This window comes from Clinocottus analis, unplaced genomic scaffold (assembly GCF_023055335.1).
Source record: "Clinocottus analis isolate CAN_PGR_092001 unplaced genomic scaffold, fCliAna1.0.p SCAF_19, whole genome shotgun sequence".
In the NCBI taxonomy this organism is placed as follows: Eukaryota; Metazoa; Chordata; class Actinopteri; order Perciformes; family Cottidae; genus Clinocottus; species Clinocottus analis.
In genome coordinates this window covers 2,990,652-3,108,525 of record NW_027175920.1, presented here as the reverse complement: position 1 = coordinate 3,108,525, position 117,874 = coordinate 2,990,652, and the positions used below count along the sequence as shown (strand labels likewise).

Below are 117,874 nucleotides of genomic sequence, written 5' to 3'. Positions count from 1 at the left end.
GCTTTAGGTTTGAAATTACAATGTAATTACTGCCATTGGGAACATTATAAAAAACACAAAAATGAGAATAGTTTTGACATTTTTAGTGACATTTTTCTTCTTTTTGCCGAGAGTTAAATGAGAGGGTTGAGACCCCTCTCATGTTGGTACAAAGCTACAGACGAGTAGCTTATCATCAAGACAGAAAGCAGGTTGAAACAGTTAGCCTGGCTCAGTCCAAAGGTTACACATGTTATATCTTGTTTGTTTAATCTGGAAAAAAACGCTTGACTGGAAAAACGACCCGTGGGTGCTTTTCGTTACCTTTAGACAGAGCCAGGCTCGCTGTTTCCTGTTGTTACCAGTCTACATGCTAAGCTAAGCTAAGCTAACCAGCTAAAACTTCATATGTACTAGACTGACACAAACCCATATCAATCTTCTCTTTTAATTCTTGGAAAGAAAGCAATTTAGCGTATTTCCTGAAGTATTCGACTATATATTCGTCCATATACATTCATAAAAACTATATTTTGTCATTGTTTTCATTCCCTTTTTACTAAAAGCACGTAAACATGAGTCAATCGTCCATTCTATCTGAAAGGGGCTGAGGCGGAAAGGTAGGCGGGAGGATTAATGCAACATCTTAATCAGTCTGAGTTGAACAAACAACGACTCATCTCAAAACTTGTTCTCTCCATCCTGTTTTCTCTCTGCGGGCCTCCACCCACACATGCTCATGAGCCCCGTCTGAACCGGGCAGACAGACATATTTAAAGTTTGGTCAAGTGTCCTCCTGCGGATGTTTGTTTTTAAGTTAAATACACTCATACTGTCGCCATGCAGATTATTTGCATGTTTAAGAAAGATCAACCGAGGGGGCGGGCCGGGCGGTTGTTTGGGTACAAGTGGGAGGATGTCGTTTCAAAAATGACGAGTAAGCAGATGACTGTGAAGTAGGATGACTGTACGAACTTGAAACAAACACCAACACTGAGCAGGAAACAAACATTTAAATTCTGCGTATGCACACGTGAGAAATATTAAATATGTCTAGCGATATTTTATTTATTCTTATTTTCCATTTCCATGTCATTTTTACATACTGGCTTTATTATTGAAATAGGTTTTATTATTTATTTTGAATTGTATTAATTGGTTCTATTGTTTCATGTATTGTACTGATTAACACCGTGAACTGTTTTTAAAAAGGGGCGATATAGATAGTTATTATAACTTCTCAAAATAAGATTATTACTAAAGGAAAAACACGAGGATATTAACTTCACCGCCAAACAGTGTTGAGAAGTTGAAGCTGCTGCTGGAGATCGTAGCAAAAACGCACAAAAATGTTGAGCATCGCCACCGTTATCCTTTAAAATAAGATGAAAAATGGGATTTACATAATGCACAAAGTTGACAGCAGAGACCATTTTTTTTTCATTTGTTCGTTTATTTGGAACCCTTCTCCAAATCACGTCTGTAATTTTCCATTTCACAAAATATTTACAAAAAAGATACTTTTTATGTTGTTTTTTTCTCTTCTTGTTGCTCCTTTTTAGGATGATGACAATTGCTTACATCTCGCAGTCCAGTCTTGTTCTTTTAGAAAAAGTAGATGAAAAAAACTCCTCCCACCCTTCTTTTCTTCCATACACTCATTTTTAAAACTGCATACATTTCCCCCCCACCCGCCCCATTGTTCTTCTTTTGAGTGTTTAAAAAAACCTCTTCCTTGCATGATTTCAGCTGCAAACAGGAAGCCAAGAGCTCGTGTGCTTATTGAGAGGAAGTGACATCTTTGCCCTGCAGGAAGTACAATTACAGCATCATCAGATCCTTCAGATGCTTGATTGGTTTGGTGTGTCCAGTCTTGCCTTTTCCTCTAAAATCAAAGAGTCTCTCTAGACAAGCATGAAACCTACAGATGTACCAAATAACACAAAGTCAGAGTAACTACTAAATGGAAACAGTCTTTGTCAGAAGAAGATTTTCTGTCCCGTGGGAAGCCTGACAGCAGGAAGGGAGTGCTCGGAATAAGGGCCAAATCCTCAAAACTCTTTGGGCCAGGGTCAACCGGCCCTTCAAATGCAGCTCCAGTGTCCCTCTGTGGGTCCGCATCTGTAGTCCAGGCATAACAAGGCGTCCACAAGTGCATTGTGGGTGTTCCATGGAAGAGCGTTTTGTGTTCAAGCCGTACGATCCAATCCCTGAACTCAGCAAAGAAGGGAAGAGGTGCGATGACGATGAAAACAAGAGTCCCTCTTTTTAAAAAGGATCGACCAAACAAAGAGAGCTGGGCAGAAAAAATAATAATAACATGATGCTAATAAGAACATAAGGCAATTGATCTCAGTACAACTAGAGGGGTGATTATATGAGAGAAACATGAGGCGCTAAACTGGAAAGCTCAACACTGCACGTTTAAAAAAAAATCTCTTTTCCCTTTAGCGTCGGTGAGCAGCCACGAAGAGGCGTTTTCTAATAAAAGTTCATTTTTCTATCAATCCATCTTCTGCTCTATAAATAATAAAAAGACGTGTGTCACAATCTCCTCTTAGGCCTCTCTTGTTCATGTGTAAAACGCTGAGCTAAGTTGTGCCAGAGTGAGCGCGTCGCCTTGCATTTTTACGTATAATACACTACATGAAACACTGACTGAAAATAAAGAAAAGAAGAAAAGAAAAACACATAAGAGATCAACCCTGCCCCCGAATGTGTGTACATGTTCTAGATCGATGTCTAGTATGTGTGTGTGTGTGTGTGTGTGTGTGTGTGTGTGTGTGTGTGTGTGTGTGTGTATACACACAAATCTTAATATTTGAATGTGAGTATAGCATAACTGTTTTTTTTCCCCCAGTTAATAAGACGGTAACGGTGTGCTATTTTGGTGCCTGTCTCTATATCCAAGTGTGTGTGTATATGTGTGTGTACACGTGTCTACTTTGTTAACTGGTGACATAGTGCTTTGTTGAGGGCTGCCCATACAGCCCGTAAAAATCAGCGTGTCTGTGCGTCTGCGAGGCGTCTATCCAGTCCCTCACCGCCAAGCCCTGCATGGACGGACCTCCAGAGGCCAGACCGGGAGGAGGGGGGTAGTCCTGGGTGCTGACCCAGGGGAAAGAGCCGGAGCGCGGGTACGGGGGGTGGCTGCGGTGGCCCGACACCGAGGGCACTCCGGAGCAGTAGCAGTTATCCATCGTGCACACCAGGATCTTGCGGCCGCCATATTGAGGCAGCACGGCCTGCTGGGAGGGGTGCGAGGGGCCGCCGCCTCCGGGGGGAAAGTGCGAGGAGCCGAACACGGAGCCCGAATGGTGGTTGGTCAGCGAGCCGCTTCCGCTTCCCGTCCCGCCGCTGTCACCGATGTGAGGCGGGCCGCAGGGGCCGAGAGGCTGCTGATTGGTGGACTGACCTTCTCCGGAGGCGGAGCCGGAGCCCAGGTAGGGCTGTTTGGCTAACGATGAGGAGGAGGAGGAGGAAGAGGAGGAGGAGTCCTTGAATCCCGGAGTGGCGGTCTTTCCGACGTTCCCGTTCCCCTCTGGGAAGGCAGTGGAATGTTTCCGTTTCTCTGCTCCAGAGCCGGAGCTCTGACCGCTGGGAAACGCAGGGACGGACTGCAGGAAGGTCGAGGGAGGGGTGAGGGGAACTGAGAGGAGAGAAAAGGTGTGAAATGAGGAGAAAAATGGTAATTTAAATAAAATGCACATTAATGTGTGAGATTACAACCTGATTAAACGGTTTGAGATCCTACCTTCCAGTGTTCTCTTTAAGCTCTTCTCTCTTTTTGAGATTTCAGATAGGAATAGTTTAGAGTTTAGATTTCCCACTTTGTAAGGAGGGAGACTGCCGCCCACACATGCCTGAGACCTGCAAAAAAACATACCAAGAGTCATGTAAAACTCAAGATGAGACGCCACTTTGGACCCAAAGGCGAAGAAGGAACAACTTCTATAAAAGAAAAAAATCCAAATTGGCTCTCACCTGTCTGTAAGGATTTTAACAGGCTTGGTGTTTTTCATGAAGCTCAGCTCCTCTGCCTTACTGAAGGCCGTGTGGATGGAGCTCAGCAGCTTCTGGGCCTCGTGGCGCTGCTCGCCCAGAGCCAAAACCTGGGCTGCGTTCTCCTGGCAGAACCGAGCCTGAGCCCGGTCCAGAGCCTCCAGTGTCCGACCGAGATCCTCCTCCAGGAGCTGGTGCATCCGCTGGTACTGCAGACGCACCTCCTCTTTCAGCTCACACACCCTGTCCTGTAGAAAAAACACACACAAACATCAATCACACTCAAATATCCCTTTGCGTCAACGCCGTGTAGAAAATGCGCGCGACGGCCTAAAGATTTAGGGTGTGAAAAGCAACTTACCTCCACCACACACTTGTCAGAGTCGAGTTTGCAGAGCTGCTCTTCGATCTCCTGCACTCGCTCCTCCACGCGCTCCTGCTGCCTGAGCAGGCTTTGCTGTGAGGTGAGGAAAGAAAAGAAAAGAAAGAAACACAGTCGTCAGCTTTGGGAGGTTGTGACCTCGGCTAGCATCCCCTCCCCATGCCGGAGATATTAGAATCCAGGAGCCGACTAATTTAGTCCCACAACCAACACACAATCTGTGTGTGTGTGTGTGTGTGTGTGGAGGGAGAGTAGGGAGGGTGTGCTGTTATGGCAACCAAAAGCTATTTTGTGTTTGCATTAGAGAGCGAGGACTAATGTTGGGGGAGCTGGGGTCAGCCAGCGGAGATAGATAAATGGGCATACTGAGGCAGAAAAAGCTCCGGCCGCTCTCTTCTTAGTATTTGTAGTCTTTAAAAAAAAGTTGCTTTCACACGGTGGAAGCTGCCCCGTGAGCTTTGTCGATGTTGTGGCAACAACACTTGTTATTTTCGGGACGGCGGTCGCCTGCTCTGAGAGAGCTGAGAGGCCTATGTGGCTTAAATCAATTTAAAAAATGTTTGAATTAATGGCTCCATATGAGAGCTGCGATTCTTTATGTCGCTCCCAACGTTAAGTCCGAGAGCAGGAATGTCATTGACACAGATTTGCTAATCCTTCATGTTATTAATATTTAATGTGATATGAATAATCCTCAATCAACATTTAATGATAGAGAAGCGTGCCGATAAGATAAATAATGTGCAACTGCCAACGTGATCTAGATTTAAAATAAACATGAGTCTTCAGTCTTTGTGAGACTTTATGTCAATGTCAACATGCTCACAGTGACAACGCTGATGCGCCGATACAAAGTCAAGCCGAATATTTTCATGATCAATTAATCTATTATTCATTTGTGGGTGAATCGATGAGTTTAAGCCTCAGTTTTTAGTCTATAAAATGTCAAATTCTTTTATTCATTCATTTATGAATGCACTTTTGTACATAATCAACCAGTCCATTTATAACCATTCTTCATTTATTTATTTGTACTATTTGTATTGTTTACTATTTTCAGACTACTAATACTTTTTATTGTTGGTCATTGGTGCTTTTAAAAAAAATATTCATACAATACTGTTGATTTTTCTATGCACTTATTTTGATACTTGTACATAATATTCTCGAGTATTCTTTACCTTTGTTTGTGTATACAATACATACTTGGCCAATAAAGGCAGCAATTCAGATTTTTTGTTATGGCTGAAAAGATGAAATTGATTATTCAAATATTTGTGATTTATTTTATATGTAAGTTATATGCTAAAAGTGGTGAAAAAAGATTAAATTCATCATTAATCCCACAAGTCAATAATCAGTTGTTTTTCACAGGCTACCGATCTGTTCACATACCACCATCACCACCACCACCACCATCATCACCATCATCATCCAATCATTTCAAACTAAAAGGGCAGCTGATTTTGTCATTAGGTGATCAGCTGCTGTAGAGCTCAACACAACAGGAATGAAAACCTGCATAGACTTGGGCCCCAGTGGCACATGGTTGGGAACCGCTGCCCTAGATATCTCTCAACCCCCCCCCCCCCCCAAAAAAAACCCCGCCACACACACACGGCATGGTTAGATCCAGGACTGTGACCTGGTTGTGTTGATTGATTGAGTCAGGCTCCCAGCAGAAGCCAGGGGAAAAACGGGGTCGAAGGAGCCGAAGCTTCCCAGAGGGGGGGTAGCAGCTACATGTATGGGATACCTTTGGGGGAGAGGGATGGATGGAGGGAGGGGGGTTATATAGAGTGCTCTTTAGCTGTCATTTCACCACAGCATCTTTTCCATCAGAGCCACCAGAGCAGGAGAGCAGGGCCAGAGGGGAGGTCGGTACTCGCCTTCAGCGGCTGGTGGATGGTGTGAGAGGTGAATTTAGTTGGGAGGGGGGGCTGACGGATGTGAAGAGCAAGGCGGGTGGAGGGGTGGGGGCAGTCGCTGTAGGGTGCTGTGTGTGTGGAGAAGGGGTCCAGTCTGCATTTTTTTGATGTTACATTCAACATGGACGATCTTACAGTAGGTCACTAGCACGAGTCAACGTGGCTGAACTCACTGGTCTCAATGTCATAAAGACTATTTTTTGGGGGGATTTCTTCATGTGGTTTCCTCATGAAATCATTCAGCAGGTTAATAAACCTCCAAGATTATGTCGCTCTTTAAAATTGTATATAATTTTAGTGGAGGTCATATGATAGTGAATGAGCATCTTTGTAGTTTTCGGTATGTTCATGGGACAAAACAGGACATTTGAAGGCATCACCTTGGGCTGTCTAAATGTTCTGGCATTTTAGATTCAATGTGTTTGAATGAGATTAAGACAAAGGAAATAGTCATTAGCTGAACCCTAACATATCCGCCTCAGCTGCTGTACTTTTCGTGCTAATTAGCAAATGCTAGCATGTTAGCTCAAAGCACTGCTGTTCCTGGAACGCTAACACACGCACACTTACAGGACGGTTAATGCAGGAAACCCAGTTTAATAACAGCATCTTTTCACAGCAGGCTATTTAATAACATTAATGATGACTGCATTCCACTTAAGGGAGGTGCTGTGCACACTGGCTAACTGCGACACATTATTAAACTGAGCCATCGGTAATGTTATCAATGTCCCCTGTGCTGTTCCTACTATGCAACGTCAAAATGTCTGCCATTTAAGGGGTTCGTTATGAGCGTGCAGCCTTGATTAAAAATAGGGCTCTACTTATCGCCCCATCCTGATTAAAGATGAAAAAGCTGTCATTGTGAAAAGCTTATTCATTATTTGTTTTAACGGTTTGAATATTCAGAACAGGTCCCACCCGACGGCCCTCCTGTGCCCCAGGCAACCGATTAACTATAGATAAAGCTGAGTCATAGCAATACCAGCAGGAAATACACCCTAGCATGACACAGTTGACATCTAATTAGGGTGTTGGGTGAACAACATGAGTCAGTCAGCAGCAGTGAGGCCTCCATGGCTTCTCCCTCTGACTAAGCTGGCCGGTCACACACCACCTTGAAAAGGAAGAAGGGGGGGGGAGGAAAACCAATCCGACCTCTGCCAGCACCAAACCCCCAGGAAGGGAAGAGGTTAATATGAGAAAAAAAGCCCTAGTCGACTGCAGAATCAGGCGACGAATCACTTTAATCCCCCTTCCCCGCGTCTCCAGACCCAAACCCCCCCTTCACAACTGGCGATCCCTGAGCTAGGATGCACCTGTGCTGGGGAGATAAGGCCCTCTGAGGGCCCCTCATTGTTCCAACCTCGACTGCATTGTTTGTCATTCCAACAGATGAGAACGGAGGTTGGAGAGTATCACAACTGAAAAATGCACAAGATTCTCACACAAGCGCTCAAAAAAAAAACCCACTTAAAGTGCAATATTGTTTAAGAATGGTAATTCAGCTTCTGATAAGGGTGAATTGATTTCGGCGCTACATGAGGAAGGGTCACTAAAAGTCTCCCCGTAGCTGTTTTTTTGTTTGGTCAAGAATAGAATAATATTCCCTTTGTTCTGGTAGTATTTGCTTGGATCAAATAAATGACCTCACTGGCTTATGTGAAGCTCCGGTTTGGTACTTGAGTGTGCACTTAGACAACACTTATTGATCACCGGTGAATTGACAAATTCTTGCCAGTAGGGCCACAACTAACGGTTTATCTTCCACCGGAGAGCAGGGTGCAAAACCATGAATTGATTGCTTTCTCGATCAATGGATTATAAAATGTACACCAAGGGTGCAGTGTGAGGTCTTCAAAAGGTCTTAAAGATATTTAGTTTACTATCAGAGAAGACGTGATTTACATCCGAGAAGCTGAAACCAGTGTTTTTTTTGCTTAGAAAATGACTAATGATTAATCGATTATCAAATAGTTGCTGGTTTATTTTTGATCTATCGAGTAATTGACTAAAGCGGCCAATCATTTCATCCTTTCATGTTCAAATAGCCAGTGATGGAGTCAAACCACTGGAATTTTGTTTATGCGCAATATCAGATTGCAGCTACAGCCTGAAGTAAAAAAACGAAACCAAGAATGTATTTGTTTACTGTGTGTGCGTCGGACACATGATTCTTACTCTGATGTCGTTGCGCCGCAGCTCCACGTCGGTGACCGCGTGGCCGTGGCTGGGGTGGCAGCGGGCGAAACAGCAGTACTGGCACACCGCTGTCTGCTCGGCCTCGCAGTGGTACAGCCTGTATTCGTCGTGCTGCAGGCAGGTCCAGGCTTTCACCGCCTCCGCCTCCACCAACAGGTGTCCGAGGGCCGAGCACGGCTGCTGCAGGTGCGTCTGGACGTGGGACTGACAGCACGGGGCGTTGCAGCGCAGGCACACCTTCACGGCGGGGAGCGGCGGGCCTCGGCGGCACAGGATGCACTGCAGCGCCGGCGCGGTGGGCTTCTCCACGCTCAGGGCGTTGTACTTCTCGACTATGTTGGACAGTTTGTGGTTCTTCTCCAGGCTGGGCTTCTGCGTGTACGCATGATTGCACTCGGGGCAGCGGGCCAGCAAGGAGTCTTTGGCCCAGGCCTCGCTGATGCAGCCCCGGCAGAAGTTGTGCTTGCAGGGCAGCTGGATGGGATCTGAGAACACGTGCAGGCAGATGGGGCAGATGAGCTCCTCCTCAAAACAGTTCCTCCACGTCTCCGCCATGTCAGAGGCCATCATGGTGCGGGCAGGCATACACTAACTGTTCCCCACTTCTAACGGACCCACAGGCCTCTCAGTCCTCGCAGAAAAACGTGACTCTCAACACGAGTCTTGAGGAAAAAGATTTTTTTTTCTTCCTTTTAAACAAACCCGATGCCAGCCTGAAAGATCAGTCTGTATAGATATATAAATATTTCAACCCTTGTGACCAAAACAAACGAGACTCCCTGACAGGTGACCAGTATTGCTTATTGCTGCAGCATGAAGGCAGAAATTCCAGAAAATTTAAGCAGAGAAGGCAAAGATGACAACACCTTGGTGATTTCAACACGCACAGCAGGAGCTGACGTTACACAGATTACAGTAAACGGTGCTTTCCTTTCCTCTAAATCACACACACACACAGGGCCCTCTGTGTGTGTGTATAGGCCTACAGGAAGCTAAAAGCCTGTCGGCTACAGGTATAACCATGAAATACAAGCAAGGCACAGATAAACTTAAACATCTACATAATTACTTATGTGATCACGAGGTGAATCAATCTTTGTGTAGCTAATGAAAAGACACTTGATCCTTCTTTTTTTTTTTTTTTTACCTCCCCTTCCTCGCTGCCTGCTCCTCGGGCCCTTGTACCTTGAGAGCTTCCTCCACTCCGGCGTCGGATTATGATCGGCTGTGGACCAAATTCAGACCAACAAACCAAGCATGAAAACCACAAGAAAACGGACTGCTCCAGTCCAGTCCACACCCTGATTACCATCCACACAAAGAGAGGCTTTTTAACAGCAAAAAAAACAACAACCTGAATCTGTTTTTTTTTTCTCTGGAGCTCAAGGGCGCTTGATTCCGTCAATAATCCCAACGCAGCGCGACGCTTTTGTCCGCTGAATCATAAATAAGTATCCGAGGAGCCTCCACCTGCAATTTAATTACACACACAACTAGCGACGGGTTGGCAGCCGACAAGAAACACTGTCCAACGAGTCAGATTGACAGCACAGCTTCCTTCAGCCCCTTCAATTCAACATAAAAGCGACATTTCTAGGAGATGAATAACGCCTGCTATGTGGCACAACTCGCATATCTGTACACAAGGCCTCGGCTTTTTTTTCCCTTCTTCTTCTCCTCTCCTTCTCTTCTTCCTACCAGGTTTCTGTCGACAACAAAGGCCTTATAATCGCATTAAACATGAAAAAATCACCCCCGGAGCCCTGATCTCGAGCCTGTTTACTGCATAGTTAATCGTTTTAATAGTCGAGTCCACCTCCTGCGCACAAAACAAAGGGTTTTAGGATCCGCAGGAATGTTGGCTTCTGTTGCAGAGGCTTCTGGTCCTCCGACACATCTATCAAATATCTCCTCACACAAAGATCAGTATTACTATTTCACCCAGCTCGTGGCCCCCACTTTATTCTCCGATCGTAGCTTCAGCCTTTGGCTAACAGCATATTTTTCTCTCCCTACTTCCTTATCTCGATTAAAAAGGTGTAAATTACCTCAGACGTCACCTCACCATCGTACAGGTAACAGATGAAACGCTAGATCAACCGGAGAGGACGGTTTGTATAAACTGTGGACATTATTTATTTGAAGCGGCCATATTTTATATATATATATTTTAACTAATTAGGAGTACAGGGAGAAAAAAAGCCTTCCTAATCTTAAAGGGGACGTCGCCTCTCTGTCCTTGTTAGCTGTCATCAGCCATCTTGCAAATCCTCATTTAAAAAAAAAGAAAAAAGGAGGATAAAAAAAAGAGAGGAGATATCCGCCGTGAAGAGACTCGTTTCTCCAGGAGCTGCGTTTCGACAGCTGAGCTTCACGTCAACGGGAAAGTCCCGTCGTTATTAAAGAGGAAAAAAACGCCATTTTTTGTCGTGTTTTGTAGGTTTGTAGGTCCGACCGGAGCAGGTTGACGAGTGGGTTTGTTAGCGGCTCTATCGGGTCCAGCGAGGCGACTGGTTCTTTTAAAATCCAACACGAATGAGAATAATAATCGGTGTTTTCTTCCCCCCCTCCCTCCTTTCTTTCTCTGTCTCTATCGGTCAGGCTTTAGAGAGAGGAGGAATGCAGGCGAGCTGGACTGGTCTCCCCAAACCAGCGTCAAAGAAACCGGCGACACGGACCACTTCCGGCGATGCTTTTCAAAATAAAACCTGAGGTCAACCTGAGTTAAGACAATTAATCAACACAAAACTATCCGCTCTGCATACAAATTATATACAGTACATATATATATATATATATATATATATATATATATATATATATATATATATATATATATATATATATATATATATGTATATATATATATATGTATATATATATATATATATATATATATATATATATATATATATATATATATATATATATATATATATATATCATGCATACATGTTGTAGTTTAGTATTTATATAGTACATTTACTCAGGTACTTCTACTAAAATAATGGTAATAGTCTTGGAGTGTTTTAATTGTATGCAACTTTAGACTTCTACTCTGCTACATGTGTATGAAAGCTTTAGTTATTTTCAGATTACTTTTTTTTTCATCCCCTTCCTGTCCATTAAAGACTATGAAATGAAATGCAACAGACACATCAATGTGGCAGTAATAAGCCAGAAACATCACATACAGTATAAAAGTAGAACACAGTGACCCACTATTAATATGGACATATTGATTATAGCTGCCTTGGAGTATAAGGTTGGTGATACTATATATATATATATTGTGCACAACAACAATTTTAGTTTCTATATTTCTAATTTATATAAATTCACATGTGCATTTGATATGGTCATGGTATGTCAGGACAAAAGAGAGAGAAAAGACGTCATGTTTATTAGAATAATGCCGCATCATTCTACTTAAATTAAATATTTAAAGTAGAAAAGACTTGTGTGTGTGAACACTGGTTGATAAGTCTCTTTTTAATATATTCAGGGATTGTGTTCGATTAAAGGAAAAATTGTGAGGCTGGAATTCAAGACAGAGCGAGTGGTTCATTAATTTCTATTAGACAGACAGCATTAATGGGCAGGATTTTATTTGTAGGCCACACGCCTGAGCAAAGTGTGGAGATAATGCACCCCGGAAGACAACTGCTGCCAATTTGAAAAGAAGAAGACGATATAGATACCACTTTGATGCACATTTAAAAACGTCCCAGTACGGAATGAATTTCACAGTATGTTCATTGCTTTAGTGTTAACCTTTCATTTAAATGCATGTACATGTAACATGTCTGTACGTTAACGTTATTGTGAACATTTATCTTTTATGATAGTTGTTGAATTTTAATGTAGAAACAAGTAATTAAATAAATGCAGTAGGCACAGGGGTAACAGCTAGTAATTTTAGGCTTTTGTAATTTTATATAATTACTTGTGGGCCTTTTGCGGACCCTCTCCAGCTGTGACGCTTTCCCTCCACTGCATTTTCTTTACGTGCTCCATTAGTAGCTTCACACGTTCATGGAGGAAAGAAAAGCTCCATGTCACCCAGTGATGAAACCAATCCATCAGAACAGCAAAATAAATGTATGCTTCTATCTGTCTTTTTGTGTTTCAAACACACCAAACATTGTTTTGTTTTATTCAGAAAAAGGCTTCACAGTAGCATTTTTGTCCAAAGACCCCATGCGACTGCCTTGTTGTTTCCCAATAATGTTTGTTGAAACAGTTTTAGAGGGGCAATATTGAATGTTATGGTCACATGTGGTTTTGAGTTATAGGCCTACAGAGAAGTGTTTTTCCAATATTACATTTTACTTGAAGCTAAAACAAAGGAACTTTCATTTGTGTTGATTTTACAACCATGGTGGTCGTGTTTCCAAGTACCAGATTCCCTTTAGAAAACCTATAATCTTACTGCAGCAGAGTCTGAGGCCCTGCTCCTTTGCAGTAGGAGGATGACGAATAACTATATCGAAATAGACAATCTTCCTGCTGATAGTCTTGATTACTTACGTAGGTCATATTGAGGCACCAACATCATATTGAAACAGTTTTACAACCAACTAAAGCTTCCTCACAGTGACTTTAATGATACAAGTTACACTTACAAAACAGAATAACAGACACACACATCCCTGACATGATATTACCCTTATTTATTGTCCCTGTCGACATGTTTCTGATGCATCTAAATCAAATTAATCCCTCTGATTTTAACTACTTTTAAATAACAATTTTCAGTTGCTTGTCATTCCACTTCCTCCACCAGCGAGTTGCTGGCTTTGATTATCTGTTTAGTGCTAACCAGCCGGTTCACCGGAGCTTTTTGCTGGAAGCAGCAGCCGGCTGCTGCAGCTGAAGACAAACAAGGTCGATGAGAGCGGTGAGATTGGGAGTGACGTGGCATCAAACTAAAAGAGGCTGAACAGAGCTGCACATTTGGGTGATAATACTGTGTAGGCTTTGTCCAGTCACAACTTTTGAGATGTAATAATTTAGTTTTTGTTTTAAAGAAAACTGTGGCCTATGTATGTCACACAAGAGAAGGCTCACATGTGAAATCATGCGTCTGAACGGCATTTTATTCTGGAGTTGAATAAACACGCTTCCGGTAGGGTTCCGGCTGTTTCTGGCTGACCTGACGCAGTTTCTCGGCAACATCAGCCACCCCCTCCTCCCCACTCCCTCCTTACCCTCCCTCCTTCCGGATCAATGCTACCGTCACGTGACCTGTCACACAACTGATGTGTGTCACGTTTTAACCGGGAGGAGCTGTGGGACGAACCGGGGAGGAAGGGCAGGGAATCATACTTAAAGGGCTTACTGCATTTGTTAATGGGCTGGACGCTCGTGATGCTGCTCGGGCCAACGCTGCATGGCTCTGCTGGTGCGCGCGCATGTTTCTGCATTTGTATAGGAGGAAAACATAACTGTGTGGACAAGTATTACCTCAGAGACTGAAGGTGTATTATTACATTATACGGACACAAAATGAATCTCTGATATATAACTTAAACACTTAAAGAAAACATTTGATTATCGCAATGCAGGAAGAAGTTTTCCAATACTTAGTTTGAAGTATTTCTAAAATCCTGGTAAAAAATAAAATAAAATAGAATATAGAGCTGCACAAATTAAGACAGAGAAATGCAAGTACCTCAATATTTTAATGTAGTTTTTCACAACTTCCTGAATTTTTTTCTGACAACCTTGGAACAGACAAGGAGTCGTTAACCAGAAAGCAGTTACAGTCGGCACAGACAGAAGTCACAGATCAAATGCAAAACTATTTAATTAATTAATATACATGCAATAAATGCATGTGTCCAATAATCGTGTCCAATAACAATTGCGTGTTTCTTTTAGAGGATGAACTAATAAATCTATCGCGGGGATAATTTATTATTAATACACTTTTAGTAACATAAAAGACAATGTAGACTATTCTGTTTCATATGGAAGACGTGCTTCAGGAGGTTAGACTTCGTATATTTCAATATATTTCTCATTGAACAAGTTTAGGAAAGCCCCGCTTGCGCAGAGCATCAAAAAATTGAGTTATACTCTTATTGGTCCTCTCCACGGAAATCTTTAGTAAAAGGCGAAAGATTTATGCGATCTGAAGAGAACCAAGAGTGATCTGCCGGGCCACCGTCCATGAGACCAATCTGGTTTGCGGCATAACTACTTTAAGTGATGGTTTGGTCTAATAGCACTTATAACACAATTCAAATCACATAACGCGTGGACAAGGTTCACTGCTAAGTAATATTATGGTCAATTTTGTACTGAAACATAAAACGCAGACGTTTATTTAGCGTTGGTCAGTGATCCGTGCTATGGCGCATTGCATGATGGGAAGCCAGTTTATATTTCAGAAATGTTACTTCTGTCGGTTAATTTTGTCGATCTAAAATAATAGCCGAGAATTGACGATAAAAGCCAAAACGACACTACCAAATTATTATTTTTTTCATCTGTTTTACTTTTATTTTCAGTGTTTCTATTTGAAAATAAACCTTATGGTACGTGGCGCAAGGACACGCCCCCTTCACACAGCCTGTTTTGATTAGGAATAAGGATGTTCATGTTCAATACTGCTTATTAAGTAATGCCGTAAAACTAAATACTATTTTAAGTAGGTTTTATATTTACAAACACGTGAGTATTGACTACCGAGTATGTGTTAATCAATTAATAAACAGGCAACTGAAATACTGAAAACTTAAACGTAAATGTTGAGCGTCCTTGAATATTATTACTTGATGTATATTTTTGTTTCTGGGAGTTTTGCATAAACGGTCGAAACAGGCCTTTATCACTTATTACAGCTCCATGCCAAATACGAATTAATTAATTGACTTTATCTTAGACAATAAACACTGGACGTCGTTTTCTGCTGCGTTTAAGGGACACTCAGTTCGATCAAAATAATAAAACAATGTTGTACAAGAAACGAGGGATTATTTAATGCGGAACGTAGGAGGATGCAACACTGACTTTCACAAAGTTTTATTATTTCCAATGCACAAAACCTGCAGATACAAACACGTGTCTTCCGCCTTTCAACGGGAGATATATTCTCTATGATCCTAACTCAAAGTATAAGTAATTGCGTAACGTAGACCTCGATGACATTCAGAGATTTGCATAAATAAGGTATACGCCACTTTAGTTTTGGTACCAGTGAGGAAGCCCCGCGTTTGCAGGGCATCAAAAAATTGAGTTAGACTCTTATTGGTCCTCTCCACGGAAATCTTTAGTAAAAGGCGAAAGATTTATGCGATCTGAAGAGAACCAAGAGTGATACTGAGTAACGAGCAGAGAAGACCACCCCTTTCTCGGAAACACGTGCTTCACCACCGGTGTATTATAAACCCTGCGACATTATAAAGTAATACATGTATTCAATGCAGTGTTTGTTGCCCGATCTTGTACTTTATACGTGATTAAAACGTTAATCTGACTTTAAAGGTGTTGCTTTAGTTGAAACGATAAATATTCCCCCTCTTCCAAATTGTGACACAAAGCATGCTGGGAGTGGAGCATGAACTATATCCATTCAATATACTTTAAAATGCAGTGGTTTGCAGTCTTCTTCATTCTGTTTGTATATTTTTGTATTCTTATATATAAATTATACATGTATAAAAACTAATCACACACAACCGATAACTTATAAAACACAAAGCTACTGTGGAACGTCCAAAGCTTGCAAACTTCATGCAGAACAACGCCTCCTTGTGGTAACAAAACGTCTTTTTGTACGACTCAAAACTAGTACTTATCAGTCGATTGAGCGCTGATGAAAATCCATCCAGAAATACTACATGTGAAAATTGGTTCGTAGACATCAGTGCCAGAATGTTACAAGAAGGAAATGCCCCGATTATAATATTACTTCTACACCATAAAGGAAGCTGTTACCTGAACTTGTAATTTGTACTAATTAAAACGTTCGTTAGACTTCTAAAACGTGTGGCTTTAGTTTAAACGTTTAAACACAATGCATGCTGGGAGTAGCTACAAAGCTACGGTGGACATGCTGACTTTCCATATGTTGCATGCGTGAGACGCTTCATGTAAACGTGGTTTCTGCAATGAGTGTTAATGTTTTAACAAGAGAGGAAGCCCCGCGGAAGCAGGGCATCAAAAAATTGAGTTAGACTCTTATTGGTCCTCTCCACGGAAATCTTTAGTAAAAGGCGAAAGATTTATGCGATCTGAAGAGAACCAAGAGCGATAACGGAGGATAATCAGAGAGGACGACCAGTTTGTCGGTAACAGATACTTGACCTATGGTGCATTACAAATTCCACGACAAAATAGTTATATACATTCAGTTCAGCCGTTGTTACCCGAGTTTGTACTTTTTACTTGAATAACTGTGTCACTTTAAACGTGACACAATGTTTTCCCGTTTCGAATTGTAACGCAATGCATGCTGGGAGTAGAGATGTCATTTCCGTTTTAATATTCAGCTTTCTTCATCGTTTCGATTGAATTATATACATTCAAAATACAGTGAGTTTCTATCGCACCATCGGACATTTTGCAGAAAATACAGTGCATTTTACTGTATGTTAACGATCACTGCGGAGATTGATACAATTGATACACAATGCACAATAAATACACTGTTACTTTTTTCTTTTACCAGTGAGGAAGCCCCGCGTCAGCAGGGCATCAAAAAATTGAGTTAGACTCTTATTGGTCCTCTCCACGGAAATCTTTAGTAAAAGGCGAAAGATTTATGCGATCTGAAGAGAACCAAGAGTGATGACGTTTGTCAGGCATAGACAACGACCAGTTTCTCGAGGACAAGTACTTCACCACTGGTGTATTATAAACTTCAGAATAGTAAGTAAATTAATTGAAACGTTTGTTAACCGACCTTGTACTTTCAACTTGATTAAAATGTTAATCTGACTTTAAACACGTGTCGCTTTAGTTTAAATGTAACACAATGTGTTAAATTCTGACACAATGCATGCTGGGAGTATTTCCATACAATGTGTTGTCTCTTTAATCGTTTATATATATATATATATATATATATATATATATATATATATATATATATATATATATATATATATATATATATATAAATATATAAAGTAATCATACTCAACAGGTAACAGCTTGCAGACTTCATGCAGAATAACGACTCCTTGAGGTAACAGAACTTCCCCTTTTAGCCCAACCTTTACCTAACTTTTACCTTATAAGCACTGATTAGCATAAGAGCTTACACGGTAAAATACAACAAGAAATAACAACAGCATAAATAAAACTGGTCGGACCTCTGCAAACGGAACACCGGTGACACTTACTTTATTATTGACGCAGACAAAAGTAGACAATTTGTTAGTTTAAATATGTTTTTGTACCAATGAGAAAGCCCCGCGGAATCAGGGCATCAAAAATTGAGTTAGACTCTTATTGGTCCTCTCCACGGAAATCTTTAGTAAAAGGCGAAAGATTTATGCGATCTGAAGAAAACCAAGAGTGATACCGGATGTTGGTCAGAGAGCACAACCTCTTTCTCTAGGACAAGTACTTCACCACTGGTGCATCGTAAACTCCAGGACACAATACAGTAATGGATACATTTAATGCAGTGTTAGTTGCCTAAACTTGTATTTTATATGTGATTAGCTTTGTAACTTTAAACACAACATATTGTTTTTCCCCTTTTCATATTGTAGCGCAAGGCATGCTGGGATGGGGTTTGTCATTTCCGTTTTAGTTTTCCAGCTTACACTGAAAATACTTAAACATGCAGTGGTTTGCAACATTCTATATACTATTTGTGAATTTAAAATATATATACTATTTAGATAACGTAATCACACACAACAGATACTTATAAAGCACAAAACTACTATTGGACCGTTGACTTCCCAAAGCTTTCAATTCAAGATGCTTTATCACTGAGTAAAGTCAAATACGAAATAAAAACAGTAAACGTTTACAAATAAATAAAGATATGCAGGAAATTCATTGTCTCTTCCCTCTTCCTTCATGTTGCAGCCAACATCTATAAATAATTGATGTCAGAAAGTATTATTTGTACTGAAAAAGATAATATACCGCTATGTAATAGACATCTCATTTTCAATGTAAGTCTATGTGACAAAGTGTTTCTGGGACCTTTGGCAACAGCGCAAAGGACCCGGAAATCTTAATTTTAGCATTTGGCCATGAAGAAAAAATTGTAAAATTCAAAGCCACGATTTGTCAACACACACAGACTTGCGTTGGTACGTCTGGCCTCCCCGAGTCAAACCAACTTTTCAACCATTCTGCGTCGATTGGCTTTTCTGCTGACGACGCCCTCTCTATCGGATGACATCATTAAAGTAGGTTCATTCTCAGTGCACCTGTGTCATGCTTGCCGATCACGTTCTTTGATATAACTTAAGTATTTTGCTGTCGTGTAGTTTTTTCCACAGGTTCTTCTCCAGAATATAGTCGTGGTTGGCGTAGAAAACGACTTTGGTTTTCACATGAGTCTCGACGTAGTAGTTTGAGTACTTCATGTAGTCCTCAGTCATGAATCCATATGCACTCACCTGTCCACGTCAAAAACAGAACAGAGATGATTGAGAATAATTGCATTAAGAAAAGATTGGTTTGAGGATAAGTTTGACATTCTGAAAAATATGTTAATTCAATTTCTTGAGGAAGATCAATCACTCTCTTGTTTGTCTGAAAAATTGGAAGCTATAGAGTCATCTGGTGATATGAACTTACAGTGTCACAGGTTTGCAGAGCCAGGAAGACAGTGAACGCCCCATTGGTTGGTCTGACAATCGCCCAGTATGAATTATTCAGATGAGGAGACATTAAGAACCTGCAGACAATGAACAGTGTTAAATAAACAAACATTAAACATATCAATACAAACTCCAGCTTCCAAATGTAGCATTAAAAGGTAAAATGTTTGTTGTTGGCAAACATTTCCCTTTTGATTATTGCATAAATTAATTGCCTGCTTCTTTTTAATTCTGTTCTGTGAATCTCTTTGTATGTAAAGTGCCATACAAATAAAATAGGTATTATCATTGCAATAAAAAAACGTAGAAAGTAAAATGGGGGTGACCTGTTCCGAACATATCTGAGGAAATCCTGATGCAGAACATAGAAGCGGGTCTCATTGTACTGTCCGCCATAGTATGTCCACGGCCTGCAGGGTTGAAATACAAAGGTTAAGTGTCAAAGGATTACTATTTTTCACGCTTATACAATTGTTAGAATTATCATTTTAATGCAAACTTAGACAATCAATGTATATATATATATATATATATATATATATATATATATATATATATATATATATATATATATATATATATATATATATATATATATATATATGATATTGAATTATAGCCCTGTTTCCAGGTCCAATCCAATATGTTCCAGCCCTGGATGTGTTTTTGTGTGTCTGTGTGCATGTTGCCTTCGACTAATGAAATAGAAAGAGTTGATACTCGCCTGGTGTTTTTATATGACCCAGCAGTGATCCTTTCTCTTTTGAAAAGACCCTCCAGCCAATTGAAATCCCTCATCCCCTCAGGAATCAAAACGTATTTGATTCCCTGCCAAAAGGACAACAACAGATGAGTGGGATATAAAGCAACACATTATTACATGTCACGTTCAAGTTTGAGTACCTCATCATTCGGGGCGGATGTGTATCCGTACTTCCGTAGCAAATATGCCGACGTAGTGATAGAATGGGCGGTGTGAACGTACACTGATGTCCTTTTTCCCACGTCCTCCTCATAACCTTTGGTGATCGCACCGTTCATCCTGCCGCACAAACACACAAGCGCATTTTTCTTTAGCTCAGAAGTGAACATCCTGAATCAAGTTCATCGATTGATCAAACAGGAGTTGTTTGCTTGCATGCAAAATGAAAATAAAGGTTTAAATAAATCAATTAAAAGTGACTTATGAATCTTTGTAATTCATTCAAACAACAAACAACGTTGTGGGCAGAGCAGAGATATTTAAGTGGTTGCTAAACTAAACAAACGTGGCATTCTGGGTGTGCTGGTCAAGATGCTATGAAAGCTGAGCCAGAAGCAATGTATACAAATAGTTTGGTGTGATTAAACAGATGAAACAAATGAAAGTAGGGAAATGGAAAATGTCACTACTTTCTTTCCATCCAGATCAAATAAGATCATAAAAAAAACAGTCTAGACTCCAAAGGGAGTCTAGACTGTTTCAGATTTGTGAAACATTATTCTATTTGTGAAAACATGAAAAAGTGGAATTTCAATGCTTTTCACTGTAAAAGTCTAATGACAGCAGCAGCGACAATTAAAGTAAAATAACCTAATTCAGATACATTTCAAGTGCAATACATTGAGATAACCTTTCATGCAAGTATCTGCAGCACTGTTATTTTACAGCTTTTCCCTACAACAAGATACTTGTTATTTGCAAATTCCAATGCAATGCCGTTCATTCTAGGTTTTGCTGTGGAACACTATTATTTTACAGATTTTCCCTACGTTACGATTAAATTCCTTCTATAAAGTGACGCCACTAACATTTCTGCAGAGTAGGTAGAAAAACAAGATACTTGTTAATTGCAAATGTCAATGCATTGCGTCCAACAACCCTTTTTTAGGATCAAACATGCAGCAGTTTCTCTGCACCATGAAGATATCAGAGAGGGGGGATGGGTGAGCTGCTCCCGAAGATATTCACCAATGTCAAGAGGAGTCATGTTTATACAACTTTCTGCGAAGCTTCAAAGGGACTGGAACTCCCTGGAACCGCATATTCACCATTGTAGCGTTTCTTTTTTCTATTATTCACACTTCTTGCTACATGTTACTGCCCAGGTGCAACGGGTGACGTCTCCTTCTTGACCATTAGTTGCAGATAAATAAAACCGACAGCAGCAACTCTGTGCGTAGTAAAGCAATGACGTGTGGCATTTTCAGAGATACTCAAATACTTTCTTGCCAAGAGTTAAAAGCTTGATAACATCTATTGCCTCTCAACATGATGACAGATAAGACAATTCTTCTATATTATAGCAAAGCAAATATTAGTTTGCTGCTGTATGGATGTTGTTAAACTGACATTGAACCTTGAAACATCCTGGTTGACATGGCATTGAACAGACTAATGCTGTATGCGATGTACTCGTATGATAACAGAAAAATAGAATAGAACAAAAAAGTTGAACGTTATTTATGTTTTAAATATGTTTCAAGCTGATAGGATAAAGGGTATAGATTTGTGATGGGCAGGTTCTTCAGAAAGCAGGGTTTAAATGTCAACAGTCAGATCACAAAGCATCCCTGCTATAGGGGACATGACAGAACATAGTTAGTGCTCCTGATAGCACTTTTTTTAATTTATGGTTTTTTAAACCGTATTGCAATTAAGGACTAACAAATAAAATCGACGGGTTTCTTACCGAAAAACGTAATCGTGAGCATCGATTTCTTTCCCCATTTTCGAGCCATTCAGGATTCCTGCAGTGCCTACCACAGCACAGCGCACACACCCGTCGCTGCCGGTCTTTGGAAGGAGTAGTGGCTCTTTTGGCTTTGGGATCAAGTTCACCGAAGCCATCACATCTGCAGAAAACAACCAAAAAATCCTATTGAACACGTAATGTGTTTAAACACGCAAAACCGATCCACAACTAGCACGTTGAGCAACACTTCAAAACATATTGCTGATGGGTTGAGGTGGTTGCTTTTAAGTGAGAGCACAAGGGTGCAGGCAGGTTGAGTCTTCACCTCTGTTTGTATTCAGACTGAGTGTAGAAGGAGCGGTTGGGTTGAATGTTTACTGAAACACGGCTGTACAACAGTTCCTAACTGGCCATCTCTGGTTAACTTTACGTCTTATGGTCTTGTTAAAATGTAAAGCATTTGACACCGTTGCTTTGTATGTAGAAAACAGATGTTTGGTTTACGAGAGGTTAATGTCCTGTATCTTTAATCAATTTGAACCACATTTGTCTGCGATATTTCTTTCTAATGACTCCTGAGATGGTTGAGGTGAGGCGATGGCCTCAAATGGTTGAGTTTCTGCACATTTGAGTGAATCAATGGTGACCATCTGAACATTCATACCACATAATTAGCACCTACCATCATAGTTGAACCCCATGAAACCAAAAGGATTGTTAAAATGTGAAAGCCGGTTCCATTCGCTCATGTTGATTTTGTGCATAAACAAACGGATGTTGGGGAGAAAAGCCTTCTTGAAGCCTTCGTCCTCCATCGAGTTTCGCAGAGATTGGGCACATGTCTGAGAATGTCGGATAACATATTGAATTATGAAATAAATTGAACAATACCCAGAAAAGTATATTTCCACCTTTTCAATGTGACTAAAACCATTGATAATATTACAGCTGTTACTTAAGAAACAGCAGGAAAAAAAGCCAACAGATCGACAAATACAAAATAATAATGAATCGAAATGATTGCTGTAAAACTTTATGGGAAAAGCAAACAAAAACCACACACAGCGCACACCAAAAACATACAATTGAACACACAACTGTGCGGATTACCCCACTACTCATAAAAGCTAATACTTAGCTATGTTTCAGTCTGTTCGTGTCAGGACAAGCTTACTGTCTGTCTGGGTGGAGCATCCTGGTTATAAATATCCTCAAAATCCCACTGAGGAAGCTTCTTGAAGGAATCTTTGGAGAGGACTGGCATGGGAGTCTCATCGCCACACGTTGAGCAGGTTGGTGGATAACTTTTTAGCTTTGCCCATGGGGTTGATTTTGTGGAATCCGCTTTTTTTCTGGTTGTCATATCCCCAACACGTGGTGCAGTCGAGATTCCTTTCACATCCATGTACCCACTCATTTCCTCATCTGCTTGTCTGGTTTGTCCTGAGAAAGTATTCCATCTCATGTGGAAATGTGACAAAAGAGCAATAGATAACGAATGACACGACAATTAGCAGGACATAGTTTTAAGTGAATTAATTTATAGTACTGTAGCTAGAAATGTACCGATACATATTTCTTTGACAACAAATGAACTACTTAAGCAGAACACAGACAGATCAAATCCTGCCCTTTCCCTTTAGTCATTCTAAATAACACTTACCTATTGTCTGGTCCTAATGAATAAACAAAAAGTAGAGTGCAAACTGAGATCACAAACAGCAAATATAATGCTCTGCGGGTTTTGATTGCCATTCCTGAAATTGAGAACCAGGTGCTATAATCTTTGATTAAACACTGGCAAATGTTTGCCTTCGCCACCAGTGTTCATGGAAAGGTGGGAGAGTCCTTTTAAATGTACCAATGACCATAAAAAAAACTGGGCAGGGCTACAGCAGTTAAATAAATTGCACGATAAAATGTCAATCCCACAAAGACCTTCCCAGTGGTACATTACACAATAGAAGGGAGGTAGCGTGAAGTAACTTTGCAGGATATGGACCCGTTACAGATTTAATGATAACATTGAATACAAAAAAGTTGATTGTGTTGTCATATAAAACTAATAGAAACATTAATCATGATCTACTTTATTTACATATAGCTAGAAAATCTTGCTCTACGATGCGAGAGATCCAGCTGCTTTGGGTTTTCGTCTCATGTATGTGAGACAGGTGGATGGAAACGGCAACGATACAACACAATTCAAACAAAGTACATCCTACTGAAACACGTGTGAGCGGTTGTTGGGTGTACAGTACGTCTTCTTTTGAATACTGTGAATAAGTTTATTCAAGCACTTTGTGCTCTTGAGTAGTCTTTCAGTAGGTTAGAAGAACGTCGCCAGAGGGTGAATCCGACAACACAAAGACGAGCCTCAGATGGAGTAGAGTCGGAGCTGGTCCTCCATGTCTCCATCGGACACATGTCCAAACGTCTCCTGGTTGTCTTTCAGCAGCTGGAAGATGGCGGTCAGCTGCTCACGTTGCACCCTGGGAAGACAAGCATATCAAAGAATGTTTGAGTCTTAAAGAACGCCCGAAAAGATTCTGCAAACTCTTTTGTACAAATTGTATTAACGTTCAAAAAAAGCATCGGCCCTGTAAATGTACGTTAAAGTTAGTGTAAAAACACCAGGGCTCCTCCTAGTGTACATGTTACTTGAGGTAAATGAGTTACTAATAACTACTGAGCTTTTCCAAATGTAAAAATACAAGTTTGTTCACAAATGTTAAAAGATAAACTACGCAGGTACATATTATTTTATATTAAAGGATCAACCATTTAAATACATATATTGGAGAATTTAAAATACGTCGCTCAACATTGGGGAAACACGCTTCATTGCTTTGTGTCAGAAAGCATGTTGAATGAGAAGATAATACCCCTCTTCTGCAGTAAATCAACATGAAGCTGCCACTAGCTTAGCTTAGTTTAGCTTAGCATAAAGACTGTTGATCTCTCCAACAGTTACAAAACATCTTCCAACACATCTGAAGCTCATTAAACTTTAAATAAGACCAAAACGTAATTCATAAAATGAAAACAAGAGATCAAAAGTCTGTAGGATTAATTTTTTTTAAATCGACATTCTATCAGACTCTTTGGTGTCCAAGCACTTACATGTACTTCTTAACATGTCGTCATGTTTAGAAGTACAGAAGCGGCAAGAGCAGCTTAGGAAAACCTAATTTTTTTGCACAAATCATCAAATTATTCAGACTGTCGTGCTACTATTATAAGACAAGGGACACACAAGAAGGACTAACATGACACAAGGTGATCTTGTTAAACTAAGGGCAAGACTCAAGGGCAGTTGGTGGTGCAGAGGACACTCCCTGTGGAGACAGTTGAGTCACCCACAACAGGAAATTTTACAGCGAAAGCATAATTATTTATATAATTGAATAATCTGCTGATTAATTGTTGGGTTAATTGATGAATCTTTTGTGTACAAATGATAGCCCAGTGTACCAAAGAGCAATGTGACGTCTTCAAATGTCTTCTTTTGTAGGATCAATATTCCAAAACCCCCTAAAAAGTACTATTAAACAAGAGTAAGAAAATCTGAAGAAAAAAAATACAAAAATTACTGGAACGACTATCAAAATTCCTGCGCACTAATTTTTTGTCAATCAGTTTATCAATTAACCAACTGTGTCAGCTCTACACATATAACACGTATGATCATATTCTAAAATATAATGTTACAGTACTGGAGTCTTCAGTTGCGCTCACAGACTAAAAGACGTCGTCAGAGGGTGGATCCAAAACCACTAGGAGGACTCTCTCAGAAGGAGATCCTGACTCACAAGGGTCTCCCGCACAAGTAAAGAAGCTCTGTGAGAGGCATGTTCTTGTACTTCTTCAGGGCTTTCATCACCACCCAGCCCAGCATCCAAGAGCTGCACCCCCACTGCATCCTGGATCACAGACTACATCACCTCATAGTGTATCAGGGTCTCAGAGACTGATGAAAATATTAAATGAACACCTGCACACACACCCAAAGGAACTGGTGGCATTCCTCTTCAGGTGTAACACCCAACACTGCTGTCAGACTGTACAACAGCAGTGACACCCACAAATCATATACAATGCAGATCTTACTCTTACTATTCAACTCGTACTATAAACATACAACCCATAGTATAATAGGTAATATGTTATACAGATTTATTAGATTATATTTCTATTAGATCTACATATTATTACAGACTAACACTAATCACATTATATGTTACACAACTGTCCCTTCTGCCTTTTAATTTTGTCCTTAACCTTACATTAATCTAAATCTTTTTTTAGTTTGATTTACCTCTTGGTATTGATTCTTTAACTCTCTTTATTTATCTGTATTTATTTCTGTGTTTTTGTTGCTGCAACAACCAGATTTTATCTCTTGAGATCAATATCATACTTGATCAGTACCATTGATTGATGCCGACAATGATTGCTACATGGCCAGCCTTAATCTAATATGAGGGAAAGGTCGTGTACAGTGTTTAAAAACTCTTTTTTTAATGATTGGTGCGTGCACAGCCAGAGAATAAAATAAATACATGCCCTCTATCAGTGAGAGAGGGCAAGCTCAATTTGTGGCATGGACACCTCATAGAGGCACGTATGCTTTTCACAGCAGATGCCCCTAATGACGTAGAGGCATGTTCGGTTCACTTCCGGTTTTCAACTCAAACGCCACAAAAAACGTAGACAGTTCCCACTAATTATACGGCTTTTGCCAGTAATTTTTAAGTCGTGTCACCTGCACCTCGTAGACCGCTGGTGTCTGACCCGTTTTCAGTGAGTCGCGGGTCTTTGCGTGGGCAAAAATGACCCTGTGCTTTTATTTTGAAGGGCCACACAGACCCCGCTGCGTGCTAGCCGGTCTGTTTGACCGGCGAGCACGCGGACTTGAAGTCACGTCTGTGTATGTGGCTCATGTGGTAGAGTGATTGCCTTGTAAATGATATGGTAGCAGGTTTAATACCTGACCTCCACATGTTAGCTTTCCATTTTAAAACGCATATATGTTGCTGCGTTTACACTGAGCGTCCTCGTTACGTCTGACTTTTAGAGCACCGCAAACAGAGGAGGACTGACGCGTCTCGACTCGCTAAACCTCAATCTTACAGAACCAGCAGCAGCAGGAGTGGAGTTTGGAGACGTGATCCACTTCCTGAAAGTATATTTTTACTTTGCTCAGTTTGCTGCAGAAGTTAAGGAATCGCTCATCTGCAGCTTGATACTGTTCATCAGCTCATGTGTGTTTGTTCTGGAAGAGTCTTTCAACATTAAATGTTTTGTTGTTCTCGTAACTTCTCGTAACATATCAGCAGACCGGTCAGTCGGGTGGCAGTAAAAGGAAATCAATACAATTACGCAACATTAAACGCCCTACTTTTCTCCGTGACTATTTTTTTTGTAAAATGATATCTGTTGATAGTTTAGCGAGGGCGAGGCTCTGAGAATCACGAGTAGCCACCTGCAGGGGAAGAGGCTTGACAGCGACATGACAGGATGTGATGCACATATTTAAACATTTATTTTTATTTCAGTAGCCCAATATCACCTCGTGTGTGTGCGTGTGTGTGTGCGCGCGTGTGTGTATATATACACACACACATATATCCCCCTGACCTACCATATTACAATGAGATTCATCCCTCATATCAAAGCATAGACACAAGGTTTCCTCATCAACTCTCATTTCCAGTGTGACTGAATTGTCTTGTGAGCATCTGGCTCTCAGTGTGTCCTAGTACAGGGTTGCGTTACGCTGAGTCCTCCTTGTGGCAAAACAGAGGAGAGTCCTGAGAGGATTAACTCACACTCCTCTGTCAGAGGTGACGACCAGAGACACAATCAACACCCGCTGCGACACCTGAGAATCACACGTCTAATGTGGAACAAGAGGGCAGCGGGGGGCGGGTATGTGGGATGTGTATAATCAGTCGCTTCGTGGCCACTCGAGGAAAAAGAGCTGATGAGGCCAAAATCACTGCCGAGCTCAAAACTGAGAATGCAAGATGGCTTTAAGTAGTTTCCATACAATGGCCAGAAAGTGACTCCTCTGAGATAAACGGGTGAGAATAACTCATACTTTACCCCATAATTGCTCCTTTTTTTCAGGCTTACAGACAGTTAAAGTCTGTGCTGGAGTGTATCCTGCAATGATAAGAGCAGGGCATGCAGATACATTATAGAAAATAAAACTTGTCTGCAAGTGATCCTCTCTTTCCTATTTTTTTTCACCCCCACCCCAGCAGCCAGCGAACGCGTGGAGTGGTTTCCTTGAGTCTCGTGTCATTCATCCCTCAGCTAATGCCTGGCAAAGACTCAATCTCGCCTTACTCAGTCTAGCCTGAAGAGGAGGACCGATACGACGGCTAAACGTGGAGCAAAGCGCCGACAATACACAAACACACGTGAAGACAGCGTCGGGGACATTAGAGGGAGGAGGAAGAGGAGCAGATGACTGTAGAGGGGAGAGCAGCTACGTGGAAACAACTTTTGATTTACAGTAAAACTTTGGCAAAGAATATTTTTGTTTTGTTTGAGTATTTTAGGACAGATATAAAGCAGAAAAATAAATCTATGTGACATGTTTGGGCACATTTTCACAAGGCACCCCTTCAATTGCTTTAGTATCAATAAATACATTGTTGAATAATGCTTTACTAATGATTGGCCATAATTAATTAACAAGAACTAAGAATTGGGTTTGCCAATTAAATTGCTCTTATTAAGGACATACAATTTCTTCATTCAGGGCACATTATCAGAAAGTGGCACCCATATTTGTAGTTTTCACTGACCTCCGCTCCTCCTCCAGCTCCTCTTTGGACATCATCATTTGCAAGCGGTGGGATCGCGCCTTTCCGGGGACGTACTTCAAGGTATCGTCTGCATTCGATTCCACTTTATCTGATGAAACAGAAGAAGACACATTGATGAGAACTCTAAACCTTTCTTTCGAAGGTTTGTAGTTCTCACAACTTTTTCAAAAAGTGGGGTTTTAAAGTGCTCACCGTTGATCTCTGGGCTCTCTGTGGCTCCTTCACTCTGAGGGTGTGAGAAAGCACACTTTAGGAGGTCCTTATCAGAGAGCCCAATGAATGACCTGCGACTCGTCCCCGACGAGGCCTCCGACAGCGAGTCTGTCTCTAAACTCGTGGGCCTGTATCTATGCCTGGGGACGGGCAGGCTGGATGCGGAGGAGTGCGCAACTGGCGTTGCCAGTTCTTCAGTGTGAAGGTGAGGATATGCCTCGTCCTGCCAGAGAGTTAAGGGGTCAGATCAGGAGCATCAAACAAACTCTTTCACAAGTTTTTCCTCTTTAGGAAATGAGCAATACATGTTTTTCAAAATATTTGAAATGTATGAAAAATGTGCACGTCCCAGGTTAAAAACGTCTGCAGATATTTAGATACAAACAAATAGCGCGTTGTGTTACCTGTATTCCTCACCTCACCTGGATGCTGATCTGGCCTACACTCGGTGCAGGTGTCAGATTATCGTTTCATACCCAAGAGGCTAAAAACAGAGCTGGGCGGGTCCTGACAGCTACCTGAGAGACATGTCGAGGAGGCTCATCCTGCCACTTTTCTATTAATCAAACTAAGAGTTCAAAATGAGGGTAAAGCCATGTAGCTTCTTTCTTAATGACGTCAATTCAAGCTTAAAGACAATTATTTATGTGAAATCATCTTAAACTTGTTGCCCTCTCCGCCCGTTATTTTGCTGAATGCCAACCAGACTGTATATAAGATGCCAACACAAGTGACGGGCAGGTTGTCTGCTCAAAATGTCCGCAGAGGTGGAAATCAACCACATTTAAGCTACTTAAGTACTGGGCTTTGGTACAGTTTTGAAGTACTTGTGCTTTACTTCACACTTTAACCTCTATAATTTAAGGAAGCGTTGCACTTTTGACTCTACTCTATTAATTTGACATACAAAGGGCTCCAGCTACTTAGTATGTTATCGAATAATCTTCTGATTATTTTCTGGATTAAATCAACAACGTTTTTGTTTACAAAGGATAGCATAACCCAGCTCAATGGGACGTGTTTAAACGTCTTTTGTTGGATCAACAGCCCAGAACCCAAGAAATTGTACTGTTAAAGAAGAGTAAGAAAAACTCAAAGAAAATAACCAAAAGGCAAGAAGTATTTGAACTATTATAAAAAAAAAAAGATTGTCGATTGATTTTCTGTACAACCATTTATGAATCTCATTCTTGTGTAATTTATGATCAGCTACAAGATAATGCAATGTTACAGATTAAACTATCATACAGCTTCATATGGACCTACTACAACGTTACATGTTGCTTAAATGGTAATGTATCATTAATTATATAATGTGAAGCAACAAGCTGAATTTGTACTTTTTTAATTTCTGATATAACGTCTTACTGCAGGACTTTACTTTTATTTAAGGATCTGAATAATTATTCTGACCATGCTCTAGCACACCTTTGAGGTAAAGGTGCTTCACTTGTGTATTTATATGATCTCGCCAAGTAATGTATTGTTTTATATTTTCCATTCAATTAAATATTTCAACGTTTTGTAACTTCCTCATTTCATTTAGTTGTGATACATGATGACTTTACACTCGGACAATTTTAGCAGCAGAAGGTGTATTTTCCTTTTATAAGCATTGCTTCCTTTAGTTAAATGAAAGGATTTGAGTGTTTCTTCCAGCTCCGACTGGACTGTATCTTTAGGAGAAGTCAGTAAATCAGATTAACGAGACAAACAACCAGGGCTTTCTCAGGACAGGCCGACGACAGCCCCACTTACTGAAAGCACAGATTTCACTACATCCCAGTGATCATGCGAGCTCGCGCTGATCTCACACCAGTCGTCCGCTGCTTTCTGCTGCTGCTGCTGCTTCTTCTTCTTCGGGTCCGGTAAATGTCCGTTCTGGCTCGGCTCCGGCTGATCCAATCCCCCGGCAGCACCGCCGTCGACTGCGCGTCCGAAATAACTTGCAAAGTCGGCTGCAGGCGACGAGCCGCTGAACAGCGACGTCGCGACCACGATGGCGAGCAGCGTGAAGATAACAGCTGACAGCGCAAAAGTTAGATCCATTGTGTGTCCGGGGCCCGTGTTGTGACCGTCTCTATCCCGCTTACTGTCCACCTGAGTCGGCCGCATTCACCTCACAGATGGCCACCCCGCTGCTTGTGTTAATCCTCGGCAAACATCGCCGTTAACGAGCAGCATTTACTGGATGTGGTGGCGGACAATCGCCTCTCCAGGCATGACGTCATATCCTCCGGCCCCGCCCCTTCCCCATCAGGTGGGCTGGCACGGCGCGTTGCAACGTGCTTTCCTCGGCTCTCTACTTTTGCAGGTAATCCCATCAGAGGAGAGTTTATCGCAGACAGGGAGACGGGAATAGTTTGTGACTGGGCCCGTGGACTGAAGGTGCAGGCTGGGGGAGGAGTCGAGCCGGGTTCGCGGCAGGTGTAGGAGTGAAAGGTGTGTTTTGTCTCACATGAGGTCGCACCTCCCAATCGGTCTGAACCAGGGATTTAATGAGGACCATAAACACCTGAGAGTCAAAGTCCAGTTAGTCTGCAGCAATATAGTGCAAGCTTCACCTTATTAGTTTCAAATAGACTACTCTACAGCTCTTTTTTTAAACAAATACATTTATATATACACTTTTCTCTTTCAGTTTAACAAAAATAAATTCCTTGAACAATGAGCCTGATACACAATATATTCCTGATGAATGCATTAAACCCCGTTAATGCAGTAACCCAAATGAAACCACCACCAATACGTTGTGTCAGATAATGTTGCATCTCTAAAGAGCTTTGAGTTTAATGGCCTGCTCTAACTTTTTCTTTATTAGAATATTAAAAACAAACTGATTAATGAAAAACATGTCAACATGGAGAAATATCTTGTGTATCTTCAGACATTTTTAACTCATAACATCAAAGTCTTTATCTTTTGAAAGAAACTTGTTAGCCAGTTAAAACAGAAGAGTTGAAATCATGAAAAAATTCACATCTCCAATTTATGAACAACAAAGATGTTTATTCGCATCCACCTGAAGCAATTACAAGACATTTGAGAGGTTCACAGGGGGAATGAAATACAGAAAAATCCTTCATTAAGCAGAAAGGAATGCCCTTTAAACCCTTCTCTGGGAGTCACATTGGACCCAATGGAAAAAATGAAAATGGCGAGCAGAGCAGTTAACAGTGGATAAACCACAGAGGGGGAGGAGAAGTGAGAATACAGAGAAAGGGGAAAGAGGATAGAATCTGTACAGCACATGGAGGGAAGGATAGGTCACAAGACATGAGGATGGATGATCTGCCACACCTGTGAGCTTACAAACCGGCAAACGGCAGCGGAGGGTCGAGCCCCGGAACAGTGCCGGGCACTCAGCACCGCAACACGCCACACCATGTCACCACCGCACTGCACCGCATCTTAACAGCTAACCAGCATTACTCAACTGCTACACAACTGCGCCTAGTGCACAAAAGATACACAAGAGAGAGGGTTAGAGTCATAGGAAAGCAACTTTAACCAGACAGAAAATAGAGATTTTACAGAAAAGAACATGTATGCTGCTGGATTAGCAAATCACAAATTAAGTGGCACAGTGATACTTTAATGTTTTGCCTTTACAGTAAGCCAGAGTGGTATAACATATCTGAAAGGGTTTTGAACATCCAACAGGACACCCTGCAAATAAAACTCTTTCATAAGCATCTAGAAAGAGTGTTAAACAAGGGATTTCATTAACAGAAATTTATAATAATTAAAAAAAGTACAAGTGTAATCGAAATGCCAAAACAACAAAACAATTTCAATGAGAAAACCTTCTCACAAATCCCTTTCAAAAAGGCTTAACTTTACAAACAATGATCACATCAAAGTTCCAGAATTTGTTAAATTTGTAAATTAGGTCAAATTTAAAACATTTTAGACCAAGCTCCAATAACCTTTCAGTCTGCATTCAGTGGTAATAGTGGAGTCCACTTGCTCAATGTGAGACTCTTCCTGATGTCTTCAGCAAAGGCTCAATCATCCGAGATCTGGAAGGAAAGACACAACCGAGTTAAGGAGTGAAAAACAAAATGGCTTCCTCAACTGCAGCCGCTGACCTGGACATTTAAATCCAGCACTGGTTTGATATTATTTCCCCTGACGATAACATTTATCAAACTGCATATTTGTTTTCAAGGCATTCATCTTTAGGAATTATACCTAACATTTCTATGAATGTTCACATTTGTTTACACACCTTTCCCCCAAAAGACTAGCTTTAACAAGACTCTTACACTCGGGCGAATTTGAAAAACAAACCTCGGGGTCCGTTCCGTTTGTGAGAGGTGGAGGAACCCACAGGCACCGGTGGGGAACAGTGCTCAGTGCCTGTGATCCCCCGCGAACGTACCTCACCACACCACCTCATACACCAACTGACAGCCCGAACCACCGCCATTGACGACCTGCTCCATAGCAACTGCCATCGCTCTCAGCAACAGGCAGGTCACATGGGCGGGTCACACACTAACTGCTCTCACACTGCCACACCCCCATCATCTCCTCCTCCTCCTTTCTTTGCAAACAGGACTCCGCAGCTTGGAGGAAAGAATTCCACATTTAGGTGAACGTTTTGAGTGCAGCACCCCACGTCCCTCCCGTACACACCCCATTTTGAAATTTATGACACATCAGATCAAAATATTACCCAAAGCTCCTGCAGTCTGTGTGTGCTGTAGATTGGTTGAACATGCAAACAAACTAAAGCACAAACAGAACAAGGACATCAGTCTGCAATCTTTTTTACGTCTAAAAATATTCAGGATTCTGCAGACTCTGTAGCTTGTGTGCAAATGACTAATGTAGCACCAAGACTGCAGAATAACAACCCAAGTGATGACAGAAAGCCATCTCAGATATAATATTTGAAGCAACTTATAAAATCCCCCCCCTTTCCCCTGAATACCGTCATGTTGAGTCCAGGTCCGGATTAAGTCTCTGCTCCGTTGTCTTCTGGAGATTTAGGCCTACTCTTGGATTTGGAGCGAGACCTGGATTTGGACCCTCTGTTGGAAGGTGGGGTTCGACTTCTTGACTTGGAGGACCGGGACCTGGAGGGAGACTTTGTCTTACTCCTTCTAGGGGTCCTGGACTTGGATTTGGACTTGGATTTAGACTTAGACCTTGACCTGGAATCGGAGTGAGACCTGGAGCGGCTGTAGTGGTGGCGGCTCCTGGAGCGGGAACGGCTTCGGCTCCTGGAGCGGCTGCGACTCCGTCTGCGGCGACGAGGGCTGCCTGAACGGCTGTGGATGGAGAGAAACACTTTAACTATAGAACAAGACCAAACCTAAATAAAAGATGGAAACTGGCGAGTGTAATCAAAAAGTACATGACTGTTAACAGTCACTTCATGAAGCTTTTCAGGGGTAGCTGTAATACAAAAAAAACTAACTACTGCATTCATAGCCCTTGCTTGCTGACAATCTGAGTACGATATATATTAATTTAAACAAATCAACACAGTAGTCTATGCAAAACAAGGTGCAATATACATGTTATCTACATTGTGATGTGAAACGATACAGATAAACTTAAAGTGTTTAAACAACTAGGATGCAATGCTATAATGCTACAGTAAAATCAAGCCAATATCGTTTTGCATCATTGTAGCTAGTCTTCTCTTTACGTAAAATAGTTCTACAGCCAAACCTAATCACACCGGCATTTACCTCCTGCTTCTGCGTCCGCCGTAGCCTCCTCCGGATCTACGCGGCGGTGCGCCTCTCCGGCTGTACATGGAGTCCGGGGGTCGTCCGTAGCGGGCCATCTGCACCCGGAGCTCCCGTCCGTCGAGCAGCGCGCCGTCCATCGCGTCCATGGCGTCCTCAGCGTCGCGCTTGTCGAGGAACCGCACGAAGGCGAACCCGCGGCTCTCCTTGGTGTACCTGTCGCGAGGGATGTACACGTCTCCCACGCGGCCATACTTCTCGAAAACTCGGCGCAGAGTCTCCGGAGAAGTTCGGTAAGTCAGGTTGTCCACTTTCAGGGAGGTCATCCCCTCCACGTCTGGCGGCGCCCTTCCGTAGCTCATCTTCACAGCAGGCCAGAGAAGTCGAACACCGTTGAGCCCGACCTCTGGGTTGAACGGTTACCGCTAGTCTATACAACCTCGAATTGGTTTATTCGGTTTAAATTTTGGTGGAGTCTATTGTTTGGCACTGGTCGTCGTCCCTAACGCGCAGCGTTCATGTGAAATGGCGGCAATAAAGCTTCCTTTCCTCTTTCTTTGCGCTCGTGTTGGCCCGCTCTGATTGGCTACTCAACGGCCGCTTTAACCGTTACACTGCCCCCTTGCGGCGAGGAGTTGCTTATTACGGCTGCATTGGAACGGGCAGTTGTTCTGCCGTTGTATTAAATGTAATCCTTTAATAAAAAATGTTTGGTTTTCTTGTGTATCAACAACTGGGATTGTGTGACTCCCGAGGAGTTACACAACTCTGTTTGATGTATGTGACTCTACTTGTTATTTTATAGGGAAAGTATTTTTTAAATTTATTTTACTCGCGCTTAGTCTGCTGGGTAATGTAGTTTGTTTGCGCCGTATCAGCCGTCCTCTCTGCACTGCAGTCAGCGCCACTCGCACGTTCGACGTAGGAAGGTCACGTTCCAAAGCGGGCCGGCACTAACTGCTGCTGGGGAAAGAGAGAGAGAGGGAGAGGGAGAGGGGGAGAGAGAAGGAGAGAGAGAGAAGGAGAGAGAGAGAGGGAGAGAGAGAGAAGGAGAGAGAGAGGGAGGGAGAGAGAGAGAGAGAGAGAGAGAGAGAGAGAGAGAGAGAGAGAGAGAGAGAGAGAGAGAGAGAGAGAGAGAGAAAGAGAGAGAGAGAGAGAGAGAGAGAGAGAGAGAGAGAGAGAGAGAGAGAGGACTGCGCAAAAAAAGGTCCGGATTTGTGACGTCATGGGGAGCCTCAGACCTCTTTGACAGGCTCCAACAACCAGAACAGCGCCGGGGATGTGTGATCGACATCCAGCGGGCCGGGCGATGTCGATGGGTACACGGCCGTTTTGAGTCACACACACACACTCTGGAGATTTTTTTATTTTTTTTTTTCTCCCTCGCTCAGATTGTGCGACTACCGCCCGCCATGCGAGCGCCTTCTCCTCTGTTAAAGGGACTACAACGGCAGATTTTTTCTGCCTCACAAACGAGTCGTTGACCAGTTGTGTGTGTGTGTGTGTGAGTGTGAGTGTGTGTGTGTGTGTGCGTGCGTGTGTGTGTGTGTGTGTGTGTGGTGGGGGTGGAGGGAGGGTGGAGGTTGGATAAGCAGCCCGGAGAACAACCACTAATCCAGCCAGGACGGTCACATTCACGGCGGGGCTTGGACCCGACAGAAAATGGACAGGGCAACGGGAACTGGATTAAATGCGAGGGAATAAAAGACACTAAAGGTTCACCGGGAAAAAAGCGACCCTGACGTGTTATGCCCGTTAATCCGCGGGGACTTTATATGTGACTGGAAATGGGAGCTTTAACAAGCAGACAAAACATAGGCGTGGAAGAAGTGGACATTCCGTCCAGCTCGGTGTACCGTTATCCACCGAAATCTGGTAAGGTCAGGCTGACTGGGAAATGCTTTTAACCCTCCAATGCGGATGATTTATCCTGTGCTTTTAAATGCATGTGAGAAGTAGACATCGCCATGAAAACCATCATCACCTCCTTTACCTTGTATCTGCAGGCCTTCGGGCGTTAGAGCCTCTAACCTGGAGGAGCTACCTGTGGAGAGCACAGTGCCTGATTTCTTATGTGTTGCCTTTCCTCCCATCCTAACAGCTTTAAATTGTACATGGCCTTTCACTTCATCTCTATGAATTACATTGGATCATGTATTCTAAACTTCTGGCACTGCAGCATTGTTGAATTGTCCATGGAGAGAACTTGACAACCACACAGGGACATATACGAATGCATTTATTGATGTGAATACCCCTTTTACAGACAGTTTTTCATTTTTATCTATTTGCAGAGTGTCAGATACATAATGATATATAACTGGGATCGGCTCTCATCGTGTTGCATCTGTGAGCATCTCACAGGGAGCTTGTGTTGATGGCATCTCTGCTGCCTCAGTCTGTCTGTGAAATAAATAAGTAATGATGGAGCCTAAGGGGATGAAAATGAAAAAATACAACAACATAATCATTAGCAGTGGAAAAATGTACAGTGTGTTCAGTGTAAAATATATATATATTTGGTTGTTGTGGAAATAGAGCTGGAACCAATGTTTTTTTTTGTGGTTAATTTCCCTTTTAGTTTGTAGATTTATTTATAATACAAAATGTCAGATTAGTGGAAAATGTCTGAGAATGTCCCAGAGCTGATATTGATGTCTTCAAAGAGCTGTAGTTGAGACCTATAGCCCAAAATGTTGACTTTATTATGATAATGAACAGAGAAAAGCAGAAAATCTTCACATTTTAAAATAAATAATTTGAGAATATTTGTCATTAGTGCTTTGTAAATTAATTTAATTCAAAGATTCTCTGATTTAATTAATATATACGTGGCAGCCAATTCGGTACATATTTAAAACTGTCCACCATAACGTCCCAGAACACAGTGTGACTTCACCAAATTGTTGGTTTTGTCCCAACAACAGTCCAAGACGGAAAGAAATTCAGTTCATACTCATAGAAGACTAAAAAAAACAGTGAACCAACAAAGTAGAAACCTTTTGGTGTTTTTGCATTAAAATAACTAAATTTTCTGTTGATTAACTCATTTGTTTCAGCTGATCAAAACCCATCAAGAACCTGTTAATCAATGTTTACTGATAATTTAGTCAGGGATTTTATAATCAGAAGTTTACACTATATTATTAGTGTACCACTGTTTACTTAAATAACTCAAACACTGATGCATATTTTTTAGAGATGCTTGAAAGGTTCTTGTTGATACTAAACTTCAGTTATTGGCTCATAAATCAACCGAAGCTCACGCTCTGAAACCCAGCTGACCTGTCTACTGGACCTCCACGCTGAGTTCTTGTAATATTTCCCCTGTGTGACGTTTTCTGATTGCATCACCGTGTTTAGCTCCCCCACCAGGCTTTGTAATCCAATATTGCCATCACAAAATTGTATTGTGAAAAAAATAACGCAATTGCTTTTCATTTCTATCGTAAGTAAAGATTGGAAGTAAATGAAAATCTCTCACAAAATGAGGCCTGGAACCGAAGTCGAGTTTTATTAGGCTATTTTCTGATACCGTGGTAATATCTTAGCTCGATGGCGATGGAGAAAGGATGGAGGGGAAGAAAAGCGGTTGAGTTGTGGCTTCTAATACCGCCCCTCTGAACATAATTTAGCTGAATTTGTGACACAGGCTGTGTGAATCTGTGACATAACGGGTCATGGTGGTGGTGGGAAGGGAAGAATGGAGGTGGCGATGGCTGCTGGGGAAACCGATCTGTCAGCCCCAGTTCCTGTTTCTGGGATCTGGTGACAAGGCCTCAGCCTCACCTGCTGTAAATAATAATAAGGTGATGAACAGAGAGCGAGAGGGACAGAGAGCGTCATCATCGGGGCTTTTTTTAGCCCGTGATCTATTTTTCTCTAGTGTGAATGGCTTTAATTTCACAGCATCAGAACCTTTCCTCCTGATGCCAGACTAGATGTCCTTCCAGCAGACACACAACCTGTCCAGCATGTATTTAAAGCCTCCAAACCACCATTACAGTCTTATAATATGAGCTCACCATGTGATTAGACGGCAGAACGTCTATTTAGTGTTGTGGTCGCTGACCAACAGTCTTGGTAAACAGGTGGACAAGCTGCTAAACACCTAATAACAAGCTAACGTCAGTCAGAATGCCCCCACAGAAACCTTTTTCAGAGCTTTGGTCGTCTTCAAATTACAGAAGTAATTTGTAGTTTTACCTGCCACTTGCACTAGAGTATTTGTGGATAACGCCGCCAGCCAATTGTCAGTCAGTAGTTGGACCCTAAAATTGAATTTTCTTCTAACAACATCTATTTATTCAACTTGTCCATGAAACCCGAGCCTGATAATTAGACTGTGACATTCCCTTTATGCTTCACTATTTGAATAGAAAAAAAAACAAACAATTTGTTTGTAATCTGTACATTTGCTTGATGCAATTGTTAGTGCAGAGATCTGCTTTATTTTTTAATTCATTGAGGCAGAAATATGATTTGTTCAAGGATGAAAATACATCCTTCATGGCTTATAATATTAACTACAATGCTTCTTGCAAAGAATTTTCAAGACACAGATCATGAACTAGCACAGGTATGATTGACTATCATTAATATGTTTTTCAGGAGGATGTGGTGTTTTTTTTGTTTTACGTGTGTTTAAAAGTGAGTCTCTTTTTCTCTCTGTGCAGGCAGTTACTTCGCCAGCCATTTCATCATGGGAGGAGAGAAGTTTGACTCCACCCACCCGGAGGGTTACCTGTTTGGGGAAAACACAGACCTTAACTTCCTGGGGACCAGACCTGTGGCGGTAGGTGTTCTCACTCACAAAGAGCGGGGTCAAAGGTTAAGAAATCCACATTTTCAGCTCAAGTTTGACCCGGCGCTGCTCTGGAGCCATATGAGCATTTTAAAGAAGATTTCACGCACTTGTCTGCCTAAAAGTATTTTTTTCCAAGATTAAGAACACAATGTTTTTTTATAGCGATTATAACCATTTTTATGGATAAATTGTGTCAGAAAACAGTGAAAAATCATAGAGGGCAGGGTGATTGTCTCAGAATTGTTGTTTTTTATTCGACCAGCAGTCCAAAAAAAAAGATATTTGGAGAGAAATCTGAAGGGAAAACTGCAAATTCTCACATTTGAGAAGAACAAAATGGCACTTCTTTTTTTTGGCAATTTGGCTTGACGGATAACATTAATTCAAAAAATGTTTTCGCCTCAATTGAGTCACTGGTTAATCGACCAAAAGCTGAAGCTGTCTCTTCATCACCTACCAAGAATTGATGCATTGCAGCAGCTGTGACTCCCGCGGTGGAATTTAACAGGCTTTCAGACTGTCACTGATTGACATTCATTTCAGCGTCTCATCCTGTCAAACTAATTAAAAATCGGAATGAGATTCTGCTCGCTCCCTCGTTCAGAGAGGCGGATAAGCGGCGTTTCCTCCGGAGGGTTCAACCTAATCGTGAACCCGGAGGTCACTAATGAAAGCCGTGGATCAAAAAAAAAAAAGAAGCTCAAGTCAGGAGAGGAAAGAGATGATTTGTCGCAGACGGAAAGGCTTGGAGGGAGTTAAAGTTTTTGACGGAGGGAATCTGATATGAACGGACTCTGTGTGCTAATCTCAGTCGCGCTGCTGTTTCAGTCTAGACCGGGGCTAAAATTAGGAGTGCAGTTTTTCTTCCGATTATGTGGGTGTTTATAATCCTCCTATGGGCACAGGATGCAGCTGGTGATTTGTGTGTGCGTGTGTGTGTGTGTGTGTGTGTGTGTGTGTGTGTGTGTGTGTGTGTGTCTGGAGCTCTACCAGCGTTATATAATGTTTGGTGGTTTTCAAGCAGATGGTGCCATGGAATCATAAAAACCGGCCGCAGTTGTTGTGTTCTCGGTCTCCTGCACCGCTCTACAAATATGATAATGGCCGGGGCTATATTTAGGTGTTTTCAGAAGCTCTTGCATCAAGCACATAGATTTACAAAATAGATTTTTTTATTTTTTTGCCATGCAAGCGGCGATGGCGGTCAGTCGGTCGGTCGGTCGTCCACCACTTTGGTCCGGACTGAAATACCCAAAACAGCTACTGGTTGGATTGCTCTGGAATTTTTTTCGCATACATTCATGGTCGCCAGAGGACGAAACCTGTTGACTTTGCATACAGCAGCATGATGAGGTTGATGTTTTGGGGTTTTAGTGGAATGGATAGATTATCAAGTAATTCTTCTTCCTCTCAGGATGAATTGCAATAACCACTTCACACCTGGAGACTCTAGGTGTGTGAGCCAATGGGAAGACAGAAATATCCCCGGGCATGAGACGCACGATCACGTCCTTTACCGCCAAAAAAGGCTTCTACTTTTACAATGAATTTAACTCCAAGTAAGCCACACAAGGAGTGAAATGTTTACGTATTACTGGGCAAATATAACTTAACCGTCACTCTTTTATAACAATGTTTGTATCCAACGTTAACATCGTGGGGAAAAAGTAGGATGGATCCAATTAATGGCAGTATCAAAGTGAATTTGTGCTGTTTCAGATTAGCTTGTTGTACAGTATATGTTGATCTTGTGTTTGTCAGTTCGGTGAATGTACTGGGAAGGTTGTTTTTTTAATGTTTTTTAAATATACATGTTCCTGAAAAAAAACTACTCACCTGGATTTGAAAAGCTTTTTTAAAGTCTGAGCATGTGTGTGGAACCGTTGCTCTCACGATTCTTTATACATTATGAGGACTCGCAGAGTTTCCTGTGAGTTCCCTAATGAATGGTCCTTTTCAGCATCGTGTGTGTGTGTGTTTGTTTGTGTAGTTTACAGGCGTGACTCCCGCTGAGCCCAGATGTGTAATCGTACTGAATATGGTGCCATTCACAGCCACGCAAGCACACTTACATTCACACAAACACATGGACAGATGAGGGCTTGTACTGGGGAGGTATCTCACCACATCCTGCATGCTTCTCCCCCCCAGTGATCCTCAAACCACCTCTCCTCTTACGCTCAGTCAGCAACTTCCAGCTTCAAACGCTGTGAAACACATATTGGGTCAAACTTGAAGGTTATGTGGAGATGGAGATGTAGCACCAGGGTTTTTATTATTGTTATTTTTAATCGCTAAAGTTTAGAAGGAAAAATTAGAAGAGAAAACAGTGGAAAGAGGTCATTTTCACTTCCTAATCGTCACTTCATCTGGTCCTTAAAATAAAGACTGCTTGACCCTGAACTGTTTTACCCTCCTGTGGTGCCTGCGTGTGCAGAAATGTGCCTAAACGCCGTCTGAGGTGTCGGCCCCGTCTCCGGAAAGATACAATCTGGGCAGATTTTTTTTTTGCTCTGGCTCAGCACTTGTCAGCACGGATCTCACTGGTGCTGACTAACCGAAACACTTGCGTTAAGGTTAAACCGGGAGCAGCCGTGGTCATTGTGTAACCCTAAATTCCCTGTGGTTAAGGGAAGAATGTCGGGGCGGTTTCAGGGAAGATGAATGCCACTACGCTCCAGTCTCATAACATGTGTTTTACATCTGTAATATATTTTCCTTTTTTGTTTTCAGTTCCCGTACGCAGCCCCTCCACCTCAGGAACCAGTTAAGACGTTACGAAGCCTTATAAACATCCGTAAGGACACGCTGCGGCTCGTACGGTACGCACCTCGATCCACCGAAACACACACGTAAGCCCTCGACACACCACTGTCGCACTTCATGTGCACTGAGCTATTTAAAGACAACAAGCCTCAACAGCTAACTTAAGGGATAGTGTCATGCCATTCATGTGTTTGCTTGTAATTTATATTTACTCCTACTACTACTTGTTTAGGCCAACTAATAAAAAAAAACAACACAATAAGGCACGACAACATCCAAATCCAATTACAAAATTCAAGGAAAAATGAAAGCACAAAATGTCCCTTATCCATAAAAACAGCACAAACACACACACATACATAAAAATAATGCTGTAACAAACGATACAAGTATGAAAAGTGATTAAAACAAATGCATGTTAGTTATTGATTTTACATGAAGACGCTGAACAATAAATAAATCCACCTCGTGCCGATCATTTCTTTATAATTATTTAGACTTAAAACACCCTATAATTGGATTTCATCCCTGTTTTTTTAAACGCACACTCCCAATGACTCAAAAACCCCTTTCCTCAAAAGGAAATAGATTTTGATCCTGCTTCAATTTCTGTCCTGTACTCGAAGGTGCAGCGAGGACCTGAAGCTGCCGGGTGACGAGGAGGCGGGGAAGAACAGAGCCTGCTACAACGTAGAGTTCACCTTCGATGCCGACACGCAGGTGGCCATAACCATCTACTACCAGGCCATAGAGGAGTTTCACAACGGAGTGCCAGTGTAAGTGGAAACACGGTGAACAGATGTCAAAATATTTTTGACAAAATCCAATCTTTTTGGTCGACGTCTATATTTTTCATTTTGCTGATCCATCTAGTTTCAATCACAAGAATTTGCCTGTTTCTCTGTGTTTGCGTTGAGTCGGTTGTCTTCAGTTTGCAGCTGTTTTGCTAAACATTAAACTGTCTGCAATCAAGAGTCTGAAATCACTCTAGAAAAGCACAAAATACTTCCACTCGAATGTTGAAAATGTGTCATTTATTTTGGCGTAATATCTTCAAATGTTTTTGCACAGTTTGTCGACAGCAGGTGCATCCTTAAGCGCTTCCGTTGTAAGTTACTTTACTTCGACAAGTGTAATAAGAGAAATAATGTGGAGTTGATCTTTCCTGATCTTTGTAGTCCGAATCGGTATCAGCAGATAGAAAAAATTGAGCTATCGGTATCGTATTAAATCATTGCATTGATAGTAAACATCAAAAGAGGGACATCTGCTCCCTTTAGTCATCGTTTAAAACGGAAATACAAGCTAGCATAGAAGAGAACAAATTGTTTTAATTATTAATGGAGACGCTCATAAGTTATGCCACCATGGTCTTGCATATCTTGTGCACATCTTACTTTATACATCAGCATCTGATGCATAAAGCTCTGTCTGTGACTCTATTTCTGTTCAGACATGCAAGCGGACGATGACAATCCTGCGCTTCACATAACATCTTTAAATACGTAAAGCAAATGTATTCAACACTTGTAACTATCCCATTCAAACAGAAATGACAGCCTTGTATGTGTTGCATTTGTAATCAACACATGAATCACCCACAAACTGGAGCAGCGACCTCCTGATACAGATAAGATGACTGCTCCGTCATTGTGTATTTTGTGCATTGATTGACAGTATCTGTGCGTTTTTCCTGCAGTTACCTGCCCCAGGACGGCTCCCTGCAGTCGGAGACGGTGCACTTCAAGAGGGGAGTGGGCCAGCAGTTCTGTCTGCCTTCACACACCGTCAACCTGAGCGAGTGGGCCGACGAGGAGGTGAGCAGCTTGTGCCGGTCGGCCGGATACTGAAACACATGCCCGAGGCCGAGCGGCGCTGGGGAACCAGTTTCTTTTTTACACATAACTGCAGATAGAAATGTGCTTACTCTCCGCAGCTGCTGTTCGACATGGACAAAGAGGTTTTCCCGATGGTGGTGCAGGCTGTTGTAGACGAGGGGGAAGGTGAGTTACTGTGTTTATCACACCGACGTGAACGGAGAGCTGCAGAATATTTAAGCAACGCCGTGTTTTATCTTTACAGAACATTTGGGCCACTCTCACATATTGCTGGCTACGTTTGAAAAGGTAAGAAAGTCTCTCTTTAGGGCAGAAATTTGTTGTACAGACATCGCCAAATCAATTTATCAACAGGAGATCTTCAGTAGCTATTTTGATAATTGGTATTTCAGCAAGAAAAGTGACTTAATCGACTCACCGAGCTCTTTTTACTTGTGTTTTTATAATTGTAAATGTAATGTATTTGGGTTTTATATAATTAATAGTAGTGTAAAGACTAATACAGCTGAGTGTGGTGATGAAATAAATCATTATAAGAGCCTTGATTACTAAATGCTTTCTTGAGTTTGAAACCTTACATATTGTGTATTTTGTCATCAAAACAATGATGGAAGACATTTATTTAAGAAAAAACACGAGCAAGCGATTATCATTGGGACTATGACAGCAAGACAGGCAGAAACATTAAACATTAATTTGAAATACCTCTAAAAAATGTAGTTTATAGATAACCAGAAGCAGAGAATATCTCATCTCAAATAAAAATATGACGTTACATGTCATGTTATCGCAAAGTTAAAACTGATCTCTGACCTCAAATATGAATACGTAATTACATCAGAAGTCCTCTACACATCATTATAGTCAAGTATCAGTCGAATACAAACACAGCTGTTTTTCTCTTCTGCAGCACATGGACGGGAGCTACTGTGTGAAGCCTCTGAAGCAGAAACAAGTGGTGAATACACCAGTTTTTCTTTCTCCTTTACTAAAACATTATCTTTAATGTTTTTGAAAGCCAAAGATACACAACTCTCATTACCCCTGAACCCACAAGTCATTCTGTACTATGTTCCCCTCCCCAGGTGGATGGAGTGAGTTATCTACTGCAGGAGATCTACGGGATAGAGAACAAATACAACAGCCAAGAATCAAAGGTAGACATCAGACGGCGAGAGAGCTTTTCTTTTCTTTCTGTCTGATCCTCTTTGAGCGAATCAGAAGTGTCGTGACAGAGTAGTAAAAATACATCAGTGTAACTGTCTGCCTGTGGCTTGACTGGATGAAATTAAAAAATGATCCCTCCCGACACCTTTTTTTCATCTCCAGGTTGCTGATGATGAGATCAGTGACAACAGTGCTGAGTGTGTAGTGTGTTTGTCAGATGTGCGAGACACACTCATCCTGCCGTGCCGACACCTGTGTCTCTGCAACGCCTGCGCAGACACGCTGCGCTACCAGGCCAACTGCTGCCCCATCTGCAGACTGCGTGAGTTCCCTCCCGCCATGAAGAGAGATGTGTTTTATAGCCACAGGACCATTTTTAGACGCAATAAATTGCGTTTTTGTTTTTCTTTATTTAAGGGGAAAATGGATGTTTGCTTTGGTTTCATGCAAAATCGATTCGTAGCCATTCCTGTACAGAAGCAAAAAAAAAAAGGACATTGAAACAATAGCCACTGCAGCTGATTCTTTACCGCTGAATGACCACCGCAGCTGAGAAAATCCACTGAACTAAAACATCTGGGAAAAGCAGGTTGTTTCAGCAGACGCAAATTTAAAGACGCATTACAAAGTTACCTTCAGCACCACGACACAGCCAAGAAAACAAGAATATTTCCCCGTTCTGTGTCCTGCAGTCGGCTCCTGCTTATTGTTCTTTACTTTTTGTGGCTAGTAGCAGCTGCTGTAGTTCATGACTCATTTCATTTTTGTTGATGTTGCGCTGATAAGATCAGGCTTTTATAATATTTTCTCACAAATGGTCTTCCTGGATGAATACATGCTCGTATTTCCAAAGGCTCTCTCGGCCAATGTTCAGCAGAAACATCAAGCAGCAGGAAACACTTTTTTTTCCCTCTTATTTTACAACACTTTCGGCTCATTGGCCTGTTTTATATTAATTGTCATCTTGTTGTTTTTTCTATTAGCGTTTAGAGCTCTGCTGCAGATCCGAGCCATGAGGAAGAAGCTAAGTCCTCTGTCACCTACCAGCTTTAACCCCGTCATCACTTCACAGACCTCTGACTCGGAGGAACACTCGGTGAGCGAGAGCGGACCCAGAAAACCCCCATTAAATATGAGCTAATGATCATTCCCAGTGCACTCACCGGGGTTTTATCCCCTCGTTTGCAGGCGTCGGAGCACATCCCTCCAGGGTACGAGGTGGTGTCTCTCCTGGAGGCCCTGAACGGCCCTCTCAACACCTCCTCTATGAATCCTCCTCTCAACTCCGGCCCCGGCCACGTCTCCGGCGTGCTGCCCCCGTACAGCAGTGAGCCTCACCCGGCGCCGGCCCGCTCCCTCTCCCCTCTCGACCACTCCAACTCCAGCCAGGGACTCAAACTCAAGAAGAGTGGTTCGAAGTGAGTGTTCGAGACAGTTAACGTTGACTGGGATAGCCCATGTCTTTGGGAGAATATTATGAAATCATAGGAAATTCAAAAAAAGATCTGTCTCCGACATCTGGAGTCACTTGTGTCGATGAAAATATATTTAGTGCTACTTTTGTGTTTATTTGTTTTTAGCAAAAAGTAAATGGGGAGAAAATGTAAAACAGCTACTTATTATACGCTATAGTTCCTCACTATGATAAAGAACATAACTTGTCGTTAACATATAGACAGCTTTGTTCCCGGCAGACACAAATCTACGCCTGTTTGCCTTGAAATTAATATTTTTGTTAGCGGATTTTCGTTTAGTTTTTTTGGATCATGTCCACATCCTACGAGAATCGTTTGTTTGTTTTTTAATTGTTCTTCTCTGTGTGTTTTTTTTACATCAAAACCCACTCACGGTTATTTTTATCCACCGTGTTGTTTATCTTAGGTCACTCTCCCAGAACTCCTCTGTGCTTCCTGAGGAGGAGGACGAGAAGTCTTGCAGTGAATCTGAGGCCTGCCGCCACAAACTCGCCGTGGACCAGCAGGAGGTGTGTGTGTGTGTGTGTGTGTTAAACAAGAGAAAATTACATTTCAGTGTGGGATACATTCAAACTTCTAACGGTTGTGGATGTTTGGGGGTAAATGTGGTGTTGTGAGCTCTTCTCTTAACTCTGCGTTGTTTCACAGAATGGAGTGACTCCAGACAGCGAGAACCTGACTCTTTCCTCTTCTGGAGCAATCGACCAGTCGTCCTGCACGGGAACCCCGCTCTCCTCCACCATCACCTCCCCTGAAGGTACACACACGTTTGTCTTTCTCTACTTACCCAAAGCCTGATGCCAACCAAGTCATAACCTTTAAACCGCCCTTTGAAGTAGTGGGAGCCGGCCAAAATGTCCTCACTAAAATGGTTTGAATCGGACATTCGTCCTCACAAAGACAGCAATGCAATTCTAAGTAGCAGTGAAAATTGCATTGACTCAAATCACTTTCATTTCCAAAAGACAAAATGTGTTTTCATCGTTTTTTCTTCACATCACATCACATTAAAGGCAGCAGCACGAGGTGAAACATGCACACAGAGAGATCTCTAACGCACAATGAATACATACACAAAAAATATTGTTTAATAAACAACTCAAAACTATAAATAAGCACATTTTAAGTTTCTAAAACATTTTTTGCTTTTATGCTGCGACCGGGAGATGCTAAAAAAAACTCCCTCTGCTGCATGGAGCATTTTAACATAAATAAATCATAAACTTTCAACTTTAAACCATTTTACATTCGTGCAACTGCATCGGATTCTGCTGGATGGATTTTCTGCCCAAAACCGGAAGAGAGGACTGTTGATCCAGCTGCAATGAAAAGACTCTGTGAAATGTTCACTTCAAACATGTTTATTCTCTTCTACAAAGCTCCTCGTGCTCCCGAGGAAGGTCTGGAATACATTTCATCAAAAGAAGATGGGATACTCGGAGATAAATCTTCCACTTTTTAAACAAATACATGTTTGTTAATAAGCTTTAGAAGTGCTCGTAGACATACACTTTAGAAAAGGTCACGTTAGATGCGTGCTAAGTGACGCTAACCGCTCCAGCGCCGTACTTACTGCACAGACAGTGTTATCGATCTCTTCATCTAATTCCCTGAAAGATAGTGAATACGCATATTTCCCATAATGTAGAACTATTGCTGTAATGTGACAACGAGACAATTGAAAAACAACACAAAAAAAACCTTTATTCTTCGCCCCAAAAGGGCAGATGACCGCTGAAAGGCCGATCATCTGCTGTATGCGTGTTCTGCTGTCGGTAATTCTGTGAGAGCAGGGACTACTTTCTTTTCACAAATGGTGCAGATCTTATCCGCGGCAACCAGGCAAATAAAAAAAAACAAAAGTCCTCCGACCCGGAGCCCCACCGTGATGTGTGTCTCCGTCTGTCCGTCAGACCCAGTGAGCAGCAGCCTGGTCCAGTCAGTGATGTCCATGGCCTCGTCCCACTCGCAGCACTCCCACATCAGCACTGACACCATGTCCTCCATGTCAGGGTCCTACCTGGCCGGGGCCGAAGGCGAGCCCGAGGGGGACGAGGGGGGAGATGCTGAGGGCGAGGAGAACCAGGACGCCCCCATGGAGAGCCGAGGACCGTCGCAGCAGGACGGGGTGAGGAATCTGGGCGATGGAGGAGAAAACTTGCCTGTAAGATCCAGAAATGTTTCATGAACACGTTGGACTGTCTCCCTTTTGGATCTTTTCTCTCATTCAGGAGTTTTCCCAGGAGCCAAAGGAACAAAACTACTCGGTGGCCGTAGAGGAGCAGGACTCAGAGGTGAGTAATACACTCATTTCATGTATTTATCTTGAACTTTTATTTAAGTCTTCAAAAGCTTCTTTCCTGTTTTCTCCAGGGAAACGATGTCACGGAAGAGGACTGCTCCTCCCCGTCCAATGGGAAAGGTAACTATGGTGAACATCCCTCACCTTTCACCCCTGACCTCTCCCCCCCACACCCCCTTTTGCATTTTGTTGCTCTCAGGCCATGTGAAAAAGAAATGCACCTTTTCATACAAACTATACAATATGGACCGAGGGGTCGATATTGTTGCTGTCTGTAAACTTTTTCGAATCATGGCTGAGCATGCAAGTAACGCGATTCCCTGTCAGCTGTTGTCCTCTAGAGGGGGCAGTCCCTGTCAAAATGCATGTGATGTGATGCTGCAACCATCGCAACATGGACTATCTGAACTGGAGTGAATGGCTTACCGTGCAGTATGCGTGCACTAGAACTTCAGTCTACTTCACAGTGAAGGCCGAGCTCCCCTAAACCCTAATTAAAATACTAAATTATTCACAAAATCAAGTGGTTGTCCCACTGTAGTCCTCTTCTGTGGTGACAGTACTGGCTCCTCGAATCAGATTCTAACACTGTGATCAAATCAATAATCAAAGATCATCGTTTCATCCCAACATACTCCTGCTTTAGTTGAGAAAATAGCTTTCAAATTCTGCGTTGCCTCTATTACCTCACAGGCTCATTTAAGACAGGCAGCCCAAATATTCTGCCAGAGCAAGTCCCAGCATAGAAAACAGTCCTTGTCTTTAATTTTGTAGGATAAACATTATATTTACTGTCTCAGGCTGTGTCGCAATTCAGGGTCTGGATCCTCCAACATGTGTATTTCTAGACTAAATATGTCATAACAACGAGACCTGTTTCATTTCAAGAATTCCTTCAAATCCATCACATAAGCCAGCAAAAAAAAAATCTGAAGCTTCTCTCTGCTTTACAGCGAGTTTCAGCTCATTGCTCAGCTGGACGGCTCAAACTACTGCTGTATTTCTGAGAAATAGCCGTGAAAAAAAAACACAGCGCCATACCTGCTTAGTACCAAACAGCCGACAGACTCAGTTCGAGACCAGCGGGCGAACAGAGTGGAGCATTAACGGCTAAAGTCCGGAGCTGTTGAGCCCAACAACAGATCTAAAAGAGAGTTCATATTGGACTTACTTGCTTAGTACCTGCTGGACGTGTAAATAAGAAACAAGTCCTTTATGTCAACCTTACAAGTGATGATTTAATAACTTTGTGGAAAAGTATTTGAGTGACTTTTATTTATATTCTTTGCATGTTTTTACAATCAGTGTTTCTTTATCGCTGAATTTAACTACCGGTGATCACGCAATTACCCACAAATATCAACACATTCATATCGATTGGAGCGCATCCTGTGTCGTTTAGATGAGGTTCTGCTGCACGCCAAGCGACATATGCATGATTTGCACTGCCAAATGAATATTTGTGTGTACACGTGTGTGTGCTTGCGTGTGATTTAACGTATGTGTATGAGTTATATCATGTACGTGTTTCTGTTCTAAAAAGCTGAGCATTTTTATTTATTTTAGCTGCTGCATCACAAAGGGCCAAGTTTCCTCATGCTTCATCTGCGTGTGTGTATGTATGTGTGTGTATGTGTGTTTGTAAGTGTGTCTGTGTGTTTGTGTAAGTGTGTGTGTGACAAAGAAAGAGTGAAAATGTTGTGGTGTACAGAGTGTGTGAGTCAATGACCACAGAGGCTTGAACCAAAAACAACAAGGTCATTAACCAACAGTTTTAAACGTGTATATGTACATTAGTTTCTCTGTGGATTGTGTGAGTGTGTGTGAGTGAGTGAGTGAGTGAGTGTGTGTGTGTGTGACACCTGGGGCCAGACTGAAACAATCTACCTGTGTACCGGAGTTACCGAATGACCTTTTCAGTTCTTTAGGAGACGAGCGGACCTGTGCTGCCTGACAGACTGTGAATGTGCACACGCGCTGTAGGATGTTATGTTTGCATCTGCACCAGCGCTGCCAGACAGCTTCTGTATGTGCCCTGTCTGTGTCTCTGTGCTGAGCTGCCAATCATCCCGTCATCCTCTTCCTCATTAGCACGCACACACACACACATGCTACACACACACACCACACACACACACACACACACACACACACACACACACTCAGGCTTGCTGCAGGCATGAGGGATTTAATTAAACATGTCATATGTTGTCTGGGCATGCCGGAGAAGGCAGAAAAATGCTAATGCAGACAGTTAATGTTCATATTTCTGTCTCATTTGTCGGCTTACCTAATTAATGAGGAAATAGAACAGAAAATCAGAAGATCTTTCGCTCCAGTGCGTCGTGCTTTATATCCGCAAACACTAGTGTTTAGGGAAGAGCTAAGAAAGAGAAAACATGAGCGCAGAGGGGCATTAAAACAACACGGCAGATCATTTTATGTACAAAAAACTAAAATGTATCACAACATCTCTATGTCTTGTATACTATTTCATTTACAGTGTGACTACTTTAGTTCCAGAGAAAGTGGACATGCTGGGCATTTAAAATGTGGTAAATCTGATCATATCAAATCTTAAAAAATAACAGTAAGTCATATATAAAAACCACAATCACGATCTATGTCTATATGAGATGATATGATGTATGATATGATATTGTGTTGTGTTATACTATCTTATAAGTTTTAAATATATATAATAAATGAAGGGTATCAGTATGCTATGCCACCTTTTTTAATTAAAACAACTTATTAACCGATATATTTATGGTCAACTAGGTAAGATGAGCGTTGCTTGTTTTTCTTCTCTTCTCTGTAAACACTATTAGCATTTTGTCATCTTGTCTAATTAAATTGTGCAACATGAGCCATTGCAAGAATCAGATCACACTTGTTGGCTTATTGTTGAATGATTATTATGAGTCCGATTGAATGGAAACGTCTGCACGTCCTCAACTCGATTATGGAATATTATCCGTTAGAATTCATAAAGCTTCAGACTAAACAGATGTCTTGTTGTCTCAAAAGACGTGGACACACACACACACAAACACAGACACACACACACACACACACACATTTCATTTTACAGAAAGTCTTCTAAAGACACCGAACATCATCCTTTTAAGTCTCACATCTGAGTCGGATTCATGGCGATAAAATGCTCAAAAAAATCCTCTCATTTATTATTCATTATTTTATAAATGCCGTTCCAGCATGGCCAACCTCACCCCTCCACCTCTGACACCCTCCCCTCCCCACCCCTCTCCCTCCCTTCCTCACCCTGCCTGTCCCACTCCCTCCCCTGCTGTGCCTGGCTGCTCTTGTTTGACCTTTGCCCTCGCTTGCAGGTGGGCGGAGCAGGTGTCCAGAGTTGGCCAATAACAATCAGGGCGTCGCCCTCTGTGACACGCCCTCTTTGGGGCTGGATAATGAGCAGGCTCCCGACAGCCGATTCGCCGGTGAGTGGCAACCTCTCGAACATGGACCGATGAGAGCGGAGGACTGGGCGTGAGAGTGAGGGGGCGTAAAGATGGGCGAGGAGAGAGATGCAGGAGGGGAGGAGATGTGAGGAAGATGACAGAAAGGGTGCTTGCTATGCTAACATGCTAATGCACATTAAAGCCAGTAAGAAACAAGAAAGACTAAGATGTTTTAGTCAGAGTTTGGGACCAGAGAGGAGGTTTTTGTAGCATCTATGCCCGGCATGAAGATCTGGAGCCTTCTTCTCTTCATCCCTACACTTTGGTGTTGTTCTGGTGCTTCATTGCTTTGTTTCAGTACTGGTTAGCTCTGCACTTTCCCTTCTTTAGCTGAAGCCCTGGTGTGTGTTTCTGTGTGTGTGTGTGTGAGTGTATGTGTGTGTGATGAGTGCAACCTTACCGTGTGTCTGAACGAGCGCTTTCCGCATGCTGTGTTTTCTGTTTGTGTGAGAGAAAAAGAGTCTGGTCCACCCCGGAGTTTGGAGTTCATCTTCTAGCTCCGAGCCGCTTTCGCCAAACATCTGCATCCTCACACCCTTCCATCTCTCCCCCACCCCCCTTTCTTTCCTAAACATCCTCCCTGCTTTGTGACACTCAGCTGGTTACTGTGACGAGAGCTAAAGGTGTCCATTTTTGCTTCGGATTTTCTATATTTTCTTACGTGTTTAATTAACATTTATTTTTGGGTTTGAACTCGCTTGCTTAGCTCTGCATCCTTCTTGTAGCTCTCAGCCACTAAAACCCTGATTTATCATCATCACCTTGAACCTAACGTCACCTCTCTGGTCTTTTATTGTGGATGGTGTGACATGTTTTCTCTTTCCGTGTCGTAAAAGTGTTCTGTTATCTCTCTGTTTCTCTCCTTTTGCCCTCGTCATTCTGCGCATCTTCGACTGTCTCTCTTCCTGGACATTTTCCTCCCCACCCCTCTCCTCTTTCTTTCTCCTCTCTTCCTTCTCTCGACTTCTTTCGGATGGACAGATGAGGAGTCGTGCCCAGTGCACATTGAGGACTAGGTATGGCGTGATGGTTAGATGGTAGATCAGACATCAGGGCCGTGTATTGCAGTTTGCATGAACATATCTGTTTATCATGATTCCTTTTGTTTTGAGATTGTTTTTCCAGACACATACAGTAAGTACAGTAATATCTAAAAACTCTGATGCTTGCTTTGTCCTTGCTCTTTATGTACAGCTTTTATCTTTTCTCAATCGCAGCTCAGAATCTAACTTGCATTGTATTTGATCATACTTTCAATTTGCACAGTCATAGTTGGAATGAAGTAGCTTTCATTGCTGCTCACTTAATACTCATATTCTCCGTGGTCGAGGACCTATCAATAATTCATTTCAGCCCTTGGTGGATATTGATTCGTAGTGCACCGTATCACAGGCCCTGAGGATGGAGTGCAATGCACGGTGTGGACGTGTGCAAAGGGTTATGGAAGAGTCTCATGTCCTTTGCAAAGAAACAAAGTCAAGAGTGTCCAAGCTGCTGGTTTTCTAGTCCCAAACCAGACTGCAGGATGAGTCATCAAATGTTTGAGTCTTTTTAACAGGATGAGAAGAGAGCAGGATACTCCAAATCCCTTTTTGTGACACATATTTTGACATTTTGCAACAGATAGCTAAACACTTAATGCAGAGAGTGGAAATAATAAATAAATAATGGACTGATTTATTAATGGTCCTTTTAAGAGCACCACTTGACCGGCTCGCCAAATATATGTCATGCAAATATTTACAGACGACTTTGGCACATAAACAGTTTGTGCCGGCGATTCTCCAGTTAGCTGTAATTTATGCATAAAAGAAGACGGCTTAGAAAACGTAAAGTAAATATGGCTTTTATGTTCGTTTGATGTCTTCTTTTGAGGAATGTCGGTCTCTTCAGCGCTCCACATTGATCTTTTTTAATCTTTCTTATATTTTACAAATTGCTCTTTGAGTAGAGAAATAATTAGGAAAAAGAGTGAGTCGGTACTCAACTGTGTCCTCGAGAGGTTTGAAGTTTCGCAACACAACCCTGTAATCCTTCTCTTTCTCTCTCTGTCTTCTTCTCTCCTCCAGGTCTGATGTACCTCGGGGGCTACAGGCCTGTTCTGGAGCCCCTGCCCCACCACACCTCCACCAGTAACATCAACCTGGAGGAGCAGGGGCCTGAGAACAGGGACGGCCAGAGTCCTAAACATCCCCGCCGCGGACCACTCATTGTGTAACACACTCGAAACGAACGCACACCAAATCACACAGACTTCTCCGTCCAGAGTCACTACTTCTTCTTCTTCTTCTTCTTCTTCTTCTTCTTCTTCTTCTTCTTCTTCTTCTTCTTCTTCTTCTTCTTCTATTCTTCTTCTTCTATTCTTCTTCTTCTATTCCTCTTCTTCTTCTTCTTCTTCTTCTTGTCCATCTGTCGCCGATGCTGTCGCTGAAACCCGTAGAAAGAGGAGGGAAGAGGAACAGAGGGGAATCACATGTCTGTCGTCTGTGCACTTTTATCTCACAGGAGTTGTTTGTTTTGTCTGTGACCTTACTCGTTGTGGGCTTTATTAGCCTTCTGTTACGTTATTATTTATTACATGTAGGTCTAACTAATGAGATCTGTGTATTGTGACACTATCTCTCGGAAATACCTGCTGCTCCTTTCCTCTCCTCTCCTCTATTACCAGTTAAACAGTCAGGGGCTAATGTGATGGGCAATCTAATTTATTACTAATGTACTTCTTCTTCTTCTCTTATAACCTGTATGTTGAACGACGAGTGTTCGTACACTATTTAAAAGTCAGCTACACCGGACTACCTTACCTTTAGTGAACTAAAACCTGCTGACTCCTCTCTTTGGATCAATGGAGCTCCCCTCCTCAACTTCGCATGCAGCTTTTTGACCTCTGTTGATGTTTTCCTCTCATTTCAAACAACATCTGCTGAACGTGAACACAGAAGTGGTCGAACTTGTAAGGCGGCGGACGATACTGGAACAAACACCGTCCGACAATGAACAAAAACGGACTACAAAAATACTTCTTTACACAGAATGTAGGCCGATGGACGTGGATCTCTTAGAAGGGAAACGATATGGGACAATTCAAATCGTCATCTGAACTGGAATGAAACATGAACTTTGAACCTTAAACTGGTTCTCCAAACACACACACACACACACACACACGCGCGCCATCGTCTCCTTCTGCAGCTCCATCTTAGCATGTCAGTATTAGCGTATTGCAACTGGAAACCAACAAGTACAACCAAGCAATAAAGATGCCGAAGCAGGGTCTCCTGCAGGAGGTGGCTCATATGCAGTTCACACAAAAAACCGTGTTTGCACTCGCCTGTCACATTCAAATCCAGACATTTCATTGTGTGTTTGTTTTTTGTTTTTTTATTACAATTTTGCCATTTCTTTTGTGAGAAAAACATACATATATGTTTATACTTTGAAACCCTGAACGTGAGAGTTGTAGGCCACACTGTGGTTAGCTGGCATTTTGCTCATCCTCGTATTAATATCACCTCGACGAGCCCATTTTCTCCTCGTTTGTGAAGCTTTTAGTTGTTTTGGTTTTGTATAACTTTAATGTATATCTCACCGGTTGTTGATGTTCTCTGTTGTTTTCATTTGTTGCAAAACGCTGTGTTGTTTACTAGAATGTGAACGAAAATTATGAAAAGTTTTACACACGCATAACAAAAACTGAAAAGGGACGATATCGACATTTAATGCACTATTTTCCGTTTTCCGCCGGACGACACACTTTGCGGTGCATGAGGCGATTGTAGAGTAAGCATGTTAGTCTAGGTCAGCCTGCACTCTTCTGTAGAATACTTGATGATGGATCATTGCATACACACAAAGCCGGACCATATCCATCTGTAGTGTTATATATCTGGCTCCCTATTCCCTTGACCTGAACTGTTACGGTCAAGAGGACTGCACTTCTATATCCAAGCTGCAAACAGTCATGTGATCACAGTCCGAATGTGTAGATGAAGCCGTTCTCTGGCACCAGTCTCAGTATGATATCAAAGGAGCGGGTCCTGAAATCTGCAAGACCCCCACTTTTCTAGAACTATGGGTGAACGTGTCAAAGAAAAACATCAGAAGGACAATAAAGTTTTTGCAACTAAATCATAAGAGTGATGTGATGTTTATTTAAATTGGGAAAGAGTCATGGATCAGCGCAGGATTATGTTTGGTTCACGTGGCTGCAGATGAAACGTGGCTCTGAGTTGTTTCCTAACATGGTCACCTTCAACTGAAATGCTGCTTACAGTCATTTTTCAAACTCTGCTCTGCAGCTTTTTCCCACCACAGAGCTCAATTTGTATTCCTGCCGCCGGTATGAATAAGGTCTAATGACTGGAAATAACCATCTTTCCCACAGAAGAAATTCAAGTATTTGTCCGCTTTGCATTTTTTGCATTTGACAAAATAGTTTTTTGTATTTATTTTAAATATATCTTATATGCAAGCAGCAACATATGAAAAGCCCTTTCTCCATACACATTATTAAACAAATTGTCAACAATTTATGTCATTTTCCCCCCAGATTTTTCCCTCAGACATCCAGTTTCCTCTCAGTTTTTGCTTCCCCTTTCCCACAATGTGCCACATTTCCAGCCGGCACCAATGTAAGATTCAGCTTGGCTTGCAATTTACAAACAATACATTTCACACCCTTTTAAGAAGTAAACTACTTGTTTACTTAATTAATTGAGTTGTTAATTTTAATTATTACCGATTATTCGCAGATTTAAAGTTCATTGGCTAAACATTTGAATATCTTTGGGCTTTGAACTGTTGATGAGACAAAACGAGGACGACGAGTATGAACATAAAGATTAGTTCATAACTCCAGTGAGAAAACAAATATCCACAAAAATACAAAACTATTACATAAACAGTTTCTCAGAATTGAAACTGCACCAGCAAAGTCACTTAGTGTCCAAAGAGAGACATCACACATAAATGTTTACTTTGCTTTCTTGCTCGGGATCCCTTTCTATAATGTCATTATCACGTTGTTTTGTTGATCAAGTTCCACTTTAATTGAATTCTACTTTCTCATCCGATCTCTGCATCGCTGCATTTGTCTGTTTTGTTACTTGAAGATTGACACCCACTATCCTTCAGTCTCCAGTGTCAAATACGCTGCGAGCGAGCTGTACATTCACATTATGTCTCCTTTCAGATGGATGAATCCTCTTCACCTGCCGTTCCCTGAGTTATATGATTTGTTACCTTTAATCTCCCTCTGCCTCCAGAGAGAAACCGAGGCCTGATAACCAATTACAAAGCCAGTTCCTGCTGTCCACTGTGGGAGGGGCTTCTCATTTCAGGCAGAGGTCATTAAATCAGCCTGTAGCCCTCGCCAGCTCAAATCAAAGCTTCACAGATTCAGTCTGGTCTTACAGCAGAGACACACACTGGACACAGGGCTGCTGTAACACACAAACACACAACACTATATACATGATGCACCTCGCTTTTCTCCTCCTGATCACCTTCACAGGTAAGACTTTGTGCTTTATGAGCATGTTTAAGGTGTTTATGTGTTTGAACCTTGGAAATCATTTTGGGTTTTGTTTACTTTAGTGTTAGTAGTGTTTTCCATCGTTCCAGCACTGTTTATATTTGTTTTATAAACTGTAAATGTGCAACCTGTGTGTGCTGTCTCAGAGCAAATGTGCAAAGCTTGAACCATAAATGGTCAAAGCCATGACTTCTTTTGTTGACACAAATGAACATTTAATATCAGTTACAGTTATGTAGCATGTGTTGTATAATCAAAAGATTTGTGTATAGACACTTCTAACAAATACAATAATACAAATAAATCAGTATACTAATGAAATTAAATATATGTATATACATAAAAAATTTAAATAAATAAAACTACAGCAGACAGAACTAGGAAACATATTTTCTATTGATGTTTTAAGACAAAACATCTTTCTGATTTCTGTTTAAATGAAGATGGGACGTTCTCTAAGGAAGTGTGTAGTTACCAGGATGTATTGGACTACCTGAACCTGACTGCAGACAACAGCATGTTCAAAACGACTCGACCCGTTCTGGACTACAAACAGCCCACCGTGGTAAAGCTGGACATCATCCTCTTTGCCATCCTGGCTGTGGTAGGTGCTGCATTACCTTGTTAGTGCATCATTCACCTGCTAAACGTTGCCACAGTTGATCTGCTCTGACATAAGTGTGTGTGATTATTCCCAGATTGAGAAAACGCAAACTTTTATTCCTTTTGTCTGGGGGATAATGGTGAGTTTTGATTATTTCAATGAAAACTATTCTACCCCCTGGCTTATACTTTTGGCTCTTATTTCACTGGTAATTTATCATTCATTTTTTCCAGATTTGGAACAATGAACGCATTTCATGGGACCCTGCTGAGTTTTGCGGGATCACTCAGATTTCCGTTCCTCAAGAAATGCTCTGGAAACCAGACCTCTTTATCTATGAGATGTGAGCCTGCAGCACACACATATACACTGTAGTTTAACCAAAGATATGTGCAAAAAAAAAAAAAACTCACAAAAAAAGATGAGATTAGTTAGATGAGAAGATACCACTCACGTACTGTATTTGAGATTGGTATTGGATGGACAGCTAAACAAATGTAACAGGTAAAAAAACAAAGAAAAAAAAGAAAGCAAAGGTTTGGTGAAGAATGAGAGGTATTTATTTGAATCTTATGAACACAACAGCTTTTATACTATTGTTAAAAGCAATAGTAAGCAAACACAATATCATCAGGTGGTGACAGGAGGAAATCCATCTTCTATTCGTTTAGTTAATGAAGAATGTGAAATACCGTTTAGTTTAAATGATGCAAACCATAACATGAACATATTTTGTGTGTGTGTGTGTGTGTGTGTGTGTGTGTGTATATGTGTGTGTGCGCGTGCATGTGTGTGTTTGTCTCAGGGTACAAAAGGATCACGCCTCTCAGAATCCGTACATGCGCGTGTACCATGACGGGACGGTCGTTGCTGAAGAGGCAATGAAGGTGGTCAGTGTTTGTAAAATGGACGTCCACAAGTTCCCCTTCGACACACAGAGCTGCAACATCTCCATTGGATCTGCAATACACGGTCGTGAGTTCACGAATGTGTCGTGCATGACTGTCTAGGGCTGAATCGATGTTGCTTCCACTACTTCCTCTCACTGAAACCTTCTCCCTCTCTCCTCAGTTGACGAGATTCGTCTCCTTCCTTCCTCCAACTCTACTCGGATCACCCAGTTTTCCCAAGAGCTGGTAATGAGTCAGGGAGAGTGGCAGTTCCTCCACCAGACCGTTACCAGCCACAATTTCACCCTCGGCAAAGGAACGTGGGAAACTCTCACATACACTGTACGTACAGTATGTATGTATATATATATATAGACACACACACACACACACACACACACACACACACAGATGGACACCATCTCCCATGTCCTGTAGTATGGTTTCAGGAGATTTGTATGGCAGAGACGCTTGACCTTCCTGCGTTGCAATGACATCATTTAACTCTGATATTTTTTCAGTGACTGTGTGTACTTAGCCTTCAATGGCGAACCACCAATAGGCATAAGTGCTAGAACCTATAGTTTTCCTGACTGAACTCAAGTCGCTCTGTCATACAACCTCTTCATTTCAATTTGCGACCCCGACAACCTTTCCTGTGCAATACTTCCAGCTACAAACAAACAACGTCTAAAGTCGTTCACAAAACCACTAGTCTTACTGGTAACTTAATATCCACACAGCCATCTTTCAGTACTGCAGAGGGACCATGCACAGAAGGCCCAACGATAACCATGAAAGCCTACCTTCCCCAGGCTATACATATGTGCATATACACATTAAGTAATTCAAGAGTGAATTTACTATTCATACTCCACCACGGTATACACAAGTAAAGAAGTCTCTTTTAAAAATGTACTCCTGAGCCTTGAACCCCTGATGATGTCATAATGTTATCATTTGGTTGACCTTGTCTGACCTTTGAATCTATTTTTCTTAGTTCACCATGAAGAGGAGGCCTCTCCTCCATGTCACCAACTTCCTGTTGCCCGTCCTGTTCTTCCTGATTCTGGACCTCGCCTCCTTCTTCATCGCAGACCATCGAGGAGAGAAGCTGAGCTTCAAAGTCACCGTGCTGCTGGCCATCTCCGTCCTGCTGCTCATCCTGAATGACATCCTGCCCTCAGTGTCCCACAAGACTCCTCTCATAGGTACTGACTCACGCTTCAAGGAGCATTCTGCTCACTGGATTTGGATTCATACACCAAAAGAACAACTAGTTATTGTCTGTTTCCTCCTCTCAGCGACCTACTGCATCGTGATATTTGCTCTAATGCTGCTCAGCCTGCTGGAGACGATCTTGGTTACATATCTTATGGAGAAAGACTCTGCATCCCAGGAGAAGCTCAAGCTGAAAGACGACAGGGAGGACAAACAGGAGACAGTCAAAACCAAGAACTGCAACACAGGTGAGACACAGATTTTATCGCAAGATCCTGGAATGGAAATGTCTGGAGGAAGTTTCCTGCCACTGGTTTCTAGTTTAAATGTATAATCTTGAGGTAATGTAGGCCTTGAAAACTCTTAATAACTCTCACGTTAAGTATGTTTTCCACTGCTTTTTACATGCATACTAGTTGTGAATCTTATTTCCTGTGCAGCCACTCTCTTGACAAACCTGCTGTGTGTTTTCAGAGGACACAAAACAAACCCCCTGTTTGTGCATCTGCACAGCGTCTGATAAGTCTCTTGAATTGCTGCCGATGACTCAAAAGGTACAAACATTACAGGTTCAAATAATACATCTACCTGTAAAGAAGTAGATAACGTACACGGGACGATTTTGTCCACCTGGCTTGTAACGAATAATCCCAGCCTACTCCTGGTGTGTGCAGGTTGACAACAGCATTCAGTCAGAAGAGTCTAATGCGTTACTGCAGATCCTGGAGGAGCTGAAGGAGCTGCTGAATATTTTGAATCTGCACCTCGGCTGCAGACAGGAAGGAGGGACGTCCGGCCACTGGGCCGCGAGAATCAACAGAGCTTTCTTCATTTTCTACGTCACCGTCGTGTCACTGTTTCTGTGCCTCATTGTATTCGCATGGAGCACTTAAAAATGTTGAATACTAATACCTTTTTTTTAATGACATTTTCATGTCAACACATAATTTAAAACATTTACTGTACAATCTAGAAGTTGTGCCAAGTACTTTATTTACGGTATTTCTGCAATTTCCCCACTACGGGACTAATAAAGTATTATCTTATTTTATATTTAGTTTGAAATGAAATTTTGTTTCTTTAGTTGAAAGTGTGTAGACATGATTCTGTTGGTAATGATATTTATGTACCACTGATGAAAAGTTGGTCAATTTTTGCAATAAAGAAAACACCACTACAGCCAGTTTAATGCTTTGCCTTTCAATATGATTGTATAACATGTGTAGTGAATAATCCATGTTCACAGTCTCAGAAATTAAAAAAATGTAAAAAAAAAAAAAAATACTTTTGGAAAAAAGTAAAAAAAACATTGCCTGCTTTAAATATATTGTAATCTTTTTGTGGGCTGAATTAAATAAATCATAATAAGCTTGATGTGTTTTCCAATCATTTAAGAAACTTTAAATCTGCATTTAAAAACTCTTTAGCTACAGATACATCAATAGTTGCATTGAAGTAAAAGGCAAAACATGGTTGATATAATTGTATAAATTAATCTTGCCGCGGATTATAATGTCAGTTCCTGCTCTCCACTGTTGGAGGGGCTTCTCATTTCAGGCAGAGGTCATTAATTCACCGGAGTTATGAGTAAACCAACAGATTGGTCAACTTACAACTGAGGTGGGGCCTATCTCTGGACCAGAGTGATGAGCTAGCGGGATAGCTAACGGGATAGCCAGCTAGCCAGCTAGCCAAAGTTAGCATCATCAATAATATGTAGCTTTGTGCCGACAAACTATGAAACATTTGGGTCACTGACGGGCATGGCTCTCCAGCACCATTATATTAATGTTCTTTATCACTTTGTGTTGTGTCTACTTCCCTTTTCAGTTGAGAAGCTACACAAGACTTCTGCTAGCTTTTAGGCACTGCTTTTAAATGCTTTGTTAAGCATTGTCTTCACTTTAGATGAGGTCACAGAACATACTACGTAACTACTTGAATTAACCATGAATGGCAGCTTTTTTACCTAACACTTTACAATTTATCCTATTCATCATCTATGAGTCCTTAATACTTCATTTACAAATGGGGAATCCATCATTTATAAAGTATGAAAACCCAAGCTTATTAATCAAGAATTAAACATTTATAACTATGTTTATGAATTGCCTACCAGTGAGTTATTATTATGTCTTCATGTTGGAACAGTGTGTTTTTATTATGAAGTGCTAGCCAAAACTCTATTGTACGAACATTTTCTCATCATGGAAACTGCACCAGAAAAGTCACTGATCATCCAAAGATTGACTTTATAAATTAGGGATTAATCTGCTTTCTTGCTCGGGATCCCTTTCTATAATGTCATTATCACGTTGTTTTGATGATCAAGTTCCGCTTTAATTGAATTCTACTTTCTCATCCGATCTATGCATCTCTGCATTTGTCTGTATTGTAACTGTGCAGATTGAGACCCACTATCCTTCAGTCCTCAGTGTCAAGTACATCGTGATGGCTGTTCATTCACATTATGTCTCCTTTCAGATGCATGAATCCTCTTCACGTGCCGTTCCCTGAGTTGTATGATTTGTTATCTTCAATCTCCCTCTGCCTCCAGAGAGAAACCAAGGCCTGTTAACCAATTAACATTGTCAGTTCCTGCTGTCCACTGTGGGAGGGGCTTCTCATTTCAGGCAGAGGTCATTAAATCAGCCTGTAGCCCTCGCCAGCTCAAATCAAGACTTCACAGATTCGGTCAGGTCTTACAGCAGAGACATACACTCAACACAAGGCTGCTGTAACACACACACACACACACACTCACTTAAACACACACCGCTGTAGATATGATGCACCTCGCTTTTCTCCTCCTGATCACCTTCACAGGTAAGACTTTGTGCTTTATGAGCATGTTTAAGGTGTTTATGTGTTTGAACCTTGGAAATCATTTTGGGTTTTGTTTACTTTAGTGTTAGTAGTGTTTTCCATCGTTCCAGCACTGTTTATATCTGTTTTATAAACTGTAAATGTGCAACCTGTGTGTGCTGTCTCAGAGCAAATGTGCAAAGCTTCAACCAAAAATAGTTAAAGCCATGACTTCTTTTGTCTGCCTGCTCCACGCTGCTGTTCATTCTGATACTGTTTTGATAGCAGTGCTTAATTTAAAGAAAAAAAAACAAGAACAAATGACCAGAAATTCAGAAGCCCTTCTCTTATCAAATAATCTTATCTCCAATTTGAAAAATGTACAGAGAAGATTAGTCTACAAGATTAGTGTACAACATCATGGCTTTAGAATCTCGTGGAGTACGCTCAACATTTTACATGATAAACAGTTAAATTAACAACGCAAACCTCCTGACACCATATATATATATATATATATATATATATATATATATATATATATATATATATATATATATATATATATATATATATATATATATACACCATATATAGATATATAGTAATGAAATAAAATGAAATTCATAAAAAAAAGAATTACAAAAAAGCTAAACTACAGCAAAGCAAACTAAAAAACATATTTTTCTATTGGTTTTAAGACAAAACATCTTTCTGATTACTGTTTAAATGTAGATGGGACGTTCTCTAAGGATGTGTGTAGTTACCAGGATGTATTGGACTACCTGAACCTGACTGCAGACAACAGCGTGTTCAAAACGACTCGACCCGTTCTGGACTACAAACAGCCCACCGTGGTAAAGCTGGACATCATCCTCTATGCCATCCTGGCTGTGGTAGGTGATGCATTACCTTGTTGGCGCATCATTCACCTGCTAAACGTTGCCACAGTTGATCTGTTCTGACATAAGTGTGTGTGATTATTCCCAGATTGAGAAAACACAAACTTTTATTCCCTTTGTCTGGCTATTAATGGTGAGTTTTGATGATTTATATGAAAAATAACTCTTCTCTTCCCCTGTGACTCTCCTGCTTACACTGTCTTTGGTCACTTCTTTTTCTATATTTTATTTCCAATTTCTCTAGAGCTCATTGGCTCTTATTCCTCGGGTAATCAACTATTCATTATTGCAGATGTGGAACAATGAACGCATTTCATGGGACCCTGCTGAGTTTTGCGGGATCACTCAGATTTCCGTTCCTAAAGAAATGCTCTGGAAACCAGACCTCTTTATCTATGAGATGTGAGTCTGCAGCACACACATATACACTGTAGTTTATTCAAAGATAAGTGCAAAAAAAGCCCACAAAAACTGATTTTAAAGTTAGTTAGATGAGAAGATATCCCTCTTGTACTGTATTTGAGGGCTGCTTAGCTTAGCCTAGCTTAGCCTTGTACAAAGACAAGAAACAGAAGTATAGCGTGACTGATTTTGTCTCAAAATACACCAACTAGCTCCTCATTAACTCAATAATTCATATGATATATTGTGCTTAATTCATAAGTGTAAAACGAGTGGATTCACAACAACCACTTGGCAGAGAGCAGGAGCTCAATGTTAAGCTAAGCTAAAACACATTGTATTTGATGGACAGCTAAACAAATATCTAACAGGAAATAGGAAAACAGAGAACAAAAAGAAAGCAAAGGTTTGGTGAAGAATGAGAGGTATTTATTTGAATCTTATGAACACAACAGCTTTTATACTATTGTTAAGAGCAATAGTAAGCAAACACAATATCATCAGGCGGCGACAGGAGGAAATCCATCTTCTATTCATTCAGTTAATGATGCATGTAAAATACCTTTTAGTTTAAATTATTTACAAACATAACATGAACCTATTTTGTGTGTGTGTGTTTGTTTGTCTCAGGGTACAAAAGGATCACGCCTCTCAGAATCCGTACATACGTGTGTCCCATGACGGGACGGTCTTTGCTGAAGAGGCAATGAAGGTGGTCAGTGTTTGTAAAATGGACGTCCACAAGTTCCCCTTCGACACGCAGAGCTGCAACATCTCCATTGGATCCGCAACACACGATGGTGAGTGTAGCGTACGACTGTGTCGTGCATGACTGTCTAGGGCTGAATCGATGTTGCTTCCACTACTTCCTCTCACTCAAACCTTCTCCCTCTCTCCTCAGTTGACGAGATTCGTCTCCTTCCTTCCTCCAACTCTGCTCGGATCACCCAGTTTTCCCAAGACACAATAAAGAGTCAGGGAGAGTGGGAGTTCCTCCACCTGTCCATTACCAGCCACAATTTCACCCTCGGCAAAGGAACGTGGGAAACTCTCACATACACTGTACGTACAGTATGTATGTATATATAGTGTATATTATATTTTCCCAAATTAACAGGACATTATATCATTCATGCTCTGAAGTTTCCAAATTTTTGCACTAATGTTAATACGTTTGATACCCACATTGCTTGAACAATATTGTCAGTTTCAAGAATTCCTTATCCTGAATTGATGCTCTGGAATAACGTTATTCCCACTCTCAAATGTCCTAATTGAAATTACGGTATGAATGCTGCAATAACAAGAGTCGAGTTGTGACGAAAAGAGTTTCAGTAAAAAGCTTTCAACTCCCACTGGAAAGACGAAGTTGACCATGACACATTGACACATTGATACTTTTAACTTTCTTTCCACCACATTATACACAAGTAAAAGAAAATCTTTTTTTAAATGTACTCCTGACGCTTTGAACCCCTGATGATGTCATAATGTTATCATTTGGTTGACCTTGTCTAACCTTTGAATCTATTTTTCTTAGCTCACCATGAAGAGGAGGCCTCTCCTCCATGTCACCAACTTCCTGTTGCCCGTCCTGTTCTTCCTGATTCTGGACCTCGCCTCCTTCTTCATCGCAGACCATCGAGGAGAGAAGCTGAGTTTCAAAGTCACCGTGCTGCTGGCCATCTCCGTCCTGCTGCTCATCCTGAATGACATCCTGCCCTCCATGTCCAACAAGATTCCTCTCATAGGTACTGACTCACGCTTCAAGGAGCATTCTGCTCACTGGATTTGGATTCATACACCAAAAAAACACTAGTTATTGTCTGTTTCCTCCTCTCAGCGACCTACTGCATCGTGATATTTGCTCTGATGCTGCTCAGCCTGCTGGAGACGATCTTGGTTACATATCTTATGGAGAAAGACTCTGCATCCCAGGAGAAGCTCAAGCTGAAAAACAACAGGGAGGACAAACAGGAGACAGTCAAAACCAAGAACTGCAACACAGGTGAGACACAGATTTTATCGCAAGATCCTGGAATGGAAATGTCTGGAGGAAGTTTCCTGCGACTGGTTTCTAGTTTAAATGTATAATCTTGAGGTAATATAGGCCTTGAAAACTCTCACGTTAAGTATGTTTTCCACTGCTTTTTACATGCATACTAGTTGTGAATCTTATTTCCTGTGCAGCCACTCTCTTGACAAACCTGTTGTGTGTTTTCAGAGGACACAAAACAAACCCCCTGTTTGTGCATCTGCACAGCGTCTGATAAGTCTCTTGAATTGCTGCCGATGACTCAAAAGGTACAAACATTACAGGTTCAAATAATACATCTACCTGTAAAGAAGTAGATAACGTACACAAGACAATTTTGTCCACCTGGCTTGTAACGAGTAATCCCGGTCTACTCCTGGTGTGTGCAGGTTGACAACAGCATTCAGTCAGAAGAGTCTAATGCGTTACTGCTGATCCTGGAGGAGCTGAAGGAGCTGCAGAATATTTTGAATCTGCACCTCGGCTGCAGACAGGAAGGAGGGACGTCCGGCCACTGGGCCGCGAGAATCGACAGAGCTTTCTTCATTTTCTACGTCACTGTCGTGTCAATGTTTCTGTCTCTCATCGTAATCGCATGGAGCACTTAAAAATGCTAAATACTATCTTATTCATTACACCTTTATCTCAACACATCATGTTAAACATTTACTGTACAATCTAGAAGTTGTGCCAAGTAGTGTATTTACAGTATTTTGTTGTGAACCTATTATATTTAGTTTGTAAGGAGATTACGTTTTTTTTTTAGTTTAAAGTATATTGACACTCTCCTGCAGATTTGTGTTGCTGATATTTATACCACTGATGAAAACTTTAATTTTCGCAATGAAGAAAACACTACCACAGCCAGTTTAATGCATTGCCTTTCAAAATGATTGTAGCGAATAATCCATGTTCACAGTCAAAAATGAGAGCATACAAACATTGACCGCTTTAAATATATCGTAACTTTTTTGTGGGCAGAATTATATCTATCAAAATAAGCTTCATGTGTTGTTCAATTATTTAAGACACTTCAAATCCGCATTTAAAAAGGTCTTCAGCCACAGATGCATCAACAGGCAAAACATGGTTGATATGATTGTATAAATCAATATTGCAGCTGATTACATTGTCAGTTCCTGCTCTCCACTGTGGGAGGGGCTTCTCATTTCAGGCAGAGGTCATTAAATCAGCCTGTAGCCCTCGCCAGCTCAAATCAAAGCTTCACAGATTCAGTCTGGTAGCAGAGACACACACTCAACACAGGGCTGCTGTAACACACACACACACACACACACACACACACACACACACACACACACAAACAAATACACACACACACACACACACACACACACACACACACACACACACACACACACACACACACACACAACACTATAGACATGATGCACCTCGCTTTTCTCCTCCTGATCACCTTCACAGGTAAGTGTGATTTATGAGCATGTTTAAGGTGTTTATGTGTTTGAACCTTGGAAATCATTTTGGGTTTTGTTTACTTTAGTGTTAATAGTGTTTTCCATCGTTCCAGCACTGTTTATATTTGTTTTATAAACTGTAAATGTGGAACCTGTGTGTGCTGTCTCAGAGCAAATTTGCAAAGTTTGAACCAAAAATGGTCAAAGCCATGACTTCTTTTGTTCTGATATACTGCTTAGTGCTTCATTTAAAAGAGAAAAATCAACAAATGACCAGAAATTCAGAATCCTTTCTCTTATCAAACAATCTTATCTCCCATCTGAAAAATGTACAGAGAAGATGAGTCTAATTGCTCTGTGTAAGGAAGCTCAGACTATAACAGAAAGAATAATTATGTGAAAAAGCAAAAAAATCAAGCAAATGACTACATACAATACACAATGTATATTTTTCTATTGATGTTTTAAGACAAAACATCTTTCTGATTTCTGTTTAAATGTAGATGGGACGTTCTCTAAGGAAGTGTGTAGTTACCAGGATGTATTGGACTACCTGAACCTGACTGCAGACAACAGCGTGTTCAAAACGACTCGACCCGTTCTGGACTACAAACAGCCCACCGTGGTAAAGCTGGACATCATCCTCTATGCCATCCTGGCTGTGGTAGGTGATGCATTACCTTGTTGGTGCATCATTCACCTGCTAAACGTTGCCACAGTTGATCTGTTCTGACATAAGTGTGTGTGATTATTCCCAGATTGAGAAAACACAAACTTTTATTCCCTTTGTCTGGCTATTAACGGTAAGTTTTGATTATTAATATGAAAAATAACTCTTCTCTTCCCCTGTGACTCTCCTGCTTACACTGTCTGTGGTCACCTTTTTTTCTATATTTTATTCATAGTTTGTCTAGAGCTCATTGGCTCCTGTTCGTCTGGTAATCAACTATTCATTATTGCAGATGTGGAACAATGAACGCATTTCGTGGGACCCTGCTGAGTTTTGCGGAATCACTCATATAACTATTCCTAAAGAAATGCTCTGGAAACCAGACCTCTTTATCCATGAGATGTGAGCCTGCAGCACACACATATACACTGTAGTTTATTCAAAGATAAGTGCAAAAAAAGCCCACAAAAACTGATTTTAAAATTAGTTAGATGAGAAGATACCACTCTCATACTGTATTTGAGAGCTGTTTAGCTTAGCCTAGCTTAGCCTCGCACATAGACAAGAAACAGAAGTATAGCGAGACTGACTTTATCTTAAAATCCACCAACTAGCTCCTCTTTAACTCACTAATTCACATGATATATCATGTTTAATTCATAAGTGTAGAAACTTGTGAATGTACATCAATCTCTTGGCTGGTAGCAAGTAGCTCAATGTTAAGCTAAGCTAAAACATATGGTATCAATCTTCTCAGCTAACTCTCGGCAAGAAATCGAACAAGCACATTTCCCAAAATGTTTGTCGAAGTAATTCTTTAAAGGTGAGATAGCAACTGCCAAGGGTCGTCTAAAATGAAAGAAATGAAAGCAAACTTCAAACGAATTGTATTTGATAGACAGCTAAACAAATGTGTAACAGGAAATGGGAAAGAAAATGTTTGGTGAACAATGGGAGGTATTTCTTTGAATCTTATGAACACAACACTTTTTATACTCTTGTTAAGAGGAATATTAAGCAAACACAATATCATCAGGAGGAGCTATTCATTCGTATTAATGCAGTTTAAATTTACAAACATAATATGAACATATTGTGTGTGTGTGTGTGTGTGTGTGTGTGTGTGTGTGTGTGTTTGTCTCAGGGTACAGAAGGATGACTCCCCTCAGAATCCGTACATGCGCGTGTCCCATGACGGGACAGTCGCTTCTGAAGAGGCAATGAAGGTGGTCAGCATTTGTAAAATTGACGTCTACAAGTTCCCCTTCGACACACAGAGGTGCAACATCTCCATTAGATCTGCAACAAACGATGGTGAGTGTAGCGTGTGATTCCTGAGCACTGTTTGTGGTTAGTCGATGTTGTTTCCACCACTTCCTCTCACTCAACTCTTCTCCCTCTCTACTCAGTTCACGAGATTCGTCTCTTTCCATCCATGGGGCGTTCTCGTTTCGCAAAGTTTTCCTTGGATATATTACAGACTTACGGAGAGTGGCAGTTCCGCGAACTGTCCGTTACCAACCTCAACTTAACCATCGGCCAAAGACTGTGGGAAACTCTCAGATATTCTGTATGTGTATATAGGGCAGGCTAAAGTGGGGCAGTGCAAGAGAGCTGAAAAATACACACAATCAGAAGGTTTGAATGAAGGTGAAGGCCACTAAGGGAAGTCCTTGAAATCATTAATCAAAAAGTCCAATTTCCCAAATTAACAGGACATATTAGTTTCTTCATTTGTGCACCAGTAATAATACGTTGGATACGCACATTGTTTAAACAATATTATCAGTTTGAAGAATTCCTGATCTTTGGAATAATGTTATTCATACTCTCAAGTTTCCTAATTTAAGAATGCTGAGAGGACCAAAATAAAGTGAGTGGCAGGAGACTGGAGAAGCACCTTGGGGAGCGCCACGCAGAGTTATGTTGTGCTCTTGTATTTTTAATTAGGTGTACAAACTGTCAAAAATGTAATTTAAACAGTATTGTCAATTGCTTTAGAATCAAATGATGTGTGCTGTGGAATCACAAAGCGTTTCATAAATGATTACATGTTAAGTAATTCAAGAGCGAATTAACTATTGATACTCCACCATAGTACACTGGTAAAGAAGAACATTTTTTTTTTTATGTACGACTGATGCCTTGAACTCCTGATGATGTCATAATGTTATCATTTGGTCGACCTTGTCTGACCTTTGAATCTATTTTTCTTAGTTCACCATGAAGAGGAAGGCCCTCCTCCACGTCACCAACTTACTGTTGCCCGTCCTGTTCTTCCTGATTCTGGACCTCGCCTCCTTCTTCATCGCAGACCATCGAGGAGAGAAGCTGGGCTTCAAAGTCACCGTGCTGCTGGCCGTCTCTGTCCTGCTGCTCATCCTGAATGACATCCTGCCCTCAGTGTCCAACAAGATTCCTCTCATAGGTACTGACTCACGCTTCAAGGAGCATTCTGCTCTCTGGATTTGGATTCATACACCAAAAGAACAACTAGTTATTGTCTGTTTCCTCCTCTCAGCGACCTACTGCATCGTGATATTTGCTCTGATGCTGCTCAGCCTGCTGGAGACGATCTTGGTTACATATCTCATGGAGAAAGACTCTGCATCCCAGGAGAAGCTCAAGCTGAAAGACGACAGGGAGGACAAACAGGAGACAGTCAAAACCAAGAACTGCAACACAGGTGAGACAGATTTTATCACAAGATCCTGGAATGGAAATGTCTGGAGGAAGTTTCCTGCGACTGGTTTCTAGTTTAAATGTATAATCTTGAGGTAATCTAGGCCTTGAAAACTCTCAATAATTGTCTCTTGACAAACCTGCTGTATGTTTTCAGAGGAGAAAAAACAAACCCGCTGTTTGTGCATCTGCACAGCAGCTGATGAGTCTGATGAATTGCTGCCGATGACTCAAGAGGTACAAACATTATAGGTTCAAATAATACATCTACCTGTAAAGAAGTAGATAATGTACACGAGATGATTTTGTCCACCTGGCTTGTAACGAATAATCCCAGTCTACTCCTGGTGTGTGCAGGTTGACAACAGCATTCAGTCAGAAGAGTCTAATGCGTTACTGCAGATCCTGGAGGAGCTGAAGGAGCTGCTGAATATTTTGAATCTGCACCTCGGCTGCAGACAGGAAGGAGGGACGTCCGGCCACTTGGCCGCGAGAATCGACAGAGCTTTCTTCATTTTCTACGTCACCGTCGTGTCACTGTTTCTGTCCGTCATCATATTCGAATGGAGCACTTAAAAATGTTGAATACTATCTCGTAATACTTTTTTTTAATTACACTTTTATGTCCCGTGTGGTGATGACATTTATACCAATGAAGAAAACATCACTACAGCCAGTTTAATGCTTTGCCTTTCAATATGATTGTATAGCATGTGTAGTGAATAATCCTTGTTTACAGTCTCAGCAACTATGAAAAAGTAAAAATGAGAGTATACAAATATTGACCGCTTTAAATATACTGTAATCTTTTTGTGGGCTGAATCAAATAAATCATATTAACCTTGATGTGTTTTTGTATCGCACATTTTTGTAACAAGACAATTCATAGATTTGTTATAGGTCATAGTTGCATTGACGTAAAAGCCAAAACATGGTTGATATAATTGTATAAATGAATGTTGCAGCTGTGGTGATGCAATCGGCAAAATCGTGGTCACAGACTCGCTGGCCTCACTGATGAAATATCGTTTAACATTTCACATCATCTCACTCCACTCAGACCAACAGATCTGTCCAATTTGTCCTGTTTCAGTCGACTTTCACCTCACAGCTCATCCGTCACTCAGACTTTAAACCAATCACGTACGCCCCCCACCAGCCTGATATTCTCCTTGTCATAAACACATCATCAGAAAGGGAACTCGTTATTGCAGTGCATGCGCTCAGTAACAAGAGGAGACAAAAACACACGCGCACACTCACCACTCAGGCTTAAACGTTTAAATGTTCCCCCGCATTGAATTACAGCATGCAATCGAGTTTGAGCCTTGTTTGCAGGAAACGTTGGTCCTTTTAGTTGTTGTTTTTTCCGAAGCTGGGGAATATTGTAGAAGCCCCTGTAAAGGACACGACATGTAGCAGAGGAACCTGATGGAGGAACCAGTCTCTTTCCCTCGAGTCCTTGACGAAAACCAAAGGTGTCGTTTGAGAAATAATACCTGAGGTTCTTACGTTGACACGATCAAAAGAAAAGTACTTTTAAGTAAAGATTAAAAGATCCACAATCTGTAACACAGAGGAAGACAAGATAGTTGACAGTGGATTTGCTATTTATCCTGTAAATGTAATGAAAACGTTTAAAAATCATCATCAACCGGAAGATATCTATTTTGAATTTTGCGTGTTACCCCTGTATTTATTGCAAACTTCTTCAATCTCCTCCCACATGGTTTCTTGGATGAATGAGAAATTTATTTGTATTACTCTTAATTTGCAAAATAATTGTCCCTCTCAAACAATGATGTCACAGGTCTTTAAACAACACACCATGTTAGGTATTTTATATGCAGTTTGTGAAAAGATATGCAAAAGCCAACACAAAACTGCCTGAAGCAAAAACAAATCCACCTGCCAGCGGTTCATTTACATGTTATATATCGTTTAAATTGTGAGTATAAAGAAAACAACTGGTGACGTGCCAGACTACTTCTAGATGTTCCCGAGCTCGCTGCTCAACATTAATTCATTTAATACCTATACTGACACCACATGCCTCGTTTGTGATTTGTGATTAATAACTTCTTTATTTGCCTTCGTTATTAAAGTACACACAAGTCTTTCAGCTATTGTCAAGAGAAATGATAAGCAAACATTATCCTGTGGTGGTGACGGGATGGAGCTCCGCCCTCTATTCTTTCAGTTCATGATTAATGTGAAAAAGCTTGTCGTGTGAACGTTGTGCAAACACAACGCACACACGTGTGTGTTTGTGTCTCAGGATACAGAAGGATTAATCCTCTCAGAATCCGTATGTGTCCGATACCAAGAGACGATCACTTCTGAACTCTCTTTATGTATTGTAGTTTACTTTTTCAGATAAAAAATGTGTTCTTGGGAAAAAGGTAAAGCACAATTGTTAGTTGTCGGCCTGTTGGGCCTTTTGCCACCGCGACCCGATCCTGGATAAGCAGCTGATAATGGATGGATGGATCTTAGTTTCATTATGTCCCCTTACTTCCTTCACTAGATCTCATCCCAACAGTATCCTCTGCCTGTGTGCCGCCACAAGGTGGTGAGATCTAATGTTTGAAGACGCTGAGCTTTGCATTTTCACATTCTTCTTAAAAGTATAAGTGACATCAATGTTGATGATTTAAAAAAAAAAAAGAATGGACAAAGTAATGATTTCACCTCAGCTACAAAATGTAAAACAAAAGTAAAATTTGCACCCAAATGCAGTTTGAGCTCACCACACTATATCACCCATAACATTACACTCTAATATGATGCTTGTTGATAAGTTTATGTTCTTTATTCATCCCAAATTGGGTAATTATTGTATTACAGCAGCAGGTTATCTATGGCAAACGTAAATACACATACTACAATACAGAATAAATACATAGATAACATATACATTCTGTCAATAAAGAGTGTGATAGCAGACATTTAATGTAATTAACAATTAATTAGGAGGATAATCGACATCAATACCTTGTTACACAATAGAAAACCATGTCATAACGACACACTGACATCCTTTTTACTGGAAAATGTATTTTCCACATTGATGTGGGCGCAAAATCTTTATTGGTTGCAGTAACTGTATGTACTTCTCCCACTAAACATCATTACGAGCCCATTTCGTCTCCACCGGGGACATCCGAGCCTTTCATTCCTCCCCAAAAGACCACTAAAACATGATGCAACGACCACTGTGGGAGTGACCGCTGTCTGGCTCTCGGACTAATAACATTATTATATTTAAAAAAAACAACACATGAATGAGAAGTGACTCAGTTTGCCTTCTTCCAGTATCAGACGGTGGTTATATTACCGCGACAGACTTGGTGACATTTCCAGACAACACTGCGAGGACGAGGATACAAGACACTGTCCAGACGTCTCACTGGTTTTGGATTCTCACAGGTGTTGCAGTCATGATGCTTACTGGTTTCCTCTTTCTGCTCTTCCTCACAGGTAAGCTGGGACAATGTTCAGCATCTTCTGCACGTTGGTTAAAAGCTTCAACTCATTTCCTGGATTTAAATGTGGCTTGATAATTCAAAGACAAGTCTTTTGTCTTTTTAAACTTTGAAAATCTTCAAAATCTTGGAAAGCTATTTTGACTTGCACAGTTTATTTTATAACTGGCATGAATCTGCTTGATGTGTATAGTGAAGGAATGAAGAAACGATGCTCCCAGTCTGAAGTGTTTCCTGTTGATAAATGTAAATAGCTGAGTATAAAAACCAAGCTTATTTTTATTAAAAAAATAATAAAATGCCTTATAAGGAAACACTAAAAGAAACATATAAATCTTTGCTAATCAAAGGTTATTAAACCAGATTTAAGGTTTGATTTGAATAATGCTCAAAGGCATAAATCACTGCAATAATGCTCAATTTTAAAATCATTTGTGGACTAATGAGATCATATTCCACAGTTGTGCCAACACCCATCTTTCAGCGACTGCGAGCGCTAAATGTTTTTTCAGATATTTCTGATCTCGTGTTTTCTACGGTTTACGAATAGAATCAGAAGCGACGCAATAACCACAGAGGCTATTTGCCATTTCTTCTGAAACATACATTACATTACATTACATCTAGCTGACGCTTTTATCCAAAGCGACTTACAATAAGTGCATTCAACCATGAGTACATACGCAAATAAAGCACAAATGATACATTTCCAAACCAGCCAAACAAGACAAATTAATCAAACATAGAAGTCTGAGAAGTGTTTCTGGTAGTACTGAGTACAGAGAAGTACTGTACTTCTGAACTGTGAGTTCCTCTTCCTGCAGCATGCAAAGTGATGGAAGAGCTGAGCTTCAGCAGCAGATTGGTAGGACGTGTGGTTGACTAATTGCTTAATAAGGACCAAAAAGTGATGGGAAACCTGATGTTTCTGCTGTAGATGGAGTGAACTCTGATCACTGCAGTTATCAGGATGTTTTGAATCACCTGAACCTGACCCAAACCAACGGGCTGTTTTCAATGAGCCGCCCCGTTAAACACTACAAGCGCCCCACATTGGTATCGCTGGAAGTTCTGCTGTACGCCATCCTGGATGTGGTAAGTGATTAAAGCTTTACCCGGCAACATTTCACATGATAATTACTATTTGTCAGAATAGGCCGTGTCAACTTGCTATATTATGAGACATCTGAGGCTTCCTGAGAGGTTGTTTGACATGTCTTATCTGGACTGTTGCTCTGGCTGGATGCGTTTTCACACTTTCTTTCTTTACAGGTTGAAAAAGACCAGAAATTCATCCCGTATGTTTGGACTGTCACGGTGAGACTACTTATTGTGTGTCTTTCCCTCATTTTTCCTCCATGTTCCGGGTTTCTGACTTGTTTTCCTCTGCAGAGGTGGCACAATGAATACATCTCCTGGGATCCAAACCAGTTCTGTGGGATCAAAAATGTTTCTCTTCCTTCTGAAATGCTGTGGAAGCCGGATCTCACGATTGAAGAGATGTAAGTGAATGAACACCCAGAAAATGCTTCTTTTTTTTTTTTTTTCATGAAATCATTTTGTGATCAAATGTCAATTAAATAATCAACACATCTTTTTAATTTCACAAACGCCCTGTAGCACAAAGTACAGGTTGACAAATACAGTGTCATGGGTGGCTAATACAGAGTTATTTATATATTTAACTGAAAAACAACAAGGATTTTAACGTCTTGCATACTGTCATGTATTTCATTTTTAACATTTAGTAGATTTAGCTCTGTGGAAGAGGTTACCTGTTAAATGAAAAGCTACATTTTAGCCTCAAGTTTATGCATAGAAATGATTTCAGTGAATTTGGGGAAAAGCAGAGCACTGGTGTTGGATGGAAATCGATGCATATGCAGTTTTTAAAGCGTCCTGAAGCGCGTCTCTGTGTTCTCATACAGGACAGAGAAGGACAAAGCCCCTCCGAGTCCTTATCTCACCATCAATAATAAAGGAGACGTTGAAGTCCAGAACGACCAGGTGCTGGTCAGCACCTGCAGGATGCACATTTACAAATTCCCCTTCGACATACAGAGATGCAACCTCTCCTTCAAGTCCATCATATACACTGGTGAGTGTGTTTGTGTTTACAAGAGTTTGTTGTGACATTAAGGCCAGTTTGGTACATGAATGGAGCGGGAACCAATGGTGTGTGTGCGTGTGTGTGCGTGTGTGTGCGCATGCATGCCTGCATATAGCTGTGATGAAAGATATGAAGTGCAAACTGCGACTATTTTGTGTCGTTGCTGTATTTTCGCTGCATCGTCATTCACTGTGATGGAGAGTGGAGACGGCTTCACTACGTGTGTGTTACTGCGATGAGAAATCCCACCACTTATCGTCCAATCCTTACTCGTTTTTTCAACCAAAACATGAAAAGAGCTCTTTTCTCTCCCACCTTAGTGAGAGACATCCGGCTCCAGGCCAGCGACAACTCTTCAGAGGCCACCGAGTGGTCTCGCGAGGTGATGCGGACCCAGTACGAATGGCTGTTCATCAACATGACGGTTACCACCAACAACGCCAGTGACAATGTCGGCCAAGACATGATTATTTACACTGTATGTACAGCGAGGAACAGAAGTAGACGGGGAGAAGGTGTTTAAGTAGAGATTTAGATCGTCTACTCGTCCACTGCACTTTTACTGAATGAATCGGTTTAGTTTTAGCATGAGAGCACCTTCATTTTGCAAGTTTGGTACATTTCCTGCTGCCTTTCCAAGATGTGCAAAAGTAGGAACATCTGAACATCTGATCTTTTCACAGATCACCATGAAGAGGCGGTCCATCCTCTACATCGTCAACTTCTTGATCCCCGTCCTGTTCTTCTTGTGTCTGGACTTGGCCTCCTTCCTGATCTCAGACAACGGCGGCGAGAAGCTCAGCTTCAAGGTCACGGTGCTGCTCGCCGTCACGGTGTTGCAGCTTATTCTGAATGAAATTCTGCCTGCTACTTCGAACAGAATTCCTCTCATAGGTAAAGAAGCACGGCGCCATTCCTTTTGTTTGGACTGAGTAGTCGTTTGTCCACATTGATGATGACGCTTCCCTCCCTTAGCGGTCTACTGCGTTGGGATTTTTGGTCTGATGCTGCTGAGCCTCCTGGAGACAATACTGGTGATGCATCTGATGGAGAAAGATTCAAAACCATCCAAAGACTCTGCGGCAGATAAAGGCCGGAGTGAGGGCAGTAACAGACGGGGCATGGACAATTTCCCAAAGTCTCACGGAGGTAAGACCAGGAGCCAGTTGCAGCACCTGTTTGAAGGTATACCATTAGCCTGGTAACAGTTCTTGGTAGTTATTAGCTCTTACCAAGAGATTAGTTGCTCCAAATATATTTGTACGACTAATATCTGTCACGTGGAACCAGCTGACTAGTTCAACTGACAAAACAATGACTATTAAACAATGAAAATTAGAAGGACACAATATGGAACATGGTCGACAATCTGACCCAACACTCGTTCAAACACCTTTTTTCAAAATAATGTAAACTAGGAAACATTTTAATACCTTAAATTGTCAGACCCTTTTGACTAAATCGTCAAACAACGCTGCTGCTGCGAGAAGCAGTTTACACAGTAGCTGGTGCAACCCATCCCAGAGGCACAGAAGCAGTTATTCTATTCATTTTACTGTTGTTATTGTGTCTTTTGTTCATTTAACCCAATTTGCACATTATTATTATTAATCACATTATTTCAATTTGGGAAAAATTGTCGTTTCAGAGGTGCACGATTGGACTCAATGTGCGTGTGTGTACGATGACTCTACTGGTGAAACTCCATCTGAACTGCTGTCTGTGGCCAAAGAGGTTGGGATTGTGTTGCATTAGAACCACAATGGACACACATTGCTTGACGTGCATTTGCTGACAATGCTCCGTACTAACCGGTCTATTGGACCACTTTTGCAGAGTAATGGCGGCAAACTGATAGAAGAGTACCATGCCATGGAGAAGCTCTCAGATGAGCTGAGAGAAGTGGAGAAAACACTGTCGCTGCTCCTCAACAACAGGAAGGAGGAGGAGAAGCCCGGCTACTGGACCAGGGTGGCGAAAAAAGTCAACAAATATTTCTTTATTTTCTATGTCACAGTGATCTGTCTGTTTTTAATTGTCATCTTTTTTCAATGGAACAATGCATAGAGGTGGTTATTGCTACATAAAGAGAGGACTGCACATGTGTGCTTCTGTGTGTGTGTGTGTGTGTGTGTGTGTGTGTGTGTGTGTGTGTGTGTGTGTGTGTGTGTGTGTGTGTGTGTGTGTGTGTGTGTGTGTGTTTTCAGTGTTAGTCCATCTGACTGTCAGAGACACAAAGAGAGAGCAGACATGGGAGGATGAAGCCTGCGGTTTTGAAAGAAAATTAGAAAAAAAGATTTCATTCACATAAAATTCACATTTTATTGTGCATTTACATGTTTTTTAATATTGTTTTTTTTTTTCAAATGACCTAAGCATTGCAAACAAAGTCTCATGACAACATTAGCAACTTGTGGTTTTCCCACATCTGGCTGTGCTGGACGATGTTCACTTATAAAAGTCTTGTTTTCCACTCACTTGTTTTAAAGCTTCTGCAGAAACGTTTACTCTGGTTCAGTATTTTACAACTTTTGCATGTTTAACTCTGTGTTACATAATTAATGTTTTAGAGTCTGGTTGTGTTGTAAAATTATAATAAACTCTAAATTGATTTTTGCATTTACTATTAGTATGTATCACATGTTTTCTTCTATATTATTGCATGAAACTTGCTTTTTTTTCTTCCGACAAAAACAAATAATTGAAAACTTGCTACAACTGTTATGTACCAATCGTGTATGGGTTAATACAACAACGGATTTGTCTCATTATTCTGGAGACCCCCTCCACTTTGTAAACCCAACAATAGCAGTGATTGTGTGGAAAATAAAAGAGTCAACATGTCCTAAAAGAGATGGGAGCGCTTTGAGTAGTAACCTGAGACTTGTACGAATATAAACTCTGGTTTGTTATTTTAAATGCTCGATATTTTTCAGATGAAGCACCTGAATTGAACTTAATTCTCTCAACAGTCGGCTAAATGTGGGAGATGTTGACAATTCCTGGGAGCTTTTATTGCATTGGGTGTGTTTCTATTATTCGACTGAGATAATAATCCAAAAACAAAGGGTCGGTCATAAAATTTGCCCGTCCCTCTTCCAGTACAAGAGGTGGTTAATTTGACTGCAACACACATTTCCAGACAACGCAGAGGACAGGGCGGCTCATCCACGGTGCAGATCTCAGGTCACGATGCTGGCGGCTTTCCTCTTTCTGCTCCTCGCCACAGGTAAAAGGGAACACTTATGTGTGATGTATGCAGGTGGGGAATATCTCTTGCTACCCAAATACAATTGAGGTGAATGGAGTTTTGTTCATGATGCAGAATAAAAATGTGACTAAAATAATAATACATGTATCTATTTTCTAACACTTACGTGTGGTAAGTGAATATTTATCATTTTACCGAGATGTGAGGTTCCCCTGAAAGAAATCCTACTCGGCTCCTTTTTTTTTTAGGTTAAGGTAAATATTTCAAAACCACCAGAGCTCAGTGTTAAAAGATAACGCGTTAGACTAGTGCAATTGAATCAAGTAGAAACTGTACCCTTCTTTTCTTCAGATGGAAGTACCAACAACTACTCAGAAGATCTTCGAGAGAAGAGCGATCAGAAAAACAATGTGAGAGGTACGTACCGTACACGCTGACAGAGCGTAACTCAACGATCTGGAGGTCGAAATAAAAATCATTACATTTCCTGATGTCTTGCATATTAAGACTAAACTTTCTCATAGAGAATATGTGTTAAAGTTTTGGGTCTAGATAGGAGCACCACCTCCGATGAGTGCTCCCATCGGGCGGTTTTTAAGCACTTGAACCTGAAGGCCGACAACGAGCACACCATGGTCCGGCCCGGTGATGATGACAAGCCCACGGAGGTGACCCTCGATGTCCTGCTCTTTTCCATTCTAGATGTGGTGAGTGGTCGCTTATTATTCAAAATGAACAATTCTTGTCAAGGAGGTTATATTAGTTCCAATTCTCTGTTTGTCTGTGATGTAACAGGATATTACAAAACCACATTGTATTTACTGGAAACTGGAAAGCCGAAAGCAAATCAATATTTTTAATGTGTTTAAAGCATCACAATGTGGCCATTTATGAAGTACTTTATACATTTTCCCTCCGATACGCATCAGTAACCCTGGACATTCTGCTCTATGCCTTTCTTTATGTAAGAAATTAGAGCTTTTACGTTGTTTTATTCAATTAATTATTTAATTAACTCTGTGATATTGGAGGCAGGAGACCAGTGGATCTAAACAGCTGATATTGTGATTGACAGCAATGAAATGATGACGTGAGAAGTGAATGGCAGAAGAATGGGGAATTGACTCTGGGTGCTTTCTGTTTGCTGAGCCGTTGTTATCTCTTTTATCTTAACTGTGATTGACAGCTGTTTCATAGCCATGAGACCAGTGTTTTGAACATATTTAAAATGCACCACTGACCCATTGACTGCAATGCTTTTTCACCCTCACAGCAGCAGGCCTGGCAGCGTGCAGTATGCCAGAACTAGCATACGTAGCCTCCCGCCAAACTTTTAGAAACTTGTATTAACACTGAATTTGGGCCGAGTGTCATGACGGTTGCAGGATGTCTGGCTGGAAAAACTTTCACACATTTGTTTTCTCATAGAACGAGAAGGCACAGCAATTTGTTTCCTATATTTGGGTTGATTCGGTGAGTTCTCTGCAGAAAAAAAGCACATCTTGATTAAACAAGTTTACCACTTTGCATTGCTTTGGATGGACTCAAACGTCTCGTCTGTTCCAATGCACTTTCTCTTGTTTCCTCTATAGTGGTGGAACGATTACAACAACAAATGGGATCATGAGAATTTCTGTGGAATAAAGACGATTTATCCTCCGACGAATGTAGTGTGGAAGCCAGATATAGCTATTGAAGAGATGTAAGTATGAATATGCACTTTAATGTATACTCTCATCTTCTCATACTCCTCTATTTCTGTCTTCCTTAACCAGTAGCTAACCAGTATTAAACTGGGTCCCTATTGCATTTACATGGTTTGGGGACTTGTTATATTGTATAATATTATAGAGAAAATTCTGTTAAAAACATGTGTGTTTGTTGTCATACAGGACAGAGACGAATAAGGCTGTTTCGAGTCCTCATCTCAAGATTTATAGTGACGGAGATACTTATTTTAGGAGTGACATGGTGGTGGTCAGCACCTGCTCGATGAAAATGTACTTGTTTCCCTTCGACGTTCAGAAATGCAAACTGACTTTCAAGTCCATCGTACACTCTGGTGAGCTCATTGTGTTCAAAGTTTTGTAAATTCCTATGCGTTGTTTGTGTGTTCCCGTGTCTACAAGTGTGTGCTTTAATTACTTTTACAGTTTCTTGCTAGCAATCCTTTGGTAGCCTCACGTTGATTTTTTCTAAATCTCCGACCTCAGGGAAACATTTGGAGCTTAAAAGGTACGCTGACTCCTCGTGGAACACAGAATGGTCTCTCGAGAAGATGGCCCAGTCCGAGTGGCTGTTCGTCAACATGACCATCAGCGACAAAATTGTCAACAATTTTGGCATCGAACAAAGCGTGTTGGTTTACACTGTAAGTATCTCTCTGGATACAGACATGCAAAAGTATTTGGACATGACATGTGGAAAAAGTAGAGAACAGATACATTATTAAATCGTTGTCAAGACCAAAATACAGAAAAACTAAACAAAAAAGTGAATGATAGAGCAGACAAAGTAAGTTTTTTTTCAGCTAGCACCCTCGCCTGGACCAGAGACTTAAAAAAGCCTGGATACTTAATTTCCTTTGTTCTTTCTATCCTTTCTTTTCTCTGTATGTTTCCTTCCTTCCTTCTACTTTGAGTTCTTTCTTTCCTCCCTAGCTTGAATTGATCTAAATAAAATGTGTAAATCTAAAGATACAGAGGTTTCCAGAGATCTTGTCGGATGACCTTGTTGTGCCTGACGTTGGTTGGGTTTAGCCGTTGACAAAAGTAAACTTCCACTGACCCTTGAAGATCATTTCACAGATCACCATGGAGAGGCGGTCTGCCCTCTACATCGCCAACTTCTTGCTACCGATCCTGTTCTTCTTGGCTCTGGACTTGACTTCCTTCCTGATCCCAGACAACGGAGGGGAGAAGCTCGGCTTCAAGGTCACTGTGCTGCTGGCCGTCACTGTGATGCAGCTCATTCTCAATGATATTCTGCCTTCCTCCTCAGACAGCATTCCTATTATATGTAAGGAGGGTCGAAGTCGTGCCTTTAATTGGCCTGAACTTCACAAGAGCAGGAACTATAAATATACTGGTTCAATGTTTGGTTATTTGCTCACATTAATGATGCTGCCTTCCTCTGTTAGCCGTCTACTGCATTGGGGTTTTTGGTTTGATGATGCTGAGCCTCCTGGAGACAATTTTGATGATGTATCTGTTGGCGAAAGAGTCCGCATCCCAGGATAAGGAAGCAGATCAAGACCAAAGCCTCAGCGAGGACTGTGAGGACAGCGTTGGCAAAGAGAACTGTTGTACAAGTGAGCTCAAGCATACATTCTGCAAACATCCGATTCAACTACATGCTCTATTGTCGTTGAATCAAACGTGTTCTTTCAGAGATGAAGAAATGGACTCCCTGCGCCGGTGTCTGCAAAGGTTCTGTTGATGAAACTCCGTCTGAACAACTGTCAGTGACCACAGAGGTGAGGATTGTGTGACATTTTAAAAAGTACGCTCATCTAAATTGAAAAGCAAAACAAACAAAATAATTAGTATAAAAACTGGATGAACCAACCCTTTCAATCGCATCACAGTGGACAGAAAAAACTGAATATCAAATGTAGCCGCTCGCAATGTTTTTATGTTCCATAATCTCATCAATTGCCACTCCTGCAGGGCGACAGCAGCCGACCGGCTGGGGAGTCCATTGCTTTGGAAAAGATTTCAGATGAGCTGAAGGAGATGGAGAAAACATTGACTTCCCTTAACAGCAGGAAGAAAGAAAGGAAGCCCGGCTACTGGGCCAGAGTGGCTAAAATATTTAACGCAGTTTTCTTCATTTCCTATATCATCACTGCCTCTGTGTTTTTAACTTATCTCTTTTTACTTTGGCAAAAACCGCAATACGAGGACTGATCGCTCCGATTGACATTCATTGCGCTCAGTACACAGCAGCCACAATGAACTGATTACTATTATTAATATTGATATCTTAAACACATAAGAATTGGCAGTTTTCTGGGTTTTAGCGGTCACACTGAACACAAGAAAACAGTTGAATTATGTTTAATTAATTATATACCATCATTATATTATCTCATATCACATGCATGGTCGCCCGCGGTTTGTGCGTTTACACTGTACATTGTACACTTCAGACAATCACTATTTGTAGTTTGATAGTTTTTTCAACCAATTATTTTTTTAAATGTATTTTAATCTTTATCTCTCAAACATAGAGGAGGGGCAACTTATTTGCCTCTAATGCCTACTCGTTATATAACCATTTTAGTTTGTTCATCCATCATACTCAGCATGCATGCTATACATTAAATGTACACTTTTTTTTAAAGTAAATATGTTTTTTTCTTTTATGGTTTGAGAAATTTCATGTTGTCTTATTTATGGAGTTTTCTCCATTCATACATCTTCAATAAAGCCTTTCTGCATCGTACATGATCTGACAGCTTGTCTAGATTTTTGCAGGAAACTTAAAACTCAAATGTGTGATTTTGAGCCATAGAAAATGAATTGTATTGAATTTTGCCATCTTTGCAACTGGATCAAAAGATTATCGCGAGGAACATAATATTTGGTGTTAAAAGCAGCCTTAGACGACTGAGATAAATATATTAAAGGGCTCGTCATTCAGTACGCCCAGCCCTCTTCGCTGTGAAGATAAGCGTTGGGGAATAGTTCTGAACAACACCACACACGGCAGACCTTTCATTCTCACTGATCCTGCACTCATGATGCTTGCTGGCTTCATTTTTCTGCTTCTTCTCAATGGTAAGGTTTCTCTTTTCCTCACAGATTGATTCTCCTGCACAAGTTTACCTGAACAACTCTATTCCATTATATATGTGGTAAGTAGTTGCATTTAATATTGACTCCATTACTCTGTCATGGAACAGGACATAATACAGAATAAATAGACCACAGAGAACACATGTCTGACCTTGATTTTGAAATAGTGTCAACATTTTTAAATGTTATATATATATATATATATATATATATATATATATATATATATATATATATATATATATATATATATATATATATATATATATATATATATATATATATATATATGTCACATTGTGCATTAATGGTAAAATAAATTAGTAATAATTAAATAATTATAACATCATTTTTGGATTTTTTAAAATATGCTTTGGATTGAGCAATATAAAACATGTTAGCTAAATGTCATTGAATCAGCGAAATTAACTGAGAATTAACGATTTTGATTTGATTTGATTATATCAATTTTATCAAGAAATGTGCTCCCAGCAGGTTCAATGTAATAAAGGACATGTTAAGTAAGCATTCTAGTTCTTAAACGGGTAAATCTTACTTTTAACAACAAGAAACAAGCTTTTTTTCAATTTAACACTTTAACACAAAATCTCATGGCCCGGTCACATGACCCACCACGATGTTCAGTAGGTGTCACTTAGGGACTTCATGAGTAAAAATTAAGGATAAAGATGTATTTGGAACTTTCCAGAACATTTAAAGGACGTGTGACACCTGTGAAAGGGAGCGCGAAGAGCTAATATAACATAAAATAATACTTTATTAGTCCCTCAGTGGGGAAATTACAGGATTACAGCAACATTGCTCACAAAGGAAATACAGATAAAAATCAAGGAATATAAATAAACAGTAGAACGGTAATAAAACAATATAAAAAATTTATAGTAAGAAGTCTACGCTCACTGACAGAAACATGGTGGACTAAATATTAGATATAATTCTCAGTATGATACAATACAACTGAACAGCACCACGAGGTAGCACTGCCAGTAGTATTTATTGCAGGGATGTTGTATTACACTGGGTTTATTTTGAGAGAACATCATTTTACCAACATGCATTATGTGGTATAGATCTCAGATGTGCCTATTTAGACTTGGTGGACTGTAAAAATGCTTATATTCATTAAATGGTTGAGTAGTGTTCGTCCTCATGCTGGGCCAACGCCCGTTTTATAATGGTCTTTGCTTGACCACAAGTACTGTTCATTATTGCAGATATTTATGAGCTGGATTAATATTTAATGAATTTAGGCAAGGCAAAGACTAAGTTCAGACTGCAGGCAAATCAAATGTGTTCAGACATCACCTCTCTGCATGAGTAAAGGTAGATTTCGGTAACTTCGTAGCTAAGCCGGTGAAACCCCTTTCCACCACGGAGGCATGAAACATGGAGATGTATCATTCCTAACAATCCCACAGTTAAGAAGCTGTGCAGAAGCTCTGTCACAGAGGAGGCTGGCACACAGTGTATATTGAGGGCTGAACATAATCAAATGTTTTTAGATCATTCAAAAGTAAAAAATACATTTGTTTCTAAGTAGCGAATAGTTGAGAGACCATAACTCAAACATGGGTGCTCTGAAGTTCATGGAGAATGTGTTGTGATGTTTTAGCTGTGCATGAGAACTCCTCCAATCGGGTCTGCCGGCATCGGGATGTTTTGAAGTACCTGAACGTGACCAAAAATAAAGAGCAGTATGCCATGACCAGGCCTGGTAGTTCTGAATCTCCCACAGTGGTTTACTTGGATATCTTCCTCTATGCCATTCTAGATGTGGTAAGTTGTTGCTTCTAATTATAAATTCCAATTATCATTTCCAATAGTAGCTATTCTGTACCATCCACATCTTAAAGGTTTATTTTTTGGTTTGTTGTGGAAAGGTTCTTTATTATCTCCGCCGATCTTATGGTCAGTTCTGTGTGTGCATGTGTGTGTGTGTGTGTGTGTGTGTGTGTGTGTGTGTGTGTGTGTGTGTGTGCATCTCTGTGTCTGTCCACGGCGCTCATTTATGATTGTATGCCCAATGACCTCTTTACACCCTTTTGAAACATCTGATATTGCGATGTCATCGATATCGGGGGCAAAATATTGTGACTGTATTGATTTGTGAGCTACTCCCCTACTCAAAACGGTGTCATAAGAGCGCTGATGTTTCCATGCTTGTTGTCATTTGATAAACTTAATTTGTGTTTTATGATATATTCCGGTTTGTCTGTTTGGAAAAGATTTTTGACAAATATTTCTTTGCTCATAGAACGAAAAAGACCAGAAATTTATTTCTTACCTTTGGGTTGATCTGGTGAGTCATCTCTGAAGAAGAAAGCACTTTTTGGTTGAATTAATTCCCACAACCTGTCTAAACACATTTCACCTCGTGGTTTTTCTTGCAGTCGTGGCAGGGTGACGACCTTTCCTGGAATCCTGATGACTTCTGTGGTATTTCACACATTCATATTCCTCACCATTTATTGTGGAGGCCAGATCTAACTATTGGAGAGATGTAAGTTTGAATGTAGGTGCATGCTCTCACCCTCACAAATCCACACAACCAACAGTAACTTGTGGATGAGCATCATGCCAAAGACTTTCTCCGTTATGAGATCCAACAAATGAAACCAGGCATTGTTGAACAAGAGATATTACAGTGTTATGGTTTGGTGGTTTATAGTTTATTGCACTTTGAGTATTTTTTACATGATGTTATTGTGTTATAGATAATACATTTGGTGACATTTAGCTTAGTTTGGTAACGCATTTGTGTTTGTTCTCAAACAGGACAGAAAAGGACAAAAGCCTTCAGAGTCCGCATGTCATGCTTAACTTTAACGGTACGGTCTCAACTAGAAACGACATGGTGGTGAGCAGCACCTGCAAGATACAAGTTTACAAATTTCCCTTTGACATTCAGAGCTGCAAACTCTCTTTCAAGTCCATCCTATGCTCTGGTGAGCCCGTGAACCTTTTGTGTTTAGAAAATGTATAAATTGTGCATTGTTTATGTGTTCTCGTGTCTACTTGAGTTTGAATTTAACAACTTTAACAGTTTATTGTCACCTGAAGACATAACATATTATCCTTTGTTAACTTGCAGGGGAACCTCACAATTTTCTTTATTTATTATCTCTCACTTCAGATGTGGATCTTAAGCTTTTATTCTATAAGAGCACAACTAACACATTGTGGTCTCTCGAGATGATGCAGAATCATTCTGAGTGGTATTTCATGGACATTTCCACCAGCAATACAACTGTAAACAATTTTGGCTTAACGCAAGACATCTTGGTTTACAATGTAAGTATTTCTGGATAGACACACATAGAGGTGGAAAGAATACGTTACATTTTCCTTTCCACCTCTGTCTTAAGTAAGTGCAATTACATTACTGATGTATTTTCATTTTGTGAGACTTCATTAAGGTATGCGATTGGCAAAGGTCCCGAATTACGAAATTTTACGGATCGTCTGTATTATACCACGCGCCAATCATATACCTATAATAGTTTAATTAACTGGTTTTACCTGCAAGAAGCACTGCCTCTCCGGCACCACACAGAGGTCTCGATATTAAGCTTTCGTGTTTGTGGAGGGTAACTTGGGAGTCCTCCCTCCGGAAAATGTTAAGATGTTTGACTGAACGCTACGTCATTTCAAATAGACATAGACAATGCTACTTCTCTTTAGTAGTTGTGCTTCTTGCACCACTGTTGTTGGGCAGGTTGGGGCGGGTTACCATGCATGATGTTGTTCTTGTATTGCACTCCATACCTGTGCCTTGGTTTAGCATTCCATCAACTTACCCTTGAACATAATTTCCCAGATCATCATGAGGAGGAATTCTGCTCTCTACATCGTTAACTTCTTGCTACCGATCGTGTTCTTCCTGTGTCTGGACTTGGCCTCCTTCCTGATCTCAGAAAGCGGGGGAGAGAAGCTCAGCTTTAAGGTCACTGTGCTGCTCGCTGTCACTGTGATGCAGCTCATTCTCAATGAAATTCTGCCTTCCTCTTCAGACAGGATTCCACTGATAGGTAAAAGAAAAGCTCTGAATCCTTTCCTATGAGCAGAAACAGCACATATACAGATTCAATGTGTGGTTATTTTTTCACGTGCTGCCTTTTCCTTTCAGCGGTTTACTGCATTGGGAGTTTTACTTTGATGATGCTGAGCCTCTTGGAGACGATGTTGGTGATGTATCTGATGGAAAGAGACTCTACATCTCAAGCCAATGAGGTAGATAAAGACTGTGGATACAAATATGGAAAAGTCTGCTTCCACAACTGTTTCAGCCTTTTTTTTAATGATTTAATGAATTAACCTCCTTATTAACTCCATTTTTTGCACAAATCTCACTGAAGACGTCCTTCATTACATCTTTTTTTGATGATATATGAGGTTTTGTTGGTATATAGGAGGAATAATACCCTCTTAAGTTGATATGTCCCTGATTGTAATGGATAACACTGTATGTGCATCTTATTACCAATGAGCCAACTTGTATTGGGGCTTATAAGGTTAAATAAAACCCTGCCATTTTAACTAACATAAATGTGAATTTCAAATAAAACAGCTGCATTAAATTTTCACAATGTGCAAACACAGTTTATTGAACCCATTTTTCAGGGTAGCAGCAGCCAACTGATGCTGGATTCTGACTCTGAACAGATCTCAGATGAGCTGAGTGAGGCGGTGAAAACTCTGACTCTGCTCCTCAACAGCATGAAGGAAGAAAGGAAGCCCGGCTACTGGACCAGAATGGCTAAAATAATCAACAGAGTGTTTTTCATTTTCTATATCACAGCTGGGAGTGTGTTTTTATGTGTTATGTATTTTAGTTGGACTCATGATGTAATGGAAGATTTTCTCTATTGATCTTCTAATGATCATAGGTGTATTTGCCTATTCAGGTAGTTTTGAATCATTCAGTGGTAATGCAACTATACGCTCAATTTGCATGTGTTACACAGTTGTTCACATCAAACATGTGCTGTATTGTAATATTCTAAACTTGAGCTGCGTTTCCACCAAGCATTCCAGCTTAGTTTGTTACATAAGAGGGTGAATTACACAGATGATGTTTTTCAATTTAAAATATAATTCTGTTAATCAATTGTCTCACGTCAGGCCGTCAAAGTTCTTCATAAGTAAAATAAATCGTTCGTGACAATATATTTAGTGCGATAATGGTTATTTGTGTCTCTGCAGTTAATTAATTGTGTTTTGCACTTCTGGTTAGATGTTGTGACATGGCTGAAAATGTATCATATAAATTAAATAAATTGTTGTGCAGTACAGTGTATGAAAGACTGAGAATACAATATGCAAATTAAAAATATACAAAATGCCATAAGTATATTCTGGTTAATTACACGACGTGGCATGCAGCTGTGTGTATGTACATGCGTGCATATTATTATTATTATTTTTTTTTAAATATATAATTACTTGTATGCGTACATATCTACGTGTAGTTGCGTCACACGTCCTGCAGTGTGCGTTGTGTCCTCCGGCGCTGCAGGTGGCGCTGTTCGCTTTAAACGTCTCCGCGCTGTCGTTCAATCAGTGACGTGGACTTTCATTGAGGCAGTCAGTGCTGCCAAAAAAAGAAAGAAAAAAGAAAACACCACGTACTTACTAACGTCTCAGAGCTCTTCCGCTAACTTTCTCCACATTAAGAAGTTGGGACCACTCATTTCTTTTCCTTCGCCTGTCACACTTCCGCACCGTTGAGTCGCCGCTGCCATAACAGGTGAGCAAACCGTGTGAAACGTTGACGTAGGAGCGGGGTTTCCTGCTCTCTGCAGCACGACAACTGTTACAATGTGTTCAACATGCCTTCGTCTCAGTGTGTCTTTGCCACGTTAAACATGCAGCACGTTTTCTCCCCGGTTACACAGACTTTTACCTCGGGCACCAGCATGAGTAAAAACAGCAAAGTGTTGAACCTGAAGGATAAAATCAGCGGTAATGAAGTGGACCTGAGCCTGTGTAACCTCACCGAGGTGCCAGTCAGAGAGCTGGTGAGGTCCTCGTCCACCTCAATGTCTCAGTGTGCGCGTGGAAACGTGAATTAAACATTGATATCATCACGTGAATGTGCTTTCACTTTAATCATGACACGATGCGGCTGCAGGTTTCTTGGTTAAAATTGACATGACATGTACATTTTACTGTGTGCAATCAACCTGACCCATGGTGTGATGTATTACAGGCTCTATTCACCAAAGCAACTGTTGTGGACTTGTCCTGCAACAACATCACCTCCCTTCCTGTAAGTACAAACGCAATCATTCTGCACTAAAATATACTATTTTATCCCTCAAATCTAACAGTGTGTTTGTTTTTTACTGTATCATTTGGTTCCTCACCCTCTTTCTCAGCCTGCTAACCTTAAACTTTACCTGCAGATTTACCTCACTCACACAGGACTTGAGTTCTTATTTCTTTGGCTCGGTTTCCTTCTTGTAGCCAGAGTTCTGCAACCTGACCCACCTGGTGAAGGTGGATCTGAGTCAAAATCAGCTGACCTGTCTGCCGGATGACCTGGGGAACCTGGCCAGCCTTCAACATCTGGACCTGTACAACAACAAGCTGACCGTCCTGCCCGTCAGCGTCTCTCAGCTCAGGGTGGGTACCGAGCACTTTTTGCTCATGTTACGTTTATATCTACTGATCCTGAAGCTGTCAATGTCTGGAATATCAAGACGGATGCTGTCCAGCTCCCATGATGTGTTTATACCTCAGTTAGACAATGAAGCAGATCTAGTAGTCCTCCTCACACACATTTGGGTGCAGAATAAAACTATTATCTTGATAAAATTCTGTTTATTGTAAAGTTCACCTGTTGTTCAGTGGTGAAACGCTGTTTATCTGCTGAACTACTTTATTAGAGGTCACACACAGACTCTCTCAGATTTACTGTTAACCTATGGTGGCTGGTCTTCCCCTGATTTAAGAAATAGTTTGGGATTTCCATGCACTTATTGACTTTCTTGCCTAGATATCTGAGAAAATCAATACTCGGGATTGAAGATATACATCTTCTATCACGATACAGACGATTTTATGTCTCGGTTAATAGATGTATCACAATGTATGTTCATATTCAGTAAATGAATCGTCCATATGCAATAAGAACTTGGTTTTGTGTGATTTAATAACATGACAGATTAAAAGTATTGAGAAATTTGAGTCATTGAGCTAGTATGTGCTTGTTCTTCTCAATAAAGACAATTTAAGCGTGTATATGGATATATGATCCAATAAATTGTCGTGTTGAATTATTGCCCTAATCGATACCATGTTGTTGCTTCTCAGAGTCTGAAGTGGTTGGATCTGAAGGACAACCCGCTGGAGGCCGGCCTGGCTAAAGCAGCCGGAGACTGTCTGGATGAGAAGCAGTGCAAGCAGTGTGCCACCAAGGTGAGGCCGCTGTTGCTTTGGAAAACATTTCTCTTGATACTTTCCTGTCATTAAAGCCCCTTTTTTTAGAAAAGAATGCCTAAAGGAGATTTTGTTCCAGGTTCTGGAGCACATGAGAGAGCTTCAGGATGAGGTGGATCGCGCACGAGAGAAACGCCTTTTGAGGGAAAAAGGTGAAGAATCATCTTTTTATTTGAGCCTTGAAAATATTTTTTTCGGTCAGATTTGTCGTCTTGCTTTATACTCTAACCAGCTAGTTCTTCATTTAATACAAAATTGTGCGTCTCTAGTCTTATAGAAGTTTTATCTGCCGGGTTCAAGAGCATTTTATTGATGTCAGGAAACTAGAAATACAGTTCTTATAATGTCTGGCTGCATCTCTTCTCAACGCATCCCTCCATCAGAGCTGGGGAGGAAGAGGGAGGTGAAGCAGAGGGAGCGGGAGGCCAGAGAGAAGGAGACTCGTAAACGGGAGAAGGCGGAGGAGAAGGAGAAGCGGAGGAAAGAGTACAACGCTCAGGTGGCGGCCGCGGCTGCGCGAGAACAACAGAAGAAGAAGAACGAGGAGAAGAAGAAAAAGAACGGACAGGCAGCAGGTGAGTCTAAAGCTCTGGATGACGCACCTCTTCAAGGGATGTCTTTATTTTATTATATCTTTTTATTAAAGTTTAACTTCCACAGCCCGTACGAGGCTTTTTGAGAAGTTTTAAGTCGGAAGTTATCAATGTGGTGTATGAAAAACTCAGCTGAAGTTCTCCAAGAGTTTGTTTTAGGAGTCGTTCTAACATCACCCTCCCTCGCTGCATCCCAGCAGATAAGGCGGCGGCGGTGGAAAAGACGACTAAACCTCGACGTTCGCTCCTCGGCCTGATGTTCAAGCTGCTCCTGCTGCTGCTGCTGGGATTGGCTGGCGTCGCCGCCGCCTGCAGGCTGACCGACCTGCAGAAGGAAGCCGCGTGTGTGCCCGTCAACGTCGCCGTGGATGACGGCTTATCCTGGGCCAAACAGCAGGAGGGCGTGGTCAGGCAGCTGGTGCAAAATCTGTCGTCTGCGGCAAAGGAGTTTCTTGAATCTACGCAAGCGTCTAAGAACTAAACCCTTATCTGCCGCCCATCAAGTTCCAGAGCTGCAGGTTTTTTACTTTTTTCCCTCTCCCACCGGGGATTTTTTTTTTTTTTTTTAATATGCTGAAATCATGAATATCATTAAGATGGGCAAGCCTGCATCCCCTCACCCTGTTTCTGGTGCTGGGAGGTGGAAAGTCTGTACAGATAGACAGAGGGGGATGGACCGATGTGTTGAAATCTTCTTAAATTCCTATGGAATTGTTGTCGCTTGTACCCTCTTTGTATTGCAGTCTGTTTTTTAAGAGGAAAAAAAAACACTCATCTTCTTGAATTCCTCCCCATCAAACACGTTTTGCACTTTGACCAGGTGTGGGTTTTTTGGTGCATTACGTGTATTTGAGAGATGTTCAGTGAAAAGTCAGGTGAGTTTGAATTTCTGTGCTGCACTGGAGTGTCGAGTCACATGTTAACTGCCAAGCAGAGTCGTGCATGTAAGCCAGAGTTTAGATGTGGCAGTCTAAGCATGTGCAGTGAAGGCTGTATGAATGTAGAGCTCAGTCGTCTGTGGCCTCCTCCGTCTTTATGGTCCGAAATCGGTCAAACCAGCTCAATCTCACACGTCTGCCATCGAGTGGATCTTCACCAGACCACAGATCTAATAGTATCATGTGAGTCAATGTCAGCTATTTTCCAGCAGTCCAGAAATGCCAAAGATATGATTGAGGTCGTTTAGAAAGTGTTGTAATGACATAGTTTTTCCAGCAGAGGGCAGAATTACCAGCTCACTAAAGTGATGAATTGATTTATAAATATAGTTATATATAATTTTTATTTCAATCGACAAAATCGATTAACTGACTAAGTGTCTCGGCTCAAATTTATGTTTAAATTATATCTCAAATATTGGCTTCAATAATCTAGATCATTCCCCTTTTGCTAGAAATATGTCTACTATTACAGAGAACCATTTAAAATAAATCATGCCGTCGTGTTTGAGGCCTTCCTTCAGAATATATTTATCCATATGGCTGCATGGAAGAAAAGTACAAAGAAACAGAGCAAAAATTACAAAAAGTTTCACTGTAGTGTGATAGTGTACTTTTTGAAGTGCAGTGGTTACAGTATTTAACTCGCTCAAATTCTCTAAATCACACGGCGTAATGAGGACCAAGTGCTGATATTGAACTAGTGATCCGAAGTCTGAAAAGCCTCTTCCCGTGATCTTCTACCTAAACAATAAAAAGCAACTGGCAGATTATTTATCTTTTTATTTTTTTCTTCAGTTTCATAGATCTTTTGAAATGCAACTTGTTTTAATTTGTCGGGGCTGCCTTCGCTGCTGTGGTTCTTGTGCAGCTTCGTCCACGCTCTCAAACATTGTCCGCGTTAATAAATGGCTATGCACTGCAAGAAATACGGTGTCTGTTTCCATCACAAACATAGAACCATGGTAAATACACCTGGAGTATATCTACAATGACAGTTGAACTTTGGCTTTGTAAAATGCAGCCTAAAAGTAGCCAAAATATGCTTTATATCACGAAATTATTAAAAAATTAAGAGATTTAAGAAAGAAAGAAGGTAAACAAAGTCTTAGTATTGTATGTCAAACTGTAAAAAAAACGTCACATTGTATTTCCTAAACTGTGATAAGAAAGTGAATTTATGTCACAAAAACTAAACTACATGCCTCCAAACAATTATCTTTCTCTTGCAAAATAATTATTTTTAATGACTTGACTGCAGGAGAAGGAAAAAGCACACTGAGGTTTAATAGGACGCAATAAGTCAGAATTATATGAATCACGTTTGGGGTCATGTGCTGCGATATGAAAGCTGTTCCATTAAGCTTCTGGTTTTGAAGGAGAAAATGATGAGAAATGCCACAGACTAATGTGGCAATTAGGAGGAACCTGAGACATATGATGATTTGTTGTAATGTAAGATGCGTTTCACTCCGATTAAACCCTCCGGCATCGGGCACCAGAACATAGAAATGCTACTTTTCACTACAGGATTTATTCTGCACCTGATTCTGAACAAAAATATATCCATGCAAAAGTAACAAATATACACCAACCAGCATCTCTAAAGCTCACGAATTAACACCTTGTTTGTTTGACCTGAACAGTTGTTGAAGACTCATCATCCAAAAGCTGCAATACTGAAACGGAAAGAAATACTCCACAAGAAGAAGTTTTACATTTTTACTCAAGCATTATCAGCAAAATGTGCCGACACATCCAAAGAAAAGAAACTGATTAAAAAGAAGAGCGGAGTGTCTCCTGATTAGAGAAGAAGGAAAGAGATGGGGGGAAAAAAGCCAAGAAGTAACATTTAAAAATGAGATATTAATCTCATGTTGATGGTAGGATCTGAATACAACAACAATATATGACCGATAGATAGATAGATAGAGTTTATATGGTACCTCAATGCGAAAGTAAACAATGATAAACTTTCAACTTTGGTAAAAGATCCTTTCAACACGACAACGCCCTTTTGCAGAATGTTTGTGTACATAAATAATTTAGTTTTCTGACCAGCACTGAGCTCAACACCCTTTTGGGATGAACAGGAAGCCGGGCCTCACCTCCCAGCATCAATGCATCAATGCCCAACCTCATTGATGCTCTTATGGCTGAACGAGGGCAAGTCGTGTGGAGAGCATCACATGCGGGAGTATCTCAACACTTTTAGGCAATCAGTGAAACTCGTAACCTCAGCTCACACGAAGAGCAGAGTATTTTCTTCTGAAATGTGGCAGTGTGGAAAACAAGAACCAGCACTTGAGTAAATCGACCTCCCCCACCTCTGCAGATGTGTGTAAATGTCTGAAAGGTTCAAAGCACACACCAGTTTTCAGATTTTCCTCTGTCGCGAACAGCCGGGCAGTCTTTAGTCACTGTGAAACGTGTTCCCGTCTGTCGCTGCACGTCTGTCCGTAGTCTCTCTCCTTCATGTCGGCCGTGTCCTCCAGCAGCCTCGACCGGACGGACTCGTCCACCGTCATCTCGAGGGTCATCTCTTTGAACACCTCACATACCGACGCCTGCGAAGAGAGCAGAGGACAGCGGGTTTACACTCGCGTACGAGGCGTTCTGTACCGTGTGGTGGTCTTGTTTCATGTGATCTTGTTACCTCCTGGAAGTGGAGCTTCTTGAACATGGCGATGCTGACCTGGTTGTTCAGCCCGATTTTCGCTTCAAACTTTTTGACCCCAAGTTTGGAGACTCCTGGTGGAAGACAAGATCACCATCACTCACAACTTTGCAACCAGAGTTTTGCTCCACTTTTTGTCCCTCTACTCTCAGTAACAACACATATTGTACATTTGACCGGTTGACGAGCCTCCTGGCTGACTGCGTAAGCTGCTCACCGTAGCTCATCATCATGTGCGTCACCTCTCTCCCGATGCCTTTGCCTCTGTGACTGGGCTCTGTTCAAAACAAGAAACCTTGTAAGTATCAGAGAAGGAAAAATACAAGCGAGTGCAGCGTTGAAACAGAGAGATAAACGGCCAATGATGTTTTATAATGCTATTTTTTTGCTTTTGGATAACACGTCGGGCGTTACCCGCTATCATGATCTCCAGTTCAGCCAGTGTTGGGTCCGTGGGGTCGGTCAGGAAGATGTTGACATCTCCCACCATGCACTGCTCCTCTTCTACGCTGCCGTCTGCCCACTGCTGCTTGGCCAAGATGATGAACGTGCACTCTGGAAAAGACAGATTTAAGATGGATTGTAATAATAAAACAGCTTTTTACATGTCTATGACCTCTGAAAGGTGTGATCATGTCATATGCGTGGAAAACTAGTTAAAAATGACGGGCAAAAGGATGTTTGTTAATACATGTCGCCTCTTCATGAGGACTGAAAGTGTGTTTTTCTGTGTGCACATTGCAGGAAGATGGCCACTTACTGTCATCGTCTTCCCTCCAGCTCCTCTGCATGTCGTACTCCTGTTCCAGGGTCAGCGGCTCTGAAGCGGTCAGCTGCTGCAGCTCAGGAGACTTCATCCACTCATGATACCTGAAACAGGAGGATAGAAGACACAGAAAGCGATTCTGAATGCACCTCTATTTAAGGTGTTACGGTATGGGGGTGGTATGAAGCACAGAGAAGACAGAGAAGTCGAGCTTAAAAGCTCAAATGAAATGATGATATTCATATTCAAACGGCATATCCTTAAACTTGTAAATTAAAAGTACAAAGCAGTCTTGTTCAAACTGATCCCTGCTATGTCAATGTCTATGGCCTTGAGATTTTACTGTACAGTTTGAGAAAAGTATCTCTATTATCTTTATTACATTGTAGCTGATTTTGAAGTCACTTTTCTCCAAAACTGTACAGTAAAATCTGAAGGCCATACACATGTACATAGCAGAGGTCCCCCTGAACAAGACTGCGTTGTAATTTTACTTTACAAATTTAAGGATCGTAGACCATCATACCGTAAAACCAGGAATAGACGGTCATTTATTTTCATGCGTGCGGCTCACTCGGCGGATGAGGACTCACTTGACCGCAGTGTGTAAAGTTAAAATACCTAAAATTGTATTCAAGTACAGCACTATACTTGGTGTTAACAGATAATTAGAAAGAAACTAGTCCTGTATTAGGAATCAAATCAGTATAATCATGAAGCCGAACACTGCAACAAGAAAACATCAGCAGAGAAGCACATTAAATACATGTAACTTATATACATAAATGTATATAAATACATGTAACGCTGCTCTCGTGCGTCTCACAGCAGCCGTTGCTATTACCTGGGCACGTGCTTTGCATTGTAAGGAACCAACACGACTTTATTTCCCTCCAGTAAAGTGTTCTCGTTTATCTTCATGGTGTTAAAACCAGAGGAAAACACCGATATGACCGGTGAAGACGTTTAAATCAGCTCCACGTCCATCAACTTCTCTTTCACTTCCGCTTTAACACTCGGTGGTTTTGAACTGCGGCTGCGCGCAGTGATGTCAAAGGAGACGGCGCCGCCTCGTGGACAACATTGAGAACTACATTTCATGATTATATACTTAAAAAATGAAATAAAATAAAATAAAAAATATACAGAAAATATATTTAAAAAAATATATAATATATGTATAAAATATATATCTATATATATATATATATATAGATATATATTACTTATTACTGTTTAAAAACAGCAATAATGACACTGAAAAAGAAAATGTCTCGATCTCACTTTATTCCACACAATAAATCTTCTATGCATATTTGTATGAATAATACTGTGAAATGTTAAAAAGGTGTAAAATATAAATTATCTTCTAAATTCAAGCTGCAAGATACTTAATTGGTGTTTGCAAAACTGATCTCAAAGAAAACAAGAAAATAAACCTTTCTAGTTGTTTTGATATTAATAAAGAAGTACATCCACATTAATGGTTAAAAGGGTAGTTTTCTTCCCATATTTAAGTATAATTTTAGGAAATAAGAGGGAAAGATTCTGAGGTGTAGATTCAAGTGAGGGTGATTATTGAAAGATCTGGTCCCGGATCAAAGGACAGTTTAAAGTTGCGTCTGAGGATCCTGTGTCTGTTTTCTGCCCCATTAAGACAAAGTTTTTATGCGGTTAAATGGCTCTGCCTAGTCCGTGCCACAGTTCAACCGGCTCCTGTGGCGTGTTGACCATGTCCATCCAGTGCTGCAGCTGTTGGCCCCTGGCGTACATGAAGGGGCCCAACACCAGCACTCCCAGCAGGGCCGGAGGCTCTGGGAGAAGAACACAGATGAAGCAGAGCCACAATGAACACACAGCTGATTGAACACTGACATTGATGCAACGGGACATCAGACACATAGCAAACACATCGAGTTCACCCCTTTCACCTGAGCGCACGACGTTTAGCTGCTGCAGCTCCAACCTCACACAGGCCTCGTCTAGGTGCTGTGGGCGCAGTTTAAAGGTCATTCTGTGGTGGAAATAGGGGTCGTTTTGACTCGTCACGACGCAGCTGCGCTTCATCTTCACCACCTGAGTGTGTACATGTAAGCTCACCTGGACACACACACCTGGGGAAACATACGGATGCAAAGCGACTTAGCGCAGTAGATTCGTTTCTCATTTTTGAATTTTGAGTTTCTCACTTTCCACCTGAAAGGACTTACCTGCATCCGTGAGCAGCTGAAGGCCTCGAGCCCTCAGAACGAGCACAGATAGGCGCTGCAGAGAAGGACTGTAGCTGAGAGAAATCTGCACATCACCGAGCTCTGAGCACTGGCACGGATTAGAGATGGAAAAATTATTTACATTTTTTGCACATTTAGTGGAAGAAATATTCAGATCTTTTACTTCAGTAAGTATCTGAGCACGGTGAAAATAGTTTACCGTAGTACTGGCACTCAATGGAAATATTCAAGTTTAATACAAGTACTACATGTCTCGACCCAACAACAGTACTTGAGCAAAAGTACTTCATACCTGTGCGTGGTCCTCGGTCTCCAGGTCCCTCCACAGCACCCTGCCGGCCTGTCCGAGCTCCCCCTCCAGAGGAAACAGCACCCTGCCCACCGCGTGGCGTTTACCGTCTTGCTCCACACTCAGCACGCACACGCTCAGGGTGCTCTGAGGCACGCACACACCCGACACCTGCGGGTGGGAGACACACATGCAGGAAGTGTGTGAGACAAACTGCTTCGGTCGCCTTCATTCCTCCGCGTGTTAACGTCCCCGTGCCCTCGCCTGGAAGACGAAGCAGTCGTTGAACTCCGGGTCGGGCCCCGTGCCGCGGGCCTTGGCCTGGCGGGGCCGGCGGTCGTCGGGGAGCCGGCGCAGCTCCACCAGCGTGACGTTGCCGTGAAAGCGGGGAGGCAGGTTGCCGAGGCGGAGCAGGGAGACCAGGAGCTGCTCGCTGCCGTGCCGGTACTCCACGGAGAAGCAGAGACGGGTGGCCATGCCGGGAGGCGGCGCCACCACCACCTCGCTGAGAGGAGGGACGGAGTAGAGGCCCGCCAACACCGTCCCCACCGGGTACCATCCTCACAACGACAAGGAAACCATCAGTTAGCACCAAGTACACTGGGATTTAGATTTCCAATGATTTCAATGTAAAGGATCATTCCCATCTTGACACAGAGGCAGCGATGACCTTACTCCTTACTGAGAGTGACCCACGATGAGCTAGTATGTCCCTCTGGGCCTCCATCTTCATCTCCTCCTCCTCATTTTTCAGCTCGCCGGGGTTTTGTGTCACAAAGCGAGGAGGCAAGGTGAAAGGGATCTCACGGGGCCTTTACACACACACACACACACACACACACACACACACACACACACACACACACACACACACACACACACACACACACACACACACACACACAACTTAAATCAAGGCCACAGGTTCCAAAAACTGTGCTGCTTCCATGTAAAAGATGCTATTCTTCCCCTGAAGCTCACTTTTCTGCTTTGCTTGAGGCATCGACGTGTTGCAAAGCATTTCTTAGCCATTGCTTTTGTCAATGCTTTAATCTTGTTTGTTTGAAAACAACAGATTCAATCTGCTTTTATAAACTGTTTTTAAATATAAACAGAGCACATTACACCTGTCATCATCATCTAGTGAAGAAAAAAGTCTTGAAGAATTATTTTTTTCATGAAATAATATGCAACACATCCTTTGTAACTGATATGAATGAGTCTTCCTGAATGTATTGGGAATGTCTATCATCATTATTACTGTTCATCTTCTTTCTTTTCTCACGTGTCAAACCCGCTCTCATCTCGTCTCATTTATGTGAGTACTCGACTGTAAACTATATGAAAAAAAGACAAGCGCTTCAAAAATGTGCACAACTGGGAAAATATAACGTTTGTACTGTTCCAAGTAAAACTCGATAACGTGCTTGTTTATTTCGTGGTACTAACGTGGCCGAGGAGTCCTGAGACACCAGGATCACCGGAGCAGAGCACAGCGGTAGTGAAGGCACTGTAGAGAGCAGCTCCTCGTATTGACTACGACCCTTCTTCCTCCTCTTCCTCCTCCACAGATAACACACACTCAGACCAAGCAGCAGCAGCAGCAGGAGACCCACACACGCTCCAGCAGCAAGCAGTGACACCTGGTCTGAACCAACAAACACATTCACAGATGATTAAACACAGACGTCGGTCAAATATACAGATGCAATGCAGTTCACGGCTTACCGGTCATGCTTATTCCTCCGTCTGACAGTCTGAAGCTACTTGTGTAGCATTAGTTATTAACGTGTGAGTCTCTTGTTGTTGACTTGTGAAGTGACCATGGAGAGCAGAGAGAAACCAGCACAGCTGGATGATTCTCACCGCGTCGTGCTGCTATCTGGCTTCCAGGGGAGACATATCTTACATATCTTACAAAAGGTTACCGTGCAAGAGAACTTGTAATGCATGAATTAATTGCCTCAAATCTAAGTTAAATGGGAAGTTTCACGGTGGCATTTTTACGCTATTCCCTCTGTACGTCTCTTTTAAAAAGAACCACATCATTCATTTAGAAACACGGAAATATCTCAACAACTATTCAAAGGATTTCCATGACATTTGGTACATGTATTCATGGTACCAAGAGGATGAATCCTACTGAGTTTGGTGATCCTCTGACTTTTCCTCAATCCCCGCCGTGGGTTTAATGTTCACTGTGCTCTCTCACAAGCTGTTGGATGGATTGCCATGAAACTTGACACATAAAACTAAATACAAGACATGAAACACAGCTGCTCTGACTAATGACCTGAGCTTAGCCTGGAATCAAAATGCTCGTTAGCTTTTCACCACACACACATACACACACACACAGACACACACACACACACACACACACACACAGACTGTCCAGAGATTGAACGGCAGCTAATGGGATGACCGCTAATCCTCAGATCTGAAGGTAGAGTAATGGCCCTCAGTCTTTCACACACGCATACGTGCACAGCGCATTCACAGAGAGAAATCCTCATTTTCACCCCGATGCCAACGTCGTATGATGTCATGTTATGAGGGGAGAGAAAGAGATCGAGCGGAAGACGAGTCTGTGTTTGAGGCAGGTTTTCTTAAGAAGTGAGGGAAGAGGAGCAGGAGGAATGAGGGGAGGAAGGAGAGACGCCATTTAGCGCTGCCTTCTCTTTGGCAGGACAGCGGGCAAAACAGGACTCCAGACGTGAACTTTAAAAGGTAAGACCTTATTTTTCTCTTTTATCTGTACTTTTATTGCGCTGTATGTCATATCTGTGGGTTAACTGGCTGTTTATTCTTTCACTACTTTCACATTGTGAAGGTGTGGCAGTGGTCAAAACTCTGGGGCAAAGGTGGATTTGACATGTTGGTAGTTAGTTTTAACACAAATATGGATTGATATGGTTTTACCCCAATAAATGAGTTGGATGTAGTCAATTTTTAGTAAGCGAGGGACTGAATAACTGGTTTAATCATCTTTTTAAAAGCATAAATACACAGAAGAGGCAGAGCAGGATATTGGCAGATTCAAAATAAAAGTAAAGATAGTGAATTGTAATTTGTTATAATCTATACCATGTATACTCACTCTGCCTGCTTTTTTGTGTCTTCTCTCAACTATAAGCTCACTTAAGCTGTCTCAATCAATCTACATTTTGTCTCAATAATCAATTAATCTGGATTGTGTAATCTCATTAGGGTAATCTGGTTGTGCTTTCTTTAGGAGTCTTTGTGTGTTTGGACTTGGATATACAGTATATCTGTGTGAGGACCAGTTTGAGTTTTAGGCCTTCAGGGTGAGGAAATGTTTTGGGAAGTGAGCACATTTTGGCCGATCAGCTACTTCTTCAAAGGCCTTCGAGAGTTGTGACTTGGTTTTAAGGTTCAGGTTTGGTTTAGTGGTAAAGGCTTGGTGTTTGGTTGTGATGGTTAAGGTCGGGGTAAGAGGCGAGGAGACACACAAGGTCAATGAGTGTCCTCACAAGTACAGTTGTTTCTCCTTAAGGGGCACAAACAAATGAGTAATTGAAGCTTTAAGGATGAAAAGCAAATCAAAATCGGTGTATTCTTTGCAGGTTGGTTGCCGTCGCCATGCCGCGGCCCGGACGCCCCGTGTCCGAGAGCTACCAGCCGGTCTGCCGCTCAGTCAGTCAGTCGTCCTCTTACTCCACCGACGACCAGGCGCCCATTTTCTCCCTCTCCAAGAGCTCCATGGACGTCGTGATGGCGACGGGGCCCGCGCACAAGCGGGACCCGGCCTGGACCCGCGTGGACCTGAGGCGCAGCTCCAGCACCAACACCCACGCCGAGCGCAACTCGGTGACGCTGCAGCAGCTGCACCCGCACATGTGGCAGCACATCAACCCCACCGGCGGCAGCGTCGGCCACCAGCCGTCGGTTTCGGCGCCGCACGCGGACACGCTCGGCCCGCCGGCCCTCAGCGAGCGCTGGATTGCCAACATGCACCGCTGGAGCGCGTGCAGCAGCGGCGGCGGCAGCAGCACGCACAGCCGCAGCAGCACCCCAGACACGGTCGTGTGGAAAGGTGGGGGGGCCTCGCGGCCCTCAAGTTTTACCCAGGAAACCCCTTGTTCTCCGAGGTGCAAACCGAGCTCTTCGCCGACCACGCCGTCTTCCTTCATCTCCCCACTACAGACGCCAACTCTACCACAAGAAGATCCTTTTACTTCATCTCGTTCAGCTCTAACGCTGAGCACACATGAGCAGGAAGACTTACTTACCAAACCCTCTCCACCGACGCCACCCATGCAGGCTCACACCTTCTCACCCTTGCCATCGTACTCCCCCAATCTCCCCCAGCTGCCCGGCACAGAGGACGAGGGCTTCCTGAATGAACCTCTTTGTTTCGTATTCCCGTCCCCGATCGCGTCGTCCGTCAGCTTGGCGGAAGGAGGTGCGTCATCGGATGCCGGATGCTTCGTTGACGACGTGATAGAGAAGCTGCACAGTCCTGGAGGGTCGGAGGAATCCGAGAGTGAAGCGGTGAGAAGCCCGGCGCGAATTTTAAACGACTTCACGCCTACGTCTCCAGCAGAGGAACAGGAAACAGGAAGCGGAGCGTCAGTTCGCCATCTTGAGCTGCCGTGGCAGCCGTGGCCAAGCTTTCCGATAGGTCGCGAGTGGAAGTCCCCTCTGGTTTCTTCCTTGAGCGACTCGCTACTGGGGGACTGCTGCAGGTGCAACCTGAACGCCAGAGAGGCCCTCACAAGGGCACAGGGGTTCAGGGAGGAAGGTACAATGACTTCACAGGTGGACCTGGTGGATGCAGCGGTGCAGACGATCTCTCCGGTCAATTCCATGTGGGGCCTCCGGAGGAACCTGTCTAACTCCAACATGGGCTCCCACTCCTTGCTGGGGTCGCCGCCCGGATCAAGACTGAACCTGAAGTGCTTAGTGGGGTCAAACTCCAATCTGGTGTCCCCGTCGTCCAGCATGTTCCCAATGAGCAGCTGCGAGTTGGAGGTGAGGCGAGACGACGACCCGACGTGGGAAATCAACTCGGCGTCCTCGCGCGATCTGGAGAGGAAGCGGTCGTGCCTGAAGATGAAGGACGGGGAAGTGGACGCGAACGGGAGGAGAGGCAGCATGAAGCAGGTGCAGTGGGACGAGGACGGGATGACGTGGGACGTCCACGGAGCGACGCTGGACCCGGCGGTGCTGAGCACGGCCATACTGAAACACCTGGAGCTCCAGAGCAGCCCCCAAACGCCGACACGTACCTCGAAGAAGAAGAAAGCCCCGAAGCCGCCCCTCATATCGAACGTGGTGAAGGCCATCGTCCCGGATCTTCATCCGCCTGTGATGATCATTACTTCGGCTTGCACCGAGGGCGAGAGCGGGGGGAGACCAGAGGAAGACGGAGCGTGCAGGGAGGTGGTGGAGGAAGGCAGAGGGAAAAAGGAGGAAGCCGTTCGTAGAATAAGCAGAGCAGAGGCAGCTTATGCAAAAGAGGAAGATGAGGTGTACCGAGACGAAGGCATCATCCATCCTAAATCTCCTTCGAGTGGGAGTGGACACAGCCGCAAGAGGAGTGTGATAAGGGCACTGAAGAAGCCCAGGTGGTGTGGAGGCTTCAGCAAGGCAGATGATTGATCCAGGAGCTTAATCGAATCATCTATGGCTGATCAATTTGCAAAAATTACCACCGAAAAAACTCATTGACGCTGGGAGCAGCTCTCACTTTCATGTGGTGTTATCCTGCTGCTGTTGGGACTTTCTCATTGTCATTTGGTAAAAAGCTAAAGTTTTTGAAATTTTGTTCCTCCACTCATTAGGATTTCCTTTTTTTTTAGAGAAAGTTTAATTTCCATTGGATGAAAAAGTCCTCAAAAGGCTGATGTTTTTAGAATTAAAAAAGTAAATGTATTCTATATTTTCATTTACTATTCTTCTAAAAAATGCTTGAACAAAACATCCATAAAAAAGCCAGTCACGGTTTGCTTGTTGTAAATATGCAATTAAAGTATTCATCGTTTCTATAAAGAATATATTACTTACGTATCATTTATTGTACATATTTATTTTCTAAAAACAGTTTTTCTGCAGTTAAATGATGAGTAGATGCATTTTCCAATGAGGTCTTTATCAAAAAGTAAAGAATTATTAAGGTTAATGTGTTTTTAAAAAATGAAACGCTGTAACCGGGCAGAATATAGTTCTGCCTCCTCAGCTGACAGCATAATGCTGCTTACACATTACATACTATTTATAATATTATAACCTTGTGAGAGGCACAATTCTGCATAATTAATTATTTAACTTTGGACATACATTTAGCTGCTGTGAATTTCATACGTAAGTAACATCCCTGAATACTTCTGCCACCACTTCTACCTGTGCACTTTTTGGTTTGGCACACTTTTGATTTTTTGTTTCTCATTAATCTTTAAAACTAAGATGATTTACTGATCTGGGCATAAGAAGAATTAGAAGAAAAATAGCCCAGCCGAGATCCAACAAAATAAGTGCTGTGGAAGCACATGTCAGGATTTACCCTCAAATATTTACACAGGTGACTCAGCTCAATCATGTTGTTAGAGAACACCAACTCAAAAGCACACTGAACTCTCCGTCCCTCATCATCATCATCATCATCACACCCTCGCTCAACTCACTCACTGTGGAAAACATACACAAAGTTGAGTAGCATGTAAACTTGGTGAACCACAGTGGTGAGGTTTGACCATTCAGGCGCTGCCATTCAGATGAGCGGGCACATTCTCCCTCGTTCCCCACAGACTCAACTCACTCGTGGCTTCCACTGCAGTTATTGTTGTCATATTTTCACAGATGTGAGTAGAGCGGGCGTGAAGGTCACCTTTGCTTTTCATTCATGTATTCTTACTTCATATTCTTCTAGTCAATTGGATCACAATGACATATATACCCTCTTGTATCGACCCCTTTTCTTTTCACAGCTCGGGCTTGAAGGTCAAATTAGAGCAGGCGTTACTCATCATCCACCAAATATCTTTTCTTCTGTAGCATCCGGCAAGTGTAATTAATAAAAAAAATATGTTTCTTTGTAATTGGGATTAATCGCCGCAAGGGATTGTGATGGGAAATTGTACACAACAGACAAGCGTCTGCAGCCAACAAGTGGCTTCTTGAGGCTAAATTACACCTGAACATGTTGATGTTCAGTAGGTACAATGTTAATCTGGTTAGCCATCTCAGTTTAGCATGTTAGCATGCGTTGGCACTAAACAGAATGTACTTTTAGAGCTAATGTAGCGTTGACATTTTTGACGAAAATTATTACAATTCATCCCGAGACGTTATGTCCGAACCAAATTTCCTTGCAATTCCTCCAAAAGTTGTTAATATATTTCACTTAAAAGTGCCAGTGCAAAGAGCATTTCAGGGATCTAATCACAGAAATGGACTGTAGTATCCACAACTATCTTTTCATTAGTGTACAATCATCTGAAACTAAGAATTTATGTGTTTCAATTAGCTTAGAATGAGTCGTTAATATCTAAATAGCGAATGGGTGCTCCATTTATCAGCCAACGTCAAAAGCTTCTAGTCCTTCTCTCCCAGTTGACTCCTCTGTCTCCTAGTTGTGATTGACAAGTAATCATAACAATGGTTATGTCAATCCAAGCCATGTTTGGCAGGTAAACACACCATGTTTAGTCATGTTTACACAGGATGAACTGTCGTGGATATTTGTGATATCAGAGATCAAGGTCATGCTGAGGTCACTGTGTCACCGCTGCAAAGTCACGTGACATGACGTGATGTTTGTGTACAGTGCTGTATCGCCTTTGTGCCGCATACATGTTGGTGTACTTTGAGCATACTATATGTATGTGAAAGTGCTGATGGGACTCCCCGAAAACCCCTTTTTTCTCAGCGGCAGTGGAAACTCGCAGCTACAGGAGAACAATCCAGGGCTCGGCCTTTGTTGCGACACCGCTCATTGTCCGTGCTGTTGTGTGTGTGTGTGTGTGTGTGTGCGCGTACTGTATGTGTACACCTGTGTGCGATCGCTGCCTGGTATAAATAGCGTGGGATGTGTGCCGGCCTCTGATTATGTGATACACGATGGCTGTACCTGGACCTCCTCTGCTCCTCCTTCTGTCTCTGCTGCTGCCGCTGCTGCTGAGCAAGGCATCTCTGCCGGCAGCCGCATACACGCTCACCCCCGAGCAACAGCCGCAGCACAAGATCCTCCACCTGGGTGAGGGCACACGCATGCACAAACACACAGCTGCCAGCCTCCTGTTAGAACATGCTGTGATTTAAACGTCTGCTCAGTGCTTTTAAGAGCTTCACCTTGTTCTCTTCTCCTCTAAGACTGGCCTCGGGACTGCGGTATGGCTCACTTCAAGCCCAACATGATCGAGAGGATTGTGTCCGGGAACGAGGCCAGACCTCACTCGTGGCCCTGGCAGGTCTCTCTGCAGGTAAAACCTTTGCGTTGGTGTGGTTCAGTATTGGGATGTCTTGTGACTGCATGAAATTTCACAGACAAAACCCGCGTACACTTAACCCCAGCTAACTCGTATCCCTTCTAGGGCTGCAAATGATGTTTACAATTTATATTTTAGTGTATAAAACCAAAAAATAGACCATAGGCCAAGGTGACGATTACAATTGACTTGTTTTATCTGTCTACCACCGAAACAGCAAACATTTAATTCAAATTGATCTAAATAGCTATACTTCAACTCGATAGACTCTATAGACTTTATCGTGTGAAAGTATTTTCTCACAAGGAGTGAACTTAGATTAGTAGCTCTTGTATCCCGGAGTCCAATATTGATTTTGATTTTATTCTGATACATACAATTACATGAAACAGGTTCAGATTACTGGGTAACGGTGTACATGATCACAACACTATCTAGATTTCTGATCATCTCTTAGTGCAGATGTGTCTTGATTTCTCACCACAATTTTCTGCACCAACAAAAAAATGCTTAATATTCCTAAGACTAGTATTGCAGCAGGACTAATACATAGAACTACACTACTGATGTTGGAAAAGCACAGTCTGACATTTACTAACTGGAATCGGGTCCGGCATTCAATCATCATAGCATACAATAAATAGTTTAGCATTACCTAAGTCTATATAATATGTACCCTAAGTGTTACCAAACAATCTCTCATCACTGAGCTGTCTGGTTGTTTCGCGTAGGTTCGTCCCAGGGGAAGTAAACATTACATCCACGTCTGTGGAGGAACTCTCATCCACAAGAACTGGATCCTCACTGCCGCTCATTGCTTCCAAAAGTAAGAAATCATTCGCAGCGCAGCAGATTTAGCTGGGATTTGAATACGTTTTTGCTTTTAACTATTCGTTTGGCCGATTAGAGGTAAAGCTGAGGATGCTGGGAGCTGGAGGATCGTCGTGGGGAAGCACAAGCTGAAGCGCTCCGAAACGGCAGAGAGGACTTTCCCCGTGAAGAGAATCTACCGGCACGAGAACTTCCGCTACCCGACTCACAGCGAGCTGGACTACGACATCGCCCTGGTGAAGGCCGCCAAAGACATCGTCCCTTCGAACTTCATCCGCTACGCCTGCCTGCCGCGCAAGCAGATCAGCCTCAATCCAGGACACTACTGCTGGGTCACCGGCTGGGGCGACACCCGGGGTGAGTGGAGAAGAGAGGGATGTTAATGAGAAGGGGGAAATAATCATTTTGTCCACTGAATCAATAGGATTCATCCTCTTGGGGATCATGAGTGTGTGTAACAGTTGTGGAGCTATTTCAGTCGGGCTAACTATTAAATTGATGTTCTTGAACCAGGTGGAAAGGAGAACGTGTCTCTTGCAGAAGCCCTCAACCAAGCCCGCCTGCCCATCATTGACTTCAAGACCTGCCGGCAGAAGAAATTCTGGGGCGACCGCGTCCGAGACTCCATGATTTGTGCCGGCTTCAGGGACACCGAGGGCCCGCCTGCTGCCTGCCAGGTAGGACTGAGATTTACAGACAGTGTTGTAGGTGGAGGCGAGAATTCATTTTTACCTCACACTTCATCTCTCTCTCTCTCTCCTCTTCCTCCTCCTCGTCCTCATCTTTCAGGGCGACTCTGGTGGTCCTCTGCTGTGCCAGCAGGGGCAGGACCGCTGGGAGGTTCACGGCGTGGTGAGCTTCGGCCCGATCGGCTGCACCGTGGAGAACAAGCCCAGTGTTTTCACCCGCACCGCCACCTACATCCCCTGGATCGAGGCCACCCGCATCAGGGACTTCTTCCTGCACTGAGCCGGCGCCCGACTCGCTGACAGCAAACATAAGCTCTGCTCCGTTTCTCGTCCGACCACAATTCGTTTCTTCTAAAAGTATCACAGCAACAGTTCATTCAAGATATAAATACACGTTCTGATTGTGAAATTGTTGTTTCCTAACGCACTGTGTTTTAGTCTATGCACTATGCACTACTTTAAAACAGCAGAAAGTTGTGGCAGAGCGCTGCATAGTATTCACAGCTCATGACCTTTTACATTCAGTCTACATTTACGCAATAAAATGTGTTAAAAGCAAAATCTTTGTCAACATTTCCCCATTTTTTTAATATAGTTTTTAATACAGTGGATTTGATGGACACAGGCAAACAGCTTTACAGATGAAACCACCGCAGATACGCTTCAATAAATATGAGTAGAGCCGACCATGAGGCTTGGTTCTGCGTGTGTGAATCTCTTTGCTCTCCTGCTAAAGAAAAGTCTTTCAGTCTAGAATCAGTACATTCACCTGGTGAACCACACACACCAGATGACAGCTTACAAATTGTCTCTTTTAACCCAAATATCATGAGTTCAATTGATTTCAAAACTAGCATCAAAGAAGACAACCAAGTCTCCCAAAAAAAGGATACAACAAATCACATCTTTAAAAAAAACCAACACAAAAAAACACGGTGTCTTCTCATTACTGAGCCGACCAGTGACAGGAATACCTCAGAGGGTAAAAGACAACTGAAGAGAGAGGTGTTATTGGACGGTCTAAATATAGATTTCCAGTGAAATTTAGTCCAATCTTCTTTCATTTAATTCCCCAAGAATGCTCCTGGAAAAGGAAGTGGCTACAGAGAGGGAACCAGCGAAGTGGGACAAACCCACACTCCCCTAAAAAGCACACTGCATTTGACCAGAGTCTAATCCCACTTAGCGCTGTGGTTAAAGGCTGTGTGACATTTGGCCCTAATGTAAAAGCAGATGAGTGTGCGAAAGGGTTAATACAGCCTGGAGGATGAAGAGGAGCTTGTGAGGTGGTCCCAGTTGTTGTAGAGAGCGTAGGCACCAGACAGGGCTAAACCGGCCAGCCCTCCTCTGGCTACACCCTTTAGGCCACCTGCAAACACACAGGAGTGACAAAATGGGTGTGAGTGAAGATAAAATAAACATGCGTTAAAAATCATCTGTCCGACAGCAACTTCAGAAAATAGTTCCGTTTCTAATTCACCCAAAAGAACCAGACGGCCCAACAGACTTACTTCAGACACTATGCTAATTTATCAACCCAGAAATACAGCAAACACTCTGAGGTTAAAGTAAATTACACAACACAGTGATGTCAGATACACAGGCAGAAAAGAAACTTACTGCCTGATTTAAAGAGCATGCCAGTGAGTGTCCCCGCAGCCACAGTGTTGACATCGTCCTCTGCTCCTCTGGCTTTTTCTATCGCCACACCGAATACACTGTATAACAGGGCTGCAATAGAAAAGACAAATCCACAGTATTACTGTCTGACACAAGAGTCAAGTCATTTTAAAGAGGGACAGTTGATAAACATAAACACATCCTTAAAAGTGCTAGAACATTATACATTTAAATAGATAATGCTTTCTTACATGTTCCAATGAGATTTTCGTCCATGGGAATAGTGAATATACTACTATTATTTATTTTGAGCTACATTATAATGGTCTTACCAACAGAGCCTAAAGTGTTGGCCCATGAAGCACCTTGTCTGGTCACCATGTTGAGAATCCTGGAGAGAGAAAGCTAACATTTAGAGGACAGATCAAGTGATCTTGGTGTAATAACCATATTGATACAACTAAACTGTCTCCATACTTACTGTACATTACGAGGTTTTGACCATCCCATGTCTCTAGTGTCCTTTATGCTCATTCGGAGACCATTCACAGCTCCAAATGCTGCTCCTATAGTCAAAACCAAGAGGCAGAAAGGTTGAGTGAGATGAGACGTACCAACCTCCTCTTTTCTGGGAAGGTTTTCACAAGAGTTTTGGAACCTGGCTGAAGGGATATGCTCCCATTCAGTCACAAGGGCATTAGTGAGGTCACTGGTTTGGGGTCAAAACGCATGGATCCTAGTTGGCATCCCAGTTCATCCTTCAAGTGTTGGATGACGATGTAAAGACTTCTTCCACACTAAACTCAAAGAAAAGCAGTCCTGTATGGACCTTGCTTTGTGCTTTGGGGTTTTGTCACATTGAAACAGCAAAGGGCCTTTCCAAAACTGTTGCCACATATTGGAACCACACGGTGGTCCAAGTAGCATTGCACGGTGTCATTTAAACTCACTCATTTTAACCAAGGGACCAAACTAGAAACATGAAAAACAGCCACAGACTGGTAAAGAAAGTAGTCTGACATAAACAGTACAAATACAGTATAGATAACCACACATTTTTCCCATTTGAGCAAAATATATTTAGTTTTAGGTACGATTTAAGGAAACTGTGACACTATGATGCTTACTGGTGTTACTCATCTCTTACCAGTAATGCAGGATCCTCCAATGGTAAAGAAAGCCAGCTCAAACCTCCCTCTTGTTTTATTGGCGCCTGTTGGGAGAATAAACTCATCTGTGTCCTAAAAAAAAACAAAAAAATCAAGAGATGTTATAGTCAGGAAAAAAACAAACACGTTCATTTAATACCAAAAACAGCTGTAGTTACCTGAATCAGGTACCGGGGGTCGACATTGAGGTAAGGGGACAGAGGACTCATTCCAGTCACTAAAATGACATTACAACAGACATATTAGACGTTTATATATTGATAAAGTTGTATTTACATTGTTTTTAAGGCCATGAAGCTGAACAGTGCAGGTGGTTTAAGCTAACTTAAAGCAATGGGAAAGCTTACAGGGAACACCGGCCAGCTCCGTGTTGGAGTACTCGGGAGCACCGCCTCCAAAGAGACCCCCCATACCCCCTTTCATTCCTCCCGATCCCTGAGAGCTGCTGTCCATGGCTGGAGAGGAACCCGACGGGTCACCTGGTGGGAGCTGGGTCCGCTAGCCGAGCTAGCCGAGCCGACCTGGCTGACGTTAGCGAGCGCTAGCTATGACGCAACACTCAAAACCCAGGACAAACTGCTCAACGACGAGCGGCTGGATTCACCGACACAAACAGACGCCGTCCTGTTAACGTGAAGGTTGAATCTGAAGGTAGACTAAAAGATGAAAACACAGGCGTTTCCTACCGGCGGACTGTTGAGCTAGTCCTGACGTAAAAACCCCTGACCTCCAGCGTGCTGCTGTGTTGCCGTAAAGCGATAACTGACGTTAAGCTGTCGTTACGTCAACACGATCTACCACGACATGTTGGGGCGTTAAAAACAGACAATACTGTCATAAACCTAAATTTCATCTAATGATTTTAAGACCATATACTAATTTAAACGTGAAAAATAAAGCTGTAAAGCTGTTTTGATAGCATCTGTAAGCCATACGACTTTACGACACCTACAGATCTGGGATCAGTTGTATCTAACCCAAAGGCAAGAGGTATGGACAGCCCAGGACATTACAAAACTGACTGCAGGCGAAGAAGTAAGTAAAGGAGTTCATGTACTAGATCTCCTTCAGAGACATTTTTTAAAAGACATGACTCTGTCAAGTAAATTGCACTAGATGCCAAATAAGTAAAAAAAAAAAAAGAAGTGAAAAGCACAAAGTAGTGAAAAAGTTATACTTTAGTGCTGTACTTGAGTAAATGTACCATTTGGATTATAAAATACAATATATGAAATCATATTCCTAACTTTTTAAGGATTATTTTTCAGTAGTGATTAATCATTGTGTCTATAATATTGAAAAAGGGACATCCTATTTTCATAGCCACCCCCACCGCGAATTAAGTTTTTTCCCCGCACACTTGTTGTAGTTTATGAAATAGTGGAGTTCCTCATAAACTACACAGGGGGGCAGCAGAGAGCTGAGAGTAACCATCTTCACGCCATCAACCTGTTGGTCCTGATACTCCTCAGTCCTCACTCGTTTCTCCTGCTTTAATTGAATGATTTAGTTAAATTAGTTCTCAAGTCCAAGTTGAATTTGCTGGACTTTTTGTGGTTGTTGTTTGCATCGCTTGAAGTAGAGAGGTGGGTGGAGCTAAGTTGAATAAACATGACACCTGTTGGGCCCTTGGAGGCCTGATTTCTCACCTTACAAAACCTACAGGATGCTCACCCATGATGCAACAAGGAGACGAGACCACACACACACGTGCACACGTACGCGCACATCCATGCAGCGCAGCCCCGGGCCATCTGGTGCCGGTCAAAGGGACAGAGGCACTGAAGGAATTCAGTGTGTTGAATTTCACGAATAACAGAGCATCTTATTTGGATTCTGCCATTGTATGTGTGTATTCAGACGGGGCCAAGTGGAGCGATGAAGTTTGCCATTGTCGCCCAGTGTGGGTGTTTTCAGAGTCTCTGGCATGATCTGTGAGTTAGTGTTCTCTGTGTTACTGCCCAGTGTGCCCACTGTCTTTCCCACAATGCTCCATTCAGTCCTGGGCCTCTCTCTCTCTCTCTCTCTCTCTCTCTCTCTCTCTCTCTCTCTCTCTCTCTCTCTCTCTCCAACTCTGGTCACACACTCTCACACTAAGCTGCCACCCATTTTGTCCTCTGGCTAATCATCATCATCATCTTCTTCATCATCATCATCATCATCATCATCATCGGACTACAAACCACATTTTCAGTTGTGGCATAAAATAGCTGTGATGTCATCTTTGTTATCTTTTTCCATCCGGTTTTCATCCTTCACTTCCTCTCTTCCCCTCTCTCTCGCTCGCTTTCTTTCTTTCTGTCTCACTCTCTTCCTCTCTCTCGCTCTCTCTCTCATTCGTTCTGTCCCTCCGTCTCTCTCTCTCTCTCTCTCTCTCTCTCTCTCTCTCTCTCTCTCTCTCTCTCTCTTCCTCTCTCTCTCTTTCTTTCTGTCTCTCTGAGCTCCCAAACACAAAAGACAGAGAGGCCACGACAGGACCCCAGTGTATGCCGGTTGTCAAGGAGACAAGGAGACAGTGTTGGGTCTTTAAACGGCCTCAGAGGGGTGTGCGGAGTTAGGGGGAGTTGGCCTTATTTACATGGGAAGAGGACAAGGGAGAGAAGGGTTTGAAATACAACTTTTGAGCAGCTTATAGGACTCCTGTTATTCAGCTAAAATCATTCCGCCGCTCAGCCATCAAATATTTACCGAGCCGAGGGGAATCTGGAGCGCTTCATTATGTGGAGGATGTTGTGCATACATAGTAATGTAAATCAACCTGTCTTTTCCCCTCACTTTCTCTCTTTATCCTTCCCCCTCACACACACACACACACACACACACACACACACACACACACACACACACACACACACACACACACACACACACACAACCCCACTTCTTTGATTGTAAGCGCTGGAAGCTCTGGGCCCCAGTATTGGCAATGGCGGAGAAGCTGACTGCAGAATACATTACCAGATGCTTGAAGAGTGTTTCATACTAGAAGAAGAAGAAAAAAAACAGCACGAAACTTGACTGAAAACAGGAAAAACACAGAGACGAGTACACACCCAACCAAACACACATCATGCACCCCCACCCATTTATATCCACACAGTCTCTCTTGTACTTTTTCTCTCTCTCGCTATCTCCACTCTGCTTCTTCCTGTCCAGAGGATTGTCAGCAGCGGTCACATTATGTCCTTTCTCTCTCTCTGTGATCAGGGGGTGTTGGGGTGGCGGCCACAGAGCCGGCTCAACTCCAAGCCTGAAGTTCAATATCACCCCTCAACTCCACAATGAAGGCAGGAAGGGCAGGGAGAGGACGAATGAACCACCCACTGCTGCATTCACCACAGAAAACCCCCGTGTGATTTTCTCCCTTTTCTTTTTTCCCCTTCTCTTTGGCGTGTGAAACCTTAAATGTGCAGTTTAAAGGGAACTTCAAGTGTCAAAGGCTCCAATTACCCACAGATTTACTCACCCGCTTTATATAACGTTTTAACACGCTTAAAAGAAGAAAAAAAGGAGCCTGATTAACGCAAACGCAGCTAGCATGACACATGTAGGTTATTATCGGTGGGGTTTCGGCCTTCAGGGAGAGACTGTGTAATATTTACTCTGCAGATGTTTGAGGGCGAGCTTGCACAATCAATTTCCCTTTAATTCCCCAGCCATCTAGTCCTCCAAACCTGAATCCCCCCCTTTTTTCTTTTCTGTTATACATGTGCATGCCTCAGAGAAACCATGGTGAGCTGGGTGTGTTTTGTTCTCTCTTATTACACACATCGCTGTGTGTAATGTCTACTTAAATAGCGGGAGTATAGAGAACAAGAGACAGAGTGCAGGAAAGGAGAAGTGGGAAAAAAAAACATGTTTTGGCCCTTTCCTTGGGTTTCTTTTCCCCCCCTCGGTATCCAAGGCGTGTTTGGTGATTAGTATGCAGAAAGGAAGCTGATTTGCATAATTAAGTGCTACAGAGAAAAAGCAACAAAGTTGGTTAGTTATACAACTATGAGTTTAATAGTGTACAAAGAGTTATTCCTGCTCACTTTAAAAGTTAAACGTTCATAGTTCAACACATATCTTTCTTTTCAAATTTTCTTTTAGACACACATGTAATTTGTTTTTGTTTTTTTTAAAAGGAATCCAAAGCAGAGACAGATACCATTAAAGTGGTTAATAATCACAGAAGTGGTACAGTTAGTAACCTTGGCACTGGAGAGTATATTAATGTTGTACTACACTGTTAATTGTCACACTCATAGTATACAAAAGGCACAGAGGGCAAGCAATGTTGATCTCAAAGGCTCAAGTTAATACAGAGGACATCAGAGACTTCAGTATATCAGGACATTGGTTACTAATGACACGTGAAGGAAAGTTATAGTCATCCAATTACTCTCCGTAATAAGGCATGATGTTCTTATCTGAAAAGGTCATTTAATGTTATTTTCAGGTACAAAATAGAATATAAAAATACATTATAAACTTGTTACAGATGTTACGGCTCCATGATTTTTTTCCTTCTTTTTGTTTTACGTCAAGGCATCAATTGGTTTGTGTGTATGTGTTTGTGGAGAACTGAACCACACCCTCTGAAGAAGAGGATACTCATGCAGAAATAAGGATATGGACGACTTCATCTTCAACAAAACAATCAAACAAACAAACAAAAAGAGAAATAGATCAAATATAACACTGTTCTCTCGAGGTACCCGAACCTCACATAGACATTTCAGACATGGTAGCTTCAACACCGCGTTGCACTTCCAATTCGAATTACCCACTTTTTTTTTTTTTCCAGTTTTTTTTTTTGGCACTAA

At 41.8% G+C, this 117,874-nt stretch overlaps 17 protein-coding genes and 5 non-coding genes across 40 annotated transcripts in view; 9 read left to right on the top strand and 13 right to left on the bottom strand.

Annotated features, from left to right (window-relative positions):
• Positions 1-1,431: 1,431 nt before the first annotated feature.
• Positions 1,432-11,159, bottom strand: trim8b (tripartite motif containing 8b). Its single transcript, XM_068583138.1, has 5 exons — positions 8,473-11,159; positions 4,343-4,438; positions 3,964-4,229; positions 3,734-3,849; positions 1,432-3,628 (listed from the first exon to the last, which is right to left on the bottom strand). The coding sequence occupies exons 1-5, from the start codon at positions 9,076-9,078 to the stop codon at positions 2,928-2,930; spliced, it is 1,785 nt and encodes a 594-aa protein (XP_068439239.1). The 5' UTR covers positions 9,079-11,159; the 3' UTR covers positions 1,432-2,927.
• Positions 11,160-14,535: 3,376 nt separating this feature from the next.
• LOC137790050 (U5 spliceosomal RNA) lies at positions 14,536-14,649 on the bottom strand. The gene has a single exon (XR_011077881.1). It is a non-coding gene; the product is annotated as a U5 spliceosomal RNA (small nuclear RNA).
• Positions 14,650-15,703: 1,054 nt separating this feature from the next.
• LOC137790043 (U5 spliceosomal RNA) lies at positions 15,704-15,817 on the bottom strand. The gene has a single exon (XR_011077874.1). It is a non-coding gene; the product is annotated as a U5 spliceosomal RNA (small nuclear RNA).
• An 822-nt stretch (positions 15,818-16,639) lies between these two features.
• LOC137790048 (U5 spliceosomal RNA) lies at positions 16,640-16,753 on the bottom strand. The gene has a single exon (XR_011077879.1). It is a non-coding gene; the product is annotated as a U5 spliceosomal RNA (small nuclear RNA).
• Positions 16,754-17,176: 423 nt separating this feature from the next.
• LOC137790047 (U5 spliceosomal RNA) lies at positions 17,177-17,290 on the bottom strand. Its single transcript, XR_011077878.1, has one exon. It is a non-coding gene; the product is annotated as a U5 spliceosomal RNA (small nuclear RNA).
• Positions 17,291-17,912: 622 nt separating this feature from the next.
• LOC137790044 (U5 spliceosomal RNA) lies at positions 17,913-18,025 on the bottom strand. The gene has a single exon (XR_011077875.1). It is a non-coding gene; the product is annotated as a U5 spliceosomal RNA (small nuclear RNA).
• Positions 18,026-18,796: 771 nt separating this feature from the next.
• st6galnac1.1 (ST6 (alpha-N-acetyl-neuraminyl-2,3-beta-galactosyl-1,3)-N-acetylgalactosaminide alpha-2,6-sialyltransferase 1, tandem duplicate 1) lies at positions 18,797-23,432 on the bottom strand. Its single transcript, XM_068583370.1, has 8 exons — positions 23,142-23,432; positions 22,650-22,809; positions 21,965-22,127; positions 20,196-20,334; positions 20,017-20,120; positions 19,619-19,702; positions 19,270-19,369; positions 18,797-19,088 (listed from the first exon to the last, which is right to left on the bottom strand). Exons 1-8 carry the CDS (start codon positions 23,430-23,432, stop codon positions 18,915-18,917), a joined length of 1,215 nt encoding a protein of 404 aa, XP_068439471.1. The 3' UTR covers positions 18,797-18,914.
• An 894-nt stretch (positions 23,433-24,326) lies between these two features.
• On the bottom strand, positions 24,327-31,223 carry mxra7 (matrix-remodelling associated 7). Its single transcript, XM_068583365.1, has 4 exons — positions 30,778-31,223; positions 28,999-29,242; positions 28,786-28,894; positions 24,327-24,459 (listed from the first exon to the last, which is right to left on the bottom strand). The coding sequence occupies exons 1-4, from the start codon at positions 31,132-31,134 to the stop codon at positions 24,345-24,347; spliced, it is 825 nt and encodes a 274-aa protein (XP_068439466.1). The 5' UTR covers positions 31,135-31,223; the 3' UTR covers positions 24,327-24,344.
• Positions 31,224-32,007: 784 nt separating this feature from the next.
• On the bottom strand, positions 32,008-35,313 carry srsf2a (serine and arginine rich splicing factor 2a). Of its 8 annotated transcripts, none has more exons than XR_011077851.1 (4): positions 34,725-35,313; positions 33,313-34,298; positions 32,949-33,041; positions 32,008-32,472 (listed from the first exon to the last, which is right to left on the bottom strand). XR_011077851.1 is itself a non-coding variant. In XM_068583367.1 (3 exons), the coding sequence occupies exons 1-2, from the start codon at positions 35,084-35,086 to the stop codon at positions 33,983-33,985; spliced, it is 678 nt and encodes a 225-aa protein (XP_068439468.1). In that variant the 5' UTR covers positions 35,087-35,313; the 3' UTR covers positions 32,008-33,590; positions 33,959-33,982. The 8 variants fall into 8 exon arrangements, 4 of the variants coding, with proteins under 4 accessions (XP_068439468.1, XP_068439469.1, XP_068439470.1 ...); XR_011077852.1 differs by having other exon boundaries at positions 33,959-34,298; XR_011077849.1 differs by having other exon boundaries at positions 32,949-34,298.
• Positions 35,314-35,773: 460 nt separating this feature from the next.
• rnf157 (ring finger protein 157) lies at positions 35,774-56,692 on the top strand. 11 transcript variants are annotated; one of them, XM_068583359.1, is made up of 20 exons: positions 35,774-36,599; positions 39,401-39,519; positions 42,265-42,383; positions 42,924-43,073; positions 43,997-44,114; positions 44,234-44,300; positions 44,380-44,423; positions 45,046-45,093; positions 45,221-45,292; positions 45,465-45,624; positions 46,286-46,398; positions 46,491-46,720; positions 47,184-47,286; positions 47,426-47,534; positions 48,691-48,905; positions 49,009-49,071; positions 49,130-49,199; positions 52,433-52,543; positions 53,546-53,580; positions 54,634-54,722. In XM_068583359.1, exons 1-19 carry the CDS (start codon positions 36,512-36,514, stop codon positions 53,578-53,580), a joined length of 2,034 nt encoding a protein of 677 aa, XP_068439460.1. In that variant the 5' UTR covers positions 35,774-36,511; the 3' UTR covers positions 54,634-54,722. The 11 variants fall into 11 exon arrangements, with proteins under 11 accessions (XP_068439460.1, XP_068439457.1, XP_068439462.1 ...); XM_068583356.1 differs by lacking the exon at positions 53,546-53,580 and having other exon boundaries at positions 35,775-36,043; positions 54,634-56,692; XM_068583361.1 differs by lacking the exon at positions 52,433-52,543 and having other exon boundaries at positions 35,775-36,599.
• Positions 56,693-56,762: 70 nt separating this feature from the next.
• Positions 56,763-61,989, top strand: LOC137789629 (5-hydroxytryptamine receptor 3A-like). Its single transcript, XM_068583363.1, has 10 exons — positions 56,763-58,076; positions 58,541-58,701; positions 58,796-58,840; positions 58,935-59,044; positions 59,507-59,676; positions 59,773-59,933; positions 60,592-60,802; positions 60,896-61,060; positions 61,287-61,366; positions 61,487-61,989. The coding sequence occupies exons 1-10, from the start codon at positions 58,037-58,039 to the stop codon at positions 61,703-61,705; spliced, it is 1,362 nt and encodes a 453-aa protein (XP_068439464.1). The 5' UTR covers positions 56,763-58,036; the 3' UTR covers positions 61,706-61,989.
• Positions 61,990-63,517: 1,528 nt separating this feature from the next.
• LOC137789897 (5-hydroxytryptamine receptor 3A-like) lies at positions 63,518-67,990 on the top strand. Its single transcript, XM_068583764.1, has 10 exons — positions 63,518-63,638; positions 64,353-64,513; positions 64,608-64,652; positions 64,812-64,921; positions 65,552-65,721; positions 65,823-65,983; positions 66,462-66,672; positions 66,765-66,929; positions 67,146-67,225; positions 67,346-67,990. Exons 1-10 carry the CDS (start codon positions 63,599-63,601, stop codon positions 67,562-67,564), a joined length of 1,362 nt encoding a protein of 453 aa, XP_068439865.1. The 5' UTR covers positions 63,518-63,598; the 3' UTR covers positions 67,565-67,990.
• Positions 67,991-68,187: 197 nt separating this feature from the next.
• On the top strand, positions 68,188-72,350 carry LOC137789904 (5-hydroxytryptamine receptor 3A-like). Its single transcript, XM_068583774.1, has 10 exons — positions 68,188-68,402; positions 68,899-69,059; positions 69,154-69,198; positions 69,358-69,467; positions 70,210-70,379; positions 70,475-70,635; positions 71,283-71,493; positions 71,587-71,751; positions 71,905-71,984; positions 72,105-72,350. Exons 1-10 carry the CDS (start codon positions 68,363-68,365, stop codon positions 72,321-72,323), a joined length of 1,362 nt encoding a protein of 453 aa, XP_068439875.1. The 5' UTR covers positions 68,188-68,362; the 3' UTR covers positions 72,324-72,350.
• A 2,805-nt stretch (positions 72,351-75,155) lies between these two features.
• On the top strand, positions 75,156-79,409 carry LOC137789691 (5-hydroxytryptamine receptor 3A-like). The gene is made up of 10 exons (XM_068583446.1): positions 75,156-75,227; positions 76,170-76,327; positions 76,505-76,549; positions 76,625-76,734; positions 77,161-77,330; positions 77,663-77,820; positions 78,026-78,236; positions 78,318-78,491; positions 78,991-79,076; positions 79,179-79,409. Exons 1-10 carry the CDS (start codon positions 75,188-75,190, stop codon positions 79,407-79,409), a joined length of 1,383 nt encoding a protein of 460 aa, XP_068439547.1. The 5' UTR covers positions 75,156-75,187.
• Positions 79,410-80,598: 1,189 nt separating this feature from the next.
• LOC137789690 (5-hydroxytryptamine receptor 3A-like) lies at positions 80,599-84,461 on the top strand. The gene is made up of 12 exons (XM_068583445.1): positions 80,599-80,604; positions 80,802-80,835; positions 80,905-80,979; positions 81,094-81,260; positions 81,982-82,026; positions 82,146-82,255; positions 82,446-82,615; positions 82,767-82,924; positions 83,361-83,571; positions 83,693-83,818; positions 83,943-84,028; positions 84,222-84,461. Exons 1-12 carry the CDS (start codon positions 80,599-80,601, stop codon positions 84,459-84,461), a joined length of 1,428 nt encoding a protein of 475 aa, XP_068439546.1.
• Positions 84,462-86,966: 2,505 nt separating this feature from the next.
• LOC137789689 (5-hydroxytryptamine receptor 3A-like) lies at positions 86,967-90,936 on the top strand. The gene is made up of 9 exons (XM_068583444.1): positions 86,967-87,149; positions 87,628-87,672; positions 87,764-87,873; positions 88,149-88,318; positions 88,507-88,664; positions 89,191-89,401; positions 89,500-89,636; positions 89,994-90,146; positions 90,889-90,936. The coding sequence occupies exons 1-9, from the start codon at positions 86,967-86,969 to the stop codon at positions 90,934-90,936; spliced, it is 1,215 nt and encodes a 404-aa protein (XP_068439545.1).
• On the top strand, positions 90,934-94,278 carry lrrc59 (leucine rich repeat containing 59). Of its 2 annotated transcripts, none has more exons than XM_068583410.1 (8): positions 90,934-91,119; positions 91,268-91,390; positions 91,582-91,641; positions 91,839-91,997; positions 92,688-92,792; positions 92,893-92,965; positions 93,197-93,388; positions 93,607-94,278. In XM_068583410.1, exons 2-8 carry the CDS (start codon positions 91,289-91,291, stop codon positions 93,885-93,887), a joined length of 972 nt encoding a protein of 323 aa, XP_068439511.1. In that variant the 5' UTR covers positions 90,934-91,119; positions 91,268-91,288; the 3' UTR covers positions 93,888-94,278. The 2 variants fall into 2 exon arrangements, with proteins under 2 accessions (XP_068439511.1, XP_068439510.1); XM_068583409.1 differs by having other exon boundaries at positions 93,604-94,278.
• A 1,244-nt stretch (positions 94,279-95,522) lies between these two features.
• Positions 95,523-98,795, bottom strand: nat9 (N-acetyltransferase 9). Its single transcript, XM_068583371.1, has 6 exons — positions 98,632-98,795; positions 97,782-97,891; positions 97,436-97,576; positions 97,239-97,298; positions 97,001-97,095; positions 95,523-96,911 (listed from the first exon to the last, which is right to left on the bottom strand). The coding sequence occupies exons 1-6, from the start codon at positions 98,706-98,708 to the stop codon at positions 96,762-96,764; spliced, it is 633 nt and encodes a 210-aa protein (XP_068439472.1). The 5' UTR covers positions 98,709-98,795; the 3' UTR covers positions 95,523-96,761.
• A 493-nt stretch (positions 98,796-99,288) lies between these two features.
• Positions 99,289-102,042, bottom strand: syt15 (synaptotagmin XV). Its single transcript, XM_068583443.1, has 8 exons — positions 102,036-102,042; positions 101,757-101,955; positions 100,983-101,119; positions 100,572-100,867; positions 100,311-100,478; positions 99,998-100,106; positions 99,719-99,901; positions 99,289-99,601 (listed from the first exon to the last, which is right to left on the bottom strand). Exons 1-8 carry the CDS (start codon positions 102,040-102,042, stop codon positions 99,462-99,464), a joined length of 1,239 nt encoding a protein of 412 aa, XP_068439544.1. The 3' UTR covers positions 99,289-99,461.
• A 6,347-nt stretch (positions 102,043-108,389) lies between these two features.
• On the top strand, positions 108,390-110,557 carry zgc:112285 (uncharacterized protein LOC561476 homolog). The gene is made up of 6 exons (XM_068583917.1): positions 108,390-108,525; positions 108,642-108,751; positions 109,489-109,583; positions 109,665-109,945; positions 110,102-110,265; positions 110,378-110,557. The coding sequence occupies exons 1-6, from the start codon at positions 108,390-108,392 to the stop codon at positions 110,555-110,557; spliced, it is 966 nt and encodes a 321-aa protein (XP_068440018.1).
• Positions 110,558-110,838: 281 nt separating this feature from the next.
• timm23a (translocase of inner mitochondrial membrane 23 homolog a (yeast)) lies at positions 110,839-113,805 on the bottom strand. The gene is made up of 7 exons (XM_068583298.1): positions 113,414-113,805; positions 113,225-113,283; positions 113,045-113,138; positions 112,379-112,463; positions 112,230-112,288; positions 111,898-112,008; positions 110,839-111,646 (listed from the first exon to the last, which is right to left on the bottom strand). The coding sequence occupies exons 1-7, from the start codon at positions 113,517-113,519 to the stop codon at positions 111,528-111,530; spliced, it is 633 nt and encodes a 210-aa protein (XP_068439399.1). The 5' UTR covers positions 113,520-113,805; the 3' UTR covers positions 110,839-111,527.
• Positions 113,806-116,359: 2,554 nt separating this feature from the next.
• The window catches only part of qki2 (QKI, KH domain containing, RNA binding 2), a 17,459-nt gene continuing 15,944 nt past the window's right edge, over positions 116,360-117,874 (bottom strand). Inside the window, exon 9 of the mRNA XM_068582665.1 lies at positions 116,360-117,874. This exon is cut by the window's right edge and continues 1,256 nt beyond it. The gene's annotated coding sequence lies outside the window, so the exon portion shown is untranslated.

Bases quoted from the DNA above. Each gene is read 5' to 3' on its own strand.
- trim8b (XM_068583138.1), bottom strand. From the start codon at position 9,078: ATGCCTGCCCGCACCATGATGGCCTCTGACATGGCGGAGACGTGGAGG. The intron at 4,439-8,472 runs GTAAGAATCATG...CTCACCTCACAG, and splicing joins TGCGGCGCAACGACATCAGA to CAAAGCCTGCTCAGGCAGCA. The intron at 4,230-4,342 runs GTAAGTTGCTTT...TTTTTTCTACAG, and splicing joins CTGACAAGTGTGTGGTGGAG to GACAGGGTGTGTGAGCTGAA.
- st6galnac1.1 (XM_068583370.1), bottom strand. From the start codon at position 23,432: ATGAGATGGAATACTTTCTCAGGACAAACCAGACAAGCAGATGAGGAA. The intron at 20,335-21,964 runs GTAAGAAACCCG...TTTGTGCGGCAG, and splicing joins GCTCACGATTACGTTTTTCG to GATGAACGGTGCGATCACCA. The intron at 19,370-19,618 runs GTCACCCCCATT...CATTGTCTGCAG, and splicing joins CTCAGATATGTTCGGAACAG to GTTCTTAATGTCTCCTCATC.
- mxra7 (XM_068583365.1), bottom strand. From the start codon at position 31,134: ATGCGGCCGACTCAGGTGGACAGTAAGCGGGATAGAGACGGTCACAAC. The intron at 28,895-28,998 runs GTGAGCACTTTA...CTGTTTCATCAG, and splicing joins AGAGAGCCCAGAGATCAACG to ATAAAGTGGAATCGAATGCA. The intron at 24,460-28,785 runs GTCAGTGAAAAC...TTGTCTTCCCAG, and splicing joins GAGCTGGAGGAGGAGCGGAG to GGTGCAACGTGAGCAGCTGA.
- srsf2a (XM_068583366.1), bottom strand. From the start codon at position 35,086: ATGAGCTACGGAAGGGCGCCGCCAGACGTGGAGGGGATGACCTCCCTG. The intron at 34,299-34,724 runs GTAAATGCCGGT...CTCCATCCACAG, and splicing joins GGCGGACGCAGAAGCAGGAG to CCGTTCAGGCAGCCCTCGTC.
- rnf157 (XM_068583352.1), top strand. From the start codon at position 36,512: ATGGGAGCTTTAACAAGCAGACAAAACATAGGCGTGGAAGAAGTGGAC. The intron at 42,384-42,923 runs GTAAGCCCTCGA...CTGTACTCGAAG, and splicing joins CGATCCACCGAAACACACAC to GTGCAGCGAGGACCTGAAGC. The intron at 48,906-49,008 runs GTGAGGAATCTG...TCTCTCATTCAG, and splicing joins GACCGTCGCAGCAGGACGGG to GAGTTTTCCCAGGAGCCAAA.
- LOC137789629 (XM_068583363.1), top strand. From the start codon at position 58,037: ATGATGCACCTCGCTTTTCTCCTCCTGATCACCTTCACAG. The intron at 58,077-58,540 runs GTAAGACTTTGT...GTTTAAATGAAG, and splicing joins CCTCCTGATCACCTTCACAG to ATGGGACGTTCTCTAAGGAA. The intron at 61,367-61,486 runs GTACAAACATTA...TGGTGTGTGCAG, and splicing joins TGCTGCCGATGACTCAAAAG to GTTGACAACAGCATTCAGTC.
- LOC137789897 (XM_068583764.1), top strand. From the start codon at position 63,599: ATGATGCACCTCGCTTTTCTCCTCCTGATCACCTTCACAG. The intron at 64,653-64,811 runs GTGAGTTTTGAT...TCATTATTGCAG, and splicing joins CCTTTGTCTGGCTATTAATG to ATGTGGAACAATGAACGCAT. The intron at 67,226-67,345 runs GTACAAACATTA...TGGTGTGTGCAG, and splicing joins TGCTGCCGATGACTCAAAAG to GTTGACAACAGCATTCAGTC.
- LOC137789904 (XM_068583774.1), top strand. From the start codon at position 68,363: ATGATGCACCTCGCTTTTCTCCTCCTGATCACCTTCACAG. The intron at 68,403-68,898 runs GTAAGTGTGATT...GTTTAAATGTAG, and splicing joins CCTCCTGATCACCTTCACAG to ATGGGACGTTCTCTAAGGAA. The intron at 70,380-70,474 runs GTGAGTGTAGCG...CTCTCTACTCAG, and splicing joins TAGATCTGCAACAAACGATG to TTCACGAGATTCGTCTCTTT.
- LOC137789691 (XM_068583446.1), top strand. From the start codon at position 75,188: ATGATGCTTACTGGTTTCCTCTTTCTGCTCTTCCTCACAG. The intron at 76,550-76,624 runs GTGAGACTACTT...TTTCCTCTGCAG, and splicing joins CGTATGTTTGGACTGTCACG to AGGTGGCACAATGAATACAT. The intron at 79,077-79,178 runs GTTGGGATTGTG...CCACTTTTGCAG, and splicing joins TGCTGTCTGTGGCCAAAGAG to AGTAATGGCGGCAAACTGAT.
- LOC137789690 (XM_068583445.1), top strand. The intron at 82,616-82,766 runs GTGAGCTCATTG...CTCCGACCTCAG, and splicing joins CAAGTCCATCGTACACTCTG to GGAAACATTTGGAGCTTAAA. The intron at 83,819-83,942 runs GCGAGGACTGTG...GTGTTCTTTCAG, and splicing joins AGATCAAGACCAAAGCCTCA to AGATGAAGAAATGGACTCCC.
- LOC137789689 (XM_068583444.1), top strand. From the start codon at position 86,967: ATGTGTTGTGATGTTTTAGCTGTGCATGAGAACTCCTCCAATCGGGTC. The intron at 88,665-89,190 runs GTAAGTATTTCT...ATAATTTCCCAG, and splicing joins AAGACATCTTGGTTTACAAT to ATCATCATGAGGAGGAATTC. The intron at 89,402-89,499 runs GTAAAAGAAAAG...TTTTCCTTTCAG, and splicing joins AGACAGGATTCCACTGATAG to CGGTTTACTGCATTGGGAGT.
- lrrc59 (XM_068583409.1), top strand. From the start codon at position 91,289: ATGAGTAAAAACAGCAAAGTGTTGAACCTGAAGGATAAAATCAGCGGT. The intron at 91,391-91,581 runs GTGAGGTCCTCG...GATGTATTACAG, and splicing joins AGGTGCCAGTCAGAGAGCTG to GCTCTATTCACCAAAGCAAC. The intron at 92,793-92,892 runs GTGAGGCCGCTG...ATTTTGTTCCAG, and splicing joins GCAAGCAGTGTGCCACCAAG to GTTCTGGAGCACATGAGAGA.
- nat9 (XM_068583371.1), bottom strand. From the start codon at position 98,708: ATGAAGATAAACGAGAACACTTTACTGGAGGGAAATAAAGTCGTGTTG. The intron at 97,892-98,631 runs GTAATAGCAACG...CTCCTGTTTCAG, and splicing joins AATGCAAAGCACGTGCCCAG to GTATCATGAGTGGATGAAGT. The intron at 97,096-97,238 runs GTGAGCAGCTTA...GTCTTCCACCAG, and splicing joins GCACATGATGATGAGCTACG to GAGTCTCCAAACTTGGGGTC.
- syt15 (XM_068583443.1), bottom strand. The intron at 101,120-101,756 runs GTTAGTACCACG...GTGTGTGTAAAG, and splicing joins TCTCAGGACTCCTCGGCCAC to GCCCCGTGAGATCCCTTTCA. The intron at 100,107-100,310 runs GTATGAAGTACT...AATCCGTGCCAG, and splicing joins AGACCGAGGACCACGCACAG to TGCTCAGAGCTCGGTGATGT.
- zgc:112285 (XM_068583917.1), top strand. From the start codon at position 108,390: ATGGCTGTACCTGGACCTCCTCTGCTCCTCCTTCTGTCTCTGCTGCTG. The intron at 109,946-110,101 runs GTGAGTGGAGAA...TTCTTGAACCAG, and splicing joins CGGCTGGGGCGACACCCGGG to GTGGAAAGGAGAACGTGTCT. The intron at 110,266-110,377 runs GTAGGACTGAGA...CTCATCTTTCAG, and splicing joins GCCCGCCTGCTGCCTGCCAG to GGCGACTCTGGTGGTCCTCT.
- timm23a (XM_068583298.1), bottom strand. From the start codon at position 113,519: ATGGACAGCAGCTCTCAGGGATCGGGAGGAATGAAAGGGGGTATGGGG. The intron at 112,464-113,044 runs GTAAGAGATGAG...TTTTGACTATAG, and splicing joins TGGAGGATCCTGCATTACTG to GAGCAGCATTTGGAGCTGTG. The intron at 112,009-112,229 runs GTAAGACCATTA...TTTCTATTGCAG, and splicing joins CAACACTTTAGGCTCTGTTG to CCCTGTTATACAGTGTATTC.